This window comes from Alnus glutinosa, chromosome 2, assembly GCF_958979055.1.
Source record: "Alnus glutinosa chromosome 2, dhAlnGlut1.1, whole genome shotgun sequence".
NCBI lineage: Eukaryota > Viridiplantae > Streptophyta > Magnoliopsida > Fagales > Betulaceae > Alnus > Alnus glutinosa.
Window position 1 is genome coordinate 19,450,435 of NC_084887.1, and position 144,179 is coordinate 19,594,613.

General features: G+C 36.3%; 5 protein-coding genes, 3 long non-coding RNA genes and 1 pseudogene across 11 annotated transcripts; 3 read left to right on the plus strand and 6 right to left on the minus strand.

Annotated features, from left to right (window-relative positions):
* Nucleotides 1-22,654: 22,654 nt before the first annotated feature.
* On the minus strand, nt 22,655-27,602 carry LOC133861935 (disease resistance protein RPV1-like). The gene is made up of 5 exons (XM_062297764.1): nt 27,054-27,602; nt 25,428-26,529; nt 24,385-24,660; nt 23,447-24,298; nt 22,655-23,355 (listed from the first exon to the last, which is right to left on the minus strand). The coding sequence occupies exons 1-5, from the start codon at nt 27,557-27,559 to the stop codon at nt 22,699-22,701; spliced, it is 3,393 nt and encodes a 1,130-aa protein (XP_062153748.1). The 5' UTR covers nt 27,560-27,602; the 3' UTR covers nt 22,655-22,698.
* A 19,737-nt stretch (nt 27,603-47,339) lies between these two features.
* Nucleotides 47,340-56,185, plus strand: LOC133861535 (uncharacterized). 2 transcript variants are annotated; one of them, XR_009899030.1, is made up of 5 exons: nt 47,340-47,624; nt 54,081-54,154; nt 54,232-54,296; nt 54,544-54,601; nt 55,919-56,185. It is a non-coding gene; the product is annotated as an uncharacterized LOC133861535 (long non-coding RNA). The 2 variants fall into 2 exon arrangements; XR_009899029.1 differs by having other exon boundaries at nt 54,547-54,601.
* A 15,250-nt stretch (nt 56,186-71,435) lies between these two features.
* Nucleotides 71,436-77,328, minus strand: LOC133861540 (disease resistance protein RPV1-like; annotated as a pseudogene).
* Nucleotides 77,329-82,290: 4,962 nt separating this feature from the next.
* LOC133861542 (disease resistance protein RPV1-like) lies at nt 82,291-87,349 on the minus strand. Of its 2 annotated transcripts, XM_062297327.1 has the most exons (6): nt 86,797-87,349; nt 85,057-86,158; nt 84,029-84,304; nt 83,091-83,942; nt 82,916-82,991; nt 82,291-82,774 (listed from the first exon to the last, which is right to left on the minus strand). In XM_062297327.1, the coding sequence occupies exons 1-6, from the start codon at nt 87,300-87,302 to the stop codon at nt 82,335-82,337; spliced, it is 3,252 nt and encodes a 1,083-aa protein (XP_062153311.1). In that variant the 5' UTR covers nt 87,303-87,349; the 3' UTR covers nt 82,291-82,334. The 2 variants fall into 2 exon arrangements, with proteins under 2 accessions (XP_062153311.1, XP_062153310.1); XM_062297326.1 differs by having other exon boundaries at nt 82,291-82,991.
* Nucleotides 87,350-92,199: 4,850 nt separating this feature from the next.
* On the minus strand, nt 92,200-93,283 carry LOC133859885 (uncharacterized). The gene is made up of 2 exons (XR_009898823.1): nt 93,064-93,283; nt 92,200-92,342 (listed from the first exon to the last, which is right to left on the minus strand). It is a non-coding gene; the product is annotated as an uncharacterized LOC133859885 (long non-coding RNA).
* Nucleotides 93,284-99,470: 6,187 nt separating this feature from the next.
* On the minus strand, nt 99,471-104,548 carry LOC133861543 (disease resistance protein RPV1-like). The gene is made up of 5 exons (XM_062297328.1): nt 103,968-104,548; nt 102,301-103,402; nt 101,218-101,493; nt 100,280-101,131; nt 99,471-100,174 (listed from the first exon to the last, which is right to left on the minus strand). The coding sequence occupies exons 1-5, from the start codon at nt 104,465-104,467 to the stop codon at nt 99,533-99,535; spliced, it is 3,372 nt and encodes a 1,123-aa protein (XP_062153312.1). The 5' UTR covers nt 104,468-104,548; the 3' UTR covers nt 99,471-99,532.
* Nucleotides 104,549-109,478: 4,930 nt separating this feature from the next.
* Nucleotides 109,479-114,104, minus strand: LOC133861987 (protein JASON). 2 transcript variants are annotated; one of them, XM_062297819.1, is made up of 7 exons: nt 113,672-114,104; nt 113,039-113,087; nt 112,837-112,916; nt 112,019-112,266; nt 110,902-111,634; nt 110,734-110,816; nt 109,479-109,813 (listed from the first exon to the last, which is right to left on the minus strand). In XM_062297819.1, the coding sequence occupies exons 1-7, from the start codon at nt 113,852-113,854 to the stop codon at nt 109,705-109,707; spliced, it is 1,485 nt and encodes a 494-aa protein (XP_062153803.1). In that variant the 5' UTR covers nt 113,855-114,104; the 3' UTR covers nt 109,479-109,704. The 2 variants fall into 2 exon arrangements, with proteins under 2 accessions (XP_062153803.1, XP_062153802.1); XM_062297818.1 differs by having other exon boundaries at nt 110,902-111,637; nt 113,672-114,101.
* Nucleotides 114,105-118,461: 4,357 nt separating this feature from the next.
* LOC133859380 (uncharacterized) lies at nt 118,462-120,897 on the plus strand. The gene is made up of 3 exons (XR_009898738.1): nt 118,462-119,032; nt 119,279-119,336; nt 120,642-120,897. It is a non-coding gene; the product is annotated as an uncharacterized LOC133859380 (long non-coding RNA).
* A 13,294-nt stretch (nt 120,898-134,191) lies between these two features.
* LOC133859691 (phytoene synthase 2, chloroplastic-like) lies at nt 134,192-137,411 on the plus strand. The gene is made up of 4 exons (XM_062295200.1): nt 134,192-134,658; nt 135,306-135,356; nt 135,949-136,357; nt 136,865-137,411. Exons 1-4 carry the CDS (start codon nt 134,316-134,318, stop codon nt 137,232-137,234), a joined length of 1,173 nt encoding a protein of 390 aa, XP_062151184.1. The 5' UTR covers nt 134,192-134,315; the 3' UTR covers nt 137,235-137,411.
* Nucleotides 137,412-144,179: the final 6,768 nt, after the last annotated feature.

Consider the following 144,179-nt stretch of genomic DNA (forward strand, 5'->3'; position numbering starts at 1 on the left):
GATTACGATCCCCAACAATTTTAAGGAAATTGTAGATTCTCAAATTATGCAATTTAGGCTTTTTTAAGTATTGAAACGTTTAAAAAATGCCACCTATTAAAAAGATGACATATAATCGAGGCAGCCAGAACGAATTTTTCTTAAAAAAGGCTTCATCTTCACTTTTGGAGAGATATTTATTCTTTATAAAATCAAAAGACAGTTTTTAGCTCAAAATTTTTTTACAATATAAAGAGCAAGCACCTGATAAAAATATACTCAATTCTCAACTGTAAAATGCTACATTTTTAGTAAGTTGCATTTCTCAAGCATTTCGATGCCAAAAAAGGTGGTCAAAATTACATAATTTAAGAATTTATAATTTTTCTTTTTATTTTTAAAATTGTAGGGTTCTTGATCTTGATATAAATTAGTTTGGATGAGTTGATGGGTTAGATATGAATGCATTTTTGTACATATTAGTCATCAATTCCTAGAATTAGAAGATAAAATAGTTGATTACGTGGGTCAAAATGACTTTCCCCATTCTTGGCTTAGTACAATTTTTTTTTTGGGTCAACATGACTTTCACTCACCATATTTGTTTCAAATGAGGCTATTCAAGGTATCAAAAAGGTCATGGTTTCCTATCTCGAAAAGATCAACATCCATGGGTTTCTCTATCTTTTTTGGTCCTCTCATTCTGATGATATTGATCGCGTCCATCTTTACCATACAGCTATCTCACGTTAATGCAGGTTCGTGTCCTCTAATTTTCATAGCTGTTATTCGAAGTCACACCATTTTTTTCCCCAAAAACGTTATTGTGTGTGAAGACTCTTGGCAAATTATATTTTCATACCAGCTTTAGAAAAATTGATATGATAATTGTTAGGGAAAATATCTATCTCCTCAGGTGCCAGGCTCAACCAAACCATTTGGGCCTATTCGGTCCACCCGACCGGGCCAGCTTACTCAAACACAGTGCATCACCGAGATCCTGGGTATCTCGGAACCACTTGAGATCCAAGGAATACAGATTCCAGATATTCCGCTCCAAGATGTGCAATCAAAATCGCTCCAAAGAGTTAACGGATCCCGAAAGATCCGTACATCCGAGCCCATGTCGCCTTCAACTATAGATCCCTGAAAATCTGGGATTTGCAGAGCCACTTGGTTACAGCAAAACCTCTATAAATACAGAGGTTACCTAGATATTATAGACACATTGTCTCCTCGAAATTAATCTGCATTCTATCTCTCAAATTGTCTACTAACTTAGGTATTGGAGCGGGATTGTCTGCATCCCCCGACGCAGTTCTTATTTTACATATCCCAAGAAGGAGAACTCAGACGAATCGTAGGGTGACACGTCGTCTACCGAAAATCTGTATCAACAGTTTGGCGCCGTCTGTGGGAACGATTATTCGTTTTTCTATCAACAAAATCCGCTATGATGACTGCAAGATCCGAAACACACGGAGGGCCTCAGAATGGTCATGATGTCCAAGATGAAGGAAACTGAAATGATCCCCAACTTACTCTTCTGAATGAGAGAATGCAACAGATGGCAAAAAGCATTGAAGGCTTGATAAACATGAATGCCATCCCTCAAGCTTGGATCCCGAAACATTCTGGGGCAACTATTGCATCGGAAAACCGAAAAGCCCTTAATAGTCACACTGAGGAGCGACGAGAGGAGGAAGGGCACTAAAGTAGCCGAGTTGAAGGAACCGAAGAAAGAGGCGGTCGTCGTGAATCTATTCCCGAAAATCTTCCCCCTCCTCAAACTGAGGCGGAAAGGGCGAAGCAGGGTATGATCAATAGGTTAGAATAGAGATGCAACAATCTAACCGAGGCAATCCAACGAAACAACAAAGGGAAAGCTTCCCTAGTCGAAAATCTCTTGTAGAAGACTGCATCGCCATTTACCGAGGAGGTGGCCAACTTTCGTCTTCCCAAAAAGTTCAAAGTCTTGAATGTTCCATTTTATACAGGTCTTGAAGATCCTCTTGAGCACTTGGAAAATTTCCGTTCTCACATAGACCTCCACCAAACACCAGAGAAGGTGGCCTGTTGAGCCTTTCCTCTCACCCTCTCGGGCAATGCTCGAGATTGGTTTAGAAAACTCCCCCCAAATTCTTTTAGCAATTTCGACATACTTAGAAAAATGTTCCTGACTCAATTCATGGCCGGTAGCGTAAGAAGGAAGCCATTTGGATCTTTGATGTCACTACACCAAGGTACCGAGGAGTCTCTGAAGGACTTCTTCATGTGGTTCAATCAAGAGAGGCTCGGTGCAAAGAGCGCAACTGATGACTTTATCTACGGTGCCTTCTTCTAGGGAATCAAGAAGGATGGGGCCCTCAAGGCAAACTTAGCTCGGAAGCCACCTCAAAATCTCGACGAATTCACGAGCAAAGCCGAGAAGTACATTAATTAAGAGGAAACACTTTGAGCTCTTGGTATTTGAGCAACCTTGCACCTCGTTGCCCGAGCCTCGAAAGAAGAAAAGGGATTCCCAGAAGGAAGAACGCAAGGAAAATCAGGAGGGCGAGGGCTCCAAATCTAAGCGTGATAGAAAGTCTCTCAAAGACTACAACTGGACGACTCTCAACACCCCCATTATGGATGTCCTCATGGAAACAAAGAGAGACCCGGCTTACTGAAGGCCCAGGCCAATCCTTGGTCAACCGAATTCACAGTTCGCAGACCAGTACTGTTTATTCCATGATGCCACCGGACACAGGACCAAGGCTTGCATCTCCCTAAGGATCCTGATCGAACGCATTATCGAGAATGGTAAACTTGTCCGGTTCCTCGCAGATCAGAGGAATCCAAAGAATCCCAAGCGCGACAACCGTCCCTAAGAGGAGCACAACCAAGTCCACCAGCATCAGGGCAATCCTCAGGATCATCGGGAAAGGCGCCATGATAGGACCAGGGAACCGAATCGTCAGGATGATGCTCGGGAGAGGAGAGGAAGAAGCAGGAGCCGAGCACATCAGGTACCCCAAGAAAACCACCCGGAAATCCACACAATTTTTAAGGGGTTTTGGAAGAGGAGGAGAGTCCAGCTTGGCTCGAAAGGTCTATGCAAGGCAAATGAATTATTCTGCCTAAATTTTATAAGATTATAAAAAGAATTATTTATATGAGGTCACTATGTCCATTTTTCACAATATATATATATATATATATATATATATATATATATATATATATATATATATATATATATATATATATATATATATATATATTAGATATGCTTTTAAAGAACAATGACCGTGTTATTTTAAAGATATTATAGGCATTAATTAAATAAATGCCGTAGTAATACCCATATAAAAATATGTGATAAAATTACCTACCTAATTTTATATGCCAACCTAATGCCTAGAAAAGCATTAAGAACTATAATAACTTATTTAGAAGTCAAAAGTGACAAAAGTGATAAAATAATCATTTTTAGCAATTGGTACTAATTCACTATCATATGTACAAAACCGTGTTGCAGTAAACACTTGTGTGGATATTTTCTTAAAGCGGAAAAAGTACGTATAAATTACTTACTGAGCATGATACTGATTTCCATAACATAATGATTGCAGATTAGTTTAATTGTATGTGTGTGAAAGGAACATTGCATATATATGGTTATGACTAATGAATTTGTTAATAACAAAGCTGGTAAGTAGCAGGGGGAAACGACTACGAGTGAGACCTTAGGCTCCCGTGAAAGATTTAATAATAAACAAGCTTGGGACCGTAGGCTTTCAATCAGATGAGACTATACGCTTCCAGCAGCAAACAAATAAACTAAATTTATGTGGAATGAGTAATGGCTCCAAAGATATCCGTTAACCGTGTAATGGCTCTAAACAAATGGAGTGAAAGAAATAAATAAATAAAACTTTGCATATAAAACTATCATCATATCATTGCTTTATATATATATTCACTTCATGACTATGGACCATGAATTGTTTATATATATATATATATATAGAGAGAGAGAGAGAGAGAGAGAGAGAGCATTATGTGTTTCTAAAGAAATCAGTAACTCTTATATTATTGAAATAGTTGACTCACTCAATTATAGTATGGGATTGTGGTAATATCCACAATCACATAGATGATTATGGAGGTCTGAAGAAAGGAGATCAGGTTGGCTATGACTCATGTTAATCTTGATATCTATGGATTACTTTTGATAGCTTTAATATTTTAAGCTAACATTTGTATAACTAGTTATATCTATTTGTAATTATTTATGATTATAGTCATTATTGTATAGTATTTACATATTTAGAATAATGTTTGTATTTGGTAGGCTTTTTATATATGTTTATATGCCATTTATGGCACTTGATTTGATGTACCTAGAGTACTTATCACATGTGAAGAAAACTACGTGTCTAATTAATATATTGAGGTATTTCGGTCAGCTCTAATGTGTTATGTTATCAATTCCTAAGTCTTTAAAAGAAATATATATATTCCACTGCGTTAGTTCTATCTCTGGTGTAGTAATGTCACGTGGAAACTGGAGGTTTCTGCTTACGAATTTGTTGGTTCAAATTTAGGGCATTACAGAGAGAATCCATAATGCAACTTTTATCACTCTTATTTCGAAAGCGGGGCAATGAATATTACGGATTTTTGTCCTATTAGTCTAGTTGGAGGTATCTATAATATTGTTTCCAAAATTCTAGCTAACAGGCTGAAAGTAGTTTTGGAATAGGTTATTCCTAAGACTCAATGCTTTTATCAGAGGGAGAAAGATATTTGATCCAGTCATTGTTGCTATGAAGGCCTTGACAGTAGAATCAGGGAAACTAGGTGTGCTTTGTAAACTAGGGGTGCAAATCCGAACCGGTTATAACCGGTCGGAAAACCAGATTCGAGCAATAACCGGCTTCAAGTAACTGGAAAATCGGTTTGGCACCCGGTTATTTATAATCGGGTAACCGGATACCCGGAGCCAGAACTGCGTATTGGTTTTCAAAAACCCCGGTTATAATTGGGTAACTGGCTCCGTGCCAATTAATATACTTAAAAAAGAAAATTACCCCCATACCCTTTTACACCCTTATGCCACACAGCCTACACAGGGACCTTTTGGTCCTTTCCACCTTTTGCCCTCAGCCCTAATCCTTTTCTCTTATTCTCTACATTCTACGACGCCTGCCTTCCCTAGTTCCCTCAGCATTCTTCTTGTATCTTCACTCAAGTCTCACGCCGACACGCCCTGGCCCTGCCTAAGTTGCCTTCTTCTTCAATCTTCACACCCAGGTCCCAGTACACCGTGCCTTCTACCTTCTTCTTCATGCCGTCACTACTCGCCTTCTTCTTCAATCTTCACGCCATCGCCAATCCACTGCACACCCACGACTCCACTACACACAGCACATACACAAATGTTATATTAATGTAAGTCGCATGTTTCTTTGACTCTATTAGAGATTTCTAGTGTTCCTGTGCAGATAAAATTAGGTCTCAGAGCTTTTGATTCCCATCATACACAAATGCTGATGAGAGACAAGATTATTTCGAATTTTATATGCTATCATATGTCATCTGGTACAATGTGGTCTGTGTTTTGGACATTATTAATTTTGGTTTAGATTTTGGATTTTGGAAATTGGAAAGAGGCTTTCTTGACATTCGTCTGTGAACACAAGATAACCTGTTAATCAGTTAATCCATTTCTTCAAGCTTGATTGTAATCCGTTGTAATGCTTGATTGTGACAAACACTTCACTGTTTTGGATATTTTAGGGAATTTAAGGGAAAATTAAGAAGAAAGATGAATGAGAATTGCAGTGGAAATGGATATAACTGAAAAAGAACATAAACACGGCACAATTCGAGGTTGCCAGCCTCCAAGAGAAAATCTCACAATTCAACAAATAACCCTTCCTACAAATAGATGGGACTTATATACTGTCCCTTACAAAACGCATAAACCCCTTAAAGAAAACAACACTCCTAATTTACTGACTAAAAAGACAGGCTACAAGACATTAAACGGCACTTTCCCCCTTAGCCCAAAATGCACCGCATAACTTAAGCACACCGTTTCATAGAACAAAACAACACTCCTAATTTACTGACTAAAACGACAGGCTACAAGGCATTAAACGACACTTTCTCCCTTAGCCCAAAATGCACTGCATAACTTAAGCACACCGTTTCATAGCCTTCCAGAATCCTCCAGCTGGACCGCATCTCTCACCACAGGAACTCGGAAATGCTGCCACTTGTTCTTATCAGTTCAGCTTCAACTCAACTCCTTCTCTCCACTCGACTTCTCTTCTTCAAGATTCAACCTTTACCCTTACTCCCTTGAAAGGCTGTGACAATACTCCCCCGATTCAAAACCCCTTACCCACAAGGTGTGGGTAGGCGTCCCGGAGGGAGTGGAATTCCTCCCAAGTTGCGTCGTCGGCATTCTGGCCATCCCAATGGACCAACAGTTTGATGAGGGCCCGATTGCTTTTTGGCCTAGAGCGGGGAGCAAGGATCTCAACTGGATCCGAGCGTAGGACACCATTGGAATCCACTGGTGGTAGTTTAGGCAAGGCGACGGATGAGGATCCTAGTTTCGGCTTCAACAGGGAGACATGGAAGACATGATGGATCCGCACCTCCGGTGGCAAATCCAGTTCATAGGTGACCTTTTCGACCTTGTGGATGACACAGAATGGGCCATAGAAGCGGGGGGAGAGCTTAAGGGCGCAGTGGTACGACATTGTTGATTGCCAGTATGGCTGCAACCGCAGGTAAACCATCTGCCCTAACTCCAATTCCCTTTCAGTACGCTGTAGACGCATATCGTTTCATCCTTTGCTGTGCATGCTTCATATTCTGTTGGAGGAGGGTGAGGGTGAGGATATGCTCCCGATTTAGGAGCACTTCATCTACCGCCTCCACTCGGGTAGTACCGACAATATAGATCAAGATTCTAGGTAGGGGTACACCATTAATGGCCTTATAGGGAATCATTTTGATAGAAGAGTGCCAAGAGGTGTTCTAGCAGTACTTAGCCTAGGGTAGCCATTGGGTCCAAGTTTTAGGGTTGTCTTGTACAAAATAGTGGAGGTAGGTCTTTAGGCATTTATTCACGATCTCCGTCTGCCCATCTGTCTGCGGATTGTAGCTTGTAGTGAACTTGAGGGTGGCACACTATAGGCAGAACAACTCGTGCCAAAATGCACTGGTGAAAGTAGGGTCACAATAAAAAATGATTGATTGGGGCATACCATGCAGCTTCAAAATGTTTTGTATGAATAGTTGGGCCACCTTGGCCGCTGTGTAGGGGTGAGAGAGAGAGAGAGAGAGAGAGAGAGAGAGAGAGAGAGATGAAGTGGCTGCCTTTGGATAGCCGGTCCACCACAACTAGAATTATCGAATGGCCCTGGGATAGAGGGAGCCCCTCCACAAAGTCCATTGCGATGTCTGTCCACACCCCGGTTGGGATAGGAAGGGTTTGTAGTAACCCCGGAGGCAAGATATCTTCATTCTTGTTTTGTTGGCACACATCACACTTTTTTATTAAAAAAAAAAAAAAAAAAAAAAAAAAAAAAAAAAAAAAAAAAATTATCTCCTTTCGCATGCCCTGCCAATAGAAATCTCTCTTGGCTCTTTACAATGTCCTGTCATACCCGGAGTGCCCTACAAAAGGGTCACTGTGGACATATAGGAGCACCTAATTCTTGATTTGGGGCGACTTCCCAAGTAAGATCTTGTGCTTGTAGAGTAACAATCCATCTTGGAAAGAGTACCTGCGGGTATCCATTTATTGTTCTGCCACTTTTCCAACAGCTGGTGGAGCTCCTCATCTTCCACATATTGCTATTTTAAATCTTCCACCCACGTAGCAGTAGGTATAGAAGGGAGTGAAAGTGAAAGCTCTTCCTCCCAACCTTCATTTCTTGACAGGGCATTAGCTACCCTGTTTTCAACTCCCTTTTTGTACTCCACCACAAAGTCGTACCCTAGTAATTTTGTTATCCATTTCTGCTAGGATGGGGTTCCCACCTTCTGTTCCAGTAGAAATTTTAAGCTTTGTTGGTCAGTTCGGACCACAAAGGACTGACCCAACAAGTAGGGCCTCCACTTTTGGATGGTTGTGACTAGGGCAAATAGTTCATTCTCGTAAGTGGACATGTGTAGTGCCTTGCCCTTGAGTGCCTTGCTGAGAAAGGCAATTGGCCGGTTGCCTTCCATAAGGACTGCCCCAATGCCTATACCACTTGCATCACACTCTATGAGAAAGGGCTGACCAAAGTTTGGAAGGGCTAGGATCGGGGCTTGGGTAACAGCAACCTTCAGAGCTTGGAATGCCTCCTGAGCTGGTTTTGTCCAGGAGCAGGAGTTCTTTTTTAGCATGGCGGTCAATGGGGCAGCTATGGAACCATACCCCCTAATGAATTTTCAATAGTACCCTGTCAACCCCAGAAAACCCATCAAGGCCTTAATGGTTTTAGGGTGAGGCCAGTCCACCATGGCTTGAATCCTTCCTGGGTCAGCACATACTCCTTGTGCAGAAACTACATGACCCAAATACTCCACTTCTAAACACCCAAACCTGCATTTAGTCATCTTGGTAAATAAGTGGTGATCTCTCGAGAGGTCTAGGGTTTAGGTGAGGTGCAGCAAGTGTTGTTCCATATTGGGGCTGTAGATAAGGATGTCATCAAAAAATACCAAGATGAACTTCCTCAAGAAGGGCTTAAAAATGGTATTCATAAGGCTCTGGAAGGTTGAAGGGGCATTGGTAAGCCCATAGAGCATCACCAAGAATTCATAGTGGCCAGCATGAGTCCTAAAAGCTGTGTTAGGAACATCAGCTTCCACCACTCTGATTTGATGGTACTCGGACCTCAAGTCAAGTTTAGAAAAAATTTGTGCACCCCATAGTTCATCCAATAATTCGTCCACCACCGGAATTGGGAACTTATCCTTAACGGTTACCTTGTTAAGAGCCCTGTAGTCCATGCACATCCTCCATGTGCCGTCTGCCTTCCTTACTAATAGAACTGGAGAAGAAAATGGGTTGTGGCTAGGTCGGATCACCCTTGAGTACAGCAGCTCTTGGACTATTTTCTCTATCTCTTCCTTTTGGTAGAATGGGTACCAGTAAGGTCGCACTGAAACTAGTTGGGCCCCCTCATGCAGTGTGATAGAATGGTCTTGAGCCCTGTGGGGAGGTAATCCCTTTGGCTCTTGAAAAACATCTTCATAATCCCTAAGGATGGCTACCACGAGTGCAGGTTGCAATTGTTGTTCCATAACTATAGGAGGATGTCTGTCTCAGGTGGGGGTGCTGCTAGGTTGACCAACTGACTGCAACAACAGTCCCCTCTGCTCATTTTTAGGAAGTTTGAACGAATCACCTTCTTCCCAACTCATGGGAGGACCCTGTTTAAGCCCCTGCAAGGTACAACTAACCCCTTCATGGAAAAACTCCATCTTTAGTTCGGTAAAGTCCCATAGGATGGGTCCTAGGGTTCGGAGCCACTAGATGCCCAAGATTGCATCACAGCCAGCTAAGGGTAGGATAAACAGATCAGTCCTAAAGACTTGATCCTGCATGTGAACTTCCACCTCCCGACTTCTGCCCAGACTAGCAATCTCTTGGCCATTGGCAATTTTTACCATAATCCCATCTTGCCCCATAGGATTAATCCCCAATGTAGCAGCTAATCTTGTGTCAACAAAATTATGGGTGATGCCACTGTCAATTAGGATAACAACTCAGTTGGTCTTGGTAAACCCAACGATCCTTATGGTTTTAGGACTCGGGGTTCCAGTGATTGCATTTAATGAAATCTCAGGAAATACTTCCAAGAAGAATTCTCATGGGTCCTCCTCCCCCGGTGGCTCGGCAATCAATGCCTTGCCCTCCTCTTTGTCCACAACTTTTATAAGGAAGAGTTTAGGTACTAGGCAGACGTGGCCACAGGTCCATTTGGAGTCTCGCGAGTAGCATAGACCTTTCCTCCTCCGTTCCTTCATTTGGTCCTGTGTATTTTTTGTACTGGAACCAAGGCTTGACTCGGGTGGTTGCTCCCGGTCCTCATTTGTCCTACCCCCGTCAGATGTAATGCATGAGGCTGATACAAGGCTCGCTGGTTACCCCTAGTGTTAAGGAACCTGTTGCCCTTGTCCACCCCCACGCGTATGTCAGTAGAAAAGCCCCTATGTGTTTGAGAAAATTGTGCAGAGCATCACCCGATCCTGGAAATCCTTACAGAATTCACTACACATTCCTCCTGGATCCAAGCCAGTGAATAAGTATCCACAAGGCTTTTGGGATTAAACATGCGCACCGAAAGCCGAATCTCGTCCTTCAACCCTCCCAAGAAGCAGCTCAGCTTATGTTCCTCAGGTAATCGTTGAAACTTTAGAGTTAAGGTATCAAACCTAGTCTTGTAATCCTCTAGAGAGCCGTCTTGCTTCAATTTGGAAAGGGTATCCATTGGATCATTGTAAGCCCCCGTGCCGAACTAGATCTGAATGGCCCGAACAAATTCCTCCTAATTGCTGACACACTTACTAGCCTTAAGCTCCTAGAACCAGACCATAGTTCGACCTTCCATATGGAAAGAGGACATGAATAATTGCTAAGCATCAGGAGTGCTATAGTGGTCAAAAAATTGATCCGCCGGGCAACACCAAGTTTCTAGGTCCTTACCTTTGAACTTCAAAAATTTCAACCTGACTGTCTTGGGTTTGAATCCATCGTTAGAGGTAGATCCTTCATGATAAGAGGATCCCCCTCCATTGAAACAATAGTGGGCATTGTTGCCTTACCTGTTTGAGTCTTGGTGACCTTCATTGGTCCCAGCTTGGTTACTCAATAGCGACTGAAACATCTGCCGCATCTCCAGCTGTAAGTCAGTGATCTTTGTCTCCAGCTGTTCTGCCAAAGTCGTTAGACCGTGCAAATGGAGGTCTCGCAATTGCTATGTTTCTTCAAGATTCAGCCTTTACCCCTACTCCCTGGAAAGGTTGTGACATTGATATTGTTAAAGTTTTGCACTTTGTGACTTTGATTTTGAATTTTTCAGGTTTTACTCTTGAGCTGAGAGACTTTGAACTGGGAGCACATGGTTTGTAGCTGAATTTAAATTAGCAGAATGTTGCTTTACAAGTCATGTTGTATTATTCAAACTTACGGATTCCCCACAAGTTGCTAAGTTGCTGGTTTGGCAATTGTGTTCCCTTGTTTATTATCAGCATCTAAATTTTATATTTGTGATGCTTTTCTCTCCATAGTTTTGTAACTTTATCGTTTTATATCACTAAGGTCTATAACCATCTATGTAGGATTTATAAACTATTATGCTTGGATACATTGTTTTAGTTGGTCAGAACTTTGTTCTTAACTCAATTTCTTTTACATCTGTACTTAAGTTAAAAGGTTGATTGGTTGGATCAGTGATTATCATTAGTTTGTTAGTTTGTATGAAATCCATAGTCTTTGAGGCCATGGTGATGTATTTGTTAAATTACAGGATGTTTTTGTTAAATTACAGGTCTACTCAAGCTGTAATAACCCTCTAAAAAAGAGGAAATTCCAATACCTTAAAAAATGCGTTAAAACCGTTTAAATAAAGCCCAAAAAAGTTTTAAAAAGTAGGCCCAATATTTAAAATAGGCCCAAAAACCTCGTCTTCTTCTTCTTCTTCTTCTTTTAAAAAAAATACAACCTGATCTGGATTACCGGTTTTTACCTGGGTAATCGGGTAAAACCGAATATCCGGGGTCCCCGGTTAATCGAGGTACTCGGTTCTGGAGCCGCATGTTGAAAATCAAAAATCGGGGACCCCAAAGCTGATTTTCGGTTATTACCCAATAATCGGGAACTGACTCCGAGTTTACACCCCTACTACTTTGAGAAAACGTATGATCATGTCAATTGGAATTTTTTGCTTGCATATGATTTTTTTTTTTTTTTTTGATAATCATTTTATGATAGTAATAAATGGACGTATATGTTAAGGAGATGTGGTTTAAGGAAGAGAAGGTGTGAGTGGAGAGCTCACTTTATTTCCATGGTGCGTTTCTCTATATTGATTACTAGAACTCCCTTTGGCTACTTCAACAATACTCGTGGCCCGAGTAGAATATTATACGTGATGGTGAATAGGGGATCTTATGAGGTTTTTTGGTGGGGTCAAGAAATAATGACTAGCGTGCTCATTCTATCTCAACTCTTATTTGCAGACGATACCTTGACTTTTTGTGAAGCAAATCTAGACCACCTTCGTCACTTGCATTTGTCTCATCTTATGCTTTGAAGTTGTGTCAACTGTCAAGTTTGAAAATTAACTTGGCTAAATCAAAATTAATCCCTATTGGTACTGTGGAAAATGTTGAAGGCATGGCTTGTAGGGTTTCTTTTTTGCCTATGAAGTATTTGGGTCTTCTGTTGGGATCTCCTTTAAGGAAAAATCAATATTGGATGGTATTATTGAGAAAATGGAACGTCGTTGGCTGGTTGGAAGCAACTCTACTTGTCTCTAAGGGTGGCATGATCACTTTGATTACAAGCACTCTTTTTAATTTGCCCACTTATTATTTGTATCTTTTCCCCATCCTTGTTGGTGTTGCTAATCGTTTAGAAAACTTTAGTAGGATTTCTTGTGGGGTGGTGTCGGGGATGAGTTTAGAGTCCATCTAGCAAACTGGTCAAAGATTTTTACCCCATTATCTTTAGGTGGTTTGGGGGTTAGGAATTTGATTCTTTTTAACTGAGTTCTATTAGGGAAGTGGTTATGGCGTTATGCCATGAAGAGAGAGGCTTTGTAGAGATTGGTTGTAGGTATTAAATATGACATTATGTAGGGGTGGTGATATTTTAATGTGGTTGTTGGGCCTTATGGGGTTGGGGTGTGGAAATATATTAGGCGGTGGTGGGGGAGGCTTTTCCAAATTGATTAGATTTGAGGTAGGTGATGGTGCAAAGATCAAATTTTGGCATGATCTGTAGTGTGAGAATCAAATGTTGAAGGTAGCCTTTTCGGAGTTGTGCATTATATCTTGTTTTCAAGGAGGCCTCCATGGCAGATCATTTGCAATTCTCTAATGACACGGTGCAATGTAGCATCACCTTTATCAGGTCAGTGCATGATTGGGAGATGGATTCGATTACCTCAATTTATATCCTCTTGTATTTATTAAGTTTGAGACGAGGTGGCAATGATAAGATTTGTTGGATTCCTTCCACTAGGGAGGTTTTTGATGTTAGATCTTTTTACAATTTACTAATTCCCCCAATGACCTTTTCCTTGGAAGAGCATTTGGAGAAATAAGTCTCATTTGATAGTGACATTCTTTGTTTGGACGACAACTTTAGAGAAGATCCTAACTATGAATAACTTTTAAAAAAGAAACACATTATAGGGGTGGAGCGGTGTTGTATGTGTAAGAAGAGTGGAGACAACATTGATCATCTTTTGCTTCGTTGCGAAGTAGCTAGAGGCTTGTGGGAATCGATATTCCGTCCTTTCGGGATAGAGTGGGTCATGTGCTTGTTGGAAAGGACAGTTTGGAAGACAACAATTTAGAGGTTTGGAAGATGGTTCCTCTATGTGTAAATTGGTGGGAGATAATGCATTGCTCAAAACTTCAAAGATTGTGAGAAGACGGTGATAGAACTTAAAGCCATTATTCTCTCTTTATGTTTGGAGGACTGCATAAAACTATTCTTGTTCCTTTAATTTTGTTGTATTGATTTATCGTACCTATTTTCATTGGACTTATTTATTGCAGATGGATGCTGCCATTGAAGGATTAGGAACCGACTTAATGGAGATGGTAAAAGTACCTGGCCAAATTATTTTTCAAAATTAAGGACAAAAGTTGAAATTTCTGTGGAGTTTATGATACATTCATTTCCTTGTATTTGTATCAGCTTAATTATATGCTTTCATGCTGCCTAGTTTGAGTTAAATAATTGAAGAGTGGTTTCCAGGAGTAAGAAAGGTCGGGACTGTTTCCAAGGGGTTACCTCAATCAGCTGGAGACCACGCCTCATGAAGCGGACGTCACTAGTTCGAATCCCCCCTCTTTCCCCCTCTTGTGTGGACATGTAAAAAAAAAAAAAAAAAATTGGGACTATTTTTTTTTTAATTGAAAAAAAAAAGAAAAAAAAGAAAGGGAAAAATACAATCACTACAAAAAAAAAAAAGGAAATTCTGGACGGTTTTAAACCGTCCAGAAATGCAAAAAAACCGTCTGGAATCAATTCCAGACGGTTTTTTTTGGACGGTTTAAAACCGTCTAGAATATAACGTCGTTAAATAAATTTCTGGACGGTTTGGGCAAAACCGTCCGTAATTCTAGACGGTTTTGCCGAAACCGTCTAGAACTGGTTCTAGACGGTTTGGGCAAAACCGTCTAGAAAAATTATGGACGGTTTTGCCCAAAACCGTCCACAATTTGTTATTTTTTTTTAAAAAAAAATAATTTGTTTTTTGTTATTTTTTTTATTTTGTCCAGTGGTCAATAAGCTTCTACGCGTGTTCTACCGGGAAATCCACCGGAAAATTCATCGGAGAATCAAGCTTCTTCGGTTTAGCTGCACCATATCTCCTAGCTCCCTTATTTGCACAACCCAACAACTACAGCCACGGCTAAACACCCCCCCTTTCACAAATCAACCAAAAAATATACCAACCCAAAACGATCCAGAGCCGGTTTCGGTCGGATCTGGCCAGAAACCCCAACGGCCTCGCCAGATCGGCTAGAAACCCATGCACTGATCTTTCTTTCAGAAATGAGGAAGATTATTCTCGTGATATGGGCAACCCATTCGACTTTGTAATAGACGCAGTAATTAGGAGAGAAAATATACCGATCCCTAATCGCTTTGATGGCAGAGGCGTGACTCCGGGTATTTATGGCGTGCTAGGCGGAGGCAACGATCTTTCCTTCATAAACGAGGATGTTTCTTCGCGTGATTTGGGCAACAATTTCAACTCTGTAAACGGCCGCAGTACGTAGGGGAAATGATATGCAGATTTATGGCAAAGGCATGATTGAGGGGATTTCTGAGGGAGGTAGCGTGAAGATAGGGATAGACGCAGATGGAGGGTTCAATGGGCCGAAGGAAGAAGAAGAACGAGAGAGAGAGAGAGAGAGAGCTAGAGAGAGAGAGAAGAGATTGATGGTTTTAAGAATACAGTGTGCGTGGGTTTTCAATACAGCTAGTGGGCGTGATGGTTTTAATCGGACGGTTGTATTTTGGTTAAGAAAGAAATCGGAAGGCTGCGGTGAAATAAGGGGTATCACGCGGATCGATGACATGGCATGTGCAAAAAAATTTCCAGACGGTTTGTTAAAAACCGTCTATAAAATTTCAGACGGTTTTAACTAAACCGTCTGGAAATAATATTTACAAACGGTTTAGAAAAAAACCGTCTAAAAATTTATAGACGGTTTTTATAAAACCGTCTGGAAATGAAACCGTCTGTAATTTTATTGACGGTTTAATCAAACCGTCCATAATAAATTTTTTACAGACGGTTTTGAAAAAACCGTCTGCAAATTTTATTTTCTAGACGGTTTTAGAAACCGTCTAAAAAAAAAACCGTCCATAAATGCCATTTTTTTGGTAGTGAATTTAGCCTTCCAAACTATTTTTTATTTTCCGAATAGCCTCTCAAACTATCGAGGCTTAAACTCTGACCCTCCAAACTATTAAAACCTTTGAAAAATGTCATTTTGGGCAAAATATCCTCATAATACTCCTGCCACGTGTCATTTTCAATTAAAAAATAAAAAAATAATTCAAAAAATTCAAAAGAAAATTAAAAAAGCTTGTGATCCTTGAGCTCTAGGTAGCTATTGGGCAATGTTTTGAATGCCAAAAAGTCACAGAGAGGAAAATGGATATGAACATTGACGAACAAGCTCACGGCCGTTGATTTTCCCGTCAGAAATCAATCAAAGTCTTAAAACAACGATGATAAACTTGCTCGTCGTTTGTAACAAAACAAAATTCAGATTGAAATCGTTCATAACCTTTTGAAGATCAATATCATAGACATCGAAGAATAAGAAATTAGCCATGTCCTCATTTGGAGAGGTGGGGACAAGTTTGCCGAGCTGCAAGCATGGATCATGCCCAATGACGATGCTGGAAATAAGCAGTATGTCCTCCAGTCGATTGCAATATTTTTATAAAAAAAAAAAAAAAAAAAAAAAAAAAAAAAAAAAACAAAACAAAACAAAAGGTTTTTTTTAGTTTTAATTTTTAAAAAAAAATATATAAATTTTAATTTTTTTAAATTTTTAATTGAAAAATGACACGTAACAGTAGTATTATGGGCATATTTCGTCAAAATTGGCATTTTCAAAGGTTTTGATAGTTTGGAGGGCCAAAGTTCAAGTTTTGATAATTCAGAAGGCTTTCCAAAAAATGATTGATACTTTAAAGGGTTAAATTATATTTTTCCCAAAAAGAAAAGAAAACAACGTACAGTTGTTTGCTCTCCCTTCTTTACCGCTGGACATGATGTTAGTTTAGTGAATGTAGTCTGCACAGGCTTTTTGCTGTTATTGTTAATCAATTATCCATTAAGAAAATAATAATGATTCAATGCCACCCAAATATACAATTTTTCACCACCTTGTCTATGTGGCAAGGTGGTCCCCACTACTTTTTGAGTTTTTTTATTTTTTAAAAATAAATTAAGGTGAGGGACCACCTTGCCACATAGACAATGTGGTGAAAAATTGTATATTTAGGTGGTAGTGAATCATTAGTCATAAGAAAAACCTGTTGTTTCGTCTTAAGACACTGACCTTTACTGGTCAAAATATTGTCTCCAATTGTTTAGTTATATATTGTATATACTATGTATGTGGTATTTATCGGAAATAGGAGAGAGAGGCTCGAGAGTTCTCTTTCCCACTTCCTTGGCTATTAAAATAGCTACCTAGAGTTCAGATCTTTCTTTGTCTAAATTTGGTGAAGAAAGTGGCTGTCTCCATTTTTTACATCGTTGATTCAATTCATTTTTTGTATAGTGTAATTTCAGTTTAATTTTTGAAAAAATTAAAAGTTCTATTCCCAAAGCATTCAAAATTCGTATTAACCTCCAAAATTCATTGTTAGTCAAATTAAAACCATTCATCAGTACCTTTAAATCCTCCTTAGTAAAATAATAGCTTGAAATAAAATCATCAATCAATTATTTGAATTAAATCTCGTAATTTGGCCAAAGATCCTTAATAATTGAAATTGAAGCCTAAAGATTTATATTTGCCTAATAAAATACCACAAAAACTTTATAAATATGCCTTAACTCTGTAACTCAAACGATTGCGAATCCTACTTATCCCAACAATAAATCATTTATTCGAGTTTACCCTAAAATTTCATAGTTTAGAGAATAGATGTTTTAAATTCACCAAAACTAGCTCCTTATTCTTAAAATTTAATAAATCCTTCTTACCCTTGAAATTAAAATCTCTTAAACCTCCAAGGGGTAGAATTGGCAGTGGCACACGACAACTCAACAGGCTATTGTGAGCTTTTGGCGCCGCTCGATTAGGGGTGGGCGCGGGTTAGGTATTGGCCATTCGGAAACCGGACCCACATACTGCAGGTTTTAAAAACCCTACCCGAGTCTTGTCTACAGTGAGCAGTATCTGCTAGGTATCAGATTTTGCGAGGGTGGGTTGAACAAGGCGAGTATTGCTGGTTGGGCAGAGTGGGATGAGTATTATGTGCATGACATTTTTGTAAACCCCTCCACCTACTCCTTTATCACAATTGTTGTGAAATTTTAATGTACTCGCAAGCACACGAACCATACCGAAGTATAGTTTAGCAAGCGCGAGGTTGAACCCACAGGGACTTGTATAATTGTAGGAAAACTAATCAAAATCTAAACTAAATAAATCATAATCTAATTCAAGAAAAATATGGTTGTTCAGAAATAAAAATAAATTCAAACATGCAATTAATCAAAAATAAATAAATAATAAAAGCAGTAAACTATCAAGATAAAAAGAACTAAGGTTGTAGAATCCACCTCATTAATTTATGACAACATATATTCTTGATCATTGATTTTACTCATACTCTACATGATAATCTAGAATCAATCTAGTTACCATGGAAAATATCATCGTTAAAATCCTTAACAAAAATCTTAAGCATGTTCTTCTTCGCTTTTAAAAAAAATTAAAATCAAATCATCTATTATATCTGTCAAAAACAAATCACAATGGATATCCACTTTTAATATCAACAATATAAACCAAGCATTCAATCAATAAAAATAATCTTAAATCATGAGAAAAACCTGATTAAACTCATATCCAGAATTCATCATATATTAATTGATATGAAGCAACTCACAACTCACAAGTTACAAGTTACAATCAGAAGATGCACGTCTGTAGACTGCAAGTATGGCTCATGATGTCACAACTCACAAGTCTGCACGTCTGCTTGACCGTTCTCTCTATTCTTTTGTCCCCTACTGTCACAAGCCTCAAGCCTGCACGTCTACAACTCAGCAACTGCAAAACTGCAAGGACCATGGCAATTTATGGAATTATTTGGCAAGTGACATTACAAAACAGAACAGAACAGAGTAGTGGGTTGTTAATTTTTTAAATTAGTAAAAAGTGATGATGTGATATAAAATAAAAAGAATTTGTATAAAAAAGTGAAAAAGTTTTGTATTGTAGTGAATTTTTTTATTTGAATAGTAATAATAAATTATTGATGTGATATAAAAAAGTGAAAAAAGTGAGAATGTTTTAATGTTGATTAGTAGTGAAAAATATAAAAAAATGAAAAAAAAAAAAAAAAAAAAAAAAAGAAAAAAAAAAAAAAGAAAGTACATGAACAGTACTGTAATGTATTGTTCCTTGACAAACAAGCCCAGCTCGGGGAATGATTGCTGGGGACACTCATCTGTCCCCAGCCCCCATCGATAATAAAAAAATAGGTGTTTATTAAAAAGTTATCTCTGATGTGATATCAGAGACAACTTTAAGAAAATGGGGTGATAGGGAACGGATGAGTGTCTCCTGTCTAGCGGCCTCGGCTTGGCTTAGTTCAGGCCCTTAATTGACAAACATTCTTGTTTGTATAATCTTCTTTTGCGCTTGTCATGTAATTGTAAGAGCACTATTAACAAATGCCATATAAGTGATTTCTTTCTTAAAATAAGAAAACTTTCATAAAAAAACACTCTATACCAGACACCATATATATACATATCTTAGTTGGAAGTCTACAGTCCTATTATTTTAATAATAAAAAAAACCATCTCTCTCTCCTCTCTCCTTCCTCCTTCCCCCGTCCTCCATCGTCTCCACTTGAATTCCACCTTCCACCTTCCTCACCGGCTCACCCCTTCTCAATCCCCACAAACCCATTTTCCGACCACGTCTCCATAGCTCAAACTCAATCAAAATCCGAAATTTTTTCAACCCCTGCAAAGCCCCACGTCTCCCTCACTGGCTCACTCCTTCTTTCTTTTTGATTTTCTCGGGAAAAGTCTGGTCTTTCGAAAAATTTGAGAACAACGTTGTTTGTTTGGGGTGGGGAACAATTGCCAGCGATTTGGGAATGGATGGATTGACTTCGTCCATAGGGTAGAAAGCGATGAGATTGGCTTGACAGCATCACCACCGGGATTAATGGGTGACGAGAAACAGGGCATTTATTTTGTGAAGGATAAATAAATCCTCAAGAGGAAATCGTGGAATTTGTAGACTAGTGAAAACCGGATCTGCCACTACTCTGTGAATTTCCCACCTGGGTTTCCTCGCCTTAACTGGAATTATTGACATTAGGCTCCGGCAACAGCAACTGGACTGTGCTTTTAACGATCAGCGCACGACACAATGACACATGGGGCAGTTGGTGGCTCTGATCTGGTGTAGTTGGGTGGTGGGTTTTGAGAGAGAGGACGAAGAAGACAAGAGAGGAGAGAAGAAAAAAATGAATAAAAAAATAAAAGTAGGAAAGCGGAAAAAAATAATAAAATAAGAGTAAAAATTAGTATTTAATTGATATAGGAAAGATAAAGAAATCTATTGTAAAGTGTTTTTTTATAGGGAACTAAAAAGTGGTTTAGTTCCCTAAATTTTTCCTAAATTAGGGGAAATGGTTAGGTGTATGCGGCTAATGCTTTAAGCATTAATATTTTTTCCTAAATTAGTTTTTTTGGTGATTTACTAATGTTACTGATGTATATATAATATGTTGGTTTCTATTTATAAATTCTTAGCATGGTTTTCTTTTTGGGTAATTTGATAATAGCTTTTCATATTGATTTGAAATCTTTTATTAGTAGTCTTGATGTTTAGGTTTCAATCTTTCATTTCTGATTTTAAGATTCCAAGTGAAGTGATAGAAAAATCTCTTATCTCTTATAGCTCTTTCATTTTCATTTTTATTATTATTATTATTATTATTATGGTACTCTTAATTTGGCATTTTGACAATAACAAATTTTTATATAAGTTCGTCCCCCTTATCAAAAATCTGGTTCCGCCCCTGCCTATAACACTTTTTGAAACCGAGGTTGCCGTTTGATAATGACTCCTATCACAGGCAGTGGGGAAACCATGATTTTGGGTTATTAGGGGCAAGTTTTTTTTTTTTTTATATGAATAAAAATTTTAACTAATGCAATAAATAAACAATTCATCAAAATTTAATTATTTGTTAAAACATATAAACAAACTTACAATTTAATTCAGTTGTCCTCGACGAGTCTTCATACCTTGAAATCGATGCATGGTTTTTTCATTGCTAATAGTCTTGAATATATCATTCTCAATGTACATGACCAGACAATCATTCATCCACTAATCTCCCATTTTGTTACGTAAACGATTTTTAACAATGTTCATTGCTGAAAATGTTTTTTCAATAGTTTCGAACAATCAACCTAAATATAAAAGAACAATTTACCTCAATAAGAGTTCGTTTAGAATTTGATTGTGGCTCAATTAAATTATTGTTCTCCATAATCACAGGCGACTACAGTTATATATTTTCTACAATTAAAATATGAAACAAAAACTATAAATAATCATTAAAAAAATTAAACATAAAACAATTATTAAAAAAAAAAAAAAACCTAAATATAAAAGAACAATAAATTGAAAAGAACAATTAAAATATAAAAGTTTAAATCTTAATCAATATGAAAGTTACATACCTTAAACTAAAAGGCTGAATTTTGTTTAGAAATTAATTTTAACGATTGAACTTTGAATGACAAAGGTATAGAAATACAGAAAATAACAACGACGTCAAGTTTAACCCAAAGGTTGAAGTTCGAAGTATAAAATATTAAGATGGCATGGGATTTGATTGAATGCACAGACCATAGTCACACACAGCTTAACCACCTTTAAATAACAGTAGTGTTTTTTTTTTTTTTTTTTTTTTTGTAAGCCAAAAAATGTGAAGATATTTTCAGTTACAGTTGTTATTGATGACTTCTCTTTTTTCTTGTATTAAGTTATCGATGACTTATTGATAGCATAGACTGTGGACTAGAGACGTAGAGTTGATGACTTTTATTGATTAGTTGTTACAGGCTTACAGTTGTTCTACTCTAAAGTATGTAAAGTAGATTTGTAGTCTAGTAGACTTATTGATTACTTTTACCTACTTATAGAAAAGAAAAATGTTTTGAGTTATGATAGATAAAAATAAAAAATAAAAAATAAAAAAAATAAAAAAAAATAAAAAAAAAACGGCTAGAGTGGGCAAGTTTACCTTGATGAAATGCTGAGGGGGTCTTTCAAGGGACAAGGGCATAAATGTTTTATAGACCAAGAGTAAAAAAAATTTAGGAGGTGAGGAGGGCATTTGACCCCCCCTCGACCTCCCTCGACCCCCCTCCCTCCACACTTAACCACATATACCAAAAAGGCAATTAATAATTACATTTTTTTTTTTTACAAAAATCGATTCATTGGGTGATTAAAACTACCACATCAGTATTACGAGATAATTGTGAGATAAAAACATGGTATACAGAATAAGTATAATGCATTACATATGATGGTCTGCGGCTTTTTGTTTAATTTTCAAGTATTTATTTAGTTTTGAGTGAATTTCCAAGTATTTAATCACTTGAATAGAATATTCACTAAAAGCTACGTTAAGCACTTTTTCCTCGTGGTATCAAATAGTTAAAACATAAGCACGGTTGATTGGCGAAATTTTGCTTTCTACATTTTTTTTTTATTTATTTATTTTTATTTATTTTTTTTTTTATGGATGCCCATTTTTGAAAGAAAATGATTGGCACAACAATTTTTACTATAAAATTATTTAAAAATTGGTAAAATAATTAATAAAAAATTAATTTCAATATTTTGTAAATTAAATGCTAAGAAAAAGAAAGAACATATAATGGACATAAATTTCTTATAAACTGGTTTATATGAAATTTTTTACAACTCACATATAAAAAGGACATATATCTTTTAAACGTATGAGAAACACAAGTTTTTTTTATTAATGATATTAAAAAAGCATGTAAGAAGCACTTGCTATTTAAATAACGTTGCTTCTCACATGCTAAGAGACACATGTCAATCTTATATGTGGATTATAGGAAATTTCCTACAAAACAATTTGTAAAAAATTCAGAATAAATATATACAAATCAAAGATTGAAAGTTCTCCACCGAAGCCAAAAGAACTCGTTAAAACAACTTCAGAATAAATATATACAAAATTAAAAGAAAAATGAGAATCAACATTGAAGTCTTTGAATACAAATCAAATCGTTTAGCCTCTCGATCGTCGTCAAAGCTACCATGGCTTGAATATGATTTATCATCACCAAGGCCTCTTTTAGACTTGATTGCAATCTGATCCATAGATTTATCTCCATCGTCACTAACAACAATGGCATCCTTATTCGATGTAGAGGCACAATGAATCCCACTTCCATCAACAACCCCAGTTTTCTTAACATTGACTCGTGGCCCACAATCTACGATAACCTTTACTTGGTCACCGCACTCCAAACCGAACCAACGTTTAGCAACATGGATTAGGCAAATGTGATCTTCAACGTCATGGGCGATTGGTAGTTCATATGCAATTGTAGCCCGAGTCGTACTGTTGCTATAATTGATTACTGTAAGGTTTAGAGGGAAAGAATTGGTTGTATCACGATCTACCATCTTGTCAGGACATGATGAATAAACAAAGCATACTGTGAACCAATTAGGAAAAATGTGAGTCATTTCAAAAGATACGGAGGGTCCCTCATTCTTACACGTAAACCAATCAGGAATATCATTGCCAGGTAGAAAAATGCCATAAAGATTAATGTCAGTCCGAGTGATCCATTCCTGTACCATCAAAAGCATGATGTATATAAGCAGTACTTTGAAATAAATACGTATTTTGAGAGAGAGAGAGAGAGAGAGAGAAAGAAAGAACCTTTATGATGCTTTGTTTAAAAGTATTTGTTAAGTTGCTGCACCCTGCCAATTGAATCTCCCAAATGGACTTGAACAACTTTTCCAAGACTGGAATCTTGACTAATTTATTGCAATTATTAAGCTCTAGATATTTCAAATTTGGTGGTAAATCTGGAATAGATTGAAGCTTTGTGCAATTATCTAAAATGAGCCTTCGAAGCTTCGAAAGACCACCAAGGCTCGATGGTAGGATACGAAAATGATTGTTTTCTAGATTTAAAGATTTAAGGGAATATAAACTTCCAAGATCTTTAGGAATTGCATCATCTGATAAATTGCAATCTCTAAGAGATAATTCTCTTAGTGCGTTCAAGCCATGTAGTGAAGCAGGCAATAGATTGATTGACTTCGGACTTTTCCTAGGAGATCTCCAAGACCAAAGGAGTGAAGGGAGTGACTTAGATGGCGATCCTTTACACCCACACAACCACAAGCATGTGAGGTTCTTCAATTGTACTATGGTACGTGGCACTTGTGTTATAGCAGTGTTATCTGCAAGAAAATTTGTCAAGGATTCCATCTCCCCCAACTCATCAGCCAAATTGTCAAATTTAGAACAACCAGAAAGAATGAGAGTTTGAAGAGACTTTAACTTATAGAAACTCATTGGCAGACTTTCAAGACTTCTGCAATCTTTCAAATTTACCAAAATGAGATTATTAAGATCTCCAATAGACTGGTGAACCTCAAACAAACTCGTACAGTCTTTGAGTATTAGTTTCTCAAGATTAGGGAGTCTTGCAAAGTTAGGAGTCCGAATCAGATAATGGGAATGACTGAGATTTAGGAATTTCAACTCCTCGAACAGTTGCTGAACAAATGAGAAAAGAAAGAAACAAAAATATTAGCACCAAAAACGTCAAAATTTAGGGCTTAATGGTTATGGATATAATATACCTCGGAATTTTTCCAAACTTGCGTAAGATTGCTATATCGCAAGTCAATCGCAACTAGGTTTTTTGAGTAAAAGTCGTTTGGCATAAACTTTAGAGGGAATCCGTGCCAACGAAGCCACCTTAACTCTTTGGAAAGATGTTCGTAATCTCCAATGAGGTGTACATGATCAAGTTGGAGTAATCTCAATCTCTGCATCTTTATAAATGTTGTTGTACTGAAATTAACCTTACTTAGTTTTAGAAATTTTAAAGTAAGTCCTTCAACTGCTTCTGTTCCCTGCTAAGAAAAACATTTGTGCGTTGCAATTTTAAACCTGTTATATTAAAGTTGAGAGTTTTTTATTTTTTGTTTCTTTAATGTTCTTATGAAAATAGAAAAGGGAAATTACACTTATCCTATCGAACTAATGTTCTATTTGCAAAGACCTTCCAAACTTTAAAAAAGTTATAATAAAACCCATCAAACTATGCAACACTTTCATGTTACCCTCTCCGTTTATATTTTATGTTAAATTGGATGAAAAATTCTCCACGTGACCAATTGGACATTTTTGCCTAGTTTACCCCCACATTAGATGAGTAAAAAATACATTTATGCCCTTTTAAAAAAAAAAAAAAAAAAACAACAACAACTATTGGAGCCTCCCCTTGTGACAAAAATTCACAGTCAAGCCGTGGGTCACCATGGCTAGAGATGCATGACCTAGCTATTTGTCTATTTGTCTCCATGGCTGAGTGAGGCTGTGAATCTCTGGCCATGGACTCTTCCATGGCTAGGCCGTGGTGAATTGATTTTTTTTTTCTTTTTTTATAAATAATTGGTACGTTCTAGATGTACATGCATGACACATTCTATACTTTGCATTCAAACTAAATGGTGGATTTAACTAAAGGAGCAAATTAAAACAAAAATTTCTATTTAAGAGCATAATTGCAATATTTAAAGTTCTAAGGTGATTTGAAATAGCTTCATAATTAGGGGTAAAATATAATTTATCTTTTTATCCTTTTTTTTAAAATAAAAAATATTAAGGAAGTTCTTACCTCATGCTTTGCCAATATATCAAGTGCATCTTTATGCAACCATAATCTACTACACTTTCCCGGTATTTTGGGGAATTCTTCACGAACAATTTCTCTTCCCATATCTCGAAGCAAATCATGCATTATGAGTTTGTTTCTCTCATCGACTGAAAGAAGACACCGCTGAATGAGGATACTAATTCCAATCTTTGCAAAAAAACCACATGCATCCAATATTTGTGTAACATAGTTTTTGTCCATTCCGATAAAGAAACAGGATATATCAAGGAATATATCCTTCAGAGTACTATCGCTTAGTGCATCAAAGCTTATTCTAAGCTTTTTTTGAATTTGATCATGAGAAATCCTTTTCAATTTCTCCAATGTGCTTTCCCATTCCTGCATGCTCCTAGAGAATAGAAAAGAACCCAGAACTTCAAGAGCTAGTGGTAATCCTCTAGAATAAGCAACGATGCCTCTTGACAAGTCCATATAATCTTCAGTTGGAGAACTTTTCCTAAAGGCATGCCAACTAAAGAGCTCTAGAGATTCAATTTCACTCATTTCTTTTGTTGTATATATTGCATCTACTTCAAGCATCTTTAGCAATTGCTCATCTCTAGTTGTTATAATAATTCTACTTCCTGGACCGAACCAATCACGACTTCTAGCTATGGCATTGAGTTGCTCTAACTGGTCCACATCATCAAGTATAACAAGTACCCTTCTATGACGAAGTCTTTCTTGTATTATAGCAATTCCTGTATCAACATTGTTCACATTTGTCTTGTCCATCTTCAAGATATCAGAAAGAAGTTGGTTCTGTAATCGAACCAGACCATCGGGTTGCTTAGAAGTTTCCCTAATATTTGGAAGAAAACTCTTACCTTCAAAACTATGAAAAAATTTGTTATATATGGCTTTAGAAATGGTTGTTTTTCCAATTCCGCCCATTCCCCAAATTCCTACCATGCGGACATCATCGGCTCCAACCCTTAACAATGAGGTGATGTCTTGCACACGAGATTCTACTTCAACTGGGTAGAGTGTGACATATAAGTATGTGCTGTTGAGTTTCCTTGAAACGTCTTCAACAATATTCCTAATAAACTTGGCTTCATGCCTGCAAATTTCTAGGTTGAGTCAAATCATACAAGTAAGCATTTGAATGTAGTAAATATTTTATGATGACAGATAAAAAGTCAGAGCATATTTTGGCCATTATCCCTAAAATCTGAATGTAGTAAATTTCCCTTTCTTTTTATAAAAAAATCTGGACATCCAATCCCAACCAAACCCTGAGACTTATAAAGTGAAACGTCTACCTCTTGTCGATTGAAAAAAAAGGTGGAAGTATACATGAATTTGCTGTAGTATAGAATATGAAAAATTCTTTCTGAGATATTTACATTAAACGAATTTAAATTTGTTAACTTTAACATAGCCTGTCTTGACATTATCTGCATCGATCTATTATTAACGAGTTTTTTTGGGAAAATTTGAACATAAACGATCTATCACATTTAGTGTTATTCCTTACCGAAGACAATAGGATTGAGCATTTACTTCTAACACATTGCAAGGAATACGGTTCCATCCTGCTAGTAAAGTTACAGATAAAAATATGATTGGGTAGAGCGCACTTACCCATCTGCAGTATTTCTTAGATCCCATCCGGACAAATTAGCAGCCTCAATCAGAGCTCTCCTCCACCTGAGTACCTTGTCTATGTCCAACAAGTAACGCTCTTCATGTTTCGAAAATGCTTGCGCGAAGCTACCCGTCTGGTTGCGCACATCCGACGGTTCAACATCGTAAAAGATAGGTAGAACCAGCTGCCTCACCGTTCTTCGGCACTCTATGATCTTTACAAGCTCCTCCAGGCACCGCCTGGAAGCCGCGTAGTTTCTGGAGAAGATGATGACAGAGATTCTGGACCCTTGTATTGCCGCCAATAAATCGGATGCAATATCTTCTCCTCTTCGAAGCTCGTTGTCATCTCTGAAGGTCTTGATTCCGACATTTTTGAGAGCAAAGTAAAGGTGGTCAATGAAGTTCTTGCACGTGTCTTTGCCTCTGAAACTCAAGAAAACGTCGTAAGTCCAGTTGGGATGGGTGGAAGAAGACGAAGAGAGGAATGCACCGGCAGCCATGGAGAGTTGGTGAGAGTGGAAAATGGCGAAGGACACACGGAGTTCACAAGGTACTAGGAAATTAATTAGTAATCCAGATTGAACGTGTGAACAACTTTTTTCTTTTTTCTTTTTTCTTTTTTCTTTTTCTTTTTCTTTTTTCTTTTTTAAAAGAAGATATGTCCCACCTCCTTTTGGGTGTGTTTTTTTAAAATATAAGTTATTACATATTAGACTTAGTCCATGATGTTTTGACATGACTATGGATTTAAGTGAACATTTGAAGTACTTCGAATGTAAGGAAGGGATATATCCGTGTTCATGTGTCGAATTTGAATTGTGTTAATTTATAAATATAAAATGATATAGGTTAATTCTAATTTGAATTATTTAATAAAACGGATTGAACTTCTCAATTCTAATTTGTTAAATTCATATTAATTTCATAAATCTTGTAAAACATAATGTCTTAAATGTCATATGTCTGATCTAAATTGTGTCGAGATACGAATATAATATTATAATTAAGGTTAATCTTAACTCGATTCATTTAATTAAACAGGTTATACTCTCATCTCTAATTCGATAATTTTGTATTTAATTATTATCAAAATTGCGAAAAAAACATTGTTGACTCCCGAAGGAAAGTACAAGTTTATGTGAATAATGCAATGCAAATTAATTGGTTTACATTAAAGTGTCTGCATATGCTTCCGTTACTTTACACGCAATAATTGGTAACGAAAACGACATAAAGTATGCATAATTGTCCCAAGGAATCGTTATTAGAAAAAAAAAATAAAAAATAAAAAAAATGTCTCAAGGAATCTCCTATAACTGTTAACATAAAGATATCCTCTCAAATTGATATCTTTTTACAAAAAGATACCTCCTAATTTCATATTGAATTCACCTTTTTCCTATTTTTTGTAGAACACTCGAAATTTAATCTGAATCCTTGAAAATATTATAGCATAAAAGTTGTAATCTTTTTTTAAGGAAAAAATTGTAAAATTGATATTTTTGGTTGACCTAATTTACAAATCATTCATTTTGGTATAACAATTAATTTAAAGGTTTCTGTGATTGTAGAAATTGACAAATTCCTCCCTAGAGTCAAAGTTCGTTAAAAAATTTGACAGATTCCGTTAAATAATAAATAAATATTTTAACAAAAATAAGTAAAAAGAAAAGGGGTAGATGTCGGTTTGGCAGCCACCCATTTTCTATTTTCTTTTTTTTTTTCAAAAAAAAAAAATTATTATTTTATATTTTTGATATATTTATATTTTTTATTCCGCAGTTCATGTGTCTTCATTTTATTGATGCTGATGTGACATTTAATGGAATTTGTCAATTTTGTTTACGGAATTTGACTCCACGTTGTGATTTTTCAATTTCATTAACCACATAAACCTCTCAATTAATTGTTATATCAGATGTGGTGATTTATAAATTAGGTCAAACACAATGACTAATTTTATATTTTTTATTTTATTTTATTTTATAGCAATTAATCCCAATCCATTTTAAAGGGGACGAAAATTTATAAAGCTAACGCGCACATCCAAACTTTTTGTTTCAAATACCGGATTACTACCAATATATATATATATAAATTATCCTATAAGGGGCCACGGGCTTCAATTTTATGATTTTATCCATGTGATAAATAAGGAAAATGATTATTGCACAACAACTATACACAACAATTACACAACTCTACTCACATGGGGTGGGACCCATGTGGTAGGTCCCTACCACATGTCCACTTTGTGTCCCCCAAAATTGATGTGACTTTTAAAATTACCATTAAATTTATAATAGTTCATTATTAGATTTTGATTTAATGATAATTATAAAAGTCACATCAATTTTAAAGGGATATGGAGGCAACATTAGCATTATTCTATTCATATTCATGTCACCATGCTACACAAGCAATTATGCCAAAAGATTAGAAAGAAAAAATGAGGTGGACATCCAACTTCCACACTTATAGCAAGAGGTAGACGAGGTTGGCTCCACCAACATACAAGGAGGGGTGGAGATCCTCCTTCCACCCTTATAGCAGGAGGTAGTGTAGGGCAGTTCCATCCCTCTTTTTCTTTTACTTTTGGGTTAAACACCCTATTAGTACTTGTGATTTGACAATTTTTTTTTTTACTCCCTATGCTTTCATTTGTATCATATATGGTACTTATGCTATGCAAAAAGACGGAGATAGTATTTTCTTCTATTTTTTCGTCCAAAACTAACGTCTGACCATGTCATCGGAAAGTTGTTGGTGTAATAATGCGACACCTGCCCCCTAGATGTAACATCAGCACCACATCAGCACTGACGTGGCTACCAATATATATATATATATATATATATATATATATATATATATATATATATATATATATATATATATATATATATATATATATATATATATATATATATATATATATATATATATATATATATATAATAAAATAAAATAAAATTGAAGGAGTGGCTCAAGGCCAGTTTTGGGGGTGGTCGAACCACCCTCATAGCCCTTGCCGGTGGTTCGGCCACCCCCATTTGGCCTAGGGATGGTTCAAGCCAAAACCTTTTTTTTTTTCTTTTTTTTCTTTTTTTCTATTTTTCTACTTTGGCCTTTAGAGGTAGCCGAGCCACTTCTAGGGAAATGGGTGTGGCTTAAGCCAAATGGGGTGGTTTCGACCACCCCCAAAGGCCATGGGGGTGGTTCGGCCACCCCCAAAACTGGCCTTGGTGGTGGCTCAACCACCCCATGTGGCCCAAAGGGGCGGCTAAGCCACCCCTTCAATTTTATTTTTTTTGTTAAAAAAAAAATCCTTAAAATAAAATAAATAAATAAATTGGTAGCCATGTCTACGCTAACGTGGCGTTGAAGTTGCATCTAGGGGACATGTGTCGCATTATTACACTAACACCTGTCCGATGACATGACCAGACATTAGTTTTGGACTGAAAAATGGATGGATGTACCATTCGCCTTTTCGCATAGCACATGTATTATCTGTGATACAAATAAAAGTACAAGAGACCAAAAAAAAAAAAAAAGTTTTCAAACTACAATTACTAAGAAGGTGTTTAAACACTTTATTTTTTAAAGAGATTGGCAAAAATTTGAGGGCTAGTCTTATTTGTCGTGAGGCAAAAATTAAAATTCTGAATTGTCGAAATTAAAAAATTTGACACTTATTTTATCACATGGGTAATATTCAGGCCCTTACAAAACAATTTCCATAAAAATAAAAATTAAAAATTTTCCAATTTTGTTGCAAAATAGAAATACTATTTATCCTGAAAAATTATAAAAAAAATAAAAAAAAAAAATAAAAAGAGAAAAGGGGCCGGGGTGGTCGGCTACTCTCAAATTGGCTTAGTTGGTGGCTGAATCATTGAATCAGGATAAAAAAGGGATTGGCCATTTTTTAAATCCTAAAGACGTATTTTTCAAAGGATCAACCTCCATGTGGAAAAGAGGCCAAGAACTAGTCATTCCCAGTGTCATCTCTCTCCCTCCCTTCCAGAAAACAATTAAAACAAAAGCATCTGCGCTGGCAAATTAAAGGTTCTCTTTAATCTTTTCAAAAAGATTGAAAAGATTAAAGAGAATAAAGTAAATGTATAAAGTAAGAGAATAAAGGTTGGTTGTAATATCATGGTCCCTTTGTTTCGGCGTGAAAAATATTATATGTATTCGGTGCGTTTGTTTCATCGATCTCTGAAAGTGTAAATTATGGCAACTTCGAGAGCGGAGTAAGGGTGGTCGAGAAGTTCTTGCGCGTGTTTTTACTTCTGAAACTCAAGAAGACGTTGCAGGTCGAGTTGAATCCTTTTCTCTATTTTTTATAGGATACTTGAAATTTTATCTGAATCCTTGAAAATATTACAGCATAAATGTTGTAATTTTTTTTTAAGAAAAAAAAATTTGTAATTGATTTTTTTGGTTGACCTGTTCGATTTACAAATAACTCATTCTGGTATAACAATTAATTTAGAAGTTTATATGATTGGCGAAATTGACAAATCGCTTCATGGAATCAAATTCCGTTAAAAAATTTGACAGATTCTATTAAATAATAAATAAATATTTTAACAAAAATAATGAAAAGAAAAAATAAAGTAAGAAGAAATAGGGTGACTGTCGGTTGGAGTAGACACCCCCAAAGGCTGGGTGTGGCTTGCGGGTCACGTCTAAATCTCTTTGAGCAGCCACACCCCTTGGCTGGGGGTAGCTACCCAATAGGCAGAGCCATCCATTTTTTATTTTTTTTTTTTAAAAAAAATATTTATTTATTATTTTATAGTTTTAATATATATTTTTTCATAGTCCACGTGTCGTCATTTTATTGGTGCTGATGTGGCATTTAACGGAATCTGTCAAATTTTTTACGGAATTTGACTTCATAGAGCGATTTGTCAATTTTGTCAACTACATGGACCTCTGAATTAATTGTTATACCAAATGTGGTAATTTGTAAATTAATCCAACCACAAAAACTAATTTTTTATTTTTTATTTTTTATTTTGGTATCAAGGAAGCCCAATCCATTTTAAAATGGACGAAAATTTATAAAGCTAAAGCGCACATCCAAACTTTTTGTTTCAAATACCTGATTACTACAAATAAAAAATAAAAAATAAATTATCCTATAAGGGGCCAAGGGCTTCAATCTTATAATTTTATCCATGTGATAAATAATAGCCTGAATTTATAATTTTAACAATTAAAGGTATGAATTTTCCGCCTTGTGGCAAATAAGCCCAGTTGTCAAATTTTTCTTCAATCTCTTAATAAATGATATGTCAACTGTCATTTTGTCCACGTATGCTATATAAGGGTAGCAATTCGTTTTTTGAGTGTCGAATTCAAGTCGTATTAAGACTAAATATAAGACTATATACATTAGCCCTAACGTCTACTTATTTAATTAAATGGGTCAAATCACTCAACTTTATTTTACTTATTTCGTATTAGGTTTATCTTGGGTTCACAAGTCGTGAAAAAAAATTATTTGTTCTAGTGCTGCATGACGGGTTTAGATCGTGTCGAAATATGAGTATAATAATATATAGGTCAACTATAATCCGACTCATTTAATTAAATAAGTCAAACATCTCAACCCTAACTCATTAGTTTCGTGTTGGGTTCATGTCAGGTTCAAAGATAATATAAAAAATCTTTTATCTTAGTGTCGCATATTAGGTTCAGATTATGTCTATGTATGAGTATAAGATTATATGAATTAATCATAACCCGACTTATTTAATTAAACGGGTTAAATCAATCAACTTTAACCCGCTAATTTTGTGTTGGGTTCATGTCGTATTCGCGGGTTGTGTTAAAAATTGGTAACCCTTTAGCCTATATCTAGATGAGTAATACTAAACGTAAAACCCATGTCCACTTTGTCTCCCCTCAAAATGGATGTGATTTTTAAAATTACCATTGAATTTATGATAACTCACTATTGAATTTTGATCTAATAATTATTTTAAAATACACATTAATTTTAAAAGGACACAAGAGGGACATGGAGGTAACCTTAGCATTGTTCTATTCATATTCATGTCACCATGCTTCATAGGCAAATATGCCAAAAGATCACCATGCCACATAGACAAATATGGCAAAAGATTAGGAAAAAAAAAAAGGGATGGACATCCAACTTCCACCCTTATAGCAAGAGGTAGTGGAGGGTGGCTCCACCAACATACAAGGAGGGGTGGAGATCCTCCTTCCACCCTTGTAGCAGTAGGTAGTGTGGGGCAGTTCCATCCCTCTTTTTCTTTTATTTTTGGGTTAAATACCTTATTGATGCTTGTGGTTTGATTACTTTATTTTTTACCCTCTGTTCTTTCATTTGTATTACAAATGGTACATGTGCTATGCGAAAAGACGGAGATGATGTCTTCGTCCATTTTTCCGTCAAAAACTAATGTCTGGACATATCAACGGACAGATGTCGGTGTAATAATGCGACACCTATCCCTAGATGCAACGTTAGCGCCACGTCAACGCTAATGTGGCTACCAATATTTCTTTTTTATTATTATTTTTAATATTTGTTTTTAAATTGAAGGGGTGGCTGAAACCACCCCCATTTGGCGGCTAAAACCTTCTTTTTTTCTTTCTTTCTTTCTTTCTTTGTATTTTGTTTTCCCCTTTGGCCCTTGGGGGTGGCCGAATCACCCCCAAGGGCCATGGGGGTGGTTCGGTCACCCTCAAAACTGGCATTGGTGGTGGTTCAACCACCCCCTTAGCCAAAATGTTGAGCAACCCCTTCAATTTTTTTTTTAAAAAAAAAAATCCATAAAATAAAAAAAATAATAATAAAAAAAAATTGGTAATCACGTCAAAGCTAACGTGGCATTGACGTTGCATCTGGGGAATAGGTGTCGCATTATTACACTGACACCTATTCGATGACATGGCCATACGTTAGTTTTGGACGGAAAAATAGACGGAGGTACCATCTCTATCTTTTCGCATAACACAAGAACCATCTGTGATACAAATGAAAGTATACGAGGCAAAAAAAAAGTTGTCAAACTACAAGTACCAATAAAGTGTTTAACTCTTTAGTATTTAAAGAGATTGTCAAAAATTTGAGGGTTAGTCTTATTTGTCGCAAGGCAAAAATCAAATTCTTAATTGTCGCAATTAAAAATTTTGACACTTATTTATCACATGGGTAATATTCAGGCCCTTACAAAACAACTTCCAAAAAAAAAAAAAAAATCCAATTTTGTTGCAAAATAGAAATACCATTTATCCTGAAAATTTATAAAAATAAATAAAAAGAGATAGAAAAGGGGCCGGAGTGGTCGGCTACTCTCAAATTGGCTTAGTTGGAACTTGGTGGCTGAATCAGTGAATCAGGATAAAAAAGAGAGTGGCCATTTTTTAAAGAGAAATGATCCCTACACTCATTTCTCACAACAGCCCCACAACAAGCTGATGTGGCTGGTAATATTTTATGATTTTTTTACAAAAAAAAAAATGAAAACAAAACAAAAAAATAATAAAATATTATCAGCCACGTCAGCTTGTTGTAGGACTGTTGTGAGAAATGAGTGTAAGGATCATTTCTCTTTTTTAAATCCTAAAGACGTATTTATCAAAGGATCAACCTCCAAATGGCAAGAAGCCAAGAACTAGTCATTCCCATGTCATCTCTCTCCCTCCCTTCTAGAAAACAAAACAAAAGCATGTGCGCTGGCAAAGGTTTCCTTTAATCTTTTCAAAAAGATTAAAGAGAATATAGTAAAAGTATAAAGTAAGAGAATAAAGGTAGATTGTAATATTATGGTCCATTTTTGTTGGTGCGAAAAATATTTTATGTATTTTTTAGTATTTGGTATTATCAAAAATAATAATCAAACTCAAAATATTTTTATTTTGACCAAAATAACTTCTAGGGTTTCGGAGAATGATTTACATTTTTAAACTTCATAAATTATTTTTCGAGTTTTAATATCTTCTTATCAAACCGCCGGACAACCACCAAACTAGCACTGGGCCATCCTCAGACCACTATCGAACCTAGACCACCACCGAACCATCCAGATCAACCACCAAGCCACTCTCGGACCACTCATGAGCCACTATCGAACCACCATCGAACCACTACTAAGCCACCTGAACCACCACTGGACTATCACTAAGCCACCCCGGACCACCGCCAGAACACCACCCTCATACTACCCCCAGACCACCATCAAGCCACCCCAGACCCATACCCAGACCACCCCTAAGCCATTGTTGGACCACCACCAAGCCACCCTAGGACAACCGCTAAAACATCCCTGCACCAGCACCTAGCCACCTTAAACCACCATTGAGCCATCGCCGAACCCTCAAACCACCCCAAACTACCACTAAGCCACCCCTAGACCACCACAGAGCTTCCCCGAACCACCATCAAGCCATCACCTGTAACGGCCCGCTTTTACAAAAAGCGTTAGTGAAAATTTTTGAATTTCACGTGACATTGCAATCTTATCAGAGTTAAATATTGGCAACGGAATATATATATATATATATATATATATATATATATATTAAATAACACTTCAGAGCATCTAATTGAAGTACTTCAAAATACATATATAAAGTGAGTCAGCATAATTATACAAAAGTAGTAGTCATGCCTTACAGGGCGCATATAATCATACAAGTCCAAATAACTAAAGCTTAATAATTACATAACAACAAAAATATAAATACTATTTATGAAATTAGGTTAATGAACTACATCATAGTAATTCTCAAAAAGAAGGCAGTCTAGCCTCAAATATCAGTGTCAGGATCCATCTAAGGGTTTGGATAGTCCTAATATTTTTCCTCTTCATATCCTGTATTAGCACACAATACAGAAAGAAAACAACAATACAAAATATGTAACGCTCAAGATATTTTGTAGTAATTAAAATACAAAATTTAGGTAAATAATTGATAGCAGTTAATTTAATGTTATTAAAAATGTAAAGAAAATAAAATAAATAAATAGAAAATAAATAAATAAAAATAAAAATAATTTTATAATATATATATATATATATATAAAGGATGAAGGGCCGTACGGCCTTTCATCTGAAACAGTAGGGCAAACACTGCGCCCCATGTGAAGAAAAGGAGGGTCGAGTGGCCCTCCTCAAAAAAAAAAAAAAAAAAAAAGAGAGAGAAGAAGAAAGAAAAAGAGAAGAGAGGAGGAGAGTTTTTGAGGTTTTTTTTTCAAATCTACAAAGATCTAAGCCCCCAATCTCAAATTTAACTTCGGAAACTTGATCTACATGTGTGAATCTATGTTTTAACCGGTTGTTTTGAGGTAAATTTCTAAATTCATATTTTTGGATTTTTGGGTAAAATCTCAAAAAATGTGAGTTTAATCTTATTGTTCTTTAGGTATTTGGCTACTAGGAGGTTGCTTGAGGCTACCCAAACCTTGGATTTTGGTTTGGTGAACTTTGGGTAAGATTTCTCTAACCCTAACTTTTGGGTATAATTATTTAAGTAGTATTTTATGTGATAAACCCTAAGTGAATATTCATGTGTTAATATTATTGCGGTTAGATTAGCATTTTTAAATTATGGGTATGTATTTATAAACCCTAGAATCTTATGGGTAATTTATGACATAGCCTTTGAGTGATTCAAAGTGCCACTTCATGCAATTAATAAAAATGAAGCTAAATTAGTGCATTACATTGTGTTTTAGTGGTGCTTTGTGAGTTGAACTTAGAGTCGTTGGAATTGGTGTGCGAACGGCCTAAGGTGAGTATTCTATTCACCGAGGGATCCTAATAACTAGATTTACATTTTTGAAGAATCTTGATTGTATATGATTATGGAATTGTTGATAGAAATTGTTTGTGATTGAATTGTGTTATATTGAATTGTAAATTGTATGGATAAATGGATGTTGATGAATCTTGGTTTTGTATGATTATGGAATTGTTAATAAAAATTATTTGTAATTGAGTTGTGATATATTGGATTGAAATTGATATGTAGAAATTATTAGGGAACGAATAACATGATGTTGGATATATATATATGGTGGTATTATGGTGTGGGTTGAAAAGTGGATGAATGAGAATAATGTGATCTATTGAGTTGTGGTTGTTGGCATTTGAATATGAGTCTTGTGATAATGATTATTATGAGTACTTGTAAAATGTAAGTCTAGGGTATGTGGCTCTAGCACTCGTGTATTTGTTTGCCCTGTGGGTATGTGGCTTTACAGGCGGTGTTGTAAAAGGTAAGTGTAAGGTATGTGGCTCTAGCAGACGTGTATTTGTTTGCCCTACGGGTATGTGGCTTTACGAGCGGTGTTGTAAAAGGTAAGTCTAGGGTATGTGGCTCTAGCACTCATGTATTTGTTTGCCTTGCGGGTATGTAGCTTTACGGGCGGTGTTGTAAAAGGTAAGTCTAGGGTATGTAGCTCTAGCACTCGTGTATTTGTTTGCCCTACAGGTTTGTGGCTTTACAGGCAGTATTGTAAAAGGTAAGTCTAGGGTATGTGGCTCTAGCACTCGTGTATTTGTTTGCCCTACGGGTATGTGGCTTTACGGGCGGTGTTGTAAAAGGTAAGTCAAGGGTATGTGGCTCTAGCACTTATGAGTTGGGTGCCCTGTGGGTATGTGGTTTTACGGCGATGTTATGGTAAGCCTAGAATCGTAGCTCTAGCACAGGTGAGTTTGTATTTTCAGGTTCTATGCGTAAGCCTAGGGTCGTAGTCCCTAGCAGCGGAGTTGGTAAAAATGCAGAGTATTGCTTATAGTATGTGTAGAATATTGTTAATAGAAACCGTAATAATATAAATGATTGATGAACAGCGTGACTTATACTTGATAATGTGTTGTAGTGTGAACTTAATGATTTGTGGATAATACTGTTGAACCCTGCATGCATTTATGTTTGTGCATACTGTATACTTAGTGAGTTTCATACTACTGAGGCCCCGATACTTCTTTTTTAGGCGGTGAACTCACACCTTCACCTATACGGTTGTGGTGGTACTGACGATGCAGAGGATGACTCCGTTGCACACTATATGGAGTACTACGACTAAGCACGTCGCTTGAGTTGTAGGAGTGTCGGACTCGAATAGTCCCTTTTGTGTATTTTGTATATGGCTAGTGTGACTTGTAACATGTAGATGTAGCCATTCTTTTGTATGCATAACTTATGCTTAGGTCCCTTTTGTGTATTTTGTATATGGCTAGTGTGACTTGTAATACGTAGATGTAGCCATTCTTTTGTAGGCATAACTTATGCTTAGGCCTTAAATAGATAGACATTAACATGCTCTTTTGTGTAATGGACAGTTTATGATCATGATGTTGACTTCCGCAGTTAGATGTTGAAATCCGCTGCATATATTATGTAACTTTGATATATCAGGTACATGTTAAAGAATGTGTACTATGAGTTGGCTTAGTAATACGTAGTTATGCCACTGAGATGACTTATTTGTATGTTTTCAAAAAAAAAAAAGAAAAAAAAAAAAGGTCGTCACAATATACCTAAGTGAGTTCGTTGTTTCCCATAATAATATGAATGTTGATTTATTTAATAAATGTAACATAATGCAATATGGCTTTATAATCACATGTATACGCAATATATAATCTATGGTCGCGAATTATAGACATAAATTGAATATAAACATAATCATAAAGCAGTAATATGACAGTTTTAAATGCAGAGTTTTAGGTATTTCCCTTATTCCACTCCTTTGTTGGCTTAGGCACGGTCAGCGTCTTATTTGAAGCCTGAACTTCCTCACTTTAACTTTTAATTATAATCTTTGGGAGCCTAGGCTCCTGGAAACCTGGGTCTTACCTGGTGACCTAGGTATACCAGTTTTTGTATTTATTATTCTCTTTTCGGTACTTCTATATTCACTGCACCTAGGCAACCAGCGAATTGTCATGTACCACTGTGGATCTAGATCTACAGCTTGTTATTAACATATTATTAAAATAATAAAATATGCAAATGCGCAAACAAGTAAATAAAGCAGTAATCACAATATTATAAGAAAAATCTACCAGCTTTGTCCTCAATAAGTATAGAGATACTTGTTGTTTTCGCTCCAAAGATTATCCACAAAAGCTGCATTAATCATAATCATAGAATAATAGTGAATTATAAAAGGCCTTACGAAAATATTTATTATTATTTCTACACTTATTCTTGAGAAATTATCTTCCATATATAAAAATGAATGTCATAACGGGATTTATATTTTGTCCGTTTTTACTAGGATATTGAATGCCACTTATCAACTTAAAATATTTGAGTAGTGTAATAACACCACCATAATTAAGTTAATTCTTTATATATATATATATATATATATATATATATATATATATATATATATATATATATATATATATATATATATATATATATATATATATAATTCACACACACACACACATTTCATTTTCTTTGAAATCACTCACACACGTTCACCAATTACACACACACACTCACTGTCTCTCTTTTTGAAGCACACAAGCACATGTCTCTTTCTCCTTCACTCTACTTCTTCACGCACACACCCAACCTCACTGGCCAAACCCACATAATACACATGTATTTCTTGTTTCACTCAAACACAACTCACTCACCTCATGTAGTAAACACATACACACACACACGTTTACACACATACACATATATAAATTAGCAACATCTCACACCTACACACACACTTTCCTTAAGTTTTATACTTACTGATTTGCTGCTCAAAATTGGTCAGAAACTCCTTGATGCTGCTCTAAAGTAACCCAGAAGAAAGGAAGTGTTGTTGTCCAGAAAAGGAAGAGCACCAATGAAGAAAATGATGCTCGGTTTTTGGTCTTGGAACATGGATAATTTCTGTTTTAATTCCTACTGATTTTGTGGTGAAAAGGAGGTAGTTAAGGCTTAGTTTTAGATTACAAGGTGCTTGAAAACATGGTGAAACAAGGAGATTTCCAAGCTTAGAGTTTCTGCACTAAAGAAAAAGGGAGACAGCAAGTTTACGTGTCTTTTTTTTTTTTGAATAAAATGTTTTCTGCTAAAAATATTTTTCGACGTTTGGTGCATAAGGAAAATCATAAATATTATTTATATTTTTATTCAATCATATTAACCTATAAAGATTAATTTTTATCCATAACATAAAAATATTAATTTAAACCTTAACGATCACTCAAATATATTGGACTTAATTAAATATTATTATATACTATATTTTAACCCATTTTAACAAATAAAAATTTACAATTAACAAATATTGAATTATAGAAAAATATTTTAACCATTAATAAACATTTTAACCATCTTCCTTGTCATACTGTATAATACTATGCAATAGGGTCACCGTGGCAAGGCTCAACTAAGTCTTTCAATAGCTGGAGTAAATATGACAATTTAATTGAGGAGGTTCGTGGGGTCTTAAGTTGTATCTAGGACCAGCAGTGGAAAATCACTCATATCAGACGAATCGTCAATAGGGCCACCCACCATCTTGCAAAGTAAGCCCTTTTCTTACCGAGGTAAATATATTATTTAAAGAAATTTCTCATTGTATTGTTGATGTTATCTATGTAGAGTGTTGTGCTTAATTTGTCTTCATTAATATAGTATGCTCAACTACTTTTTAAAAGAAAAACAAAAAAAAATGATTAAATACAATTTAGTCCCCCCAAACTACCACCATTTCTTCGGATGACCCCCCCAAACTACCTAGGCTTGCACTCTGGCTCTTCAAACTACCACTTGCTTATTTTTTTGGCCCCATCCATCAGTTTGTGTCGCCTAGGTGGACAAAAACTGAGTCTCATGCGCGGCACGTGACTCTTTTAGCTCAAAAGCCTGAGAAAAATACAATTTAGCCTTCCAAACTACCACCATTTCTCCGGATGGCCCCCCAAACAACCAAGGTTTGCACTCCGGCCCCCCAAACTACCAAAACTTTTGAAAAATGTCCTTTTTGGCGAAATATCCACATAATACCCCTACCACGTGTCATTTTTCAATTAAAAAAATTAAAAAAAGTAAAAAAATTAAAAACAAAACAAAGTCTATCGTCGTTGCGGAAGACCTTGATAAGTTTCTGATGGAGAAATCAACGGCTGTGAGCTTTTCGTCAATGTTCATATCCATTTTCCTTTTTGTGATTTTTTGATATTCAAAACGTTGGCCAATAGGTACTTGAGGCTTAAGGATCACAAGCTTTTTCTCTCAGGTGGAGGATATTTTCCAGAGCGGGGCGAACTTGAGACCGGCCGAGATTAGCGAGTTGATGATTACGAATCGGAACTAGCCGAGCCGGGTTATAAAATCGGTCGTCACGGCGTTGCAAACAGATGGTGACTAGAGGGGTGTCGGGAAGATCGGATCGCGGTTGTGAAATAACGTCACCCCCAAACACCCAAGAAATAATGCCACCCAAACACCCGTATTTTTTTTCCTTTTTTCTTTTTAAAGGAATAAGAAATTAAATTTTAGTTTATTTATTTTGAATTTATTATTATTATTATTATTATTATTATTATTATTATTATTATTATTATTATTATTGTTATTATTATTATTATTTATTTTTTAATTGAAAAATGACACGTGGTGAGGGTATTATGGGGATATTTCGCCAAAAGAGACATTTTTCAAAGGTTTTGGTAATTTGAAGGGCCATAGTGCAAGCCTTGGTAGCTTGGGGGACCATCCGAAAAATGAGTGGTAATTTGGGGGGGCTAAATTGTATTTTGGGCTAAAAGAGTCACGTGCCGTGCATGTAACTCAGTTTCCATCCACTTAGACGGCACAAGCTGACGGATGGGGCCAAAAAATAAGCAAGTGGTAGTTTGGGGGGCCATAAAAAAGGTTGTAGTTTAGAAGGCTAAATTGTATTTAATCCAAAAAAAAAAAAAAAAATTAGTCTTCCATCATTTGTTTGTTTAGAAATTTGATTGAAGTTTCTTGTCTTGCGTTGAATTCATACGTAGCTTCCACGGCATGCCCATATCTATCGATATAAAGGATTACGATCCCCAACAATTTTAAAGAAATTGTAGATTCTCAAATTATGCAATTTAGGCTTTTTTAAGTATTGAAACATTTAAAAAATGCCACCTATTAAAAAGATGACATATAATCGAGGCAGCCAGAACGAATTTTTCTTAAAAAAGGCTTCATCTTCACTTTTGGAGAGATATTTATTCTTTATAAAATCAAAAGACAGTTTTTAGCTCAAAATTTTTTTACAATATAAAGAGCAAGCACCTGATAAAGATATACTCAATTCTCAACTGTAAAATGCCACATTTTTAGTAAGTTGCATTTCTCAAGCGTTTCGATGCCAAAAAAGGTGGTCAAAATTACATAATTTAAGAATTTATAATTTTTCTTTTTATTTTTAAAATTGTAGGGTTCTTGATCTTGATATAAATTAGTTTGGATGAGTTGATGGGTTAGATATGAATGCATTTTTGTACATATTAGTCATCAATTCCTAGAATTAGAAGATAAAATAGTTGATTACGTGGGTCAAAATGACTTTCCCCATTCTTGGCTTAGTACAATTTTTTTTTTGGTCAACATGACTTTCACTCACCATATTTGTTTCAAATGAGGCTATTCAAGGTGTCAAAAAGGTCATGGTTTCCTATCTCGAAAAGATCAACATCCATGGGTTTCTCTATCTTTTTTGGTCCTCTCATTCTGATGATATTGATCGCGTCCATCTTTACCATGCAGCTATCTCACGTTAATGCAGGTTCGTGTCCTCTAATTTTCATAGCTGTTATTCGAAGTCACACCATTTTTTTCCCCAAAAACGTTATTGTGTGTGAAGACTCTTGGCAAATTATATTTTCATACCAGCTTTAGAAAAATTGATATGATAATTGTTAGGGAAAATATCGATCTCCTCAAGTGCCAGGCTCAACCAAACCACTTGGGCCTATTCGGTCCACCCGACCGGGCCAGCTTACTCAAACACAGTGCACCGAGATCCTGGGTATCTCGGAACCACTCGAGATCCAAGGAATACAGATTCCAGATATTCCGCTCCAAGATGTGCAATCAAATTCGCTCCAAAGAGTTAACGGATCCCGAAAGATCCGTACATCCGAGCCCATGTCGCCTTCAACTATAGATCCCTGAAAATCTGGGATTTGCAGAGCCACATGGTTACAGCAAAACTTCTATAAATACAGAGGTTTCCTAGATATTATAGACACATTGTCTCCTCGAAATTAATCTGCATTCTATCTCTCAAATTGTCTACTAACTTAGGTATTGGAGCGGGATTGTTTGCATCCCCCGACGCAGTTCTTATTTTACATATCCCAAGAAGGAGAACTCAGACGAATCGTAGGGTGACACGTCGTCTAACGAAAATCTGTATCAACAGTTTGGCGCCGTCTGTGGGAACGATTATTCGTTTTTCTATCAACAAAATCCGCTATGATGACTGCAAGATCCGAAACACACGGAGGGCCTCAGAATGGTCATGATGTCCAAGATGAAGGAAACTGAAATGATCCCCAACTTACTCTTCTGAATGAGAGAATGCAACAGATGGCAAAAAGCATTGAAGGCTTGATAAACATGAATGACATCCCTCAAGCTTGGATCCCGAAACATTCTTGGGCAACTATTGCATCGGAAAACCGAAAAGCCCTTAATAGTCACACTGAGGAGCGACGAGAGGAGGAAGGGCACTAAAGTAGCCAAGTTGAAGGAACCGAAGAAAGAGGCGGTCGTCGTGAATCTATTCCCGAAAATCTTCCCCCTCCTCAAACTGAGGCGGAAAGGGCGAAGCAGGGTATGATCAATAGGTTAGAATAGAGATGCAACAGTCTAACCGAGGCAATCCAACGAAACAACAAAGGGAAAGCTTCCCTAGTCGAAAATCTCTTGTAGAAGACTGCATCGCCATTTACCGAGGAGGTGGCCAACTTTCGTCTTCCCAAAAAGTTCAAAGTCTTGAATGTTCCATTTTATACAGGTCTTGAAGATCCTCTTGAGCACTTGGAAAATTTCCGTTCTCACATAGACCTCCACCAAACACCAGAGAAGGTGGCCTGTTGAGCCTTTCCTCTCACCCTCTCGAGCAATGCTCGAGATTGGTTTAGAAAACTCCCCCCAAATTCTATTAGCAATTTCGACATACTTAGAAAAATGTTCCTGACTCAATTCATGGCCTGTAGCGTAAGAAGGAAGCCATTTGGATCTTTGATGTCACTACACCAAGGTACCGAGGAGTCTCTGAAGGACTTCTTCATGTGGTTCAATCAAGAGAGGCTCGGTGCAAAGAGCGCAACTGATGACTTTATCTACGGTGCCTTCTTCTAGGGAATCAAGAAGGACGGGGCCCTCAAGGCAAACTTAGCTCGGAAGCCACCTCAAAATCTCGACAAATTCATGAGCAAAGCCGAGAAGTACATTAATTAAGAGGAAACACTTTGAGCTCTTGGTATTTGAGCAACCTTGCACCTCGTTGCCCGAGCCTCGAAAGAAGAAAAGGGATTCCCAGAAGGAAGAACGCAAGGAAAATCAGGAGGGCGAGGGCTCCAAATCTAAGCGTGATAGAAAGTCTCTCAAAGACTACAACTGGACGACTCTCAACACCCCCATTATGGATGTCCTCATGGAAATAAAAGAGAGACCCGGCTTACTGAAGGCCCAGGCCAATCCTTGGTCAACCGAATTCACAGTTCCCAGACCAGTACTGTTTATTCCATGATGCCACCGGACACAGGACCAAGGCTTGCATCTCCCTAAGGATCCTGATCGAACGCATTATCGAGAATGGTAAACTTGTCCGGTTCCTCGCAGATCAGAGGAATCCAAAGAATCCCAAGCGCGACAACCGTCCCTAAGAGGAGCACAACCAAGTCCACCAGCATCAAGGCAATCCTCAGGATCATCGGGAAAGGCGCCATGATAGGACCAGGGAACCGAATCGTCAGGATGATGCTCGGGAGAGGAGAGGAACAAGCAGGAGCCGAGCACATCAGGTACCCCAAGAAAACCACCCGGAAATCCACACAATTTTTGAGGGGTTTTGGAAGAGGAGGAGAGTCCAGCTTGGCTCGAAAGGGCTATGCAAGGCAAATGAATTATTCTGCCTAAATTTTATAAGATTATAAAAAGAATTATTTATATTTATGTCGTTACGCCGTCTGTTTATTTTAAATATTATACCCATTATTTATATTAATGAGGTCACTATGTCCATTTTTCACAATATATATATATATTAGATATGCTTTTAAAGAACAATGACCGTGTTATTTTAAAGATATTATAGGCATTAATTAAATAAATGCCGTAGTAATACCCATATAAAAATATGTGATAAAATTACCTACCTAATTTTATATGCCAACCTAATGCCTAGAAAAGCATTAAGAACTATAATAACTTATTTAGAAGTCAAAAGTGACAAAAGTGATAAAATAATCATTTTTAGCAATTGGTACTAATTCACTATCATATGTACAAAACCGTGTTGCAGTAAACACTTGTGTGGATATTTTCTTAAAGCGGAAAAAGTACGTATAAATTACTTACTGAGCATGATACTGATTTCCATAACATAATGATTGCAGATTAGTTTAATTGTATGTGTGTGAATGGAACATTGCATATATATGGTTATGACTAAAGAATTTGTTAATAACAAAGCTGGTAAGTAGCAGGGGAAACGACTACGAGTGAGACCTTAGGCTCCCGTGAAAGATTTAATAATAAACAAGCTTGGGACCGTAGGCTTTCAATCAGATGAGACCATACGCTTCCAGCAGCAAACAAATAAACTAAATTTATGTGGAATGAGTAATGGCTCCAAAGATATCCGTTAACCGCGTAATGGCTCTAAACAAATGGAGTGAAAGAAATAAATAAATAAAACTTTGCATATAAAACTATCATCATATCATTGCTTTATATATATATTCACTTCATGACTATGGACCATGAATTGTTTATATATATATATATATATAGAGAGAGAGAGAGAGAGAGAGAGAGAGAGAGAGAGAGAGAGAGAGAGAGAGAGAGAGAGAGAGAGAGAGAGAGAGAGAGAGAGAGAGAGAGAGAGAGAGAGAGCATTATGTGTTTCTAAAGAAATCAGTAACTCTTATATTATTGAAATAGTTGACTCACTCAATTATAGTATGGGATTGTGGTAATATCCACAATCACATAGATGATTATGGAGGTCTGAAGAAAGGAGATCAGGTTGGCTATGACTCATGTTAATCTTGATATCTATGGATTACTTTTGATAGCTTTAATATTTTAAGCTAACATTTGTATAACTAGTTATATCTATTTGTAATTATTTGTGATTATAGTCATTATTGTATAGTATTTACATATTTAGAATAATGTTTGTATTTGGTAGGCTTTTTATATATGTTTATATGCCATTTATGGCACTTGATTTGATGTACCTAGAGTACTTATCACATGTGAAGAAAACTACGTGTCTAATTAATATATTGAGGTATTTCGGTCAGCTCTAATGTGTTATGTTATCAATTCTTAAGTCTTTAAAAGAAATATATATATTCCACTGCGTTAGTTCTATCTCTGGTGTAGTAATGTCACGTGGAAACTGGAGGTTTCTGCTTACGAATTTGTTGGTTCAAATTTAGGGCATTACAGAGAGAATCCATAATGCAACTTTTATCACTCTTATTTCGAAAGCGGGGCAATGAATATTACGGATTTTTGTCCTATTAGTCTAGTTGGAGGTATCTATAATATTGTTTCCAAAATTCTAGCTAACAGGCTGAAAGTAGTTTTGGAATAGGTTATTCCTAAGACTCAATGCTTTTATTAGAGGGAGACAGATATTTGATCCAGTCATTGTTGCTATGAAGGCCTTGACAGTAGAATCAGGGAAACTAGGTGTGCTTTGTAAACTAGGGGTGCAAATCCGAACCGGTTATAACCGGTCGGAAAACCAGATTCGGCCAATAACTGGCTTCAGGTAACTGGAAAATCGGTTTGGCACCCGGTTATTTATAATCGGGTAACCGGATACCCGGAGCCAAAACTGCGTATTGGTTTTCAAAAACCCCGGTTATAATTGGGTAACGGGCTCCGTGCCAATTAATATACTTAAAAAAGAAAATTACCCCCATACCCTTTTACACCCTTATGCCACACAGCCTACACAGGGACCTTTTGGTCCTTTCCACCTTTTGCCCTCAGCCCTAATCCTTTTCTCTTATTCTCTACATTCTACGACGCCTGCCTTCCCTAGTTCCCTCAGCATTCTTCTTGTATCTTCACTCAAGTCTCACGCCGACACGCCCTGGCCCTGCCTAAGTTGCCTTCTTCTTCAATCTTCACACCCAGGTCCCAGTACACCGTGCCTTCTACCTTCTTCTTCATGCCGTCACTACTCGCCTTCTTCTTCAATCTTCACGCCATCGCCAATCCACTGCACACCCACGACTCCACTACACACAGCACATACATTTCTCTACAGATTTGGTGATTTATGAAGCAGACGAAGCAAAAGAAAGAGACGGTTAGGTTAGATCTGGTTCATTTTTTTAGATTTGATTTTTTTTTTTTTTTTGTAGATTTGTTCGTTCATTTTTAGATCTGTTCTAGTGTTCTTTAAATATTTTGTTTTGGAGGTACTGAGCATGTTGTCAATTGAACTAACAATTTGTTCAGACACTTGATAATTATTTAATGTTATATTAATGTAAGTCGCATGTTTCTTTGACTCTATTAGAGATTTCTAGTGTTCCTGTGCAGATAAAATTAGGTCTCAGAGCTTTTGATTCCCATCATACACAAATGCTGATGAGAGACAAGATTATTTCGTATTTTATATGCTATCATATGTCATCTGGTACAATGTGGTCTGTGTCTTGGACATTATTAATTTTGGTTTAGATTTTGGATTTTGGAAATTGGAAAGAGGCTTTCTTGACATTCGTCTGTGAACACAAGATAACCTGTTAATCAGTTAATCCATTTCTTCAAGCTTGATTGTAATCCGTTGTAATGCTTGATTGTGACAAACACTTCACTGTTTTGGATATTTTAGGGAATTTAAGGGAAAATTAAGAAGAAAGATGAATGAGAATTGCAGTGGAAATGGATATAACTGAAAAAGAACATAAACACATCACAATTCGAGGTTGCCAGCCTCCAAGAGAAAATCTCACAATTCAACAAATAACCCTTCCTACAAATAGATGGGACTTATATACTGTCCCTTACAAAACGCATAAACCCCTTAAAGAAAACAACACTCCTAATTTACTGACTAAAAAGACAGGCTACAAGACATTAAACGGCACTTTCCCCCTTAGCCCAAAATGCACCGCATAACTTAAGCACACCGTTTCATAGAACAAAACAACACTCCTAATTTACTGACTAAAACGACAGGCTACAAGGCGTTAAACGACACTTTCTCCCTTAGCCCAAAATGCACTGCATAACTTAAGCACACCGTTTCATAGCCTTCTAGAATCCTCCAGCTGGACCGCATCTCTCACCACAGGAACTCGGAAATGCTGCCACTTGTTCTTATCAGTTCAGCTTCAACTCAACTCCTTCTCTCCACTCGACTTCTCTTCTTCAAGATTCAACCTTTACCCTTACTCCCTTAAAAGGCTGTGACAATACTCCCCCGATTCAAAACCCCTTACCCACAAGGTGTGGGTAGGCGTCCCGGAGGGAGTGGAATTCCTCCCAAGTTGCGTCGTCGGCATTCTGGCCATCCCAATGGACCAACAGTTCGATGAGGGCCCGATTGCTTTTTGGCCTAGAGCGGGGAGTAAGGATCTCAACTGGATCCGAGCGTAGGACACCATTGGAATCCACTGGTGGTAGTTTAGGCAAGGCGACAGATGAGGATCCTAGTTTCGGCTTCAACAGGGAGACATGGAAGACATGATGGATCCGCACCTCCGGTGGCAAATCCAGTTCATAGGTGACCTTTTCGACCTTGTGGATGACACAGAATGGACCATAGAAGCGGGGGGAGAGCTTAAGGGCGCAGTGGTACGACATTGTTGATTGCCAGTATGGCTGCAACCGTAGGTAAACCATCTGCCCTAACTCCAATTCCCTTTCAGTACGCTGTAGACGCATATCGTTTCATCCTTTGCTGTGCATGCTTCATATTCTGTTGGAGGAGGGTGAGGATATGCTCCCGATTTAGGAGCACTTCATCTACCGCCTCCACTCGGGTAGTACCGACAATATAGATCAAGATTCTAGGTAGGGGTACACCATTAATGGCCTTATAGGGAATCATTTTGATAGAAGAGTGCCAAGAGGTGTTCTAGCAGTACTTAGCCTAGGGTAGCCATTGGGTCCAAGTTTTACGGTTGTCTTGTACAAAATAGTGGAGGTAGGTCTTTAGGCATTTATTCACGATCTCCGTCTGCCCATATGTCTGCGGATTGTAGCTTGTAGTGAACTTGAGGGTGGTACACTATAGGCAGAACAACTCGTGCCAAAATGCACTGGTGAAAGTAGGGTCACAATAAAAAATGATTGATTGGGGCATACCATGCAGCTTCAAAATGTTTTGTATGAATAGTTGGGCCACCTTGGCCGCTGTGTAGGGGTGAGAGAGAGAGAGAGAGAGAGAGAGAGAGAGAGATGAAGTGGCTGCCTTTGGATAGCCGGTCCACCACAACTAGAATTATCGAATGGCCCTGGGATAGAGGGAGCCCCTCCATAAAGTCCATTGTGATGTCTGTCCACACCCCGGTTGGGATAGGAAGGGTTTGTAGTAACCCCGGAGGCAAGATATCTTCATTCTTGTTTTGTTGGCACACATCACACTTTTTTATAAAAAAAAAAAAAAAAAAAAAAAAAAAAAAAAAAAAAAAAAAAAAAAAAAAAAAAAAATTATCTCCTTTCGCATGCCTTGCCAATAGAAATCTCTCTTGGCTCTTTACAATGTCCTGTCATACCCGGAGTGCCCTACAAAAGGGTCACTGTGGACATACAGTAGCACCTAATTCTTGATTTGGGGCGACTTCCCAAGTAAGATCTTGTGCTTGTAGAGTAACAATCCATCTTGGAAAGAGTACCTGCGGGTATCCATTTATTGTTCTGCCACTTTTCCAACAGCTGGTGGAGCTCCTCATCTTCCACATATTGCTATTTTAAATCTTCCACCCACGTAGCAGTAGGTATAGAAGGGAGTGAAAGTGAAAGCTCTTCCTCCCAACCTTCATTTCTTGACAGGGCATTAGCTACCCTGTTTTCAGCTCCCTTTTTGTACTCCACCACAAAGTCGTACCCTAGTAATTTTGTTATCCATTTCTACTAGGATAGGGTTCCCACCTTCTGTTCCAGTAGAAATTTTAAGCTTTGTTGGTCAGTTCGGACCACAAAGGACTGACCCAACAAGTAGGGCCTCCACTTTTGGATGGCTGTAACTAGGGCAAATAGTTCATTCTCGTAAGTGGACATGTGTAGTGCCTTGCCCTTGAGTGCCTTGCTGAGAAAGGCAATTGGTCGGTTGCCTTCCATAAGGACTGCCCCAATGCCTATACCACTTGCATCACACTCTATGAGAAAGGGCTGACCAAAGTTTGGAAGGGCTAGGATCGGGGCTTGGGTAACAACAACCTTCAGAGCTTGGAATGCCTCCTGAGCTGGTTTTGTCCAGGAGCATGAGTTCTTTTTTAGCATGGCGGTCAATGGGGCAGCTATGGAACCATACCCCCTAATGAATTTTCAATAGTACCCTGTCAACCCCAGAAAACCCATCAAGGCCTTAATGGTTTTAGGGTGAGGCCAGTCCACCATGGCTTGAATCCTTCCTGGGTCAGCACATACTCCTTGTGCAGAAACTACATGACCCAAATACTCCATTTCTAAACACCCGAACCTGCATTTAGTCATCTTGGTAAATAAGTGGTGATCTCTCGAGAGGTCTAGGGTTTAGGTGAGGTGCAGCAAGTGTTGTTCCATATTGGGGCTGTAGATAAGGATGTCATCAAAAAATACCAAGATGAACTTCCTCAAGAAGGGCTTAAAAATGGTATTCATAAGGCTCTGGAAGGTTGAAGGGGCATTGGTAAGCCCATAGAGCATCACCAAGAATTCATAGTGGCCAGCATGAGTCCTAAAAGCTGTGTTAGGAACATCAGCTTCCACCACTCTGATTTGATGGTACCCGGACCTCAAGTCAAGTTTAGAAAAAATTTGTGCACCCCATAGTTCATCCAATAATTCGTCCACCACCGGAATTGGAAACTTATCCTTAACGGTTACCTTTTTAAGAGCCCTGTAGTCCATGCACATCCTCCATGTGCCGTCTGCCTTCCTTACTAATAGAACTGGAGAAGAAAATGGGTTGTGGCTAGGTCGGATCACCCTTGAGTACAGCAGCTCTTGGACTATTTTCTCTCTCTTCCTTTTGGTAGAATGGGTACCAGTAAGGTTGCACTGAAACTAGTTGGGCCCCCTCATGCAGTGTGATAGAATGGTCTTGAGCCCTGTGGGGAGGTAATCCCTTTGGCTCTTGAAAAACATCTTCATAATCCCTAAGGATGGCTACCACGAGTGCAGGTTGCAATTGTTGTTCCATAACTATAGGAGGATGTCTGTCTCAGGTGGGGGTGCTGCTAGGTTGACCAACTAACTGCAACAACAGTCCCCTCTACTCGTTTTTAGGAAGTTTGGAGGAATAACCTTCTTCCCAACTCATGGGAGGACCCTGTTTAAGCCCCTGCAAGGTACAACTAACCCCTTCATGGAGAAACTCCATCTTTAGTTCGGTAAAGTCCCATAGGATGGGTCCTAGGGTTCGGAGCCACTAGATGCCCAAGATTGCATCACAGCCAGCTAAGGGTAGGATAAACAGATCAGTCCTAAAGACTTGATCCTGCATGTGAACTTCCAACTCCCGACTTCTGCCCAGACTAGCAATCTCTTGGCCATTGGTAATTTTTACCATAATCCCATCTTGCCCCATAGGATTAATCCCCAATGTAGCAGCTAATCTTGTGTCAACAAAATTATGGGTGCTGCCACTGTCAATTAGGATAACAACTCAGTTGGTCTTGGTAAACCCAACGATCCTTATGGTTTTAGGACTCGGGGTTCCAGTGATTGCATTTAATGAAATCTCAGGAAATACTTCCAAGAAGAATTCTCATGGGTCCTCCTCCCCCGGTGGCTCTACAATCACTACCTTGCCCTCCTCTTTGTCCACAACTTTTATAAGGAAGAGTTTAGGTACTAGGCAGACGTGGCCACAAGTCCATTTGGAGTCTCGCGAGTAGCATAGACCTTTCCTCCTCCGTTCCTCCATTTGGTCCTGTGTGATTTTTTGTACTGGAACCAAGGCTTGACTTGGGTGGTTGCTCCCGGTCCTCGTTTGTCCTACCTCCGTCGGATGTAATGCATGAGGCTGATACAGGGCTCGCTGGTTACCCCTAGTGTTAAGGAACCTGTTGCCCTTGTCCACCCCCACGCGTATGTCAGTAGAAAAGCCCCTATGTGTTTGAGAAAATTGTGCAGAGCATCACCCGATCCTGGAAATCCTTACAGAATTCACTACACATTCCTCCTGGATCCAAGCCAGTGAATAAGTATCCACAAGGCTTTTGGGATTAAACATGCGCACCAAAAGCCGGATCTCGTCCTTCAACCCTCCCAAGAAGCAGCTCAGCTTATGTTCCTCAGGTAATCGTTGAACCTTTAGAGTTAAGGTATCAAACCTAGTCTTGTAATCCTCTAGAGAGCCGTCTTGCTTCAATTTGGAAAGGGTATCCATTGGATCATTGTAAGCCCCCATGCCGAACCGGATCTGAATGGCCCAAACAAATTCCTCCTAATTGCTGACACACTTACTAGCCTTAAGCTCCTAGAACCAGACCATAGCTCGACCTTCCATATGGAAAGAGGAGATGAATAATTGCTAAGCATCAGGAGTGCTATAGTGGTCAAAAAATTGATCCGCCGGGCAACACCAAGTTTCTGGGTCCTTACCTTTGAACTTCGAAAATTTCAACCTGACTGTCTTGGGTTTGAATCCATTGTTAGAGGTAGATCCTTCATGATAAGAGGATCCCCCTCCATTGAAACAATAGTGGGCATTGTTGCCTTACCTGTCTAAGTCTTGGTGACCTTCATTGGTCCCAGCTTGGTTACTCAATAGCGACTGAAACATCTGCCGCATCTCCAGCTGTAAGTCAGTGATCTTCGTCTCCAGCTGTTCTGCCAAAGTCGTTAGACCGTGCAAATGGAGGTCTCGCAATTGCTATGTTTCTTCAGCCATAGCTTGGGATCTTGTTTTCATAGACTAAGAACCTAGCTCTAATACCAATTTGTAACAAACACTTCACTATTTTGGAGATTTTAGGGAATTTAAGGGAAAATTAAGAAGAAAGATGAATGAGAATTGCGGTGGAAATGGATATAACTGAAAAAGAACATAAACACAGCACAATTTGAGGTTGCTAGCCTCCAAGAGAAAATATCACAATTCAACTGATAACCCTTCCTACTTGTGATGTCCCGAATGTTATTTGTCATTTTAAGAATAAATTTAATGAGATAAATCACTAAAATTAATTTGACGACTGGAAAATACAATAGAACCCGCAAATAATATTTTATAGTTCAAAGAAATAAGCTATATAAAAGAAAAATAAGAGAAAAGGAATTGGGAATTGAATAAATGAGAAAATGATGTAAAAATATGTAAGTATACATGGCACGCCCGGACTCAATGTTGTGGGCGTCTGGACGACCCTTCTTGGGCGCACGTCCACAAGTGGACGCGCGTCCGGACGGGAGACAATACCTGTCCAGACGGTACCTGTTCTGCATGAGGCGAACACCTCATTTCATGCGTGTCTGGATGGTTTATGATGCCCGTTCGGACGGGGTCTGTTTTAAAGAGGGCAGAACACCCTTTTCTTCTTGGCAGCTCGATTTTTCTTCCATATTTCTATACAGTTTTTCACCTAAAAACCGTGATATCTTGAAATCCAGCCGTCCAATCTTAGATCCGACTTCGATAATGTAATCCTCGAAGCCCGATCTACGTATTGACCGAACATTTTGAGGTAAATCGCTAAACTCGCATTTTTTGAGATTTTTAATAAATATTGTAGAAATGAGTCTAACTTGGCGTTTTCTCTAGGTTTGGTGTGGTTTGGAGTTGCTAAGAGCTTCCCGAGCATTTGGTCTTTGCTTTACGAATTTTTGGTAAGTTTTTCATAGACATTAGTTTTTCAATATTTTGTTAAAATGTTATATTATTGTGATTAACCCTAAGTAATGCTTATGGGTTAGCAATATTGGGTTTATTAAATTAATTAGGAATTATGGATAAATATTTAGGAATTTTAGAGTTTTATGGGTAAATTAGCAATGTGGCTTTTGAGCTATTCAAAATGCCACCTAGTGTGATTATTAATTAGAATGCTGATTAATGCAACGTATTGTATTTTAGCAGCACTTTATGCTTGAGCTTAGTGTCGTTTTGATATTGGGAGTACAAGCGATCTAAGGTGAGTATTCTACTCACTAAGAAAATATATATTTTTATATGTAATATATATATATATATATATATATATATATATATATATATATATATATATATATATATATATATATATATATATATATATATATATATATATATATTGTTTATGAAACTAAACCGATCATATGATGGATTATATGTTTTGCGATAATTTAATTAGTTTCGATTATATTCAAATTATATCAATGATGTTTAAGAATTGACGCATGAGTGAAATGTGTTGAATTGATTTAAAGTGTTTGAGTGTGTGCTGTGGTTGTGATTTAAATTATGCAAATTGTTTGAGAATATGTTATGTTGAAACTGTTTATGTTTTATGAAGAAACTATGATTTTAATGATTTCAAAGTGTTTGATAAAATGTTGGATTGATTAGTTTTAAGGAAACATGATTTAGTAACAGTATGATTTTACGGCATGATATAGTAGTGAAACATATACTGGTCAGGCACAGAACATAGAGCATGTAGTATAGAGCATACATACAACAGCAGTACAACAGTAACAGAAAGCAGTAAACACAGTTAAACAATAGTTATCAACATCGTGGGGGAGCCTAGCCCCAGTAGATCCAATTTCATGCATATCATGTATAACATTGTTTTATGAGTGATGTTTGTATGTTATGAGTAACTTTTACTAGACAGGTATGCATAAGTGTCTTAAATGAAAAATGCTTATGTATATTTCTATCGGATAGTCGTATGTGTTAAGATGTCATACATTGAACTTGAATGTACATGGATTCATGACTGCCCAGGTGCGAGTAATGGCATGTCTATTAGTAAGAAGGTTGACTGTTATTGTTCTTCAGGAAAGACATGTTAGCATAATTGAGGTTAACTCTAGTGCTCACATGATCTACTAACATTCAAGGCACGAAGCTGAAATACGATTAGAGATAGTGTTGCGAGTATTTTGTTGAAGGATGATGTGCTAGTATGGAAGAGTAAGATGCCATGTTTTATTGCTTAAGACTTATGTGTAGACGTGATATCTGTGATGGAGTGATCGTGTACACATATGTCCGAGCCACCGTTGAAAAATATTATTATAGAGGGGTCTATATGTAGAATTTTCCAAGCAGTAGACTGAAACTTCTACATATTTTCACAGCTATATAGTATGTCTTAATTTTTTTGAATAGTCGGTGTTTACTATATTAGTTTTATATCACTGAGGTCTTAGTATGTTTTATATTGAGATGGTGGACTCATTCTTTCACCTATGCAGATGTGGATACTACCACAACCGTGTAGATGATATTCCTATGATTACAGGTACTCCTGAGGCGGATGATGATCCAGTAGCATACTATTTGGGTTACTACGATTGAAGCTCGTAGCGACAATCGTAGTGGGTTAGGACTATGGTGTCCTTATTTTGAGTACTTTTGTATATGGCTTGTGATGAATGTGCCACGTATTATTTTGTATGGACCATTCTTTTGTAATAGTTTATGTATTTAGACCTTAAATAGATAAACTTGTGTTATGACTCAGTTTTGTATAGATAACAGGTTTATTTATAGTTATGCTTTTCCACTACTTTTGATGGTATCATATGTATTCCTCTGTAGATGTAACTCTGTATATCAGGTGCATGTTATGGGACATGTGCCTATGTTGGCTGAGCGACACGTAGTCGTGCCACTATGATGACTTGTTTTACGTAAAAAAAAAAAAAAACGGTTGTCACACTACTGATAGATGGGACTTTTATACTGTCCCTTACAAAATGCATAAAACCCTAAACAAAACGACACTCCTAATTTACTGACTAAAACGACAGGCTACAAGGCATTAAACAGCACTTTCCCCCTTAGCCCAAAAAATACCGCATAGCATAAGCACATCGTTTCATAGCCTTCTAGAATCCTCCAGCTGGACCGCATCTCTCACCACAGGAACTTGGAAATGCTGCCACCTGTCCTTAGCAGTTTAGCTTCAACTCAACTCCTCTCCACTCAACTTCTCTTCTTCAAGATTCAGCCTTTACCCCTACTCCCTGGAAAGGTTGTGACATTGATATTGTTAAAGTTTTGCACTTTGTGACTTTGATTTTAAATTTTTCAGGTTTTACTCTTGAGCTGAGAGACTTTGAATTGGGAGCACATGGTTTGTAGCTGAATTTAAATTAGCAGAATGTTGCTTTACAAGTCATGTTGTATTATTCAAACTTACGGATTCCCCACAAGTTGCTAAGTTGCTGGTTTGGCAATTGTGTTCCCTTGTTTATTATCAGCATCTAAATTTTATATTTGTGATGCTTTTCTCTCCATAGTTTTGTAACTTTATCGTTTTATATCACTAAGGTCTATAACCATCTATGTAGGATTTATAAACTATTATGCTTGGATACATTGTTTTAGTTGGTCAGAACTTTGTTCTTAACTCAATTTCTTTTACATCTGTACTTAAGTTAAAAGGTTGATTGGTTGGATCAGTGATTATCATTAGTTTGTTAGTTTGTATGAAATCCATAGTCTTTGAGGCCATGGTGATGTATTTGTTAAATTACAGGATGTTTTTGTTAAATTACAGGTCTACTCAAGCTGTAATAACCCTCTAAAAAAGAGGAAATTCCAATACCTTAAAAAATGCGTTAAAACCGTTTAAATAAAGCCCAAAAATTTTAAAAAGTAGGCCCAATATTTAAAATAGGCCCAAAAACCTCGTCGTCTTCTTCTTCTTCTTCTTCTTCTTCTTCTTCTTCTTCTTCTTCTTTTAAAAAAAATACAACCTGATCTGGATTACCGGTTTTTACCTGGGTAATCGGGTAAAACCGAATATCCGGGGTCCCCGGTTAATCGAGGTACTCGGTTCCGGAGCCGCATGTTGAAAATCAAAAATCGGGGACCCCAAAGCTGATTTTTGGTTATTACCCAATAATCGGGAACTGACTCCGGGTTTACACCTCTACTACTTTGAGAAAACGTATGATCATGTCAATTGGAATTTTTTGCTTGCATATGATTTTTTTTTTTTTTTTGATAATCATTTTATGATAGTAATAAATGGACGTATATGTTAAGGAGATGTGGTTTAGGGAAGAGAAGGTGTGAGTGGAGAGCTCACTTTATTTCCATGGTGCGTTTCTCTATATTGATTACTAGAACTCCCTTTGGCTACTTCAACAATACTCGTGGCCCGAGTAGAATATTATACGTGATGGTGAATAGGGGATCTTATGAGGTTTTTTGGTGGGGTCAAGAAATAATGACTAGCGTGCTCATTCTATCTCAACTCTTATTTGCAGACGATACCTTGACTTTTTGTGAAGCAAATCTAGACCACCTTCGTCACTTGCTTTTGTCTCATCTTATGCTTTGAAGTTGTGTCAACTGTCAAGTTTGAAAATTAACTTGGCTAAATCAAAATTAATCCCTATTGGTACTGTGGAAAATGTTGAAGGCATGGCTTGTAGGGTTTCTTTTTTGCCTATGAAGTATTTGGGTCTTCTGTTGGGATCTCCTTTAAGGAAAAATCAATATTGGATGGTATTATTGAGAAAATGGAACGTCGTTGGCTGGTTGGAAGCAACTCTACTTGTCTCTAAGGGTGGCATGATCACTTTGATTACAAGCACTCTTTTTAATTTCCCACTTATTATTTGTATCTTTTCCCCATCCTTGTTGGTGTTGCTAATCGTTTAGAAAACTTTAGTAGGATTTCTTGTGGGGTGGTGTCGGGGATGAGTTTAGAGTCCATCTAGCAAACTGGTCAAAGATTTTTACCCCATTATCTTTAGGTGGTTTGGGGGTTAGGAATTTGATTCTTTTTAACTGAGTTCTATTAGGGAAGTGGTTATGGCGTTATGCCATGAAGAGAGAGGCTTTGTAGAGATTGGTTGTAGGTATTAAATATGACATTATGTAGGGGTGGTGATATTTTAATGTGGTTGTTGGGCCTTATGGGGTTGGGGTGTGGAAATATATTAGGCGGTGGTGGGGGAGGCTTTTCCAAATTGATTAGATTTGAGGTAGGTGATGGTGCAAAGATCAAATTTTGGCATGATCTGTAGTGTGAGAATCAAATGTTGAAGGTAGCCTTTTCGGAGTTGTGCATTATATCTTGTTTTCAAGGAGGCCTCCATGGCAGATCATTTGCAATTCTCTAATGACACGGTGCAATTTAGCATCACCTTTATCAGGTCAGTGCATGATTGGGAGATGGATTCGATTACCTCAATTTATATCCTCTTGTATTTATTAAGTTTGAGACGAGGTGGCAAGGATAAGATTTGTTGGATTCCTTCCACTAGGGAGGTTTTTGATGTTAGATCTTTTTACAATTTACTAATTCCCCCAATGACCTTTTCCTTGGAAGAGCATTTGGAGAAATAAGTCTCATTTGATAGTGACATTCTTTGTTTGGACGGCAACTTTAGAGAAGATGCTAACTATGAATAACTTTTAAAAAAGAAACACATTATAGGGGTGGAGCGGTGTTGTATGTGTAAGAAGAGTGGAGACAACATTGATCATCTTTTGTTTCGTTGCGAAGTAGCTAGAGGCTTGTGGGAATCGATATTCCGTCCTTTCGGGATAGAGTGGGTCATTTGCTTGTTGGAAAGGACAGTTTGGAAGTCAACAATTTAGAGGTTTGGAAGATGGTTCCTCTATGTGTAAATTGGTGGGAGATAATGCATTGATTCTCTCTTTATGTTTGGAGGACTGATAAAACTATTCTTGTTCCTTTAATTTTGTTGTATTGATTTATCGTACCTATTTTCATTGGACTTATTTATTGCAGATGGATGCTGCCATTGAAGGATTAGGAACCGACTTAATGGAGATGGTAAAAGTACCTGGCCAAATTATTTTTCAAAATTAAGGACAAAAGTTGAAATTTCTGTGGAGTTTATGATACATTCATTTTCTTGTATTTGCATCAGCTTAATTATATGCTTTCGTGCTGCCTAGTTTGAGTTAAATAATTGAAGAGTGGTTTCCAGGAGTAAGAAAGGTCGGGACTGTTTCCAAGGGGTTACCTCAATCAGCTGGAGACCACGCCTCATGAAGCGGACGTCACTAGTTCGAATCCCCCCTCTTTCCCCCTCTTGTGTGGACATGTAAAAAAAAAAAAAAAAATTGGGACTATTTTTTTTTTTAATTGAAAAAAAAAAGAACAAAAAGAAAGGGAAAAATACAATTTAGCCTTCCAAACTATTTTTTATTTTCCGAATAGCCTCTCAAACTATCGAGGCTTAAACTCTGACCCTCCAAACTATCAAAACCTTTGAAAAATGTCATTTTGGGCAAAATATCCTCATAATACTCCTGCCACGTGTCATTTTCAATTAAAAAATAAAAAAAATAATTCAAAAAATTCAAAAGAAAATTAAAAAAGCTTGTGATCCTTAAGCTCTAGGTAGCTATTGGGCAATGTTTTGAATGCCAAAAAGTCACAGAGAGGAAAATGGATATGAACAATGACGAACAAGCTCACGGCCGTTGATTTTCCCGTCAGAAATCAATCAAAGTCTTAAAACAACGATGATAGACTTGCTCGTCGTTTGTAACAAAACAAAATTCAGATTGAAATCGTTCATAACCTTTTGAAGATCAATATCATAGACATCGAAGAATAAGAAATTAGCCATGTCCTCATTCGGAGAGGTGGGGACAAGTTTGCCGAGCTGCAGGCATGGATCATGCCCAATGACGATGCTGGAAAGAAGCAGTATGTCCTCCAGTCGATTGCAATATTTTTATAAAAAAAAAAAAAAAAAAAAAAAAAAAAAAAAAAAAAAATGAAATTTTGGTTTTTTTTAGTTTTAATTTTTTTTAAAAAAAATATAAATTTTAATTTTTTTAAATTTTTAATTGAAAAATGACACGTAACAGTAGTATTATGGGCATATTTCGTCAAAATTGGCATTTTCAAAGGTTTTGATAGTTTGGAGGGCCAAAGTTCAAGTTTTGATAATTCAGAAGGCTTTCCAAAAAATGATTGATACTTTAAAGGGTTAAATTATATTTTTCCCAAAAAGAAAAGAAAACAACGTACAGTTGTTTGCTCTCCCTTCTTTACCGCTGGACATGATGTTAGTTTAGTGAATGTAGTATGCACAGGCTTTTTGCTGTTATTGTTAATCAATTATCCATTGAGAAAATAATAATGATTCAATGCCACCCAAATATACAATTTTTCACCACCTTGTCTATATGGCAAGGTAGTCCCCACTACTTTTTGAGTTTTTTTATTTTTTAAAAATAAATTAAGGTGAGGGACCACCTTGCCACATAGACAATGTGGTGAAAAATTGTATATTTAGGTGATAGTGAATCATTAGTCATAAGAAAAACCTGTTGTTTCGTCTTAAGACATTGACCTTTACTGGTCAAAATATTGTCTCCAATTGTTTAGTTATATATTGTATATACTATGTATGTGGTATTTATCGGAAATAGGAGAGAGAGGCTCGAGAGTTCTCTTTCCCACTTCCTTGGCTATTAAAATAGCTACCTAAAGTTCAGATCTTTCTTTGTCTAAATTTGGTGAAGAAAGTGGTTGTCTCCATTTTTTACAATCGTTGATTCAATTCATTTTTTGTATAGTGTAATTTCAGTTTAATTTTTGAAAAAATTAAAAGTTCTATTCCCAAAGCATTCAAAATTCGTATTAACCTCCAAAATTCATTGTTAGTCAAATTAAAACCATTCATCAGTACCTTTAAATCCTCCTTAGTAAAATAATAGCTTGAAATAAAATCATCAATCAATTATTTGAATTAAATCTCATAATTTGGCCAAAGATCCTTAATAATTGAAATTGAAGCCTAAAGATTTATATTTGCCTAATAAAATACCACAAAAACTTTATAAATATGCCTTAACTCTGTAACTCAAACGATTGCGAATCCTACTTATCCCAACAATAAATCATTTATTCGAGTTTACCCTAAAATTTCATAGTTTAGAGAATAGATGTTTTAAATTCACCAAAACTAGCTCCTTATTCTTAAAATTTAATAAATCCTTCTTACCCTTGAAATTAAAATCTCTTAAACCTCCAAGGGGTAGAATTGGCAGTGGCACACGACAACTCAATAGGCTATTGTGAGCTTTTGGCGCCGCTCGATTAGGGGTGGGCGCGGGTTAGGTATTGGCCATTCGGAAACCGGACCCACATACTGCAGGTTTTAAAAACCCTACCCGAGTCTTGTCTACAGTGAGCAGTATCTGCTAGGTATCAGATTTTGCGAGGGTGGGTTGAACAAGGCGAGTATTGCTGGTTGGGCAGAGTGGGATGAGTATTATGTGCATGACATTTTTGTAAACCCCTCCACCTACTCCTTTATCACAATTGTTGTAAAATTTTAATGTACTCGCAAGCACACGAACCATACCGAAGTATAGTTTAGCAAGCGCGAGGTTGAACCCACAGGGACTTGTATAATTGTAGGAAAACTAATCAAATCTAAACTAAATAAATCATAATCTAATTCAAGAAAAATATGGTTGTTCAGAAATAAAAATAAATTCAAACATGCAATTAATCAAAACAAAATAAATAATAAAAGCAGTAAACTATCAGATAAAAAGAACTAAAGTTGTGGAATCCACCTCATTAATTCATAACAACATATATTCTTGATCATTGATTTTACCCATACTCTACATGATAATTTAGAAATCAATCTAGTTACCATGGAAAATATCATCGTTAAAATCCTTAACAAAAATCTTAAGCATATTCTTCTTCGCTTTTAAAAGAAATTAAAATCAAATCATCTATTGTATCTGTAAAAAACAAATCACAATAAATATCAACTTTTAAAATCAACAATATAAACCAAGCATTCAATCAAAAAAAAAATCTTAAATCGTGAGAAAAACCTGATTAAACTCATATATAGAATTTATCATATATTAATTGATATGAAGCAAGAACAATTTTAATAGTTAAATTAAACATTATTCTGGGTAAAATCAAATCTAAAAAATAATTGCTAGAATTCATTAACAAGGCTTCATCCTCAACGTTAGTTAAGAAGTTAGCCACTCATAATATTAAAATACATGACAAAAAATAAATGAAAATAAATAAGACAGAGAGAACTTGAATATTAAGGACAAAACCCCTCTTCTTCTCCTCTGCTGCTTATCGTTACTGTGCGAGAGAGAAAATTACACCTAAAAACTAAAACTATCCTAAAACTACTCCTAACTAAGCTACTGTAACTAAGCTACAGTCCGAGAGAGATCCTAAATGGACGTGGGATTGCTTTTATAGAGGAAGAGATTTCCTTCCTTTTGAAGAAAAGAATCTGCCAATTAAATGCCCCGCCCAACTTTACGTGCTGCCCAAAGAAAACTAAGCCCCAACCTCTGCCTTTTTATTCTATCTTTTTCCTCAGTTTCAGACCTGCAGAAGCAGCAGTTCGGCGCCTCTCATCACTCTCTTCACTTAAAGGGCAAGCTTTTCTTCTTTTTCTTCTCCTCTTTTCAATCACGGCTTTGCTGCTTCTTTTCTTTCACAAAGTCCACGTGTTCAGCATGTGTTTCTCTTGGTTAATTATTGCATGTGTATTATTGCTAGGTGCTGCAAGTCTCTACGGTGGAGTCACATGTCTCTCTTTTGTCTTATATATATATATATATATTTTTCTTTTTTTACTTTTGCCTTTTCTCACTTCATCTACGAATTGGCCTCACTTGTGTTGGCTTTTTTTTTTTTTTTTTTTTTTGCAATTTTCAATTTATTTGCAATTTCACCAAAATATTATCATTTTTTATCAATCACATGCAAAAACACTAGAACATCAAAACTAATAAAAAATAACAAAATTAAATGTTTAGCTAATGCAAATTAAAAGGTTCAAACATACAATATTTAGTACTCATTAACAACCCTCACTAGTACTTCAAAACACAAAACCTATTACTGAAAATTCTAATTTGCACAAATAAAACTCATAATCAGACTGTAATAGATAGATCAAGACATACCCACTATTCATAAATGACTGAATCAAAACCCATTGTCACAAATTATAGTCCCATTAGTAGTGGATGGGCTGGATTTTAGTAGTGGGCTGAATGGGCTTAGCCCATTCTAATTATTAGAGTTTAGCTTAAGGGCTATGTGTATTTAAGGCCCAATAGTCTAATTGTAGGGTAAATCAGATTAGTGATTTGTGAATTAGAGGTTGAGCACCTCAAATAGCTTTGGAGACCGGATATCTCGAATCTTTTTAGGATTCTCAAGAATCCTAAAAGACTATCTCCATCTAAACGCCACAATAATGAGAATCAAAGTTAGCTAGAAATGATATGAGTGAAAAGAGGTTTCGATTGTTGCCAACATCCATAATAGAGCTCTATTATGCTTTAAATCTGAGGATGCAAAAACAACACATAGAACAATCAATTCGGTAGCACACAATCTAGTCCAATGGGTTTCTATCCATAATATGGTGTCTTCCCAGCTTTCCAGTTTTATTATACGCATTGTGTTTCCTTGTTCTTGTGATATGAGATTTCTTTCTTCAATCGTCATCTACAATCATTTCAGTATTATCATCACATCTCAATCTTTTAGCTTCTTGATCGTGGTCAAAACAACCATGGCTTGATTAAGGTTTAATTAAGTTGAGTATGAGTAACATAAAGACAACCGTAGATAATCGTAAAACAATTTTATTTGTATGCGTGGTAAGATTACTTGGGGATAGAATAAAATTATATATATGGTTAAGTTTATTTACTTATCAATTCTGATGTGTTAAAGAGTAATTTTACAAACTAAAATTGAAACAATCCTTTTGCTGGCAAAGAACAAAACTATACAGTTTTTTTATGCACTTATCACGTACGGGAACAAATCTAAATTTAGGATTTGGCTTAGGTACTGTAAAAATAAAAATAAAAATAAAAATACAGAATGTTTTTTCGTAATATTTTTTTTTAATGGTTCAGATTTAATTTCACTCTTTTTATCATAAAAAAAAACTTTGAATTAAATCTCGACAGTTAAATCAACCCATATTGCTTTAGGTATATCTCTACCTCTTTGGCTCCAACTTGATATAATACAGAATAGATGTGGCCATAAAGTCAGGCTTACATCGATTTCAAGAGTCAAAATCGCACCACGAATCTTACCACACATTCAATAAAGTTGTTGGACGATTACAAAATTAATAATAAAAAATTTCCAATTCCGAATTCAAATTCCAGTGCGGATCTGAAGATAATTTCTTCAATATCACTATAAATTCAGGCTTTACATCGGTCTCAAGAGTTAAAAGCGCATCACGAATCCAGCAAATTCGTTGAAAAGAGGGCACCAAAGACAAAACCAACCCAAAGCCAAAAATCCGAGCAATGCGACAATTTTTTTTTTTTTTTTTTTTTTTTTTCTCTAAAAAAAAAAAAAAAGATGATTTTTAAAATCACTATTATCTTTATGATTGATCACGGTTGAATTTTGATTAAATAATAATTTTAAAAGTCATCTCATTTTTTGCGAATACAAGAGTGATACATAAGGAACTTCTATCCTTACTTACAAAATCTTCTACAATTTTCAAACGTCGCTCTTCACTAAAACGTGTAAGAATAATGCTACGTATCATATTTTTATTTCATAATTATTACATAATTGTGATGTGATAATTTCAATCAATTATTGATTTTTTTTTTAGTAGTGCTACATACCAAATAAACATCTTACAAATATTTCATTTGCAGACAAATTTGATAAATGGGTTGGTTTGAATTGATTTGGAGTTTGTAATTTTTTTTTTGGGCTGCACCCTATGTTGTGATACATGGCCACGTCATAAAATATTCTGATTCGGCTAAAATATGGGGCACATGGGACAAATGTCACAATTTTGAGTGAGGTTAGGGGTGAGCATCGGTTCGGTAGGCGGTTAATTCGGTCGGTTAACCAACTTTTGTCAGAATGCAGTCGGTGAATTTATTTCGGTTAAGCGGTTAATAGGCGATTGGTTAAGTCGGTAAAGCGGTTAATAGGTGGTCGGTTAAATCGTTAACATGGGTAATGAAACGATGTTATTTTGAATTTATTAAGGGGAAAAAAAAAATAATAAAAATAAAAAGATCAAACATTTCGTTCTAACTAAAACGACGTCGTTTCGTTTTATATCGGTTTGGTTGATCAGTCAGAATAAAATGCGATTCGGTTCGGTTACCGAACCGGCTTTCAGAACAAAATTTTATATCGACTACCGAACAAAAAATTAGTCAGTAGGCGGTCGATGGTGAATCGGTTTGGTAAGCGGTCGGTAGACGGTAGGCGAATAATTTGCCCACCCCTACGTGAGGTGACATAGATCTCTGTAAAAATAAAAATAAATTGGAGGGAACTTGGAAGGAAGTATCAAGTGGGTATTTCAATCAACGGCCGGTACAACCTATAATACTTTTTGAAACCGAGGCTGCTGTTTGATAATGACTCCTACCATAGGTACCGAAAAGGCACTTAACAATTACTTTTTCTTTTCTTTTTTTTTGTTTTTACAAAGATTGATCCAATAGGTGATTAAGACTATCACATCAGTATTATAAAATAATTGTGAGATAAAAATATAGTGTATAATATTACTCATAAGTATAGGGTGTGTTTGGTAAAGATTTTTTATGTGAATTAATTTTTTTTAATAATAATAATAATAATTCATTGATATGATATAAATTAAGTCCATAACCACCACTTTCTCAATTCTGGTATTCATTTTTCTTCTATATTGGTTGATGATGGGATGTGGTTAAGAATACTCTGCAGAAAATTGATTTAAACTACTTCCCATTATCTTAATCTCTGCAGAGTATTCTTAATCTTAATCTCTCAAGAGCTTAGAGAATTCGTGATTCCATACCTGGTGCGGCTATCGTATTTATAGGTTGGACTTGCAGTCTTACCAGATTTGCAATCTTACTAGAATTCTTAACACCTAGTTGGATTAGGAGTTGGAGTCCTAGCTTAGTTGAACTTTAACCATATCTTCAGGGAATTCGAATGGGATTGTAGAGTCCGAAGTTGATTGCGTTTGTACCTCTTTAAACTTGATTCCGTATCAATAACTATCTTATCCCGTATCAATAACTATCTTATCCCATTAATTATGGAATTGTGGTTTATCCCTGATCTTCTGGGATTCTATCCTCATCGCATTCTAAGACAACTGCGGCACACTGCAACCAACCTCCGAGGTGATGATACCCGAGATATGTTCACTCCGACTTGGAGATCTCGGGGTATCGCCGTACCATAACAGGTTTGTGTAAGGCCGAGATGTTGTCACGCTGAATCGATATTACACCTAGGTGTTATTACCCCGAGGCGATATTACCCCGAAGCGTTATTACATCGAGACACAAATACCCGAGATATGTTTGCTCCATCTAGACTACGAGATCTCGGGATATACCGTTGCCTGGAATGTGAAGACCGAGACGTAGTTATACCTCCGAGATGTCTTTATATGTCCGAGACGTCTTTATATGTCCGAGACGTCTTTATACCTAGACGATCTTTCTTTGCTGGGCGGAACAAATGTCCGAGACATAACTCCGAGATGTCTTTGAATCCACGTGTCTCTAGGGTTGATTTTATCCCTAACAGTTACCCCCCTAATTCTCTGATTTCAGAAATAAATGGAAATAAGAGAATTACTTTCCGTCTGCCAACCTGTACCTGCTACTGTGAAGGGCGCGTCTTTTCAACAGTTCAAACATTTAAATCTTACCGCTTCTTTTTCCAATGACGACGTCAGCTCTGAGAAAATTTTCGAAACCCCAATGGCAACCCCGAGCCCAACTCTGATCCCGAAGGTATGGTGCATAGCTCAACTGCTTCAGATAACGCTTGAGCTTTGCCCGATCTGTGTCATATCTAGCCCTGAGCCTGATTAAGAGACTCTCCGAGTGATACTGCGCCTTAACAGCTTTATTTCTCTCGGCCTCAAGTCTTTCAACCTCATCTTTCAGTTTGTCCTTTTCAGCTTCGGCATTCATAGCATTTTTGCACACTTCGGAGCATTCGTTTTGCACGGCTGACAAGCGAAGGGACAACTGATCTGCACGATCCAGCTCGGTAGAAAGACTTGCAACAGAACGTGTGTACCGTTCATTGGCCTCCAGAATTTCTTTCTTCAAACGAGCATTGGCAGAACGCATCTCGGATATAGTCGAGTCCCGAGACGCGAGTTCTTCGTCCTTAGATTGAAGAAGGGCCTTCAGTGCCGCAACTTCATTCTCCAAGCCCGAGATGCGAGCTTGCACTTCGGGAGCAGGAGCAGGTGGGGGCACAGGACGATTTTCGTACTTCTGCCAAAGGGCGGTCATCTTCACAAGAAGCTAAAGAGAAAAGTAAGCAAAGTCAGAATTAAGATACGGATAGAATGAAAAAGCCTGGTTTCAGAAACTTACCTGATAATGAGAAATAAGAATGCCTTGAGCAATCTTCTCGGGAGAAGACACCCCTGCATTTCCCAGATACCCCTCAGGAATCAGGTTCTTTATAGCTTCCATTGGATGACCCAGAAGGCCTCTGCCCAAAACCTCGAAACCAGCTGAGACCCTAGAAGAGGAGCTAGGACCCACAGGAGGTACATCCCCTGCACTCGGAGCCGCTTCGGACCGATCAGATCTTAATCTAGAAGGGCTGGCCTCAACACGAGACCCACTCCTAGTGGAAGACTCGGGAAGCACACTTGCTTCAGGAATGACGTTCTCGGAGTCGATCCAAGACTCCTCAGGCACTCCGAGATTAGGAGCCACTTCGGGTTGCCTTACACCCTGAACTTCAGAAGCAAAGCCCGGCATCTCCTGGTCAACCACTTCCCGAGAAGTTCTAGATTCTTCAATATTTTCAACCTCAAGTACTCCGCAGCGAGTTTCAAGTTGTACGGCTGCAGAACATGGAGCTTGGGGGGTGCTATGCCCCAGCTCACGATTTTCCTCGGGAGGTGGGGGAGTCTCTGGACGTTCCGAGGAAGGAGTTCGGGGAGTAGCCTCGACTTTAAACTCCTCAACAAGAGGCTCAGCTCGGGGGGTGCTATCTTCTTCATCCATCTCTTCAAGAGATTCATCCCACGAAGCAACAGGCTCCTGACGCACTTCCTCGGCATCAGAAGGTCTTATAACACCTTGCCCCACATCCGCTCGGCCTCCAAGAGCTTCTCAGCAATTCGGTCCTGGGCTGTGAACTTCCGCTTTCGGGCCGGATGTTTCACTCTGCGCGTGACTTGTATGTCTCGGGCCTCAGGAACAGTCTCATCTCCTTCTCCAAATCTCTCGGGTTCCGAGGCATCCGCTGTCGAAGTTCCGAGAGGAGGTTCCGCAAAAGAAGTTTCTGCACCCTGTTCACCCTGATACGAGGCCTCGGAGCCAGACTCATCTCTTAAAACAAAGGAAGGAGCAGCGCTAGCTTCTGGCGAAGGAGAAACTTCTGGAATGAAACCCCGAAAACTTGTAGATCCCTCTTCAACGTTCATTCCAGATGACGGAACCGAGGGGGGAGTTCTCCTTGCACCCAAGGCAGCCAGAGGGATGTTTTGTTTCTTCCGCAAAGGGACATCCTTGGGAACTTCTTCGGAACCTTTGAATGGCTTCTTCTTAGTAACAGGCCTCGAAGAGGGAGGGGCGTCATTCCTCTTCTTAATAGCCCCTCTCTTGGTAATTAGCTGTTTGTCTCTCGGGATGTTATATCCGAGAAACTGCCTTAAATTCTCCTCGGTGACAAGGTTATCAAAATCAACTTCTTCAAACTTGTCAACCTTGACCCTAGCAGCAGACCACCCACTTATTTCCTTGACATTCGCCAGGTCGGATACACTGAGTGAAAGGGGGTCGCTTCGGTCAGGTCGCAGCAATTGCCAAGTCCGAGGCATCCTATGGTCTTCAGGGCATTCCCACTCCCCAGAAACTCTGAAAAATTGCATTTCCAAGAATTTGTTGTTCGTTAGCCCACTCTTGAGCTTGATGAAGACAGGCGGGTGACGAACACAGAGTTCAATCATCCCCTCTGAAGTTTGCCTCGGTCTGTAGATGTTGAAGAATTGCAAGATATCCATCTCCTTCTTCAACACGAGCCTCCAAAGGATGTAAGAAGCAAACAGATACCTCCAGGCATTGGGCATAATCTGACTGGGTGCAACCATCAGGAAAAGGACAAAATCCCGAGCAATCTCTGGAAACAGTAACCGTAGCCCAGCGAGAAACATTCTCTCATACAAGGTAACGTCGCCGCCGTTGATAATCCGAGCTCCAGGCGCTTGATAGAACATCCTCACTGTTGGAGGAATCTCGTAGTTCAGACGAAGGACACCCTCATGCTTCGCAAAAACGGTGGTTTACACCCTATTCTCCAGGGGAGAGAGATCCACAAAGCCGTCGGACCTTTTCGTCCGAGCCCGAGACGTAGCAGGAACAGCCGAAGCAGCTTTTTTAGGAGCCATGGAAGGAAGAAGAAAAGAAGAACTAGAGGATACAGAGAAAGAAAAGAGTTTAGGAAAAAGGCGACAATGGAGGATCAAGAGAGAGAATAGGTGAATGTCAAAGAATGAACAGTGAAAGTGTTCAAAACCTTAAATACCCCCTCCCTTACGTGTCTAAAATATCAAAAGGCCCCATCATTTCAAAATTCCCGAAGTTGAAAAGGCGCGCCTTCCGTATTCCAGAATTAAATGCGCTACCTCGACAGTACCGTTTCATGATGACAAAGAGCGGCGATACAGAGCTGACGTCGTCATTGGAAAAAGAAGCGGTAAGATTAAAATGTTTGAACTGTTGAAAAGAGGCGCCCTTCACAGTAGCAGGTACAGGTTGGCAGACGGAAAGTAATTCTCTTATTTCCATTTATTTCTGAAATCAGAGAATTAGGGGGGTAACTGTTAGGAATAAAATCAACCCTAGAGACACGTGGATTCAAAGACATCTCGGAGTTATGTCTCGGACATTTGTTCCGCCCAGCAAAGAAAGATCGTCTAGGTATAAAGACGTCTCGGACATATAAAGACACCTCGGAGGTAAAACGACGTCTCGGTTTTCACATTCCAGGCAACGGTATATCCCGAGATCTCCTAGTCTAGATGGAGCAAACATATCTCGGGTATTTGTGTCTCGGAGTAATAACGCTTCGGGGTAATATCGCCTCGGGGTAATAACGCCTCGGTGTAATATCGATTCAGCGCGACAACATCTTGGCCTTACACAAACCTGTTATGGTGCGGCGATACCCCGAGATCTCCAAGTCGGAGCGAACATATCTCGGGTATCATCACCTCGGAGGTTGGTTGCAATGTGCCGCAGTTGTCTTAGAATGCGATGAGGATAGAATCCCAGAAGATCAGGGATAAACCACAATTCCATAATTAATGGGATAAGATAGTTATTGATACGGGATAAGATAGTTATTGATACGGAATCAAGTTTAAAGATGTACAAACGCAATCAACTTCGGACTCTACAATCCCATTCGAATTCCCTGAAGATATGGTTAAAGTTCAACTAAGCTAGGACTCCAACTCCTAATCCAACTAGGTGTCAAGAATTCTAGTAAGATTGCAAATCTGGTAAGACTGCAAGTCCAGCCTATAAATACGATAGCCGCACCAGGTATGGAATCACGAATTCTCTAAGCTCTTGAGATTAAGATTAAGAATACTCTGCAGAAAATTGGTTTAAACTGAATTAGGCATCGGAGTGGGCGTAGTCGGCACCCCCGACGAGTTGTTTGTTCTTTTTGCAGGATTGAGGTAGTAGATCAGAATCCAGCAGCGAATCACCAGGCAACACGTCACCATACCGGAAACTGTACCAACACAACTCAATCTTTTAGCCTCTCTTGTTCATTGGAAAAAACAGGGCTTGGGGGGGAGGCCTCTTTTAGACTCGATTGCAACCTGATCTATAGATGCATTTCCATCGTCACTAACAATAATGCCATCCATATTCGATGTAGAGGCATAATGAATCATATTTCCATCAATAACCCTGTCGCATATTAGGAAAACCCCTGTTTTCTTAAGATGGACTCCTGTCCCAGGATCTACGACAACCTTTACTTGGTCACCAGCCTCCAAATCGAACCAATGTTTAGGAACATTGACTTGCCAAATGTGATCTTCAACGTAATCGGTGATTAATAGATCAAATGTTGCTGGTTTTCTACCTTCAGTAGTACTCTTGGTATAATTGATTACTCTAAGGCATAGAGGGGGGTCATAATTGGTAGGATCACGATCTACCATCTTGTCAGGACATAATGAATAAACAATGCATAGTGTGAACCCTTCAATCATGTGAGGCACTTCAAAAGATACGGAGGGTCCCTCTTCCTTATACGTAAACCAATCAGGAATATCATTGCCAAGTAGAAAAATGCCATAAATACTACCAAATTCACTCAGAGTCCATTCCTGTACCATCAAAAGCATGATGTATATAAGCAGTACTTTGAAAAAAAATACATATTGAGAGAGAGAGAGAGAGAGAGAGAGAGAGAGAGAGAGAACTTGTAGGATGCTTTGTTTAAAAATATTTGTTAAATTGCTGCACCCTACCATATCAACCACGCAAATGGACTTCAACAACTTATCCAAGCCTGGAATCTCGACTAATTTATTGCAATTACTGAGCCATAGATCTTCCATATTTGAGAGATTTGATAGATTTGGCATTCTTTCCAATGCCATGCAGTCTGATGCCCGCAGCTCATTCAACTTTGGTGGTAAATCTGGAATAGATTGAAGCTTTCTGCAGTTATCCAAAATGAGAGTTCGAAGCTTTGAAAGACCACCGAGGCTCGATGGTAGGCTATGAAAATGATTGTTTTCTAGATCTAAAAATTCAAGGGAACATAAACTCCCAAGATCTTTAGGAATTGCATCATCCAATAAATTGCAATCTCTGAGACTTAAATCTCTTAGTGAGTTCAAGCCTTGTACTGCAGCAGGCAATAGATTGACTGACTTTGGACTTTTCCTAGGAGATATCCAAGACCAAAGGAGTGAAGGGAGTGACTTAGATGGCAATCCTTTACACCCACACAACGACAAGTATGTGAGGTTCTTCAATTGTACTATGGTACGTGGCACTTGTCTTATAGCAGTGTTATCTGCAAGAAAAGTTGTCAAGGATTCCATCTCCCCTAACTCATTAGCCAAATTGTCAAATTTAGAACAACCAGAAATAATGAGAGTTTGAAGAGACTTCAACTTATAGAAACTCCTTCGCAGATTTTTAAGACTTCTGCAATCTTTCAAATTTACAAAAACAAGATTATTAAGATCTCCAATAGACTGGTGAACCTCAAACAAACTCGTACAATCTTTGAGTATTAGTGTCTCAAGATTAGGGAGGTTTGCAAAGTTAGGAGTCCGAGTCAGATAATGGGAATGACTGAGATTTAGAAATTTCAACTCCTCAAACAGTCGCTGAACAAATGAGAAAAGAAAGAAACAAAAATATTAGCACCTAGAACGTCAAAACTTATGGCTATCTTAATGGTTATGGGTATAATATACCTCGGAATTTTTCCAAACTTGTGTGAGATTGCTATATCGGAAGTCAATCGCAACTAGGTTTCTTAAGTAAAAGTTGTTTGGCAAAAGCTTTAGCGAGAATCCGTGCCAACGGAGCCACCTTAACTCTTTGGAAAGATGTTCATAATCTCCGATGAGGTGTACAAAATCAAGTTGGAGTAATCTCAATCTCTGCATCTTTATAAATGCTCTTGTACTAAAAATCACCTTATTTAATCTTGGCAATTTTAAAGTAAGTCCTTCAACTGCTTCAGTTCCCTGCTAAGAAAAACATTAGTGTGTTGCAATTTTAAACGGTTATATGAAAGTTGAGAGGTTTTTCTTTTTTTATGTTTTGATGAAAAAAGAAGTGGGAAATTACACTTATCCCATCAAACTAACATGCTATTTACAAATACTTCCAAACTTTAAAAAGTGATAATAAATCCCTTCAAACTATGCAACACTTTCATTTTACCATCTCCGTTAATATTTTATGTTAAATTGGATGAAAAATTCTCCACGTGACCAATTTGACATTTTCTTACTAGTTTACCTACACATTAGATGTGTAAAAAAAAAAATATAATTATGCCCCTTAAAAAAAAAAAAAAAAAAAAAAAAATCGTGGCCACTCCCTTGCAATGGAAATTCACAGCCAAGTTGTGGGTCACCATGGCTAGAGATGAACGACCTGGCTATGTGTCTCCATGGCTGAGGGAGGCTGTGGGTCTCTGGCCATGGAAACCCAAGGTCATGGACTCCTCCATGGCTAGGCCACGGTGAATTCAATTTTTTTTATTTTTTTTTTAAACTAATTGGTATGTTCTAGATGTACATGCATGACACATTCTATACTTTCCATTCAAACTAAATGGTGGATTTAGCTAAAGTAGCAAATCAAAACAGAAATTTCAATTTAACAGCTGAATTATAATATTTGATATTCATAGGTGATTTGAAATAGCTTAATAATTAGGGGATAAAATATAATTTATCATCTTTTTTAAAAAAAAATAAAAAAATAAAAAAAATTATCAAGGAAGTTCTTACCTCATGCTTTGCCAATATATCAAGTGCATCTTTATGCAGCCATAATCTACTACACTTTCCCAGTACTTGGGGGAATTCTTTACGAACAATTTCTCTTCCCATATCTCGAAGCAAATCATGCATTATGAGCTTATTTCTCTCACCAACTGAAAGAAGACACCGTTGAATGAGGACACTAACTCCAGTCTTTGCTAAAAAGCCACACGCATCTAATATTTGTATAACATAGTTTTTGTCCATTCCGATAAAGAAACAAGATATATCAAGGAATATATCCTTCTCAGTACTATCGCTTAGTGCATCAAAGCTTATTCTAAGCTTTTTTTGAATTTGATCATGAGGAATCCTTTTAAAATTCTCCAATGTGCTTTTCCATTCATGCATGCTCCTAGAGAATAGAAAAGAACCCAAAACTTCAAGAGCTAGTGGTAATCCTCCAGAATAGGCAACGATGCTTCTTGACAAGTCCATATAATCTTCAGGGGGAGAACGATTCCTAAAGGCATGCCAACTAAAGAGTTCCAAAGATTCAATTTCACTCATTTCTTTGGTTTTATATACTTCATCCACTTCAAGTGTGTTTAGCAATCCCACATCTCTAGTTGTTATAATAATTCTACTTCCTGGGCCAAACCAATCACGACTTCTAGCTATGGCATTGAGTTGCTCCAACTGGTCTACATCATCAAGTATAACAAGTACCTTTCTATGACGAAGTCTTTCTTGTATTATAGCAATTCCTCTATCAACATTATTCACCTCTATCTTGTTCGTCTTCAATATATCAGAAAGAAGTTGTTTCTGTAATTGAACCAGACCATCGGGTTGCTTAGAAGTTCCCTAATATTCGCAAGAAAACTCTTACATTCAAAACTACGAAAAAAAAATGGTTATATATGGCTTTAGAAATGGTTGTTTTTCCGATTCCGCCCATTCCCCAAATTCCTACCATCATGGCGACATCATCAGCTCCAACCCTTAACAATGAGGTGATGTATTGCACACGAGAATCTACTCCAACTGGGTAGAGTGTGACATATAAGTATTTGCCGTTGAGTTCCCTTGAAACTGCTTCAACAATTTTCCTAATAACCTTGGCTTCATGCCTGCAAATTATTTTGGAAGTTAGGTAGAGTCAAATCATACAAGTAAGCATTTGAATATATTTCATGATGACAGCTGATAAATACTCAGAGCATATTTTGGCCATTATCCCTAAGACTAGTCCTTAAAATACTACTTGGGCCAAATTTGATTTTATATAAACATTTGTCAGTATCAACTTAGTTATTAGCTGCTAAAATTTCCTCCTTTTTTTTTTTTTCATACAAATCCACCTCTTGTTATTTAGCCAATTAAGCATCTATTGGACCAAAAGAACGAATGAAAAGAAGAAGAAAAAATAGCTGTCGTATAAAATATGAAAAATGCTTTATGAGACAATTATATTAAACAAATTTAAATTTGTTAACTTAAACTTTGCCTGTCTTGATATTCTCTGCACCTAGAGACATGGACAACCGGAGGAGTATGAGATCGAAGAGCTAGAAGAGAAATATCTATTACTTGATTGGATTGCTTGTCAACTATCTTTTCACAGGCCGATAAAAACAAAGCAGCTATTCATTTATGGAGTGCCAAATATGCAGAAGACAGCCCTTTTCCATATACTATCCCGTGTTTTAAGAATCTATTTTACCAACTCCCGAGGAGATGATCTCACTGGGGCACACAATTACTATGATCTAACCACGAACCAAAGGATTCACGGGGATTTCACAAGAAAGCAAATGTGCCTAAATGCCGGAAAGTTGGATAGGATGGCCTTTACGTAAGGATTATATTGCCCCGAATTTTTATGAAATACAGGATGCTCATTAAATAATAAGAAATTAATCTTCACTTCTACAACTCCGGATATTCAAATAATATTTGTACGTTCTCTTATAGATCAAAGAGGGTAATGTAAGTCTCATTTATATTAATTTATATTATATTATATTATATATATATATATATATATATATATATATATATATATATATATATATATATATATAGAAATGAAATAAAAAAAAAAAAGAAAAAAAAAAACAATACAATTAAAAAAATACAATTCATTCGGATTAGGGATTCATTGCGATAGTAATAGCAAAGCTTTGAACATAAACGATCTATCACATTTAGTCTTATTCCTAACCGAAGGCAATAGGATTGAGCAATGACTTTTTTAACACATTCATTGCAAGGACTAGCTAGGGTTCCATTAAAAATTGAAATCTATATCAGTGAAGTTAAGGATCTAAAAATGATTGGGTAGAGCGCACTTACCCGTCTGCAGTGTTTCTTAGATCCCATCCGGACAAATTACCAGCCTGAGACAGAGCTTTCCTCCACCTGCTTACCTTGTCCAACAAGTAACGCTCTTCATGTTTCAAAAATGCTTTCGCATAAGTACCCGTTTGGTGGCGCACATCCTTGGGTTCAACATCGTAAAAAATTGGCATCACCGTTCTTTGGCACTCCATGATCTTCACAAGTTCCTCCAGGCACCACCTGGACTCCGCGTAGTTCCTAGAGAAGACAACGACGGAGATTTTGGACCCTTGGATTGCCGACAAGAGTTCGGATGCGAGATCTTCACCTCTTCGGAGCTCGCTGTCATCTCTGAAGGTGTTGATTCCGGCATCTCTGAGAGCGAAGTAGAGGTGGTCGGTGAAGTTCTTGAGCGTGTCTTGGCCTCTGAAACTCAAGAAGACGTCGTAGGTCCAGCTGGGATGGGAGGAAGAAGAGGAAGAGGGGAAGGCACTGGCAGCCATGGCCAAAGGAGAGTTGGTGATCAGAATTCAGAAGTGGAAAATGGCGAAGGACACGGAGTTCACAATGCGGGCTCAACTCCAAATGCATTATACGCGTGAACAACTTCCTTTTTGTTTGTATGTTTTTCATGCCATATGTAATCTTACCACACATTCAATAAAGTTGTTGGACATAAATTCCAATTCCGAATTCAAATTCCAGTGCGTATCAATCTGTCATGAAACTGGGAGTTTTGGGGAAGAAAGGGGAAAGCTTGGAGTTTTGGGGAAGAAAAGAGTTGCAGGAACCTGAAGAGTAATCTGGAAGGATAAGACAAGGCGAGTTCGGTCGTGTGCCACGAGGCAGAAGGAGCTGGTGTAGGTGAATAAATGTGATAGAGCTGGCTTCCACCTGGGTGTGCAAACGGTGCGTTTGGAGCAAAAGGCTGGATGTGCGTTTTATGCATTTTGGGTGTCGTTTGAGGCTTAGTTTATGCGTATTATTCCTTTCTTACGAGTTTTTTTGTATTATTTTTGTATCCCTAAAAAAATAAGATGGTTTTTAAAATTACAATTAAGCTTGTGATTTATCACAATTAAATTTTGATTAAATAATAATTTTAAAAACTACCTTATTTTTTGGGAGATACAAGAATGACACATAAGGGTCTTTTTCTAAAATTACTCCCAAAATCCTCCACAATTTTCAAACGTATCATATTTTTATTTCAAAATTATTACATGATTTTGATGTGACAATTTCAATTAATTATTGATTTTTTCTTTTTAAAATAATGCTATATATCAGACAAACATCTTACAAAGAAATATTTGATAAATGGGTTGGTTTGACTCGATTTGGAGTTTTTTTTTTTTTTTTTTGCTGCACCCTACGTGTGATACACAGCCACGTCATAAAATATTTTGATATGGCTAAAATATGTGATACATGGGACAAATGTCACAATTTTGAGTGAGCTGATATAAATCTCCATAAAATTAAAAAAGAAAAAATGGAGGGAACCTGAATGGAAATATCGAGTGGGTATTTAAATTAATGTCCGTTATAACCTATAATTAGGGGCAGACCCAGGTGCATGGGTGGGGGGACATTAATTTTGAAATTTATTTGTCCTCCCAAAAATTTTGAAATTTATTTTAAAATATGCAAATTTATAAGTTTGTCTCCTCAAAATAATTTTTTTTTTCTCCTAAAAAATTTCTTAATATTTTGACCCCTCTTTTATTTTGAAAAATCAAAAATATCCCTCATTTCTACCCTTCTTTCCAAATATCCAAACTTAATTTCTTCTTTTTCTTTTGCTTGAGACTCGAACTCACAACTCACAAGTTACAATCAGATGCTGCACGTCTGCAGACTGCAAGTATGGCTCATGATGTCACAAGTCTGCACGTCTGCTTGACCGTTCTCTCTATTCTTTTGTCCCCTACTGTCACAAGCCTCAAGCCTGCACGTCTACAACTCAGCAACTGCAAGACTGCAAGGACCATGGCAATTTAAGGCTCGGAGAATGATTGTCGGGGACACTCATCCGTCCCCCAGCCCCTATTAATAATAAAAAAATAGGTGTTTATTAAAAGGTTATCTCTGATGTGATATCAGAGACAACTTTTTAACAAAAATCTATTTTTTTAAAGAAAATGGGGTGATAGGGGACGGATGAGTGTCTCCTGTCTAGCAGGCCTCGGCTTGGCTTAGCTCAAGCCCTTAATTGACAAACATTCTTGTTTGTATAATCCTCTCTTGTGCTTGTCATGTAATTGTAAGAGCACTATTAACAGATGCCATATAAGTGATTTCTTTCTTAAAATAAGAAAACTTTCATAAAAAAACACTCTATGCCAGACACCCTATATATACATATCTTAGTTGGAAATCTACATTCCTATTATTTTAATAAAAAAAAACAAAAAACCATCTCTCTCTCCTCTCTCCTTCCTCCTTCCCCCGTCCTCCATCGTCTCCACCTGAATTCCACCTTCCACCTTCCTCACCGGCTCACCCCTTCTCAATCCCCACAAACCCATTTTCCGACCACGTCTCCACAGTTCAAACTCAATCAAAATCTGAAATTTTTTCAACCCCGACAAAGCCCCACGTCTCCCTCACCGGCTCACCCTTCTTACTTTTTGATTTTCTCGAGAAAAGTCTGGTCTTTCGAAAAATTTGAGAAACGTTGTTGTTTGTTTAGGGTGGGGAACAATTGCCAGCGATTCGGGAATGGATGGATTGACTTCGTCCATAGGGTAGAAAGCGATGAGATTGGATTGACAGCAACACCAGCGGGATTAATGGGTGATGAGAAACAGGGCATTTATTTTGTGGAGGATAAATAAATCCTCAAGAGGAAATCGTGGAATTTGTAGACTAGTGAAAACCGGATCCGCCACTACTCTGTGAATTTCCCACCTGGGTTTCCTAGCCTTGACTGGAATTATTGACATTAGGCTCCGGAAACAGCAACTAGACTGTGCTTTTAACGATCAGTGCACGACACAATGACACATGGGGCAGTTGGTGGCTCTGATCTGGTGCAGTTGGGTGGTGGGTTTTGAGAGAGAGGACAGAGAAGACAAGAGAGGAGAGAAGAAAAAAATGAATAAAAAAATAAAAGTAGGAAAGAGGAAAAAAATAATAAAATAAGAGTAAAAATTAGTATTTAATTGATATAGAAAAGATAAAGAAATCTATTGTGAAGTGTTTTTTTATAGGGAACCAAAAAGTGGTTTGGTTCCCTAAATTTTTCTTAAATTAGAGAAAATGGTTGGGTGTATGCTACTAATGCTTTAAGCAATAATATTTTTTCATACCTATTTTTTTTTTTTTAAAAGTTTTTTTGGTGATTTTAATGTTACTGATGTATATATAATATCTTGGTTTCTATTTATAAATTCTTAGCATGGTTTTCATTTTGGGTAATTTGATAATAGCTTTTCATATTGATTTGAAATCTTTTATTAGTAGTCTTGATGTTTAGGATTCAATCTTTCATTTCTGATTTTAAGATTCCAAGTGAAGTAATAGAAAAATCTCTTATCTCTTATAGCTCTTTCATTTTTATTATTATTATTATTATTATTATTATTATTATTATTATTATTATGGTACTCTTAATTTGGCATTTAGACAATAACAAATTTTTATATAAGTTTGTCCCCTTATCAAAAATCTGGTTCCACCCCTGCCTATAACACTTTTTGAAACCGAGGCTGCCTGCCGTTTGATAATGACTCCTATCACAGGCAGTGGGGGAGCCATGATTTTGGGTTATTAGGGGCAAGTTTTTTTTTTTTTTTGATGAATAAAAATTTTAACTAATGCAATAAATAAACAATTCATCAAAATTTAATTATTTGTTAAAACATATAAATGAACTTACAATTTAATTCAGTTGTCATTGGCGAGTCTTCATACCTTGAAATCAATGCATGGTTTTTTCATTGCTAATAGTCTTGAATATATCATTCTCAATGTACGTGACCAAACAATCATTCATCCACTGATCTCCCATTTTGTTACGTAAACGATTTTTAACAATGTTCATTGCTGAAAATGTTTTTTCAATAGTTTCGAACAATCAACCTAAATATAAAAGAAAATTTTACTTCGATAAGAGTTCGTTTAGAATTTGATTGTGGCTCAATTAAATCATTGTTCTCCATAATCACAGGCGACTACAGTTATATATTTTATACAATTAAAATATGAAACAAAAACTATATATAATCATAAACAAATTAAACATAAAACAATTATTAAAAAAAAAAACCTAAATATAAAAGAACAATAAATTGAAAAGAACAATTAAAATATAAAAGTTTAAATCTTAATCAATATGAAAGTTACATACCTGAAACTAAAAGGCCGAATTTTGTTTAGAAATTAATTTTAACGATTGAACTTTGAATGACAAAGGTATAGAAATACAAAAAATAACAACGACGTCAAGTTTAGCCCAAAGGCTGAAGTTCGAAGTATAAAATATTAAGATGGCATGGGATTTGATCGAATGCACAGATCATAGTCCCACACAGCTTAACCACCTTTAAATAACAGTAGTGTTTTTTTTTTTTTTTTTTTTGTAAGCCAAAAAATGTGAAGATATTTTCAGTTATAGCTGTTATTGATGACTTCTCTTTTTTCTTTTATTAAGTTATTGATGACTTATTGATAGCATAGACTGTGGACTAGAGACGTAGAGTTGATGACTTTTATTGATTACTTGTTACAGGCTTACAGTTGTTTTACTCTAAAGTATGTAAAGTAGATTTGTAGTCTAGTAGACTTATTGATTACTTTTACCTACTTATAGAAAAGAAAAATGTTTTGAGTTATGATAGAAAAAAAAAAAAAAAAAAAAAACCCACGGCAAGAGTGGGCAAGTTTACCCTTTGATGAAATGTTGAGGGGGGTCTTTCAAGGGACAAGGGCATAAATGTTTTATAGGCCAAGAGTAAAATTTTTTTAGGAGGTGAGGAGGGCATTTGACCCCCCTCGACCCCCCCTCCCTCCACACTTAACCACAGATACCAAAAAGGCAATTAACAGTTACATTTTTTTTTTTTACAAAAATCGATTCATTGGGTGATTAAAACTACCACATCAGTATTATGAGATAATTGTGAGATAAAAACATGGTATACATCATAAGTATAATGCATTACATATGATGGTCTACGGCTTTTTGTTTAATTTTCAAGTATTTATTTAGTTTTCAGTGAATTTCCAAGTATTTAATCACTTGAAAGAATATTTCACTAAAAGCTACGTTAAGCACTTTTTCCTCGTGGTATCAAATAGTTAAAACATAAGCACGGTTGATTGGCGAGATTTTGCTTTCTACATTTTTTATTTTTTTTTTTAATTTTTTTATTATTTTTTTTTTTATGGATGCCCATTTTTGAAAGAAAATGATTGGTACAACAATTTTTACAATAAAATTATTTAAAAATTGGTAGAATAATTAATAAAAAATTAATTTCAATATTTTTTAAATTAAATGCTAAGAAAAAGAAAGACCATATAATGGACATAAATTTCTTATAAACTGGTTTGTATGAAATTTCTTACAACTCATATATAAAAATGACATGTATCTTTTAAACGTATGAGAAACACGAGTTTTTTATATTAATGATATTAAAAAAGCATGTAAGAAGCACTTGCTATTTAAATAACGTGTGCTTCTCACATACTAAGGGACACATGTCAATCTTATATGTGGATTATAGGAAATTTCTTACAAAATAATTTGTAAAAAATTCAGAATAAATATATACAAATCAAAGATTGAAAGTTCTCCACCGAAGCCAAAAGAAGTCGTTAAAACAACTTCAGAATAAATATATACAAAATTAAAAGAAAAATGAGAATCAACATTGAAGTCTTTGAATACAAATCCAATCGTTTAGCCTCTAGATTGTCATCAAAGCTACCATGGCTTGAATATGATTTATCATCACCAAGGCCTCTTTTAGACTCGATTGCAATCTGATCCATAAATGCATCTCCATCGTCATGAACAACAATGGCATCCTTATTCGATGTAGAGGCACAATGAATCCCACTTCCATCAACAACCCCTGTTTTCTTAACATTGACTCGTGGCCCACAATCTACGATAACCTTTACTTGGTCACCGCACTCCAAACCGAACCAACGTTTAGCAACATGGATTAGGCAAATGTGATCTTCAACGTCATGGGCGATTGGTAGTTCATATGCAATTGTAGCCCGAGTCGTACTGTTGCTATAATTGATTACTGTAAGGTTTAGAGGGAAAGAATTGGTTGCATCACGATCTACCATCTTGTCAGGACATGATGAATAAACAATGCATATTGTGAACCAATTAGGAAAAATGTGAGTCATTTCAAAAGATACGGAGGGTCCCTCATTCTTACACGTAAACCAATCAGGAATATCATTGCCAGGTAGAAAAATGCCATAAAGATTAATGTCACTCCGAGTGATCCATTCCTGTACCATCAAAAGCATGATATATATAAGCCGTGCTTTGAAATAAATATGTATTTTGAGAGAGAGAGAGAGAGAGAGAGAGAGAGAGAGAGAAAGAACCTTTATGATGCTTTGTTTAAAAGTATTTGTTAAGTTGCTGCACCCTGCCAATTGAATCTCCCAAATGGACTTGAACAACTTTTCCAGGACTGGAATCTCGACTAATTTATTGCAATTATTGAGCTCTAGATATTTCAAATTTGGTGGTAAATCTGGAATAGATCGAAGCTTTGTGCAATTATCTAAAATGAGCCTTCGAAGTTTCGAAAGACCACCAAGGCTCGATGGTAGGCTACGAAAATGATTGTTTTCTAGATTTAAAGACTTAAGGGAATATAAACTTCCAAGATCTTTAGGAATTGCATCATCTGATAAATTGCAATCTCTAAGAGATAATTCTCTTAGTGCGTTCAAGCCTTGTAGTGAAGCAGGCAATAGATTGATTGACTTCGGACTTTTCCTAGGAGATCTCCAAGACCAAAGGATTGAAGGGAGTGACTTAGATGGCGATCCTTTACACCCACACAACCACAAGCATGTGAGGTTCTTCAATTGTACTATGGTACGTGGCACTTGTGTTATAGCAGTGTTATCTGCAAGAAAAGTTGTCAAGGATTCCATCTCCCCCAACTCATCAGCCAAATTGTCAAATTTAGAACAACCAGAAAGAATGAGAGTTTGAAGAGACTTCAACTTATAGAAACTCATTGGCAGACTTTCAAGACTTCTGCAATCTTTCAAATTTACCAAAATGAGATTATTAAGATCTCCAATAGACTGGTGAACCTCAAACAAACTCGTACAGTCTTTGAGTATTAGTTTCTCAAGATTAGGGAGTCTTGCAAAGTTAGGAGTCCGAGTCAGGTAATGGGAATGACTGAGATTTAGGAATTTCAACTCCTCGAACAGTTGCTGAACAAATGAGAAAAGAAAGAAACAAAAATATTAGCACCAAAAAAGTCAAAATTTAGGGCTTAATGGTTATGGATATAATATACCTCGGAATTTTTCCAAACTTGCGTAAGATTGCTATATCGCAAGTCAATCGCAACTAGGTTTTTTGAGTAAAAGTCGTTTGGCATAAACTTTAGAGGGAATCCGTGCCAACGAAGCCACCTTAACTCTTTGGAAAGATGTTCATAATCTCCAGTGAGGTGTACATGATCCAGTTGGAGTAATCTCAATCTCTGCATCTTTATAAATGTTGTTGTACTGAAACTAACCTTACTTAGTTTTAGAAATTTTAAAGTAAGTCCTTCAACTGCTTCTGTTCCCTGCTAAGAAAAACATTTGTGCGTTGCAATTTTAAACCTGTTATATTAAAGTTGAGAGTTTTTTGTTTTTTGTTTCTTTAATGTTCTTATGAAAATAGAAAAGGGAAATTACACTTATCCTATCGAACTAATGTTCTATTTGCAAAGACCTTCCAAACTATAAAAAGTTATAATAAAACCCATCAAACTATGCAACACTTTCATGTTACCCTCTCCGTTTATATTTTATGTTAAATTGGATGAAAAATTCTCCACGTGACCAATTGGACATTTTTTGCCTAGTTTACCCCCACATTAGATGAGTAAAAAATACATTTATGCCCCTTTAAAAAAAAAAACAAAACAACTATTGGAGCCTCCCCTTGTGACAAAAATTCACAGCCAGGTCGTGGGTCACCATGGCTAGAGATGCATGACCTAGCTATTTGTCTCCATGGCTGAGTGAGGCTGTGGGTCTCTGGCCATGGACTCCTCCATGGCTAGGCCGTGGTGAATTGATTTTTTTTTTTTTCTTTTTTATAACTAATTGGTACGTTCTAGATGTACATGCATGACACATTCTATACTTTGCATTCAAACTAAATGGTGGATTTAACTAAGGAGCAAATCAAAACAAAAATTTCTATTTAAGAGCAAAATTGCAATATTTAAAGTTCTGAGGTGATCTGAAATAGCTTCATAATTAGGAGTAAAATATAATTTATCTTTTTATCCTTTTTTTTTAAAATAAAAAATATTAAGGAAGTTCTTACCTCATGCTTTGCCAATATATCAAGTGCATCTTTATGCAACCATAATCTACTACACTTTCCCGGTATTTTGGGGAATTCTTCACGAACAATTTCTCTTCCCATATCTCGAAGCAAATCATGCATTATGAGTTTGTTTCTCTCACCAACTGAAAGAAGACACCGCTGAATGAGGATACTAATTCCAATCTTTGCAAAAAAACCACATGCATCCAATATTTGTGTAACATACTTTTTGTCCATTCCGATAAAGAAACAGGATATATCAAGGAATATATCCTTCAGAGTACTATCGCTTAGTGCATCAAAGCTTATTCTAAGCTTTTTTTGAATTTGATCATGAGAAATCCTTTTCAATTTCTCCAATGTGCTTTCCCATTCCTGCATGCTCCTAGAGAATAGAAAAGAACCCAGAACTTCAAGAGCTAGTGGTAATCCTCTAGAATAAGCAACGATGCCTCTTGACAAGTCCATATAATCTTCAGTTGGAGAACTTTTCCTAAAGGCATGCCAACTAAAGAGCTCTAGAGATTCAATTTCACTCATTTCTTTTGTTGTATATACTGCATCTACTTCAAGCATCTTTAGCAATTGCTCATCTCTAGTTGTTATAATAATTCTACTTCCTGGACCGAACCAATCACGACTTCTAGCTATGGCATTGAGTTGCTCTAACTGGTCTACATCATCAAGTATAACAAGTACCCTTCTATGACGAAGTCTTTCTTGTATTATAGCAATTCCTGTATCAACATTGTTCACCTTTGTCTTGTCCATCTTCAAGACATCATAAAGAAGTTGGTTCTGTAATCGAACCAGACCATCGGGTTGCTTAGAAGTTTCCCTAATATTTGGAAGAAAACTCTTACCTTCAAAACTATGAAAAAATTTGTTATATATGGCTTTAGAAATGGTTGTTTTTCCAATTCCGCCCATTCCCCAAATTCCTACCATGCGGACATCATCGGCTCCAACCCTTAACAATGAGGTGATGTCTTGCACACGAGACTCTACTTCAACTGGGTAGAGTGTGACATATAAGTATGTGCTGTTGAGTTTCCTTGAAACGTCTTCAACAATATTCCTAATAAACTTGGCTTCATGCCTGCAAATTTCTAGGTTGAGTCAAATCATACAAGTAAGCATTTGAATGTAGTAAATATTTTATGATGACAGATAAAAAGTCAGAGCATATTTTGGCCATTATCCCTAAGACAGTACTAGTACTTAAAATACTACTTGGGCCAAATTTGAAGAAACTAAACTTTAGATACCATACAATTATGTTGCATACGTGAATCTATGTAAACCTTTGTGAGTATGAATTTAGTTAGCTGCTAAAATTTCCCTTTCTTTTCATAAAAAAATCTTGACATCCAATCCCAACTAAACCCTGAGACTTAAAAAGAGAAAGGTCTACCTCTTGTCGAATGAAAAAAAAGGTGGAAGTATACATGAATTTGCTGTAGTATAGAATATGAAAAATTCTTTCTGAGATATTTACATTAAACGAATTTAAATTTGTTAACTTTAACATAGCCTGTCTTGATATTATCTGCATCGATCTATTATTAACGAGTTTTTTTTGGGAAAATTTGAACATAAACGATCTATCACATTTAGTGTTATTCCTTACCGAAGACAATAGGATTGAGCATTTACTTCTAACACATTGCAAGGAATACGGTTCCATCCTGCTAGTAATGTTAAAGATAAAAATATGATTGGGTAGAGTGCACTTACCCATCTGCAGTATTTCTTAGATCCCATCCGGACAAATTAGCAGCCTCAATCAGAGCTCTCCTCCACCTGAGTATCTTGTCTATATCCAACAAGTAACGCTCTTCATGTTTCGAAAATGCTTGCGCGAAGCTACCCGTCTGGTTGTGCACATCCGACGGTTCAACATCGTAAAAGATAGGTAGAACCAACTGCCTCACCGTTCTTCGGCACTCTATGATCTTTACAAGCTCCTCCAGGCACCGCCTGGAAGCCGCGTAGTTTCTGGAGAAGACGATGACAGAGATTCTGGACCCTTGTATTGTCGCCAATAAATCGGATGCAATATCTTCTCCTCTTCGGAGCTCGTTGTCATTTCTGAAGGTCTTGATTCCGGCATTTTTTAGAGCAAAGTAAAGGTGGTCGGTGAAGTTCTTGCGCGTGTCTTTGCCTCTGAAACTCAAGAAAACGTCGTAAGTCCAGTTGGGATGGGTGGATGAAGACGAAGAGAGGAATGCACCGGCAGCCATGGAGAGTTGGTGAGAGTGGAAAATGGCGAAGGACCCACGGAGTTCACAAGGCACTAGGAAATTAATTAGTAATCCAGATTGAACGTGTGAACAACTTTTCTCTTTTCTCTTTTTTCTTTCTTTCTTTTTCTTTTTTCTTTTTTCTTTTTTTTTTAAAAAAAAGAAGATATGTCCCACCTCCTTTTGGGTGTGCTTTTTTAAATATAAGTTATTACATATTAGACTTAGTCCATGATGTTTTGACACGGCTATGGATTTAAGTGAACATTTGAAGTACTTCGAATGTAATGAAGGGATATATCCGAGTTTATGTGTCGAATTTTAATTGTGTTGAATTATAAATATAAAATTATATAGGTTAATTCTAATTTGAATTATTTAATAAAACGGATTGAACTTCTCAATTCTAATTTGTTAAATTCATATTAATTTCATAAATCTTGTAAAACATTATGTCTTAAATGTCATGTGTCTGATCTAAATCGTGTCGAGATACGAATATAATATTATAAGGTCAATCTTAACTCGATTCATTTAATTAAACAGGTTATACTCTCATCTCTAATTCGATAATTTTGTATTTAATTATTATCAAAATTGCGAAAAAATATTGTTCCCTCCGAAATGAAAGTACAAGTTTATGTGAATAAAGCAATGCAAATTAATTGGTTTACATTAAAGTGTCTGCATATGCTTCCGTTACTTTACACGTACGCAATGATTTAAATCATTCAATGGGTGACGAAAGCCACATAAAGTATGCATAATTGTCTCAAGGAATCGTTATTAAAAATAAAAAAATAAAAAAAGTTGTCTCAAGGAATCTCCTATAACTGTTAACATAAAGATATCCTCTCAAATTGATATCTTTTTACAAAAAGATACCACCTAATTTCAATGTTCGATCTTAGCTCCTTTCAATTAGATAATTTGTTAAATTTTCATTTTAAAAGAGTTTGGCTTAATTAAGGGTTCATATTGAATTCACATTTTTCCTATTTTTTATAGAACCCTTGAAATTTAGTCTGAATCCTTGAAAATATTATAGCATAAAAGTTGTAATCTTTTTTTAAGGAAAAAATGTAAAATTGGTCTTTTTGGTTGACCTAATTTACAAATCATTCATTTCGGTATAACAATTAATTTAGAGGTTTCTGTGATTGTAGAAATTGACAAATTGCTTCCTAGAGTCAAATTTCGTTAAAAAATTTGACAGATTCCGTTAAATAATAAATAAATATTTTAACAAAAAAATAAGAAGAAAAAAAAGTAAAAAGAAAAGGGGTAGATGTCGGTTTGGCAGCCACCCATTTTCTATTTTCTTTTTTTTTTTCTCAAAAAAAAAAAAATTATTATTTTATATTTTTTATTCCGCAGTTCATGTGTCGTCATTTTATTGATGCTGATGTGACATTTAATGGAATTTGTCAATTTTGTTTACGGAATTTGACTCCACAGAGTGATTTTTCAATTTCGTTAACCACATAGACCTCTCAATTAATTGTTATATCAAATGTGATGATTTATAAATTAGGTTAAACACAAAGACTAATTTTACATTTTTATTTTATTTTTTTTATAGCAAGTAAGCCCAATCCATTTTAAAGTGGACGAAAATTTATAAAGCTAAGGCGCACATCCAAACTTTTTGTTTCAAATACCTGATTACTACTAACAAAAAAATATATATAAATTATCCTGTAAGGGGCCAAGGGCTTCAATTTTATGATTTTATCCGTGAGATAAATAAGGAAAATAATTCTTACACAACAACCATGCACAACAATTACACAACTCAACTCATATGGGGTGGGACCCATGTAGTAGGTCCCTACCATATGAGTCTCACCCCATGTGAGTAGAGTTGTGTAATTGTTGTGCAAGAATCACCTCTCAATAAATAATAGCATGAATTTCTAATTTTAACAATTAAATGTATGAATTTTCGCCTTGTGGCAAATAAGCCTAGTTGTCAAATTTTTCTTCAATCTCTTAATAAATGATATGTCAACTGTCATTTTGTCCACGTATGCTATATAAGGGTGGCAATTCGTGTTTCGAGTGTCGAATTCAAGTCATATTAAGAATAAATATATGACTATATACATCAACCTTAACATCGACTCATTTAATTAAACGGATCAAACCCCTCAACTTTAATTCACTTATTTCGTGTTAGGTTCATCTTAGGTTCATAAGTCGTGTAAAAAATTATTTATCCTAGTGCTGCATGTCGGTTTTGGATCGTATTGAAATATGAATATATAGGTCAACCATAACCCGACTCATTTAATTAAATGAGTCAAACATCTCAACCCTAATTCACTAATTTCGTGTTGGGTTTATGTCAGGTTCACATTTAATGTAAAAAATTGTTTGTCTTGGTGTCGCATGTTAGGTTCAGATTATGTCTATGTATGTGTATAAGATTATATGAGTCAACCATAACCCGACCTATTTAATTAAACGGGTTAGATTCAATTCTAACCAGTTAATTTCATGTTGGGTTCATGTCGTATTCGCGGGTTATGTTAAAAAATTGACAGCCCTTTAGCCTATATCCAGATGAGTAATACTAAACGTAAAACCCATGTCCACTTCGTGTCCCCCCCAAAATTGATGTGACTTTTAAAATTACCATTGAATTTATGATAACTCATTATTGGATTTTGATTTAATGATGATTATAAAAGTCACATCAATTTTAGAGGAATATAGAGGTAACATTAGCATTATTTTATTCATATTCATGTCACCATGCTACACAGGCAATTATGCCAAAAGATTAGAAAGAAAAAATAGGGTGGACATCCAACTTCCACCCTTATAGCAAGAGGTAGTCGAGGGTGGCTCCACCAACATACAAGGAGGGGTGGAGATCCTCCTTCCACCCTTGTAGCAGGAGGTAGTGTAGGGCAATTCCATCCCTCTTTTTCTTTTACTTTTTGGTTAAACACCCTATTAGTACTTGTGATTTGACAATTTTATTTTTTACTCTCTATGCTTTTATTTGTATCATATATGGTACTTATGCTATGCAAAAAGACGAAGATAGTATTTTCGTCTATTTTTTCGTCCAAAACTAACGTCTAACCATGTCATTGGAAAGTTGTCAGTGTAATAATGCGACACCTGCCCCCTAGATGTAACATCAGCATTGACGTGGCTACTAATATATATATATATATTTAAAAAAAAATTAAAAGAAAATGAAGGAGTGGCTAAATGCCAGTTTTGGGGGTGGCTGAACCACCCTCATAGCCCTTGCCGGTGGTTCGGCCACCCACATTTGGCCTAGGGGTGGTTCAAGCCAAAACCTTTTTTTTTTTTCTTTTTTTTTTCTTTTTTTTTTTTTCCTATTTTTCTACTTTGGCCTTTAGGGGTGGCCGAGCTACTTCCAAGGAAATGGGTGTGGCTTAAGCCAAATGGGGTGGTTTCGACCACCCCCAAAGGCCATGGGGGTGGTTCGGCCACCCCCAAAACTTGCATTGGTGGTGGCTCAACCACCCCATGTGGCCCAAAGGGGCAGCTAAGCCACCCCTTCATTTTTTATTTTTGTTAAAAAAAAATCCTTAAAATAAAATAAATAAATAAATTTGTAGCCACGTCTGCGCTAACATGGCGTTGAAGTTGCATCTAGGGGACAGATGTCGCATTATTACACTGACACCTGTCCGATGGCATGACCAGACATTAGTTTTGGACCGAAAAATGGACGGATATACCATCTTCGCCTTTTCACATAGCACATGTATTATCTGTGATACAAATGAAAGCACATGAGGCAAAAAAAAAAAAAAAAAGTTTTCAAACTACAATTACTAAGGTGTTTAAACCCTTTATTTTTTAAAGAGATTGGCAAAAATTTGAGGGCTAGTCTTACTTGTCGCGAGGCAAAAATTAAAATTCTTAATTGTCGAAATTAAAAATTTTGACACTTGTTTATCACATGGGTAATATTCAGGCCTTACAAAACAATTTTCATAAAAATAAAAATAAAAATTTTCAATTTTGTTGCAAAATAGAAATACTATTTATCCTGAAAAATTATAAAAAAATAAAAATAAAAAGAGAAAAGGGGCCGGGGTGGTCGGCTACTCTCAAATTGGCTTAGTTGGTGGCTGAATCATTGAATCAGGATTAAAAAGGGATTAGCCATTTTTTAAATCCTAAAGATGTATTTATCAAAGGATCAACCTCCATGTGGAAAAGAGGCCAAGAACTAGTCATTCCCGGTGTCATCTCTCTCCCTCCCTTCCAGAAAACAAAACAAAAGCATCTGCGCTGGCAAATTAAAGGTTCTCTTTAATCTTTTCAAAAAGATTAAAGAGAATAAAGTAAAAGTATAAAGTAAGAGAATAAAGGTTGGTTGTAATATTATGGTCCCTTTGTTTCAGCGTGAAAAATATTTTATGTATTTTTTTGTGTTCAGTGCGTTTGTTTCATCTCTGAAGGTGTAAATTGTGGCAACTTCGAGAGCGGAATAAGGGTGGTCGGTGAAGTTCTTGTACGTGTTTTTGAAAGAAAGCTCAACCCTAAAAGAAATAACATGCGGAATAATAAAATTAAAGAGACAAGAGATTTTATGTGATTCGGTCTATGACCTATGTTCACAGGGTAAAGCCTAAAGGGCTACATTATTGTTCTTATTGCTTGATTAATTTACAAATCAAATGACTCTATTTATAGGGATATAGAAAAAATACAAAATGGTATGTATAGAGAATATAATCAAATCAGAATGAAATGTATTCAAATCTGATTTGATTATAATCAATTACAATTAATGAGGATTAAATCAAATCCTCCAATATATGGAGAGTACCGTAATATACGGTATCAATATATTTTCTAACATCCCCCTGGAAACTCAAGGTGGAAGATTCTGAAATCTTGAGTTTGTTTGTTTTTGTTTTTTTTTTTTTTTGTATGTTGGGTCGAATATAATCCAGTTTGGAGAACATCTTTCTTCATCTTCTTCTTCGTCTTCCTTCTTTTGCTTCTTCTTCGTCTTCCTCCTTCTTCGAGCCAACTGGGGGGCTAAATGGACATGGGCTTAAAATAAGACCACAAATGCTAAAATACAAATAATGGACTAACTATGGGTCAAATATAAAAGCCAACAATGAGCTGAAATGGGCCTGGATTTGAAACAATACCACAGGAGCCAAAAATATATGGGACCAACTATGGGTTAAATAGACATGGGTTTGAAACAATACCACATGCCAAAAGATGGGTCAATGACCAAAATAAAGAGCCAACAAAATGCCAAAATAATATGGGTAACTTTTTTCGATTTTCTTTCTTATTCTCCCCTTTTTATTTTTTTTCAACTTTTCATTTTCCCGAGACTACCCATTGGGCATTCACTACCAAAACTACGAACTTGTTTGGTAAGTAATTGTGTTGTGAAATATTTGTTTGAATAGTAATAAAAAGTAATTGATGTGATGGAAAAATTAAAAATATTTTATAGAAAAGTGAAAAAATTTTATTTTGTAGTGAGTTTTTTTATTTGAATAATAATAAAAAAATTATTGATGTGATATAAAAAGTATAAAAAAGTTAAAATGTTTTGATTTGATTTTTAAAAAAAAGTGCAAAGAAATATAAAAAAATTTAGAATGGTTTGCCAAACAAGCTCTACATCTTCTTTCTACTTCTTCTTCTTCTTCTTCTTCTTCTCTATCTCTCGACTACAGCACTACACCACCTGTATCAATCAATGCATAACAACCAAACTTGATACGTTACATACATGAAGCAATCCAAGCACATCCATATGTATCATGTTGAACCTAGAACGATCCTCAACCCATGAAAGTGAATCTGCCAGAAGTGAGTCTCATGCGAGATCTGAACATGAGAGACGAGGAGACGACGGAGGCTTGGTGGTTAGACGGTTGGCCAATGAGACGTTGGGTGCGGCGGAACGTGGCTGTCTGGGGTGAGATCCGTCGGAGATGATGGCTGGACTGGAGGACTGTAACAGATATATTAGTAATGGGCCACCTTAGTAGTTAATGGGCCTTATTAGTTAATGGTCTATTACTTAGTGGCCTATTAGTTTAGTGGCCCTTAGATGAGTCTATATAAACAAGTCTAGTTAAATGTTTTAGGCATGAAAATTGGTATCTAGTCTTTAGACTTATTGGAGGGAGAGCTCCTCGAAATGCTCATGGAGGTAGGCACCCTCGAAGTTGCCATATCTGTAATTGTTTATTGATTCAGTGTTAATTCCATTTTAATTTCTTCGTCCATTTCTCTATTTCTCTCCATTTCTATTCTAAATTCCCATTAAACCAGAAAACGTGTTACAAATTGGTATCAGAGCCTCTGATCCAATTGCCCACTCTGATTTCCTGTCTGGGAGAACCCGATCTAACACCATGGCTGAGGAAAATCAAGCTCGATCTCTAGTTGATACCGTTACCCGTGACCAATTGACGGAAGAAGCTTTGCAAGCTCTCAGTGTTCATCAATTTGACTGGAACAACAGAACTACTACCTAGATCCAGAATTTGCAGAAGGATATGTTGAAACTGCAGAGGAATCAGGAGGAGATGAAGCTCCATTACGAGACTCAATTTCAGCGTATTCAGGACACGATCTCGGGCATTCTTGGGTTCAATGCGCGGGGTAAGGAGAAGGAAATGTTTCCTCCGCTGGTTACTCAGCCTACTCTAGAAGGAGGTGAAACGTCCGGGAAGGAAAACATGAGGCCGAAATCTGTTCGGCTGGACTTTCCCCTATTCGATGGGGAAGATCCAGAAACGTGGTGTTGCAAAGCTGAAGAATTTTTTGTGTATTACAATATTCCGGCAGAGCAACGACTGTCCATTTCTGCTTTCCATATGGTCGGCGAGGCTAATCTATGGTTCAGGGAACTACGAGCTAGCAAATGTGCGATTACTTGGGAAGAATTCGTTCGGACTGTTAGAGACTGTTTTTCAGTCCCTGCAAAGGAAGCACACATAGAAAATCTCAAGGATGAAGAGGAGCAGAGAGATGAAATAATTCTAGTACCAGATCCAAATGAAGTTTCCACATACACAATATGTTCAACAACAGATCCACAACACACACCAATTCCAGAATCAGACACGAAATTTATAAGCACACCAATCCAAACCACACAGATCAACAAAATTCCAACCACAAATTCGGCTCAAGACACAAACCACATCATAATTCCAGCTGAAAATCCAGACCAAACAGAAATTCCAGCACTACATCCGATGATTCCTAAGCAAAGAACTTCAGAATCTAGCGTGGAGATGCAATTTTCAGATCGGGAGGAGCTTTATCCAAATGAAGGAAAATTATGTGCTGCACGGCTGAATCCCAAGTGCAAGCTCCGACACGCCAAATCTGGGAAGCTGCGAAGGGCTGAGAGGGTGCTGTCGTATGCGGATGGGCTGGACTTTGTTGCCTTGAAGCATTGATGGCGTTGGAAGCACGGGGAAGAAGAAGAGGATGCGGTGGCGGTTGAGGCAATGCCGAAATGTGAGGCGGTGACCTCCACGTGCTCCGCCGGGACACAATTCGGTCAGGAGACAATGCAACCAGGGTGCGTCGATGCTGGGCGAGGAGGACGGCACTGCTGTCGCCGGAGCTGCGCGAGACAGGGGACCGGAGGTCCGAGAAGCCGAGCTATGGGCCGGAGACTTGGACGGGTTCCGATGCTTTTCTCTGTGGGTTCTAGAAGCTGCAGAGAAAGGAGAAGAATGGTACGTGTGGATGACAAAGGGCAATTTCGGGCTGTGCACTTTAGGCCTAAGCAGACGGACAGATGGCATCCACATGAATTGTTTTCAAAAATGAAATTTCATTTCAAAGCTGAAGGGCACGCAGTCATGCGTGAAGACGGTTATCCTTTTGCTTCTAGAAGATTGTGGATTTTACAATGGGCTGGATCTTGTGCATGGGACCACTTGCATGGGAACCAGTACTGTTTATCCTTGAGAAAGGGCTGCTTTTTGTGGGTTATTGGGCCTACAACAATTGGAGCATATTTTTGTTCACAAAGAAAGGGCAGCAACCAACTTTTGAAGCTTTTATATTTTTACTCAAAAATAATCGCACCTTGTGGGCAAGGTGCTTCAAGGGGTCGGTATTGTAACAAATATATTAGTAATGGGCCACCTTAGTAGTTAATGGGCCTTATTAGTTAATGATCTATTACTTAGTGGCCTATTAGTTTAGTGGCCCTTAGATGAGTCTATATAAACAAGTCTAGTTAAATGTTTTAGGCATGAAAATTGGTATCTAGTCTTTAGACTTATTGGAGGGAGAGCTCCTCGAAATGCTCATGGAGGTAGGCACCCTCGAAGTTGCCATATCTGTAATTGTTTATTGATTCAGTGTTAATTCCATTTTAATTTCTTCGTCCATTTCTCTATTTCTCTCCATTTCTATTCTAAATTCCCATTAAACCAGAAAACGTGTTACAAGGACAGTTTCTCAACTGCGGAAGAGGCAGATCTGGCTTGACCCCAATGAGTTCAACGAAATCTCCATGGCCTTTGGTTGGGCTGAGACGGCCAAAAGGTCTTTTTTTTTTTTTTTTTTTTTCAAGAACAGTACATAAAGAAGAGAAAACTTGAGCCTGTTTTCCACATGAACAGAACGAAAAGGAAAAGAAAACTTGAGATTTGAGAACAACAAATATATATATATATATATATATATATATTCAATACTATGCAAAATCTATGGTGAGGACATCTGCAAAATAATGACTATCAAGAGGAAAATGAAAAATTTTACAGGATCATTGGATCGAACACCGGCATTAGCTTATAGCTCTGATACCATGAAAGAAATCTCAAATCTAAAAGAAATAACATGCGGAATAATAAAATAAAAGAGACAAGAGATTTTATATGGTTCGGTTTATGACCTACGTCCACAGGATAAAGCTCAAATGGCTACATTGTTGCTCTTATTGCTTGATTAATTTACAATACAAATGATCCTATTTATAGGGATATAGAGAAAATACAAAATGGTAAATAGAGAGAATATAATCAAATCAGAATTAAATGTATTCAAATCTGATTTGATTATAATTAATTACAATTAATGTGGATTAAATCAAATCCTTCAATATATGGAGAGTACCGTAATATACAGTATTAATATACTCTCTAACAGTTTTCACCTTTGAAACTCAAGACGACGTCGTAGGTCGAGCTGGGATGGGGGATGGGAGGTAGAAGAGGAAGAGAGGAAGGCACTGGCAGCCATGGCCTAAGGAGAGTTGGTGATCAGAAGTGGAAAATGCCGAAGGACACAGAGTTCACAATGCAGGGTCAACAACTTGGTTCTTTAGTATATCACAAAGGGAAACGAAAGTCAAAAGTTCTGTTCTTGTCCAGATTGCTTTCTTTCTTTCTTTCTTGTTTGTTTGTTTGTTTATAAGAAGACAAAAGTTCCTCTTCCAGGGCGGATCGATTAGAAGATAATTTCTTCAATATCGCCTTAAATTCAGGCTTTACATCGTTTTCATGACTCAAAAGCGCACCACGCGCGAATCCAGCAAATTCATGGAAAAGAAGCAGACAAAACAAACCCCAAAATTCAATTAATGATAGGAGTCTTTTTATTATTATTATTTTTTTTTTTTTTTTGTGTTTAAAAAAAAAATGATATGACTTTTAAAATTATAATTGGTTTTGTGATTGATCACAATTAAATTTTGTTCAAATAATAATTTTAAATGTCACACTGTTTATTGAGGGACACAAGAGTGACACATAAGCGTTTTTTAGAATTACTCCCAAAATCCTTCCTATTTTTTAAACGTATCATATTTTTATTTCAAATTTATTATATAATTCTGATGTGATAATTCCAATTAATTATTGATTTTTTTTTTTTAAGTAATGCTACATATCAGACAAACATCTTACAAATATTTCATGTGCGGACAAATTTGATAAATGGGTTGGTTTGACAAATGTACGTCACAATTTTGAGTGAACTGATGTAGACCTCCGTTAAAAAAAAAAAAAAAAAAAATGGAGGAAACCTAGATGGAAGTACCAAGTGGGTATTTCAATTAATAGCCAGTATAACTTTGAAACCGAGGTTGCCGTTTAATAATGACTCCTACCACAGGCAGTGGCGGAGCCAGGATTTAGGTTAAGGGGGGCAAGATTTTTTTTTTTTTTTTTTTGATGAATAAAAAAAAAACTAAAGTTGAATAAAAATTTTAACTAATGCAATAAATAAACAATTCATCAAAATTTAATTATTTGTTAAAACATATAAATGAACTTACAATTTAATTTAGTTGTCATCGACGAGCCTTCATACCTTGAAATCGATGCATGGTTTTTTCATTGCTAATAGTCTTGAATATATCATTCTCAATGTATGTGACCAGACAATCATTTATCCACTAATTTCCCATTTTGTTACGTAAACGATTTTTAACAATATTTATTGCTGAAAATGCTTTTTCAATAGTTTCGAAAAATCAACCTAAATATAAAAGAACAATTTACCTCAATAAGAGCTCGTTTAGAATCTGATTGTGGCTCAATTGAATCATTGTTCTCCATAATCTCAAGCAACTACAATTATATATTTTATACAATTAAAATATGAAACAAAAACTATATATAATCATAAACAAATTAAACAATTAAACATAAGACAATTATTAAAAAAAAACCTAAATATAAAAGAACAATAAATTGAAAAGAACAATTAAAATATAAAAGTTTAAATCTTAATCAATATGAAAGTTACATACATGAAACTAAAAGGCTGAATCTTGTTTAGAAATTAATTTTAACAATTGAACTTTGAATGACAAAGGTATAGAAATACAGAAAATAACGACAACGCCAAGTTTAACCCAAAGGCTGAAGTTTGAAGTATAAAATATTAAGATGGCATGGGATTTGATTGAATGCACAGACCACAGTCCCACACAACTTAACCACCTTTAAATAACAATAGTGTGTTTTTTTTTTTTTTTTTAAGTGAAAAATTGTGAAGATATTTTCAGTTACAGCTGTTATTGATGGCTTCTCTTCTTTCTTTTATTAAGTTATTGATGACTTATTGATAGAATAGACTGTGGACTAGAGACGTAGAGTTGATGACTTTTATTGATTACTTGTTACAGGCTTACAGTTGTTCTAATCTAAAGTATGTAAAGTAGAGTTGTAGTCTAGTAGATTTATTGATTACTTTTACCTACTTATAGAAAAGAAAAATGTTTTGAGTTATGCTAGGAAAAAAAAAAAAAAAAAACCACGGCAAGAGTGGGCAAGTTTACCCTTTGATGAAATGCTGAGGGGGGTGTTTCAGGGAACAAGGGCATAAATGTTTTACAGATCAAGAGTAAAATATTTTTAGGAGGTGAAGAGGGCATTTGACCCCCCTCGACCCTCCTTCCTCCACACTTAACCACAGGTACCAAAAAAGGCAATTAACAGTTACATTTTTTTTTTTTTTTTTTACAAAAGTCGATTCATTGAATGATTAAAACTACCACACCTTTATTATGAGATAAAAATATGGTATACAACATTAGTCATAAGTATAATGCATATAATGCATTACATATGATGGTCTGCGGCCTTTTGTTTAATTTTCAAGTAATTATTTATTTTTGAGCGACTTTCCAAGTATTTAATCATTTGAATAGAATATTTCACTAAAAGTTTTGTCCAACGATAAGTGTTTATATTGTTTAGCACTTGCTAGATTATCCAACGCCAACCCCAAGCAATCATTCAGAATTTCAGATAGTTACTGACTTTTTCTTAGCTATGCATCGATCTCACACCTCATGTTGATCTGGAATGTTTGGGAGGCATTTCAAACAAAAAGGAATTGAAGGTTGTTATCAAGAAGATGCTTCACATAATTTCTCCTCCATTACCACTCACTTGATTTAATTATTTCTATAACCCAACATAACTACAGCAAAACATACAGACATGACAACGAAAAAATATCAAAACAATAACAAGGCATGAATAATTGTATCAAAAAAGAAACCTCAACACGTGACGATAACAATAGCAGGATATATAGTTGAATTATGCAACTTCCGGGTCTTGGTCGTAAAAGAACTCATGTTGAATTTGCAGCCTCATAGAGATATCTGAACAAAACCCAAAAGTACCCATGACAAAGGTGAAATTCAAACCAACAGAAAATCAAATCAAAGATTGAAAGTTCTCCAGCGAAGCCAAAAGAACTCGTTAAAACAACTTCAGAATAAATATATACAAAATTAAAAGAAAAATGAGAATCAACATTGAAATCTTTGAATACAAATCAAATCGTTTAGCCTCTCGATCGTCGTCAAAGCTACCATGGCTTGAATATGATTTATCATCACCAAGGCCTCTTTTAGACTCCATAGATTTATCTCCATCGTCACTAACAACAATGGCATCCTTATTCGATGTAGAGGCATAATGAATCCCACTTCCATCAACAACCCCTGTTTTCTTAACATTGACTCGTGGCCCACAATCTACGATAACCTTTACTTGGTCACCGCACTCCAAACCGAACCAACGTTTAGCAACATGGATTAGGCAAATGTGATCTTCAACGTCATGGGCGATTGGTAGTTCATATGCAATTGTAGCCCGAGTTGTACTGTTGCTATAATTGATTACTGTAAGGTTTAGAGGGAAAGAATTGGTTGCATCACGATCTACCATCTTGTCAGGACATGATGAATAAACAATGCATATTGTGAACCAATTAGGAAAAATGTGAGTCATTTCAAAAGATACGGAGGGTCCCTCATTCTTACACGTAAACCAATCAGGAATATCATTGCCAGGTAGAAAAATGCCATAAAGATTAATGTCACTCCGAGTGATCCATTCCTGTACCATCAAAAGCATGATGTATATAAGCAGTACTTTGAAATAAATACGTATTTTGAGAGAGAGAGAGAGAGAGAGAGAAAGAGAGAGAGAGAGAGAAAGAACCTTTATGATGCTTTGTTTAAAAGTATTTGTTAAACTGCTGCACCCTGCCAATTGAATCTCCCAAATGGACTTGAACAACTTTTTCAAGACCGGAATCTCGACTAATTTATTGCAATTATTGACCTCTAGATATTTCAAATCTGGTGGTAAATCTGGAATAGATCGAAGCTTTGTGCAATTATCCAAAATGAGCCTTCGAAGCTTCGAAAGACCACCAAGGCTCGATGGTAGGCTACGAAAATGATTGTTTTCTAGATTTAAAGATTCAAGGGAATATAAACTTCCAAGATCTTTAGGAATTGCATCATCTGATAAATTGCAATCTCTAAGAGATAATTTTCTTAGTGCGTTCAAGCCTTGTAATGAAGCAGGCAATAGATTGACTGACTTCGGACTTTTCCTAGGAGATATCCAGGACCAAAGGAGTGAAGGGAGTGACTTAGATGGCAATCCTTTACACCCACACAACTGCAAGCATGTGAGGTTCTTCAATTGTACTATGGTACGTGGCACTTGTGTTATAGCAGTGTTATCTGCAAGAAAAGTTGTCAAGGATTCCATCTCCCCCAACTCATCAGCCAAATTGTCAAATTTATAACAACCAGAAAGAATGAGAGTTTGAAGAGACTTCAACTTATAGAAACTCATTGGCAGACTTTCAAGACTTCTGCAATCTTTCAAATTTACCAAAATGAGATTATTAAGATCTCCAATAGACTGGTGAACCTCAAACAAACTCGTACAATCTTTGAGTATTAGTTTCTCAAGATTAGGGAGTCTTGCAAAGTTAGGAGTCCGAGTCAGGTTATAGGAATGACTGAGATTTAGGAATTTCAACTCTTCGAACAGTTGCTGAACAAATGAGAAAATAAAGAAACAAAAATATTAGCACCAAAAACGTCAAAACTTATGGCTTAATGGTTATGGATATAATATACCTCGGAATTTTTCCAAACTTGTGTAAGATTGCTATATCGCAAGTCAATCGCAACTAGGTTTCTTAAGTAAAAGTCGTTTGGCATAAACTCTCGAGGGAATCCGTGCCAACGGAGCCACCTTAACTCTTTGGAAAGATGTTCATAATCTCCAGTGAGGTGTACATGATCAAGTTGGAGTAATCTCAATCTCTGCATCTTTATAAATGCTGTTGTACTGAAAGTAACCTCACTTAGTTTTAGAAATTTTAAAGTAAGTCCTTCAACTGCTTCTGTTCCCTGCTAAGAAAAACATTTGTGCATTACAATTTTAAACCTGTTATATTAAAGTTGAGAGTTTTTTATTTTTATTTTTATTTTTTGTTTTTTTAATGTTCTTATGAGAAAAGAAAAGGGAAATTACACTTATCCCATCGAACTAATGTTCTATTTGCAAAGACCTTCCTTCCAAACTTTAAAAAGTTATAATAAAACTCATCAAACTATACAACACTTTCATCTTACCCTCTTTGTTTATATTTTATGTTAAATTGGATGAAAAATTCTCCACGTGACCAATTGGACATTTTTTGACTAGTTTACCCCCATCTTAGATGAGTAAAAAATACAATTATGCCCCTTTAAAAAAAAAAAAAAAAAAAAAAAAAAAAAAAAAAAAAGCTATTGTAGCCTCCCCTTGTGACAAAAATTCACAGCCAGGCCGTGAGTCACCATGGCTAGAGATGCATGACCTAGCTATGTGTCTCCATGGCTGAGTGAGGCTGTGGGTCTCTGGCCATGGACTCCTCCATGGCTAGGCCGTGGTGAATTGATTTTTTTTTTTTCTTATTTTGTTTTTTTAACTAATTGGTATGTTCTAGATGTACATGCATGACACATTCTATACTTTCCATTCAAACTAAATGGTGGATTTAACTAAAGGAGCAAATCAAAATAGAAATTTCTATTTAAGAGCAGAATTGCAATATTTAAAGTTCTAAGGTGATTTGAAAATAGCTTCATAATTAGGGGGTAAAATATAATTTATCTTTTTATCCTTTTTTAAAAAATAAAAATAAAAATAAAAAATATTAAGGAAGTTCAAACCTCATGCTTTGCCAATATATCAAGTGCATCTTTATGCAACCATAATCTACTACACTTTCCCGGTATTTTGGGGAATTCTTCTTGAACAATTTCTCTTCCCATATCTCGAAGCAAATCATGCATTATGAGCTTGTTTCTCTCACCAACTGAAAGAAGACACCGCTGAATGAGGACACTAATTCCAATCTCTGCAAAAAAACCACATCCATCCAATATTTGTATAACATAGTTTTTGTCCATTCCGATAAAGAAACAGGATATATCAAGGAATATATCCTTCAGAGTACTATCGCTTAGTGCATCAAAGCTTATTCTAAGCTTTTTTTGAATTTGATCATGAGGAATCCTTTTCAATTTCTCAAATGTGCTTTCCCATTCCTGCATGCTCCTAGAGAATAGAAAAGAACCCAGAACTTCAAGAGCTAGTGGTAATCCTCTAGAATAAGCAACGATTCCTCTTGACAAGTCCATATAATCATCAGTTGGAGAACTTTTCCTAAAGGCATGCCAACTAAAGAGCTCTAGAGACTCAATTTCACTCATTTCTTTTGTTGTATATAATGCATCTACTTCAAGCATCTTTAGCAATTGCTCATCTCTAGTTGTTATAATAATTCTACTTCCTGGACCGAACCAATTACGACTTCTAGCTATGGCATTGAGTTGCTCCAACTGGTCTACATCATCAAGTATAAGAAGCACCCTTCTATGACGAAGTCTTTCTTGTATTATAGCAATTCCAGTATCAACATTGTTCACCTTTGTCTTGTCCATCTTCAAGATATCAGAAAGAAGTTGCTTCTGTAATTGAACCAGACCATTGGGTTGCTTAGAAGTTTCCCTAATATTTGGAAGAAAACTCTTACCTTCAAAACTAAGAAAAAATTTGTTATATATGGCTTTAGAAATGGTTGTTTTTCCAGTTCCGCCCATTCCCCAAATTCCTACCATGCGGACATCATCGGCTCCAACCCCTAACAATGAGGTGATGTCTTGCACACGAGAATCTACTCCAACCGGGTAGAGTGTGACATATAAGTACGTGCTATTGAGTTCCCTTGAAACCGCTGCAACAATTTTCCTAATAAACTTAGCTTCATGCCTGGAAATTATTTTGGAAGTTAGGTAGAGTCAAATCATACAATAAACATTTGAATAGAGTAAATATTTCATTATGACAGCTGATAAATACTCAGAGCATATTTAGTTATTAGCTGCTTAAATTTCCTTCATTTTTTTTCATACATAAATCTGGACATCAAATCCAAACTAAATCTTGAGACTTCTAAAGAGAAAGGTCTAACTCTTGTTATTTAGCCAATTAAGCATCTATTGGACCAAAAGAACGAATATATGAAAAGAAGTTAAAAAAAAATTGCTGTCGTATAAAATATGAAAAATGCTTTATATTAAACTAATTTAAATTTGTTAACTTTAACTTAACCTGTCTTGATATTCTCTGTACCTATATATTAATTAGTAATAGCAAAGCTTTGAACATAAACGATCTATCACATTTAGTCTTATTCCTAACCGAAGCCAATAGGATTGAGCAATGACTTCTAACAGATGCAATCCAAGGAACAGCTAGGGTTCCATCAAATTTGAAATCTATAGCAGTGAATTTAAGGATCTAAAAATGATTGGGTTTGGTAGAGAGCACTTACCCGTCTGCAGTGTTTCTTAGATCCCATCCGGACAAATTAGCAGCCTCAACCAGAGCTTCCCTCCACCTGATTACCTTGTCCAACAAGTAACGCTCTTCATGTTTCAAAAATGCTTTCACAAAACTACCCGTTTGGTGGCGCACATCCGACGGTTCAACATCGTAGAAGATTGGCAGAACCAGTTGCCTCACCGTTCTTCGGCACTCCATGATCTTCACAAGTTCCTCCAGGCACCACTTGGACTCCGCGTAGTTCCTAGAGAAGACAATGACAGAGATTCTGGACCCTTGGATTGCCGAGAAGAGTTCGGATGTGAGATCTTCTCCTCTTCGGAGCTCGTTGTCATCTCTGAAGGTGTTGATTCCGGCATCTGTGAGAGCGAAGTAGAGGTGATCTGTGAAGCTCTTGCGCGTGTCGCCGCCTCTGAAACTCAAGAAGACGTCGTAGGTCCAGCTGGGATGGGAGGAAGAAGAGGAAGAGGGGAAGGCCCTGGCAGCCATGGCCAAAGGAGAGTCGGTGAACAGAAGTGGAAAATGGCGAAGGACACGGAATTCACAATGATCAACTTGTACGCGTGACTAGTACGCGTGAACAACTTGTTCATTAGTATATCAAACTTCTGTTTTTGTTTTTTGTGTAAGAAGACAAAAAGTTCCTCATCCTTTCGTGTTTTTATTTTATTTTATTTTTATTTTTATTTTTTTTATGGCACATTAGTCCATGATGTTTTTTGCATGGCCATGGATCTGTGCCAAGTTTCAGACTAAGTACTTCTCCCCGAATGAAGGTGCATGTATCTGTCAATAATGCAAATCAAATTATAGAAAAACTTTACAAAATCTTTCTAATCTTTTATTTTCATTTAATAATAACAAAATGTGACTCATGCGTCACAAAACCCACAACGAGACCACCACCAGACCTCGTCGTGGGGTTTGGTGGTGACCCAATGTCGTGACTCACGTTGGGTTGTAGTGTGAAATTAATTTGAAATTAAGGGTAAATTTAAAATTTTAAAAAAGTTTTATGGGCATAAAGGATATTTAACCTCTTTTGCCATGTGACTTAATGTCAAACTTTATAGATGGGGACATTGCAACAAATTAAAAGATTGATGAGTAAAATTGAGCGTTTTTAAACTTTGGAGGTAGTTTCTAATTAAGTGAACAAGTTCATGGAAATTTTATGAAGTTTCCCCTTCAATTAATTAGCTCTTACATTAAAGCGTCTGCATATGCTTAATTCTGTGACTTATACTCCGTTTGTTTCGGCGTAAAATAGTTTCTGAAAAATAATTTCGGCATTTTCCGGTGTTTGGTAGGGGAAAATAATGGTCAATCGAAAAATGATTTCTGTATGACAAAAAATGCTTAGTAAATTTCGAAAAATGATTTACGCTTTTCTAAAGCGTAAATCATTTTCCGTAGACGGCAGACGCAATCGACCCTCTTTTAAACAACGCAATCGACCTTTACGTTCAAGCAATTGACTATCAACGAATTTCGACAAGCCATATTCTGACACCGACTGATGCCGGAATTTGAAAAATTATGCCGGAATCCGAAAACGTCCTGCTACTGTCGCCGAATTTCAATGGTACTATGCCAGATTTCGGCCAGACTGGCCGGAACGGCTGGATCCCCAGCCATCTGGCCGGGATCCTGAATAGATCCAGTCGTTGTCTGGCCGGGATCCAACTGTTTTGTGTCGGAATTCGGCTACTTTTGCTAGAATCCGTATGCGCCAAATATAAAAAAATATTTTTATATTATTTTATATTAATATTTTTTATGTTGTGAATAAAATTTAATTTAATTTTTTTTAAAATTAATATGATTGAATAAAAATATAAAAAGTATTTATAATTTTTCGTGTGCGCCAAACACCGGAAAATGATTTCGACTGAAAATATTTTTCTGAAAAATGACTTTCCGAAAAATATTTTACGATGAAAACGATTTTACACCGAAATAAACAGAGCACCAAGCTCAATAATTTAAAGTACTAACCCATTTGGGATTAAGGTTTATTTAATGTGAGTAAGAGTAGTATAAAGACATGATACACATACATCTTTTGTACATCTCTTTTTCAAATTAATCATTTGATGTAAGACCCATACAAGTAAACCTAAACTAATTACGAATGAGAATAAACCATACAAAGAAATGGAATAATGGAAAATATAAAGTAGTAATATAAAACTTAATGAAAACTATTCTTATAAGAAAATAAACCAGCGTAATATATAATATAATCAGCGTAATATGAAATATATATTCTAACAATGGAAGCCAAAGAATGGAGACAAGCCGCTAAAAAATCCAGTGAAGGGCCAAGCCGCAACTGACAATGACAGCTCGAGAAATGTTGGAAAACTTAGACTAGTCGCTAAAAATTCAGTGAAGGACCAAGCCGCAACTGACAATGACGACTTGAGAATTTAAACTAGTTGATAAAAATTCGGTGAAGGGCCAAGCCGCATTGTGCCAGGGTTTGCCAGTGAATTAGATCGTGGATCACAACAAAACTAGGCAAAAAACCACTGAATGAACTGGATGACTGGGCCAAATGAACTCCGAATTTTCATCATGTGCAAAAACATCTATAAAGCATTTGATATACTGCTTTCGCAATGAAGAAAACATCGAAGAAACGCTCAAATGGGAGAAAAAAAAAAATGCATGTCCGAGAATAGAGGCTTAAAAGAGGCACTAAGAAAATAATAACTCTAATACCATGTAAAAAACCATATAGGAAAACTTTGATACCATATATATATATATATATATATGAGAGAGAGAGAGAGAGAGAGAGAGAGAGAGAGAGAGAGAGAGAGAGAGAGAGAGAGAGAGAGAGAGAGAGAGAGAGCGAGAACGAAAGCGGAAAGAGACATATAGACTACATCATAACTTATATTCACTTTATTGAACCATATTATAATGCTCTCAATTTATAGAGAGATTAGGAATAGTGAACAAGTAAACCTAAAATAGACCTAAACTAATTAAGAAATGGACTATATTTTCGTAAGTTTATTTCCCATCCTATTTGGCATCAGGTTTTTTATTCACTACCCATCGACTCTCTATAAATAGAGAATTATATAATATTGTTTAACATAGTGAATATTCGAGATGTAGCCCATACCTCTCTTTTCGTTTCCGCTCTCTTTCTCTCCTATCTTTCATATTATTTTATATATATACCTCTCTTTTCGTTTCCGCTCTCTTTCTCTCCTATCTTTCATATTATTTTATATATATATATATATATATATATATATATATATATATAAATATATATATATATATATATATTTCTACATGGTATTAAAGCTTTTTACATGGTTTTCTGCATAGTATCAAAGCCACTATTTTCTTCGTGCTTCTTTTAGGTCTCCAATCTTTGATGCGCAAATTTTTTTTCACATTTGAACGTTTCTTCCATATTTTCTTCACCACAACAGCAATACACCAAATGCCTCCTAGAGGTTTTAGCTAGGGCTGATCAAATACCCACATCCCCCGCCCCAACTTGCATCCCCGCCCCAACCCGCCCCTAAAATCTCGAGTTTTAGGTGATTTTTTGCAGATGCAGGTCAAAAATTGATATACTCATGTGGGGCGGGGCGGGTTGGAGTTTTAAAAAACCTCGGGGACCCACCCCTCCCCGCACAATAAATAAAAAAAAAAAAAAAAAAAACCCTACTAACCCTAGCAGTGCCTTGCCCCCCCCCCCCCCCCCCCCCCCCTTCCTTCCTTCCCATTTTTTCCTTTCTTTTCTTCCTAATCCCTAGCGCCGCACCCCTTCCCCTCTTCTTCTTCTTCTTCACGAATTCCGTCGTGCTGCGTCTGCTCCAATGGAATTATGAAAGTCGATAGGCCTCGCCAAGTCACCAGTTCTGTGGGAACGTCATGAACGGTGGGAACATTAGGGTTGGCGAGGAGACCGGGAACGGTGGGAAGATCGTCGACGCTCGCTTCAAGAGGCCTCGCTGAGTCACCGATCCTGAGGTCAGTGGCCTCTCATCCCTTTTTTGTGATTTGTTTGAGTCTGATTGTTGTGATTTGTTTGTGATTTTCTTGTTTGAATCTGATTTTGTTTGAATCCGATATTGTTTGAATCTGATTTTCTTGTTTGGTTCCTGAGAAAATCTAGCTTTGGTTTGGTTTCTCATTTTTCTAGATCTAGTTATTAAACCCGCATATCCCCGCATAACCCGCACCCCCCGCCCCGCATCACCCCCACCCCGCACGGGTTCTCCCCATTTTGTGCGGTTTGCGGGTGCGGGACGGTGCCAAAAAAGAGACATCCCCGCCCCTCGCCTCATGCTCGGCCCTAGTTTTAACAAACAGAACAGAACCAAAAGCACCCACGAGAAAGGAAACAAAAGTGAAATTCAAACAGTAATAAAATCATCAGAAAATCAAATCACAGATTGAAAGTTCTCCACCGAAGCCGCAAGAACTCGTTAAAACAACTTCAGAAACAACGGCAAAAAGTGGCAAAAAAAATAAAAATAAATAAAATTGAAAATCATATCGAAATTTTTGAAATACAAACCAAATCTCGAGAAACCAGATTCATAATTCAAATAATTAGCGAAAAAATCAAAACGTTCCGAATGAGAGAGAGATTGAACCTTCAGAGCTGCCAGAGCATCATCACAAGGCCCAGAGGGTGGCGCTAATGCAAGAGATAGAGAGAGAGAGAGAGATGTAGAGTTCGAGAGAGAGAGAGGGAGAGAGACGAAAGTACGAGCAGCAAGTATTACAGCAATTAAGATTGATTTTAGTTATTAATAAAAAAAATTAATAAATCTTAATCACATACTAACACTTGTTTGTAAATTGTAAAAAAATTATAAAATAATTATACAGTCTAGCATTACTTTAATTATTTTTTTTATTATTGTACTTTTACTTTTAAGATATTTCTACATATTCCTTCCCTAACACAACTTTTAAGATTTTTTTTTTTTTTTTTTTTACTCTTTAGATATTTTAAACTAAACTAACTAGTAGATATGTTTTTATATATATATGAAAAATATATATAATACAAAGGCAACAAAGACGAAACTGTAATTGACAATTACAAGGAAGTCCTTCCCACTATCAACGAGATTACGAGAAGGTCTAATAGAGGAAAAGAAGAAGTGATAATGCTTCAAAAAAAAAAAAAAACAAAATATTGGAGATAGTGGTTCATTTGGCTAAATTATGAGCACGATAATTGTAATTCTTACGAACCTGTGGTAGGGTGGCTGCGCTAAATCTAAACCCATTGCAACTATTGTAGAAAATGAGTCTTTGATTGCTATATTCCTTGCTTGGTCATCACAAGGTCAAACTATAAGGACCAATTTAGCAATTTTCCCATGTTAATTTTAAAAAACATTCTAACACAAACCACATGTAGCATAAAAAAAAAAGATTAAGCCAAAAGAAAGCTATCATAAGCACATACTAGCAACCAGCTTAGCTTTATAAGGCTAAAAAAAATCAAGGGGGCAAACGAGATTAGAAAAAGATTAATAATCAAAGAGCCATTGATGCAGAGGATTTCCATTACTTATGTACATTAGAAGCAGCTCTGCATGCTGCTGAAAGGACTGTATTATCACATGAACAAAATTTCCAGAACCAACAAAACCATCAACCATGTTCAACGAAGTATACTTCAAATTTAGGTTTCAAAGGACACATTGGAGAAACACTACCACCATCATTCATTAAAATGAAACCACTGACTTAGGATGGGTTGAAGATTGCAACTGAGAAAGAGCTGTATCACTTTCCTCGTTCTCATCAAAAGCTATTGGTTTCCCATATATATCTTTCCTGAAAATCAAATAACGTCTATATAATCAAAATTCCTAAAAAGAAAATGAAAATGAAAATCAACAAGATTCTGGTCTTCTGAATCAAGAAAATTAGAAGGGCAAGGAGATGAAAGCTGGTGAGTGTTGAGATCTCAAGTCATCAACTAAACATAATCAAATTCAAATGTTCTGGAGCTTTCCTCTCATTTATTCGTACTCACACAAGTTTCTTCCTTTTATTTTACATTATTATGGAATTGTCAATGAATTTCTTGTTTGCCAGTTGTGAGTTTAACTTATGACTTACGACCACGTTGTTTGCATCTCCATTTAGCATGCAGCAACTACAATAACATTGCATCCATCAAAATCTTAAACGAGTATAGATTTCTTAAAACGTCAACTACCAACAACATGCATAAAATGGGTATCTTTAGCTGAACTCTTGACTTAGTTGTGATATTTAAATTTTTGAAATATAAGGCCAACAAGGTCAATCGTACACAATGTACACATGGAAATGGGAAACTTTGTAATGGCTTATCCTGAAAATAAAACATGATGCAGATGAATATGGGAATTGGAATGCTCCCCACAAAGTATATCACAATTTAGGTTCAAAAGCTACCAAACTGGGTTTGTTTTTTGCTTTTCAGCAAAAAAAATAAAAAGCATTAACAAACAATTTTAACCACACAATATTCAACAAACACTTCAAACTACATTCACCTTTATGTCACATCAAAACACTTTTTCAACTTCAAAATAAAAAGCACCACCAAAAAGAATTATCAAACGAACCATTATCTTTCGGGAAAGACCCTCATCTAGAGGGAAAAATGTGTATTTCACTCCTAAGTCGTACCCAATAAATTACCAGCAATATAGTTTGGAATCGCATTCACAGCAACTAATTAACAAAGAACATAGGCAGCATACCTTTGAGAGATGATGCTCTCTTCAGACAAAGCCTTTTCTAACCTCTCCTCAAATGGTGTAGCATGCCAGCTAACTTTCTGATCCTGTCAAAATGACCAGCATTCCCTTAGAATGATGCTTTTAATGTTAAAGGCTGCAAGCAGAAAATAAAGCAGCCATAAGAAATACCTCTTTGTATTTATTGGTAGAATTTGGGATTCCATTCCCATCCCACCACTTAGGCGAAATATGAGAAGGCTCATCATCATTCCAGTGAGCAGCAACAATCCCAATTATAGGCCTGTCCCCAGGAGTTCTACCAAAATGAGGTTTTCTGGTGAAATCAGAGTCAAAATTTTTACTGCTCGCATCCTGAGTAGACAGCTGTGGCTTCAGCCAATCAGACTGGCTTGCTTCCGCCTTCAACTCTTTCCCAAATGAAGTTTCATTTACCCCCCCTTCGGACCTAGGGTTTGCGGTTTCAAGCAACTCAAAAGATTCTCTCAAATCATCTGAAAATTGATGAGAGTTAGAATTTTCTTCCTTCAATACCTTCCACTGAGAGTCACCCTCAACTGGATTGATAACTGAATACACATACTGAGACCTGATTCGAGTCTTCCCATATGGTAAATTTTCTAAGTTTGTTGGGAAAACAGTTCCAGGTGTTTGCATCTCATCAGATAGCTTAAGTGGGGTTGGATAAGGTTCAGGCTTTGGCACACTCCGATTATCCGGTGATTCAGATTTCTTTGGATTATGATTAACATTTTGAGATGAACTTGTAGAGGAAGATACATCATAATCACATTCAAAGCGCACAGACTTGTTCCTGCACTGAACGGCTGTGGTTGAAACCCAAGGTGAAACTGATGTAGCAATGTTTCCTGTCTGATTAGCATTAACCCTGACGCTGGATATACTGCTGCAAGAAAGAGATGACATTGGACAAATGCCAGGAGTCTATTAATCTAGTTTAAGCGAATCTAAGTATTACCAAATAACTAGTGTCCGCTTTTGCTGCATACAAACAAACCCATACCAGAACCATAAAAAAAAAATGGCAACAAGGCTAAAGTTTTTGCTACTTGCTAGAAAACCCTTTCACAGGAAAACCAAGTTTCTCTGAAACCCTTTTAAAAACAACAAATAGCGAGAGCCACAATCGGTTTCTTAGCCTAATGAGGTAGCAGTGAATTTGGGTTTTAAAAATGGTAAAGTCCCTTCCTATGTCGGGTGTACTCATTGCAAAATTAATAGTATATCAATTGGTTTACAACCTATTCATTATGGTTTAAGGTACAACCTGCTAGGTGTCAGCTCTTGCAAAGCTGATTCCTTTCCCCGCTCTTCACAAAGTTTGAGAGGAGTAGGAGGCTGATCAGGTTGATTGTCTAACTGAATTTTCTTGATAGATGTGTTGGGAAGCCATGAATGGAATTTTGGAGGCTCTGAATCTCTGTCATAAGGAATTGGACTTTTCCACTTCTCGGATGCTTTCCGAATTTCAGCAGGTGTCTCCGCTAAGGTACCACAAGCTTTAAGAAACTTGGCCTGCATGAAAACTTTCATATAATCAAACATATAATTGTCAACAGTTAACAAGAATCAATAAAGAAGCTATCCATTTAAAAAGAGTGAGGATGGTTCTATATTGAATAATCAAACTTTCATTTGGGAAAAAGTTCTTGAAATGATCAGCAATTAATAGGATAACATGATATTTGGTGAGCTCAAATTTGTCTTTCTTTTAAACAAAATTAAAATTCCATACCTTTTCAAAAAGTGCATAAAATACAAATGTGATACGATATAGATACATGTATATAAGCATGTGGTAAAGCAAACCCAATGAGCAGAAACACAATGCTTTGCTTGCATTTGTAGCTTCAATTATTCTTATTGAAGTTTTACTTAAAACACCATGAAAAGGACATATGAACAAAACTGAACTGTACAAAAACGCTAGTCCTCGTAATCATAATGCCGCCTACCAAATCAAATTAAAGACAGAAACATAAATCATCCCTTTCATAAACTGTTCTTATAGAACTTCAAAAAGAAAATGTAATGTGAAAAACGACAAAACAAGCAACTTCCCCGTAATACCCAACATCAGTATACCTCATCCTTGAGCTCCTTGTGATTTTGTGGAGATCTGAAATTAAAATCTTCCCCATCATTGCACCGAGAATCTTCTTTCTCTATTAAAAGTTCAAAACAATTTGAAACCTTAATAATAAGTTCTGAGCTTCAGATTAAAAGATCAATGTACTTTAGACAAATTACATAAAAATAATTTAATATTCTACAGGTAAAATTATACCTTCAGCTAGAAAAAGAGATGACAAACGATTTTGAGGTATCACAACTTCCTGATCATTATACACAGAGCAGAAAGTGAGCTACAAATCTCATAATTCACTAGTCCTCTGTTTGATCACTGAGAAATTGTATTGTGCTTAATTCCGTTAATCTCTTCATTTCCAAGAAAATAGAACAACATAGACATATGAAAAAAAGAAATTTATTTGTTTTATTTTCCATGATTTTTCTCAGCAGCCAAACAGAAGATAAATCTGCTAAATTATTGAAAAACGAACCAAAAGAATAAATAAATAAAATTAAATAAACCAGAAGGTCAAGACTTCAATTCTTGCTTTTTCTTTTCCCCCAGTTTATCAGCAAAGAAACAGAAAATAGAGAAACACCAAAAGATTTTGAACACGCAAGAAAAGTATCAAAAATCAAAAGAATCCAAATCTAGAACTTCGGCTCGAAAAAAAAAATACAAAATAAAAAATCGAAACCTAATACATCTGAAAACACAAAAAGATTTTTTTAAAAAAAAAAAAGAAAAAGAACCAAGAAAAAGAAAAACATTCTCATTCCCTATCGCATCTTTCCTTTTCTTTATCTTTTTCTTGGGACCCGAACAGAGAGGGAATTGAAAGCTCACAGTGGGGCGGTTGGGGCGAGTAGCGGAGCGGGAGGAGAGGTGGGGCCGAGGGCGTTGGCGATCGTCTCTGACCCTGAAGCAAGCGAAGAAGCAACCCATGCCTCTGGAAACCGAAATCTCTACAAACCGCACAACCGATCTGCACACCAGCTGTATGTCACGCTTCAGCAACGAGCTTATCATGGATTTGTTAGGCTTCTCTCAGGCGCTTTGCCTTAGCTTCTCAGCTACTATTATTTCTTTTTTCTTTTTCTTTTTTTTCTTTTTTTTTTCTTTGGGTCTAAATAATTACTGGATTGGATTATGAGAGAGAGAGAGAGAGAGAGAGAGAGTTGATGGGTCGTTTTTGAAATTTGAACCAAGAAAGCGAGGGAAAGGTATAGCTCTGGAGATGAATGGATGGAAATTGGAATACTCGCTTGTATTTGTTGACGCGTGGAGAAGATGACGACGGATTTTGGGCAGCGTGATTTTCGTCTGTTTTATTTACGGGGGTTTAATTATTTGACAAAAAAATAACGCCTAATTAATTCTTTCTTTCTACCTTTTTTTCTGTTTTTCTTTTTAAGGTGGACTTTGTACCCATTGCACTGTTGCACTCTTTCAAGCAACCAGCAAATTCAATAAAGTTGGCAGCTCAGCTCATCTATCCAGTGATAAAAAAAAGTTTGGACACAGGACTTTTCCACCCTGCGAGGGGCCATAGATGCCCTTTCTAAGTTTTAACCCATGCTCATTGATTAGGCCTCTTCGACCCTAGGTCAAGCCAAGCATCACAGCAGCTTCAGATTTATTGAGGGCGGAAATTTGACCGATGAATTGCCGCCCGAAGGGATGCCAACCATCTAACCCTTAAAAGTCAGTGGCCTCCTAGGGTCCAATGAATTGATAATCCCCGACCGATCATCCAGGGGACGCACACTCTCGGATAGTTAGGGGAACATCCACCATCTTTTCTATTATTGCATAATATTGAACATTGGGCATATACATTAATGTTTTATATGTACATATATGTTTAAATATTTTCATATTATATACATATAAGGTTTCTAAGTAATATTGTATTTGACTATAATATGAGTAAATGAATTGTCACACGAAGATCATAGTCATAGGCTCTTGTAACTTATAAATAATTGTTCATAGTCGTAAATAGAACTATGAAATATATCTAGATTATAACTTGTCAACATCAACGATACTAATCATATTGTAGTAGGAGTTGAAATTCATAACACGAATCATATCCCAAAGAATACAATGGAATGGTTTTGGATGTGGATCATTAAATCAAGACTATGTGAATCCGGTTGGTATTCGAACCAAATCTGACAACTTGTAGAGGCGCCTAACGGAATTAAAACTCAAATGTTGTAATTAAGTCTACAAATAAAAGAGAGAATAGACAGAAATGATAAAACCTTCGAAGTAATGGCGGTTAAAAAATGTTTCTTAAAAGGAAATAGATCAACTATGAGAAAATTCTTCACCTACATCCATGCTTGAAGTCTATTCAAATTTAAGGTCTAAACGTTGATTATTTTGAGAAAATCACCATGATAGATATATCTGAAAGATACTATCAGACAAGAGTTTTTGCAAGGATCCATAGGCATGTAATATGTATGATGCAAAAGTATTTTGTTGGACTTATGCATGCATCTAAGTAATGGAATATTAGGTTTGATCTATAAGTTGAGTGTTAAATCAAAACTCTGTGTAGCCATGTGTACATGAGATATCACGCAAAATGGTAATACCTAGTATTGATAAGATCCTAATCATTGATGGTGATATAGAGATATTATCAGTGGTCAAAATCTAAACATTGTTTGAATGGATTGTTAACAAGTTGTCATAGTGGTTTGCCTAAAAAGTAAATGTGGTTACTTTCGTAAGTGAAACAGTAAGTTAGAGAGGTATAGCAACAAACGAGTTGTTAACTCCATACTAGGTCAAAACTATTTTGCGACTCAAGGAGACATAAGTGCTATCTTTTTTTTAAAAAAAAAAAAAGAAAGAAGAAGAACGAAAGAAAGAAAGATGTCTCTTAGAGAGAATCCCTTAGGAAGATAATAAAGTGGCATGGTTCTAATTATACGAAGTTCTGTTAAATCTTTTTCACAACTACTTGCTTTTGTGAGACAAAGGGTTTTTCACTTTGTGAATGTGGATTGCAGATAAGTATCCAATTGGAATTAAGAACAATTGGGAGATTGTTGGGACTAGTGTGCAAAACTTCAATTGATTGGATGATGCTTTTCTATAATTGTATAATATTTAACATTGGACATATACATGAATGTTTTACATGCATATATATATTTGAATACTTTCATATTATATGCACGTAAAGTCCCTAAATTACATTGTATTTGACTCTGGTGTGAGTAAATGAATTGTCACACAGAAGATCATAGCCATAAGCCCTTGTAACTTTATAAATGATTATTTGTAGTTGTAAATGGAACTGAGAAATTCATTTAGACTATAACGTGTCAACCTCAACAATCTGTCTTAATTAGGAGAAGCAAGTAGGGCTTCAGGTTGATATGTTAGTGTAAGGGCAAGGTAGTGTCATGCACCAAACGAACTACATGAGTCATCATTCTTTTAACACTATCACAAAAAGTGATGTACATGCACGACGGCTTATAACAATTACCCTTAATCTTGAGAAGATCGTGAACTTAGATATAAAGTGTATGTCACTTTGATGTATTTATATGTGAGATCTTTCCATGGTCAACATCTCTGTGCATTAGGTGATCACATGTAGCATTGTGGAAACATCCTCTTCAAAAATGAATCTAAACCCTCTGTTAGGAACAAAGTAATAAGGAATATTTATCTTGATATAGATTTAATGGGAATCATTATTCTAAAGCTCGGACCTGAGTGTTTCAGTGGGATTTACTGAAACTTATATGTACAAGGTGAGAAAGAATCTCACAGGGTACAAAAGTATAATAATGTAATTAAATCAGGTTAAGTAGTGAACAAAGTAACAATGTACGAATTTTCGTTCAAGTACGGGATGATTTCATGGAGGGGTAGTATATAATAAATAAGTACATCACATGGATTAATTGATTAATCGAAAATACATATTATAGTGTAGTCACATTTGTTTAGATCCCTCTTTAAACTTATGTAAATTGACTATATGTTTTGGTCCTTAATTATGGATTTATTTATTTAGGTTTTTTTTTTTTTTAATAAAACATGGGCCAAGGAATTTAATTCTTATGTGACTTATTATTTGGAGTCAATTGGGCATAGGAATTTAATTCATAAAGTTTTAGGCAATTAAAGAGCTTTGGGGTCATGGATTTAATTGCTAAAGACTTAAGTAGAGTTAAAAGAGCATTGAGCCAATGAGATAAAACCCAAGCTCAAACCTTAGGCTTATTAGATAAGGGCTAGGGTAAAGCTACCGCCAACTATTCTACTAGGAGTTGTTATCCTAGTTCTAAAAGGATCCAAAATTGCATTTTTCTTATCTAAGTAAACCTTAATCTATAAATAGAAGACCATAGTGAAGCATAGAGATATAGTTTTAAGAACTTAAGCTTGCAGATGTTTAAAGACTCAAGCTTCATAACAATTTTATGAAAGGCAAAATTGGGTGTAAGAGACTTGTAAGAAATATTCAATAGAGAATATTAGTTTTTCTCAAGTTTTTGCTTCTAACTATTCTCTAAAATTAAGAATAGTTTTGTGAGTCCACTCTCAAGTTTATTGAGTGGATTATTGTAAGTATATTCCTTACTGAGGATGATACTATGTTTTAGGTTTTAATATTTAAATGTTTTGCAAGTATTTTACATATTGAGGAAATGAACATATTTCAAATGTTTTTTAAACATGATATTGATGTTTTAATTCAAGCAGATAATATGTCGTGATGATACGTGTTTTACGCCTTATTGTTTATGCTTTATGAGTTTTATGGTATGTTTGCAAATAGTGTTGAAAGAATATGGTGTTAAACGATGCATGAACACAAAAGAAAGTTCACAAAGATTTTATGACACGAAGAATGATGCATAAACATGAAATGAAACAAATAATGAATACTATCATGGCAAGGTTGACAGTTCCTCAATTGTGATAGAGGTTACTCTCATGATTGTACGAGTAAGTACCTCATAAGTATGTTACGAATTAAACGAAAACCTATTGGACAAAGGTTTCTCAGGTATGTTACACTTAATAAGGAAAATGTTATGAAACAAAAACCTACTAGGCAAAGGTTGCGCATGTATGTTACGCATGAAAATGAAACGTTATGAAATTCCATTGGGCAAAGGTTGTCCAGGCATGTCACGCAAATGAACGAACAACTCTAGGCAAATGTTCCCAGCATATGATACGCATGATGATGATGGTGTTGTATGTTACATTTTAATATGGATTTAATATTAGATGTATCATTATCTATATGCAGCTGAATGAGACAATGCATATGTATATTGTTACAGCTGGATTGCATATGATGTTTTGATGATGTTCTTGCTTAGATACACCCCTATGTATGTGTTCTCCGAAGGTTGTAGAATACATGTATATGCGTATAGCTGAGTCATGATGTTGATATTTCTTGTCTAGACACGCCTATATGTATGCGTTCTGTGATGTCCTGAATATTATTTGTCATTTTAATAATAAAACTTAATGGGAAAAACAACTAAATTAATTAGACGATTAGAAAATACAATGGGACGCACAAAGAATGTTATATAGTCCAAAGAAATAAATTATACAAGAGAATGTATGGGAATGGAATAAATGTGAAAAAAATGGATTAAATTAGTGAAATTAATGTGGCGCGTCCAGATGGCTCAAAGGGCTGGTCCGAATGGTACTTTATCAACACGAGGCAGACGCCTCATGGCTTAATGCGTCCGGACGGCTTGCAACGAATGGCACACGTCTACTTAAACGGCGCACGTTCGGACGATGATTCGTGCTCGTCCAGACGGTCTACTTAAATGGCGCGTGTCCGGACGGTTTGTGATGCCCGTTCGGATGGGGTTCGAATTATAGAGGGCAGAGCGCCATTTTCTTCTCGGCAGCTCCGTTTTCCTCTCAAAATTCTCTCGGTTTTTCCACCTAAAACCGGGATATCTTGAAATCCAGCCATCCAATCTTAGATCCAACTTCGATAACATAATCCTTGAAGCCCGATCTACATTTTGACCAAACGTTTTGAGATAAATCGTTAAACTCGCATTTTTGGAGATTTTTAATAAATCTTGTAGAAATGAGTTTAACTCGGCGTTTTCTCTGGGTTTGGTGTGGTTTGGAGTTGCTAGGAGCTTCCCGAGCATTTGGTCTTTGCTTGGTGAATTTTTGGTAAGTTTTGCATAGACATTAGTTTTGGGTATTTTTTTAAATGCTATTTTATTGTGATTAACCCTAAGTAATGCTTATGGGTCAGCAATATTGGGTTTAATAAAGTGATTAGAAATTTTAGATAAATGTTTAGGAATTTTAGAGTTTTTTGGGTAAATTAGCAATGTGGCTTTTGAGCGATTCAAAATGCTACCTAGTGTGATTATTAGTTAGAATGCTAATTAATACAATATATTGTATTTTTAGCGGCACTTTACGGTTGAGTTTAGAATCGTTTGGATATTGGGAGTACAAGAAATCTGAGGTGAGTATTCTATTCACTGAGAATATATATATTTTTTATATGTAATAGATTGATAAAAATGTATATATATATTGTTTATGAAACCGAACCGACCATATGATGAATTATATGCTTTCAGATAATTTGATTAGTTTCGATTATGTTTAAACTATATCAATGATGTTTAAGAAATGATACATGAGTGAAAAATGTTGAATTGATTTAAAGTTTTTGAATGTGTACTGTGGTTGGGATTTAAATTATGCAAAATTGTTTGAGAACATGTCATGTTGAAACTGTTTATGTTTTATGAAGAAACTATGTTTTGAATGATTTCAAAGTAGTTGATAAAATGTTGGATTTGTTTAGTTTTAAGAGAACGTGATTTAGCAACTGCATGATTTTATAGCATGATACAGTAGTGAAATATATACTGGTCAAGCACAGAGCATAGAGCATGTAGTATAGAGCATACATACCCCAGCAGTATCAGTATTAACAGTATCAGCAGCATATCAGTATCAGCAACATATCAGTATTAGCATTATCAGTAGCCCCAGTTTCATGCATATCATGTATAGCATTGTTTTATGAGTGATGTTTTTATGTTATGAGTAACTTTTACTGGATGTGTTGGTATGCATAAGTGTCTTAAATGGAAAGCGCTTATGTATATTTCTATCGAATAGTCGCATGAGTTAAGAATCATTGAACTTGAATGTACATGGATACATGACTGCCCAGGTGCGAGTAATGGCATGTCTATGAGTAAGAAGGTTGATTGTTATTGTTCTTCAGGAAAGATATGTTAGCATAATTGAGTTTAACTCTAGTGTTCACATGATCTATTGACGTTCAAGGCACCAAGCTGAAATACGATTAGAGATGGTGTTGCGAGTGTTTTGTTGAAGGATGTTATCCTAGTATGGAAGAGTAAGATGCCATGTTTTATTGCTTAAGACTTATGTGTAGACGTGATATCTGTGATGGAGTGATCGTGTGTACATATGTCTGAGCCACCGTTGAAATGTATTATTATAGAGAGGTCTATATATAGAAACTTTCAAGCGGTAGATTGGAACTTCTACATATGTTCACAGCTATATAATATGTTTTAAATGTTTTCTGGATAGTCGGTGATTACTGTATTAGCTATTTGTAAATTGTGGCTGATATAGTGCTCGCACGACTAAAAATAAAATAAATGTTGGTTCTTTGTGAAAACTCAGTTAGTTTTATATCACTGAGGTCTTAGTATGTTTTATACTGAGGCGGTGAACTCATTCTTTCACCTATGCGGATGTGGATACCACCACAACCGTGTAGATGATATTTCTGTGATTGCAGGTACTCCTGAGACGGATGATGTTCTAGTAGCATACTATTTGGGTTACTACGATTGAAGCTCGTAGCAACAGTCATAGTGGGATAGGACTATGGTGTCCTTATTTTGAGTACTTTTGTATATGGTTTGTGACGTGTGTGTCACTCATTATTTTGTATAGGCCATTCTTTTGTAATAGTTATGTGTAGTTAAACCTTAAACAGAAAAACTCGTGTTATGGCTCACTTTGTATATATAACTGGTTTATTTATAGTTTTGCTTTTCCGCTATGTTTGATAGTATCATGATTTATTCCGCTGTAGATGTAACTCTATATATCAGGTGCATGTTATGGGGCATGTGCCGAGCGACATGTAGTTGTTTCCCTGCGATGACTCGTTTTTCGATTTGTATAAAATATATATAAAAAAAAAAAAAAAAAAAAATCGGGTCGTCATACGTTCTCTGAAGGTTGCAGAATGCATGTGTATGAATGTAGTTGGATTATATATTGTACACATGGTATGCATAAGATGGGTTTGTATGTGTATATGCTCAAGTGGGAGATTAGGTCGTATATATACCTTTACAACTGAATAATATGTTTTAAATGTTTCCATAGATGCAGTGCTTACTTCAACAGTTATGCTATAGTTTAAAATTAAAGCTAAACTAAGTAGCTGTTATTGTAAACACTTGTAGAAAGTGAAATATACATAAAAGAGAATTGAAATATAAGAGAGAGAAAGAGTAGAGTATTGACTTCACCGCTATCCTCACATCAATGGTTAATCATATTTAATTAGAGAAATTCATTATATACATGTTATAAATAAACAAGAAATTATCTTATTAAAGTATAAGTATAATCCATCTACGGTTGGCACGGATCGTTCACCTAACTACTAAGATGTGGTACAACCCGTCTTTCCTAGGTATGGATTAGCTACGTTTTTAATAGGATACATACAATCAATGAAATAGTATAACCCATCTTCGGTTGATACGAATCGTCTATCTAAATTACATTAAACTAGGGTGTAATACGATTTGTCTTCCCTAGACATGACCTATCTAATCCTCTTGATCATATGTCAATTAAACCTATTATATAATCATCATTCTCATAATTACAGAAAATAAGAATGATTTGAGTTCAATAAAAGTAAAAAGATTTCTAAGACAAGAGAATAATTCTACCAATATTGATTATGAATTGAAGAACAGTTGCATTAAAAGATGAAGAACAATATCAAATTGTAACAATTCTCATAATTATACAACCAATATGCATAAACTAAAATTCTTTAAATTAAAATACAATCAAATCATTGTGCTTGGATAGGGCTACATCAATACCCTACAAAGGTTTTTAGCCGCTCATGACGCTGCTGCAATGGTCTTCTGCCATGATTACTTCTCTTCAACTCTTTAAGTCTTCAAGAAGTTTTTCTTTGAATTTGCTCTAGGTAGCAGTGTGTTTTTCTTTAATGTTTAGAAGCCTATTTATAGATGTTAAAAGAGGCCTAAAAGCCCTAGAAATTCAAGAAAAATCGAAACTTAGTCTCTTAGTCAAAGTAGGAAATTGAAAATATAATCCAAGTAGGAAAAGATTCCAAATTCGTCCAGATTTGCGATATTTTATTGCTAGACGATTTTGGCATAGTAAACGTCTGAATTAGGAAAAAGATATTTCTAACATATTTGTTGAATTTTTTTATTAGCTTTCCAAAGCCACCAATTTCATTACAATCCAAAACTTTATTAAAAAGTTATGATTAAAACACTGAGACGTGTGCAGAGTCCAAATTTGAATCCAATCCAATTTTGACTCTTATTGGAAAAATTTTGATTTAATCATGGTCTTCTATTATGATTGGCTAAGCTTAAACATATCTTCTAGATCTTCTCAATGTGTGTTTTAAGTCTAAAATCAATGCAATTAATTGCATGTTTATTTAAAACCTGAAAACAACAAAACAACGTACACAAAATTAAACAAATAACAATGCTAAGGAATTAACATATGCAAGTTAAGGGGCCTGAATGTGTAACATTCAACACTTATCATAACCCTAATATTTAAACGGGGTGTACATTCCTCCCTCTTATAAAACTTTCGTCATCAAAATTTTAGATTTCGACAAACCACTGAGAAAGGAGTAGTAATAATACCTCATCATGTCCTAGCATAAGGTCTTAAGCTTCCTCGAATGAGTGTGGGTAGTAGATCCGCATATTCTGCTCTGCTTCCAACGATGCCTCTTCCACACCATGGTTGTACCACAACACTTTGATTATGAGAATCCCCTTTGTGCACAAGACTTGCTCCTTACAGTTCGTACAAACACCTCTTCATAGGTCATTCCCTCATGAATCTCCAAAGGTTTGTACTCTATGACGTGTTTTGGATCGACAATGTACTTCCTTAGCATCGACACGTGGAAAATATCGTGGATGCCTACTAGGTCCAGTGACAACGCAACCTGGTAATTAAGCCAACTTTCCTACACTTTTGATTATCTCGAATGGTTCCACGTAACGGGGGCTCAGCTTCCCCTTCTTGCAGAATCTCATCACGCCCTTTATAGGGGATATATTCTCAAGAACACATTGTCCCCAACCTCAAATTCTGGCTTTCGCCTGTGGTTATTCGTGTAGCTCTTTTGCCAATGTTGGGTTGTTGTCATCCTTTGTTTAATAAGAGCTACATTGTCTCGAATATCCTGAATCATCCCAGGTCCCAACAATTGTCTCTCGTCAATGTTGTTCCAATATAACGGCTACAAACACTTTTGTCCATAGAGCATCTTGTTAGGCGGCATTCCAATAATCACTTAGTAGCTATTATTATAAGCAAACTCAATCAACAGCATATAATGTATCCAACTCCCTTTAAAGTCCAAGACACACGCCCTAGCCAACCAAATGGTTGTTAGGTTTGGCAAAAGGGGCCTTAAATAGGCTAACCACCTTATCTGCAAGTTTGGACATATTCAAATCACAATTTTCTTGACATTGATTGATCTCTAAAAGAGGACCAATCGATCACTCTAGGGTTTTCTGTATTAGTAATCGATCACTACACTAAGGGCCAGTGACAAAACTAGAGGGGGCTAGTAAGGTTCATGGCCTCTCTCCCCCTTCTAATTACAAATTTATATATAGCTAAAATTATTTTCTTAAAATATTTATATATAGTTAAGCACATAGATTTTTCACTCTAAAACTTAAGTTTGGCCCCTATCAAAATTAAACTTAGCCCTTTATTAATGTTTTGGCCCATCCTAAGAAATAATCCGAGTTCCATCCCAATTGGGCGCCTAGAGCTGATCGATCACTCAAGCCAAAAAATGGCCCAAGTGTCATTTCAAGCTCATTTTCCTTATTTTCATCCCAAACCTGGTTCATCATTAATCCTTAAGTCCCAATTAAGGATTTATTAACCCTAGTTTAGATGGGGGTATTACATTAAGTTTCCCCATAAAAGCCCAACCTAAATCAACAAGATAATAATTAAAAAGGTAGATTGTGTTTAGGGTTGGCAATTTTTGACACGACCCGCAAACCCGACACGAACACGACACGAAAAAACCGGGTTTGGGTTTGTTATAATCGGGTTCGGGTCATAATCGGGTTGACCCGATTATGACCCGATTGCACAGGTTGACCCGATAACACGATTACCCGCCAACCCGATTATAACCCGATTACCTGGGTTGACCCGCCAACACGATTATAACCCGATTAAAAAAAAAAAAAATGAAGGTTGAAACATGTGAAAACAGTGAAATTGATGCAGTGTCGGGTCGTGTCGTGTCGGGTAAACGGGTGACACATTTTTTAGTTGGGTTTGTCGGGTCGTGTTCGGGTCACGTGTCACAACCCGATTAATATTCAGGTTGACACGTTTATATAATCGGGTCAGTCGGGTTGACCCGAACCCGACCCGTGAACCCGAATTGCCAACCCTAATTATGTTGCCTTATACAATCATAATGGGATTGGCACATGCATAAGGAGAAAGGGATTTGATGTGTTGCGCACATGTGATATTTTGTGAGCCCTCTCAACCTTGGAGCGTCGATGGGCCGTGGGCATGGGCTTCCTTTTAGACCTATATGGCCAAACAGGCCTAAGCATGGCTAGGGGTGTGCAAAACCCGCAGTACCCGCCCCACCCCGCAGCACCCGCCCCACCCCGCCCCGCAGAAGATCGGATTTTCGAAATTTGTTGCGGGTTAGAATCCTAATTTGAGAAATTTATGCGGGGCGGGGCGGGTTGCGGGTTTAGACTTTTAAAAAACGCGGGTCTCCGCCCCGCCCCGCCCCGCACAAAGAAGGAGAAAAAAAAAAAAAAAAAAAAAGGGAAAGAAAGAAAACCTAATCGTCTATTCATTCACTCCGAATCACTCATTCCTTCTTTTCCCTCAGCCCTCTCATTTTCCCTCAGCCCTCTCCTTTTCTCACGCCGTCACAGTCTCACAGAGTCGCAGGTCTCACCGTCGCAGCCCTCGCCCAGTCGCCCCTTAGCCCTCACTGCACTGCACGGCTAACAGTGCACGCCTCACCGCCCTTCGTCTTAGACCCTTAATTTTATGGGATGTTAAAGTGTACATATTTTTATTGTATTGTTATTTGAAATAATCGTTTCATTACTTCTGGAAAAGACAAGAAAATTGATGATATGGAATAGTGAAATATTATAGCTTTTTATTCTTGTCATTTATTCATTATGCTTTGTTGATGGGAGAAAATAGAAATTATGTTTCTTAGAATTTTATCTTATAATTAATAGGACTTTTAGTTTAAAAGGCTAATCCATGGAAAATGTTCTTGAATGGAAATATGAATTTAATTTTTTATTTAAAAAACTAGTATTTTTTTTGAATTTTTTATTGTTTACAAAATAAAATCATAATTACGTAAATGCCACTCAAAATATCCGCCCCGCCCCGCAATCCCCGCCCCACACAAACCCGCCCCGCAGTGAACCGCACCGCACGGTTATTCTCTATAAAGTGTGGTTTGCGGGTTGGAAATTTCCAACCCGCAAAGGTGCGAGGCGGGGCCAAAAAATGCCGAAACCCGCCCCACCCCGCCCCATGCCCACCCCTAAGCATGGCTCTAAGCTCCAGGCCCCCAAATTGGGTGAGGAGAGTGGTTTTGGGTGGTGAGGTCCTATGGGCCTTTGGTAACTGGTTGGCGATGAGTCCCAAGTGGATCCTTGGTATATTTGGTAAACCATATTGAACATATGTTTTGTTACCATCAGTGGATCACATGTGAACATATGACGAATTTTTCTCCAAATATAGAGATAACATGAAGAGATAGCGCGCACGTCAAAGAATTTAACTAGAAAACTTCACATACCTCCTGAACTTCCACACGATTTTCAATGTCCCCATAAATTTAAAAAGTTTGCAATGTGTGGTTCTAATATTTTAACCCCTTTCAATTACCTTGTATCGTTTAAATTTTTCATTAATTTAGACAGATAACATGTAAAATGTTCCAAATTTTTAAAGGGACTGAAAGATTAGAGCTCTCACATTGCAAATTTTTAAAGTTTAGGAAGAAATTGGAAATCAGGTAGAAGTTCAGAGAAGGCAAGTCAAATTTTCCCAAATTTAATTATACATGTGTCTAAGTTTGCGTGCATATATATATATATATGTATAATATTTTAATTATACAATATGTTTGTGTAAATGAACAAGTCCGCTCGACAACCCTCTCGTATAAACTCGATTCAAATTTGGTTTGTTTAATAAATGACCCGGTCATGAACACAAAATTAGGTTTGGTTATTAAATGAGTTATACTTTTATAAACTCGTTTCAACTCGTATAACTTTATTTATATTATTTTAATTTCATAATTAGAACATATTAAGTAAAGATAAATTCTCTTTCTAATATAGTAGATATAGCTTGAATTATTGCTATCGTGAGTCGGCCTTGATATAAATATATGTGTGTTTGTGTGTATGTATAAAAATATGCATGTGTGCATAATGACTTTATATACATATAATAAAAAATACATATAAAGTCAAGATTGAGTTATTTAATATTCAAGTTAATTAATTTATTAACTCAAATGATCCTTTAAAAAAAAATTAATTAACTCAAATGATACAATTTTACCAATAATTATTTAACTAATAATTAGTACGGATTTACGAAAAAAAATAAGTAATCATTATATTTACTTTTTATAAAGAATGGACAAGTTAATTGAGCAACGAATTCGAGTTCGTTGAAAAAATAAATTAGTCAAATTTGAACAAATTATCTAATTCAGTAATTAACTCGTGCTCAAATCGTGTTTAAAATAAGATTAAATAAACATAACTTGAACATTGAATACTAGACTCAATTACATCCTTTGTGTTTGTTTGCGGAAGAATATATGGCTAGAAAGTAAAGCCAATTCCTACTGAGCAAAGGCAAAAATATATATGGACAAGAAACGAGCATAGAGCCAGCCTAGTACGTAGCCTACAAGGAAAGAAAATGACTTATTGTTCTCAAGTGAGGGATACTGCCATAGTGCCATTCAGTTTGCAGCAAAATCCAAACAGTCCACTTGGGCAACCATGAATCCAAATCACCCGCTCACAGAAAATACAGGAAGGGTCACTGTCGTAAACAAAAGAGCACATCACAGGATCTCCCACCTACGGTGAATACTAACGTAGCATAAAGTTGTTTGGCCTTCTCCCACAAAAGTGCATGGGAAAGACTGGGTAGTCGTGGTTAGATTGGGGACATGACAATTAACGTGTCATGTGATTTAATGTCAATCACTTGTTCAATGTCATCTCCTTTTGGTCCTTGTCGGTATTGCTTGTCTTGTTTTGTTTTTAGATGAGTGAATTTTGGCGATAATAAGCCCAAATAAACAAGTGTTAATTAATTTGGCTATGAAATCCGACCTACGTACAAGCTGTCCTTCTCTGAAAACTTTTTAATTTTCTCCTGATGAGCCTCTCAAAACTTTTATGGGAAACATGAATGTTGGATAGAGAACTTAAAAACAATTCTATTGCAAAACTTCAATGGCAAATACAAAGTCTAGGGTCCTCATGCGCTATATATATATTTTCAAACTTATTACTTAAACTTTTATTACAAAAGAATGTTCCGGTAGTCTTTGATGTATGACATTTTAACAGGGACGGAGCCAAAAATTATTTTGAACAAGGGATAAACTACCAAAACTTACTTTGGATTCTCAAATTTTGTTTTTTTTTTTTAAAAAAAAAAAAAAAAAAAAAATGCTAGCTCATTTTTAACTTCTTTCTTGTATTTATTACAAATTTTGTATTATTTTTCCTCTACTCTTCTTGAAGTTAAAAATATATATATATTAAATTAAATTAAATTTTTTTAAGATATGATTTATTTAGTTTTTTTTTTAATAGAACATAACTAGCTTAACATGAATATATGGTTAACTGATAAACTTATTTGGTAATTTGGTACGGTATTTAAAATTTGTGATTAATTTGGAAGGTGGAAAAAGATTTTCCTCTAATGACCTCCTAATGGCCTTATATGCTACTGGTCTACAAGGACTCCCTTTTGAACATAGACAAATAAACACAAAACGCAGGAATAAAACAAGGAGGCTAAAAGCATAAAACGCATGAATAACTGGCCCTCCATGCACCATTTTGGACCATCCCACTGCTGTCCAGCTGTACCGCACCACTGCAACGTGTCGCAGTTGGCACCACATCTAGCTTTCTCTCTTGATTATTCTCAAGACACTACCTTTCACTTTCTTCTTCGGGATAATTGCATCATTGGTTCCTGTGGTATGCCATAATTATTTTTCACTCCCTATGGTTTAAAAAGTTCATGGGAGGTCTATGTGCTATGCAATAATTACAAATCGATCTCTAGCGTCAAATTATGTTAAATTTTTTAATAGATTCCGTCAAATGCCACGTCAGCGCCACGTGTCACCAATAAGATGGTGACACGTGTCCATCTTAATAAAAATATAAATTTATTAAAAAATAAATAAATATACTTATTTTTTTAAAAAAAAAAATTAAAATTAAAAAAAAAACAAAAAAAAAAAAAGCAGCAAGGGGTGGCCGTGCGCCACCCCCAGTTGCTTGGGGGTGGCCTTCGGGCCACCCCTTTAAGATCCAGGGGTGGCCCGATGGCCACCCCCGGCCACCCATGCCACCCCTGGGGGTGGCGCGCGGCCACCCCCACTGGCCGGGGGTGGCCATCGGGCCACCCCTGGATCTTAAAGGGGTGGCCCGAAGGCCACCCCCATGCAACTGGGGGTGGCCAAGCCACCCCTTGCTTCCCGTTTTTCTTTTTTTTAAAAAAATAATAATAATAATAATAAATATTTTTATTTATTTTTTAATAAATTTATATTTTTTTTTTATTAAGATGAACACGTGTCGCCATCTTATTGGCGACACGTGGCGCTGACATGTAGAGCTAACAGATTCCGTCAAAATGGTGAATGAAAAATCAACCCAGGGAGTAAAACGTAATTATTGCATAGTACAGGGACCTCCCATGAACTTTTTAAACCATAAGGAGTGAAAAATAATTTTGGCATACCACAGGGACCGACGGTGCAATTATCCATTCTTCAATTCTTACTCACATCTTCTTCAAGCTTCGGTATTTTCCATTTTCCATTTTCCAGAGACCCCCCATTACACTATCCTCCCCCCATTTGCTCTCCCCAGACTCTTTTGTGCTCAGCAAAGTAGACTAAGCAATCGATCGTGCTCTCGTCTTCCTCCTTGGCTCCCTACAAATAATTTTTTTTTTTGGACTTTTTTTTAAACCTTATAATTTTTTTTTTCAAGAAATTTGGGGGGGGGGGGGGGGGGGGGGGGCATGGCCCTTACCGGCCCCCCCTTCCTCCGTCTCTGCTTCTTAAGATTAGAACAGTTATCAAATAGATGGTTTTGTTCACTTTTCATTAAATTTTTCATACTCATTTCTTCACATTATCAAACAACTTTCTTCACTCTTCTCTCACAAAGAACTAAAAACTTCTTTCGCCATTATATCACATTAATCAACTCCTTTCTCTATTTTCCTCTCAAAACTCTTGGTCTATGTTAACCACACGGTCCACACAACAAGTGGTACAATATCCATCTCTCGTAAGGGAGAAAACCTTTTCCTTCTCTATTAGAGAGTAAGGCAAACCACCTCCTAGTGATGTCCTTTGCCACCGTCGGTGGCTTCGCCAAGGAAGGAGGAATGGTTTTCTTTTCCTCCCTCCTCCCTTCCTCCCTTTCATCTCCTCTGTTTTTTCTCCCATTCTCCCATTGTTCCTCTTCTCTCTCTCTCTCTCTTCTCCTACAAAACACTTCGACAACTCCCTCTCTATCTCTAGTTTGCCAAACCTAGCCTCCACACCTCGCTCCACCGTCATTCCTCCTTCGCTGTCGTTTTAGTCCTAGTTTGGTTGTGGTTATTAGATCTAGTTTGTTCCAAGCCCAATCTATAAATTTTGGTCACTCCCAGCTTCAGACGTGCCACTCTGCCTTGTTCCTTAGGCCCTCCACTTCCTAGTGCACAGTTGCTCTTGTTCGTTCGCAATGACGAAGAGAGGGGGGGGGGGGGGGCAGTGGGAGCCATGGCCCCCCCTCAACTCTTATGAAAAAAAAGATTATTAAGGTTTTTTTGCCTATTGGCCCCTAGTAAGAAATTTTTTGACCCCTTAGCCCCTTAGCCCCTTCCTTTTTATCATCTCTTCAATTGGTTTCATCTTATTTGGAACGATAACTTTATTGTCAAAACTTTTTCCTTTAATATTTCACGGGTAGCAACAGACATGTTTGAGAAGGTAACAATAGAAGGAATTTTACAATGTTGTAGAGGCTTTGTTCAAAGTAAATGAAAAGGGTTTAGTAATTAAAGCAGTGCATTTGAAGAAGACATGTGTGGATTTGAAGAGTCACACGCCTAACAATGCTTGATTTCCTAAGAATGTGACAAAAATAACGTAAAATGAAAAGAAAAAAAAATAGTTAGATGGCATTAGAAAAATCTAGAAGATATGTGTTTCATTTGTTTTGTGTTGCGTTTAGCAGAATGTGTTTTGTATAGAATATATTGTGTTTTGTATAACAGTTAGTTGGCTATTGTGTTAGTTAGAGTGAGCTGTTCTAACAAAAGGACTAAGAGAATGTTAGTTTCAAGAGCCATGTCATTCAGGTAAAGCCTTGTGAAAAGGCCGAGAAGCACACAATTTACCCAACTGAAATTTTTCAATTTTAGTACAGAAACTGAGAGCTTTTTTATTTTTATTTTTTATTTTTCATTTTCTGAATCTTTGGATTTCTTTACTTTTTTTTTTCTTTTTTTTTTTTCCAAAAAACTCTTTTCACTTTTGCTTATTGATTTTTAATTTGAAGGGAATAATAAAAATATCAAAACTGGATTATATTTAATTTACTTAAAATTTGCCTTTATATATATACTTTAATCCCAACTTAGGAAAAAAAATTTATTTAGCCCCCTCCCATTAAAATGTCTGGCTCCGTCCCTGTTCGTTCGGCAAGCAAACGTAACAAACCAAATAGAAGAGAAAACAACCTCATCGCTACTGAAACCAAATGGAAGAAGTAATTCATTGGACCCCACCGGACTTGATGATTTCAAGTCACGTTAACAAATTTTCACCTTAACTTGAATTCCATAAAGTGACAAGCACACAAATTTTCTCAGAATATCTTCACCAATGCCCTTAAGAGCAATCATAATTTACAAGTATCACTCAAGTTAAAGTCTAACGATCCACCCTCAATGACACAATATTTTCTACTTTTAGCTCCCCCAAACTAGACTTCCGAGGAGGTCACTTATCCTAGTACTACTCTTGCAGAAGTACGCTTAACTGCGGAGTTCTGATAGGTTCATGGTCACCACGACTTTAAAACGCGTTGTGTCAAGAAGTGTGTATTTATATATATATATATAAGCACATTCCAATTCCCAGGCGATGTGGGATGTCACATAAAGTATCTCTTGAACTTGAGCATAGGACCTGGTTTAAAAATACAATATTTCTCTTCCAGTCCCGTTGGTCACAAAGCTTTCTCAACTAACTTTATCTTTTTCCAAACCCATTTGCACCATGTAGCCTTATTTTTCATGGGCAATTCTACTAACTCCCAAGTTTTAAATTTCTATAGTGACTCAACCTCTTTCGGCATACCATTCTACACACACGATAAATCTCTACTACTAGCTACCAAAGCAAAAGAAACCATATCCCAAAATCCATACATCTTCGGTACTTTTCGATCACTTTTTTCTTTTCTTTGTACTAAAGAATAAGGCTCTTCTTGATGTTGTGACTTTAATTTCTTGAAAATTATTCATTATCAATCTTATCCATGGGTGAACTTTGATTGTCAAAATCTACCTCCATGACTTGTTTCCCTTTTTAGCTATTAGTTGATGCTTCATCTTTACAGTTTCTTAGGATATATATAAGCCTTATCAAATACCACATCTTTGCTAACAATTATATTCTTTGAAATCAGATCCCATAGCCTATAGCCCTTAACACGAATCTCCTAACCAAGAAATATACACGTTCTTAATTTTTGATCTAATTTTGACCGTCGTCTACTTTGCACATGAACGCATGCAGAACAATCAAATATTTTCAAAATTTCTAATCAAATATCATTTGTTTTCTCATTAAGTGAATGTCTTGAGGGCTACCTAAGACGACGACAAAGGAGTAACTCAATAGGTTGATAAAATTAAGAAAAGTATGGTCTGAATATTCAAAAATGGGATGCATAGTTGCATACAGATCACCAAGTACTGCTTCGTTGGTTGAAAATCTGTGTATTTGAATTGAAAAATATCATTTCAAGATGAGATTTCTTAACTTCCATTTTATATATCATTTCAGAATAACATGTGTTTTCACTGACCTCTTAAATTTAAAATTATTTCTCTATTATATCTATAGACATATTTTTCGAGATTATTATTATTATTATTATTATTATTATTATTATTTATAAAAATGGTAACCTTTCAAATTTTAACAAGATGGCTCACCTGCGAGTTTTTCTGTGAAAATTTTAATACAATTAGGACTTTAATTAAAGCATAGATGTCATTCTCATTAAAGAGTCTTGCTATCATTACGAGGGTAACCTTATCCTCTCAATTTTAAGCAAAAGGAAAAGTATTAGTTTTATGGCCTAAATTAGAATTTACAAATACAATAATGTAAATGTTGACGTTAATTAGGTAATATATTTTTATACCATTTTAAAATTTTAAATAATGTAATAATTATATGCAATAAAATAAAGTTATTATTTGACTTGAAATTGAAAGAATCTCGTAACAATTGAAAGAAACATAACATTCTTATTTGCCCACGAGGACTCTATGAATCATAATTTTGTCAACAAAATTTGGTAGTCTCTGCTAACCATTGCTGGTAAGATTTTTTGTTTACTAACAAGAAATTCGCTAAATCCCCAAAGCAGTAAATCTCAAAATTTTACTCTTTGAAGAAATAGTTGACCATCCAGGGGTTGAGCAGGCCTTAGGCCCAAGGTTTCCAAAAAACAATCCCTAAAAAATAGAAAGAAAAAAAATTAAATTTTACCCCTAAATTTTTTTGTTTTTATAGTTTTGACTCCCCATTTTTTTTTTTTTTCAATCTAACCCTTCCAAATCCCAAATCTTGGCTCTGCCCCTGTAACCATCTCACATGTATGGTTGGGGTGGGCCGACCACCCTCAAGAGGGTGACCGATAAATCCCTCACTCTTTAAAGGGGTGGTAGGCCTATTCCAACTATATATATATAAATGCTCAATCAGTGATCACCCTAAAAGGTAAGAGGGTGGTCGACAATCCTTCCAAAGGTAGTCAACTTATCTCTAACAACACTCTTAAGCAGCCGGTCACTTCTTTGAGAGTAAAGGAATGGTCGGCCACTTTCTTGCGATGTAGCCGGACACCTTAAAGGGTGGTCCCATTAGTTATTAGATATTTTTAATTACTTATATAACTAAATATTAGAAACTGTCCATTATGAAGGATGAGTGGAGATGCGGGCTTGTTTGGCAAAGAAATGTACATAATAGAACAGAGTAGTGGGTTGTTAGTTTTAAAATTAGTAAAAAGTGATGATATGATATAAAATAAAAATAATTTGTATAAAAAAGTGAAAAAGTTTTATATTGTAGAAATTTTTTTTTATTTGAATAGTAATAAAAAATTATTAATGTGATATAAAAAGTGAAAAAAGTGATAATATTTTGATGTTAATCAGTAATAAAAAATATTAAAATTTTTTTAAAAAAAATACATAAATAGTAACTGTAATGTTCTGTAACTTATCAAACAAGCCCATTAAAACAACGTTGGAATTGCAAGTCAATGGATCTCAATGCTCATGCGAGTAACCAAATACTGTCCACACATTTCCATGTGTCAAGTAGGGGTTAGAAGAGCATATTCGGAGGCTGCACTTTTTGGCCAGCAAGGCTTAATAGTACTCAAAAGCAAAGAACTAGCGGCCACCCATTTGCCAAACCCAAAAAACCTTACCTTCTATCCAACACAAAAACTGAGGCCGAAACTAAATAAAATATTCAGAAAAAGAGTCGTCTGCCTGCGCTTGCTAGCTTGAGATGTCTGCTGTCCTTCTCCGGGTGGTTTGCCCAGTAGATAACGCTCAGCCTCTGCTCAGTCTTATGCCCAGAAATGGCAGAGGAAGGAGGTGTAAATTGAGCTCCACTGGGGTCTCGGCTGCTTGTTCAAGCGCAGTTGCACACCCATCCAGATCCTCGGTGGAGAGGGTCTATGAAGTGGTGCTCAAGCAAGCAGCTCTGGTTAGAGAGCAGAGGGGAGAGAGTTCTCTGAATTTGAAAAAACCCATTGAGACTGATGGCATGGCTGATTGGAATCTGTTGAATGAGGCTTATGAAAGGTGTGGCGAGGTCTGCGCTGAATATGCCAAGACATTCTACTTGGGTACTTCCACTTTCAGCCCCTCTCATGTTTGTTTATGGTTCTAATCTATTCTGTTTCTAGCTTCTATCAGATAATGTTGTTACTTTTCTTTTCTTTTATTTTTTTTTCTTTTTTCTTATATACTGGGGTCCAGCAATTATATATACAAAAAGATTTTGGATCTGTTGAAAAATAATGTTTTAGTTTGTAATTTTTAATTGTTTCTTTTCCCCCTTTTGTGATAACTAACCCTTGAATCTCACTTGAATCTAGGACCAACAATTTTTGACTCCTCTCGTGAATTTAACCCTAAATTAGTAGATTATAGTTTAACCCTCTCGTTTAATTAAATAAATCAGGTTAGGATTAAACTATAGTCTTATATTTATGTTTCAACATGATTTGAATCTGACGAGCGAACAAGAATTGCCACCCTTAATTGAATCACCCTTTCATAGCAAATCATTGGAATATGATTAGAATACTTAGACCAACCTAGCTAGTGGGCGCCACACTCTTAAGCATTCTGGTTCAACTATGAGTAGGTTTACTTGAAATTAAATTACTGGGTTATTTCTATGTGATGCATTTCTCTTTTTGGATCTTAATTTCCCTTCAACTGGCAAAATTCTGTTTAATTAATTGAGCTTCTTCCCTGCAATTTTCAGGTACATTACTCATGACACCAGAGCGGCGAAGAGCTGTTTGGGCAATTTATGGTATGTGCGGTTTGTCTTTTCTAATGTCATCTTTGTTGTCCCAATTTGTTTCATTTGTGTGGCATTTGACTCCAGAATATTATGTGTTTCTACAAGCTTGTGCTTATTTCCATGTAAAATATTTGAAAAATGACAGAAATTGGGTTGGAGGAATTGAAATGTTACACAGACTTCTGCTTTCATACTCCCAAATGCACTCCCTGACGTGACACTAAAAATGACCAATGGATCCAAAATTCAACAGTTATCCATCCAAAATTTTATAGTGATTTTTAGTGACACGTTATGGAGTATGTATTTGGGAGTATGTGTAGCATTTCTAGGAAGAATTTTCTTCCAACTCAGTCTCGAAAAGTAAAACATGTCCCATGAACATATGACAAGTATATGTTTTCTTAGTACTCCTATTAAAAAAGTATATCAGAAGCACATGCTATTAAAAAAAAAGTGTTTCTCACATGCGAAGGGCCGGATTGAAAGAAAATTATTTCAACCGAGTTAGTAGAAAATCTCTGTTTTTACTTAATTATTAAGCGTAGAGTTAAATAGAATAGTGATTGAAGGATGTATTGTGGACTTGGCATGGATGCAGTGTGGTGCAGGAGGACCGACGAGCTTGTGGATGGGCCTAATGCTTCACACATCACACCAAAGGCTCTGGAAAGATGGGACAACAGATTGACTGATCTTTTCCAAGGCCGCCCATATGATATGTATGATGCTGCCCTCTCTGATACCGTCTCTAAGTTCCCTGTTGACATACAGCCCTTCAAGGACATGATAGAAGGGATGAGGCTTGACTTGAGAAAATCAAGATACGACAACTTCGATGAGCTCTACCTTTACTGCTACTATGTTGCCGGAACTGTTGGTCTTATGAGTGTTCCGGTAATGGGGATAGCACCGGAATCAGACGCTTCCACGGAGAGTGTTTACAATGCTGCTTTGGCCCTTGGAATCGCTAATCAACTCACCAACATTCTCAGAGACGTTGGAGAAGAGTAAGCTTCTTATATATATATATATATATATATATATATATATATATATATGATACAAAAAAACATCAGGAGAAATTTTACTTATTACTTGATGTTTCTTCACTTTTGCAATCGTACTTTTAATCTTTAAAAAGTTGCAATGTTGGATCGTTATATTTGAAAACTTGCAACGCCACCCCTTCATTGAAATTTTCTGTTAAATCCTAACGGAGGGCGTTGGAATACTCTTGTTAAAAAAAAAAATTGTAATTGACTAGTCTGTTCTATTTTTAAAATTTAAAAAGTTTTATAAGGGTATAAAGGACATTTTATTCATATACAGTTTGATTTAACCCTAAATCCTAATGGTTGTGGTGATATTGTAAAGTTTTCAAAAATGACGATCCAACATTGCAACTTTTTAAAGATTAAAAATACGATTATAAAAGTGATACTATACAATATTCTTATTTATTGATTCGTTTTACAAAAGCTACTTAACTTACACCTTGTATGTGATCTTCCTAGTGCTAGGAGAGGAAGAATTTACCTCCCGCAAGAGGAACTTGCACGTGCTGGCCTTTCAGACGAAGACATATTTCGCGGCGAAGTGACTGATAAATGGCGAAGTTTCATGAAGGGCCAGATAAAGCGAGCCAGGAAGTTCTTCAATGAAGCGGAGAAGGGTGTTGGGGAGCTCAACTCCGCCAGTAGGTGGCCGGTGTGGGCGTCATTGTTGCTATATCGACAGATCTTGGATGCCATTGAAGCTAACGACTACAACAACTTCACAAAACGGGCTTATGTAGGAAAAGCAAAGAAACTGGTATCACTTCCTGTAGCTTATGGCAGAGCACTCATGGGGTCCTCAGAATTGGCCAAATTGGTTGTAAGATGAATCCGATACTTTTGCCATGTTTGTACGTTCTCTCATCGTATTGGAGAAATTCATATTCCTTAGGTCCTTGAGAATGAGTGGAAATGTGTAAATTCCAAGTTAGTTAAATTGAAGGAAATATTTCTTATCGTTGTGTTCCGGGTTTGTGAGAATGCAAACTAGATTATCGAGGTGAAAGATACTATATACCACATTTTAATCCCACGAGTATACCACATTGCTATCCAGTAGCAATGAAATTTCTTGAAGGTGTTGGACGGGTTTACCTAACACTGTACAAACTATTATTACACAAGTGCCACATATTGGCTGAAGTTCTCAAATCAGCCGCTAACTCCAAAAGATGAGATTGCCTATGGACTTCAGGGATAGTAGTCTAGACTTAGGTGGAGATCCTCGCTCATATCACCTATATACGTAGAAATATAAAATCCACAATTTTACAGGTGGAAACAATAAGTTCAAGACTAGGTAAGTAAATGTAATTCAACCAGTTGCACATTTTCATCCCTGGTGTCTCTGTTGCTACCGCTTCATCACCACCATCTCTTATTTTTTGGCATTCGCGTCTTGGTCATGCATCTGTGTCTCGGGTACAAGTTTTAGCTTCTAAGGGTTTATTAGGTTCAGTGTCCAATAAGTCTTTTGATTGTATTTCTTATCAACTTAGAAAACAACCAGCTTTGCCTTTTAATAATAGCGAGTCTATTGCATCTGCTTCTTTTGATTTAATTCATTCTGATGTTTGGGGGCCTTCCCCTGTTCCTAGTATGAGTGGCTCACGTTATTTTGTGATTTTTGTTGATGATTTTTCTCGTTACACCTGGGTGTTTTTAATGAAATCACGTTCTGAATTATTAGATATCTATCGTAATTTTGCAAAAATGGTTGAGACCCAATTTTCAAAACGCATTAAAGCTTTTCGTTCTGATAATGCCTTAGAATATACTCAACAGGCTTTTCAAAATATCCTAAAACACTATGGCACTACTCCTCACTTGTCTTGTCTAGGCACCTCTCAGCAAAATGGTAGAGCTGAACGTAAACTTCGGCATATTCTAGACACTGTTCGTGCTCTTCTCTTTTCCTCTTTGGTTCCTACTCCTTTTTGGGGTGAAGCCACTCTCACAACTGTCTACACTATCAACAAGTTGCCTACACCTATTCTTGCCCATTGCACCCCTCACGAGCGGTTGTTTGACTCTTCTCCCACTTACCATCAACTTCATGTTTTTGGTTCTGCCTGTTTTGTTTTGCTCCAACCTCATGAACGCACCAAACTCAAGCCTCGTTCTCAGTTATGTTGCTTTCTTGGGTATGTGGTGGAACAAAAAGGTTATCGGTGTTATGATCCCGTGTCACACCGTCTCCGCATCTCCCGTCATGTGGTCTTCTGGGAGCATAAGTTATTTCACGAAGTAGGGAAATTTTGCATGCCCTTTTTTCCCTCCCTTTACCACACTCCTAGAGCTGCCTCTTTCTCCTTTCTACTCTTGGTGATATTTGTCCTGAGTCTTCCTCGCTTGATCCGCAATCTTCAAATGCTCATGATGTCGCTACGCTTGAATCCCTAGATTTAGGGGTGTAAACGAGCCGATCCTGAGCGGGTATTGCCTGTTCGGGCTCGGCTCGTTTAACAAACAGTAAAGCTCGAGCTCGAGCTCGAGCTCGACACGAGCTAAAAAATCTTGTGCGAGCTCGGCTCGCGTAACAAAAACTATTGTCCGAGCTCGAGCTCGAGCTCAGCCATTTTGGTCGATCCCGAGCTCGAGTACTTGGCTCGAGCTCGGCTCGTATCATAATTTAAATTATTGACTTTAGCAAAAAAAAAATTAAAAATTAAAAATTAAACCACAAATTTTCAAAATAATGTGCACTTGCACGTATTAGAATTTTGCAATAAAAGCAAACAATAAGGCAATTGCCAATGAGTCTAGAATCTGAATTACAATTATCTATAAATCTATAATAAGTAATTAAATATGGTCAAATTGATCATTATGAATTTATGAGTCATAAATCATAATTTATAACTACATACTAATAATACTAATATTATATGATCATACGATTTAAGTATTATCATATGATAGCATATTTAATATATTAACATGATTTAACAACTCGTATGATCTTAAATCTTAAATCTTAGATCACGTGATGTAATGATTATTAAGTATTTAATGATAAACTCATAACATATAATAAAGTGATTGCATATTTTATATTTACATGTTATATGGCACAATGTTATATTATTATATGATCATATAGTCATATAATCTTATTATATAACATGAATAATATGATTAAGTATACAAATTGTCATTATATCATATGACTAATAATTAATTATTGATATTATTCACTTTTATTATTTTATATACCTATAACCAATTAATATATACTAACTAATAACTATTGTTATTTATTACTTAATTTATGCTTACATATAGTATATTATTTATTAATATAGTATATTATAAAACTAGTTATATATATATATATATATATACGAGTCGAGCCTTAATAAACGAGTCGATCCTTATACGAGCGAGTTCACGAGCTTTAGTCGAGTCGAGTCGAGTTTATACGAGTTTGCATCGTTTAATAATCGAGTTTGATTTTCGTGTTCACGAGTAGCTCATTTAATAATCGATTCGAGCACGAGTCGAGTTTATTCGAGCCGATCTCGAGTAAGCTCACGAGTAGATCAGCTCGTTTACACTCCTACCTAGATTCTATTCTGATACCATGTTAAGAGAAAAGTATTATATTGAATCACCGTAAGCTGTACATGAGAGGCCTATATATATAGCTAGTAATGAAAGAAATATACATAACAAAACCCATGTGGGACAATATATATATATATATATATATGAGTAAACCTGCTATCCGGATCGACTGCAAAACACCAGTTTTGCAGCCTCCAACAAAACAACAAATAGAATGGTGAGAAATACACGGGATCTTTAGACTAAACCAATATTGACGAAAAGAAAAAAATCCCTTTTCTGCTACTCATTCGAATCACAGATTCACACCCTATCCACCACCGTAAATTTACCCACCATCTCTGTCTGTCGGTTTGTTCCTTTAAGCAAGGTGAAATGAAATGGCCGAATCACCTACACCACTCTCTCAGAGCAAAACCCACTTTGGTCCTAAATATGGGTGTTCAGGTAAATTTCATTCACAAGATGATGCTTCTTATCTCTCCACCTGCATCTCCATTGGCGGAGGCAGGATCAGGCCGTCTGACGAGTCAAAACCTCCATCGAAGCCCTCATCGTTCTGGCCCGGCGAGAATTGCAAGAATCCTCCGGTGGTGGAGTAGACAGACGGCGGAGACGGGTCCGCTGGAACCGGGTTTGAGGAGAAGACATCGTTTCCGGTGTTGTACGACTGGCTAGAGGCGAAGATCGGAGACGCGTCGCTGGCAGCCGAGTCCTTGATCGACTTGGCGTCGAAGTTTGAGAAGGCAAGTCGCATACTCGTCGTCTGTTGGTTTAACTTTCACACCTTGTCCCAACCATTACCCATAGGCTATATAAGACTTGCTCCCAGAATTTTCAGTGGAAACCTTGTCGGAGTAGGGATGAGAAAAGTGATGGAGGAGTTGGTTTGGCCGAAAGAAAGATACAGTGTTTCCATCCTATCATTTGTATTGTATTTTTTTTTATGTGTCAAATTTTAATAGGATGCTGTAATCCTTATAGTAGGAGCTCTTTATATATATACATAATCTAACAATTTTTATTTTTGTTTTTTATTTTTTTATTATAAAGAAACCATTTCTTTGAAGCTAACAAGGATTTTTTATAAGACTTGCGTAAGACGCATTTCCTCGATGTAAATGCATTTTAATTCTAAGAGAGACTTTTCATGCTAAATAAAAGATATTTTTAGCATGGACTCCCCCTTTTTGTTTTTTCCTTTTTAAGGAATTGGTTAGTTGTCCAGTAAAAAGAAAGACTAGCTCCATAAAAGAAAGAAAACAAACAAGGAAATCATAATCAAATTAATTATAGACATTAATATAATTATATCTGCTTTTCATAGACGAATTTGGGATTTGCGATCTTAGGTAAGATCGGTGCATGATCATGGGATCCTTTTAATTATTCTAAATGAATTTTAATATTTTTAATATTTAAATTTTGAAATATAAGTATAAGAAGTTTGTTTGACTTCTCCCTCTAATTTTTTTTTCTTTATTTGCATTTTGGGGACTTATATTTAATTTTAATGTGTCTCACAACCTGAAATGAAAGAATTAGGAGGGGGTCATTTCATTTTTGGATCTAAATAGAACGAGTAGGTTCAAGGGATGAGAGAATTAAGGATACCCACCAAAAAGACTAATCCAATCCATAACGATGTACTGGAAAATACAACATTTTTGTTTCTCGACCAACCATTAGGAGAAGCAATCTTTTCCAGAATAAAACCCCAGTGTATAAACTATATAGTAGTTAAATTTAGTTAACAAAGCGTAAAGCATATGCTACATGTACAAAATAGTACGTTTCATATCATATCATATATATATATAAAAGCCGAGTTCTTCCTTAGAATGGCATAGAATAGTGACACGTGGCATGAACCTATATTTTTTAGTGACTAAACCGGTCTATTTAATCTCTCTCTCTCTCTATTAATGATACAAGTAGCTTCTCACTCTCAATTAATGATATAATTAAGTAGGACTCTTTGGTATTTTTATATTTTTAGTTTAAATCTAAATATGTTTCCATTTTGTCTGTGACATTTGTAGTTGAACAATTCTTTATTTGAATGTTTATGAGATTTTTTTTTTTTGTTAATTTTCTTTTTCGAATGTTCATAATTATATAGGATTGAAATATAATAGGTATCACATCGACATTAAAAAAAAAATCTGCTAATTTTTTATTTTATATTTTGATAATCAAAATCGTGGTTTTCTTCTTGCTATTTTAATGTTCAAAATTATATGGATTTTATTTTTATTGAAACATATCATATATCATATATATAAGCCAAGTTCCAACTTAGAGTTGGCCTAGAATTAGGACACGTGACATAAATCCATACTTTTTAAACATTGAACCGGTCATTGGAGTAAAAAACTAATAATTTAAGTAAAACTAAACCAGTCTATGTATTTCAAGTAAAATAAACAGTGCATTTAACATGACTAATTAACTCTCTTATATTGAATAAAAAATGAATAGAAACGTCAAATTTTTTTTTGTCATTAAATTCTCACTAATTTCTACCTTTCTATTTGATTATTGTGCACAAAATGAATATAAATGTTTTTAAAACACTAAAGAGTTAATTAAGCATTAAATTTGAAATGCTTTTTTTTTTTTTTTTTTTTTTTTTTTAATGTTCAAAATTATATGGATTTTATTTTTATTGAAACATATCATATATCATATATATATATATATATATATATAAGCCAAGTTCCAACTTAGAGTTGGCCTAGAATTAGGACACGTGACATGAATCCATACTTTTTAAACATTGAACCGGTCATTGGAGTAAAAAACTAATAATTTAAGTAAAACTAAACCAGTATATGTATTTCAAGTAAAATAAACGGTGCATTTAACATGACTAATTAACTCTCTTATATTGAATAAAAAATGAATAGAAACGTCAAATTTTTGTTGTTGTTAAATTCTCATTAATTTCTACCTTTCTATTTGATTATTTGATTATTGTGCACAAAATGAATATAAATGTTTTTAAAACACTAAAGAGTTAATTAAGCATTAAATTTGAAATGCTTTTTTTTTTTTTTTTTTTTTTTTAATGTTCAAAATTATATGGATTTTATTTTTATTGAAACATATCATATATCATATATATAAAAGACATGTTCCAACTTAGAGTTGGCCTAGAATTATGACACGTGGCATTAATCCATACTTTTTAAACATTGAACCGGCCATTTGAGTAAAAAACATATAATTTAAGTAAAACTAAACTAGTCTATGTATTTCAAGTAAAATAAACAGTGCATTTAATATGACTAATTAACTCTCTTATATTGAATAAAAAATGAATAGAAACGTCAAAAAAAAAAAAATTGTCATTAAATTCTCACTAATTTCTATCTCTTTCTCTTCCTTTAAGTAAAACTGAAAAAAATAAAAAAATAAAAATGTAAAATTGAACTGCTCCATTGATAAGTCTTGAATTATTCTATTCAAGACCCCTTAATTTACATTTGTTATGCCTAGTTTGTGTTGTAAATATAACGTTTTGTCGTAGTTTTGTGTTTTGTCTTATTTTCAGGTCTTAGTTGAAATCTAGTTCAAAACACTTGAATTAGACATGAAAATATATCAAGGGTGATTTAGTCATTTCCAGAGTTCAAAGTTGCTCATGCCAAGTGAAGAATCGGCTAAGGCAAATAGATCGATCGACTTTATAATCGATCGATCGAATTATCAGTCGAAGAAAAATCGATCGTGCGAGATGCGATCGATCGAGACAGGGCAACCACGAATGCGATCGAGTGAAATGCGATCGATCGACTTTATAATCGATCGATCGAATTTGGATATTTTCGGAACAATCTGGAACAATGTCGACATGTCACTATTTCTTGATATTTTAAATATCTTAGATATTTTCTAGATATTTTTTAGATATATTTTTAGATATTTTTAGATATTTTAAAAATATCTTAGATATTTCCAAATATCTCTTATCTTATCCTATCATATCCTATCCTATCCTATCATGTCTTATCCTATCCTATCATATCATATCATATCTTATCTTATCTTATCTTATCTCTTATCTTATATCTTCTTTAGATTTTATTTTGTAAATCCCATCCTCTATATATATGAGGCATGGGTGAGAGTAATAGGCATGCATCTTCTTGGGACTTCCATTTTCTCAGGTGTATCTTCTTAGTTAATTTTAATGCTTTTCATT

Coding starts and splice junctions, on each gene's coding strand:
- LOC133861542 (XM_062297326.1), bottom strand. CDS start 87,302: ATGGCTGCCGGTGCATTCCTCTCTTCGTCTTCATCCACCCATCCCAAC. Junction 86,159..86,796: donor CTAAGAAATACTGCAGATGG/GTAAGTGCACTC, acceptor AGAAATTTGCAG/GCATGAAGCCAAGTTTATTA. Junction 82,992..83,090: donor TTAAACAAAGCATCATAAAG/GTTCTTTCTCTC, acceptor TTGATGGTACAG/GAATGGATCACTCGGAGTGA.
- LOC133861987 (XM_062297818.1), bottom strand. CDS start 113,854: ATGATAAGCTCGTTGCTGAAGCGTGACATACAGCTGGTGTGCAGATCG. Junction 112,917..113,038: donor ATCTCTTTTTCTAGCTGAAG/GTATAATTTTAC, acceptor AACTTTTAATAG/AGAAAGAAGATTCTCGGTGC. Junction 112,267..112,836: donor ACAAGGAGCTCAAGGATGAG/GTATACTGATGT, acceptor GTTTTCATGCAG/GCCAAGTTTCTTAAAGCTTG.
- LOC133861935 (XM_062297764.1), bottom strand. CDS start 27,559: ATGGCTGCCGGTGCATTCCTCTCTTCGTCTTCTTCCACCCATCCCAAC. Junction 26,530..27,053: donor CTAAGAAATACTGCAGATGG/GTAAGTGCGCTC, acceptor AGAAATTTGCAG/GCATGAAGCCAAGTTTATTA. Junction 24,299..24,384: donor AAGTTTGGAAAAATTCCGAG/GTATATTATATC, acceptor TCATTTGTTCAG/CAACTGTTCGAGGAGTTGAA.
- LOC133861543 (XM_062297328.1), bottom strand. CDS start 104,467: ATGGCTGCCAGGGCCTTCCCCTCTTCCTCTTCTTCCTCCCATCCCAGC. Junction 103,403..103,967: donor CTAAGAAACACTGCAGACGG/GTAAGTGCTCTC, acceptor AATAATTTCCAG/GCATGAAGCTAAGTTTATTA. Junction 101,494..102,300: donor ATATATTGGCAAAGCATGAG/GTTTGAACTTCC, acceptor TTTTCTTAGCAG/GGAACAGAAGCAGTTGAAGG.
- LOC133859691 (XM_062295200.1), top strand. CDS start 134,316: ATGTCTGCTGTCCTTCTCCGGGTGGTTTGCCCAGTAGATAACGCTCAG. Junction 135,357..135,948: donor AGCTGTTTGGGCAATTTATG/GTATGTGCGGTT, acceptor GCATGGATGCAG/TGTGGTGCAGGAGGACCGAC. Junction 136,358..136,864: donor CTCAGAGACGTTGGAGAAGA/GTAAGCTTCTTA, acceptor TGATCTTCCTAG/TGCTAGGAGAGGAAGAATTT.